Source organism: Ovis canadensis, chromosome 6 (assembly GCF_042477335.2).
Source record: "Ovis canadensis isolate MfBH-ARS-UI-01 breed Bighorn chromosome 6, ARS-UI_OviCan_v2, whole genome shotgun sequence".
In the NCBI taxonomy this organism is placed as follows: domain Eukaryota; kingdom Metazoa; phylum Chordata; class Mammalia; order Artiodactyla; family Bovidae; genus Ovis; species Ovis canadensis.
This window is the reverse complement of record NC_091250.1, coordinates 84,086,107-84,206,396: the sequence shown is the minus strand read 5'-3', so window position 1 is coordinate 84,206,396 and position 120,290 is coordinate 84,086,107. Positions and strand designations below refer to the sequence as shown.

Here is a 120,290-nt window from a genome sequence, read left to right as displayed (position 1 = left end):
CCATGGGATTTGCCAGGCAAGAATACCGGAATAGGGTGCCATTGCCTTCTCCGTCTTAACCCTATTATTTAGCAAATATGCACTGGTAGCAGCAGCACCTTCTCTTTTCAACAAAGAGGTATTATTTGCATATAATGCCCAATTAAACAAATGTACCTTTAGGTGCAAGAGTTTGTTTACAGTTCCTTTTTTTTTTTTTTTTTTTCAGAAAGACTACTCTTTTATTATTATTATTATATTTTTGACTGTGCTGGGTCTTCCTTGCCGTGCATGGACTTTCTCTGGTTGCGGCAAGTGGCGGCTACTTTTTGTTGTGGTGCGTGGGCTTCTCATTGCAGTGATTTCTCTTGTTTTGGATCAGGAGCTCTAGGGTGTGAGAGCTTCAGTAGTTGCTGGTGTGTGGGCTTAGTTGCCCCGTGGCATGTAGAATCTTTCCAGACCAGGGATTGAACCGGTGTCCCCTGCATTGGCAGATGGATTCTTAACTACAGGACCACCTACAGTTCTTTTTAATTAAAATACTTTCCTTTCTTAAAGCGGCTTAAACTTTTTTTGTTCCCTATCTTTCTCAAAAGATTAACCACTGTCCTTCAAGTGGACTTCCCTGGTGGCTCAGACGGTAAAGCATCTGCCTACAATGCGGGAGACCCGGGTTCAATCCCTGGGTCAGGAAGATCTCCTGGAGACGAAATGGCAACCCACTCCAGTATTCTTGCCTGGAAAGTCCTCCAAATGTATTGAGACAAACAGCTGGCTGATGAAACTTGATTGCTCAATAGCAGCTTAAATTTAGGCCCCAATATTATGTTTGAAATATAAGTGTGGGACTTTCTGCCATATATTTTTACAAGACAGTGGACTATTGTGGTAGTGCAGCCCAGGCCCTGAAAGCTGATCTCTCTCGATATGGTCAGGACTACGTCACTGACCTCAATAAACAGAGCACCCGCTGACTTTCTCTGCAGAGTAGCCCCAAAGCACTAGGATGTGCCCTGGGTGGTATACTGGGTAACACTCGGTGACTCCAGGCTTACAGGTCCTTCTTCCTTCTCTGACAGCAAGCTTTGCTCTACTCAGAAGGGCTGGAGATGGCTTTTAAGCTTACTGTGGTTTCACCCATATCTTTTGTGGCTGCATGAAGATCCATTCCTTTAGAAAAAAAGACCCTGCTTTCAATTCCATCACCAGAACTAGAATCGCAGTCTTCATGCAACCTGTGTCCTATAGCATCTGAAACCCCAAGCTTACTGAGACTAAGGGCATGCTTTATACATAACCCCCACCCCTACATTCCAGCAATCAAATATTGAGCTGAACTTAAGGGAAAAATGGATTTCAAATAATCCTTACTTGGTGAATTATTTCATCAAAATAATTAAACACAGAGTTGATGCTTCAGTTTTAATGAAAAGTAGTCTGGAGTAGCTCATAAACAAGAAGCATTAGCAAGGCCTTGATCAGTTCTTGGTGGAGCAGTGTAACCCATTCATTTAGTAGCAGATGTAGCCCAAAGGAGTGAACCCGTGGATTCCTGCAATTTTTGCTAGGATGTGATATAGAAATTAGAAATGCTTTTCATATCAAATGTAAAGTTACAAAATTAACAGAAATAAAAATAAGACTAGATATTTTCCATAAATTCTTTGCATTCATATAAAGCTTTCTTTCTGTATATTTAATATCGTTAATACAGTCTTCCAGGTGACCCAGTGATAAAGAAACCACCTGCCAAGCAGGAGACATGGGTTTGATCCTTGAGTTGGAAAGATCCCCTAGAGAAAGAAATGGCAACCCATGTTAGTATTCTTGCTTGGGAAATCCCATGGACAGAGGAGCCTGGCAGGCTATAGTCCATGGGGTTGCAAGAGTTCGACACAACTTAGCAGCTAAACAACAATGCCCTTAATAACTAACATAAATATTGCAATCATTTCTTACACTTCACTGATTTGAAAGCTTGTTTTTCCATTCAAATGAAATGTTTTGACTGGTTAAATAGTAGTTACCTGAACACCCCAGTGGAAAACCTAGAGTTGTATTTACTTTCATTGACTATTTCTCAGTTCAGTTCAGTCACTCAGTCGTGTCTGATTCTTTGCAACCCCATGAATTGGAGCACGCCAGGCCTCCTTGTTCATCACCAACTCCCAGAGTTGTCCCAAACTCATGTGCATCGAGTTGGTGATGCCATCCAGCCATCTCATCCTCTGTCGTCCCCTTCTCCTCCTGCCCCCAATCCCTCCCAGCATCAGAGTCTTTTCCAATGAGTCAACTCTTTGCATCAGGTGGCCAAAGTACTGGAGTTTCAGCCTCAGCCTTCCAATGAACATCCAGGACTCCTTTAGGATGGGCTGGTTGGATCTCCTTGCAGTCCAAGGGACTCTCAAGAGTCTTCTCCAACACCACACTTCAAAAGCATCAATTCTTCCACACTCAGCTTTCTTCATAGTCCAATTCTCACATCCATACGTGACCACTGGAAAAACTATAGCCTTGACTAGACGGACCTTTGTTGGCAAAGTAATGTCTCAGCTTTTGAATATGCTATCTAGGTTGGTCATAACTTTCCTTCCAAGGAGTACGTGTCTTTTGATTTCATGGCTGCGATCACCATCTGACTATTTTTAAGATTCACTAATTAATAATATTTGCCATATTTATTTTTTCTCTCATACACTTGTGTGCACACACACTAAAACATATATATGTATTTATATATATTATATAATTATATATTTAATACATATTATTTATTATTATATATATGCATATATATGCATTTCAGAGATGTGGGTGAATATGTCACAAATATCTTCAATATGAAATAAAAGTAAAACAGTATTATCTATGATTCCAGACTCTATGGACATCTTGTAGATACCAAAATCATAACTACATTTTTGTCTTGCCTCCACATCAATTTATTAATGTGGGTCACATTCAGAATGCCATCCCTCAGCAAGGGGAATGAATTTCTGTTGGCAAATGATGAGAAATAATGTTGATAATTATGCAGGGAATAAATTCATTTCCCCTCCTTTTTCTTTCTTTCTTTTTTTTTAGCTTTGTCATTTCATTCTTTCTTACAGCTGGTGTAGGTAACTGACCTGACTGGGGAAACTCTGTTCCAACTTGGAGCAGTTTCCAGGAGACTAATGAATCAGAGATGGCAGAGCCCACCATTGATTCTAACCTTATTCTGTAGAGGAAGAAAACGAAGCAACAGATTAGTAAACTGCTGTGCCCAAGGTCACCCAGCTAGTCCTTGTTTCCAACCAGGATTCACTCTGGATGTCCCCCACCAGTGAGGACGATCCTTATCCTTGCCTCTGCCACCCAGGAGATGTAGAAAACATTCTCTTCAGGATGTCACAGTATCTTCCAGGTATTTCTTCCGAAGAAGAAGACTAGTGCCTGCTGCAGCAGATGCCACACCTGGCATCCTCCCTGCCCCATGCACAGGGCTATGGGGTGGTACCCAGGGTGTAGCCCCAGGCTGTTGCAGCCCCATCTTCACCTTCCTGTGTTCTGGGATGGACTCCACGGAGTTGTCTTCAAGGGTCAAGGCTTCCTTCTTCCTGCTTCCATCACTCCCTCCAGATCCAGGTGAGCCCTGAGGTTCTCCCTCTGGGGATGAACCCCCACACTGCCCTTCCCACCCTGCTCCTTCCCTCAGGTGAGCTGGCTGTACTTGGCAGCTAGGACCCTATGGGTGGTAGCAGCTAAAGCGGCCCTTGGTTGCTCCCACCACCACCAACTTTAAAAAAAAATCTCAAACAGCTGGAGTGCGTTTGTTTGGTCTGGAGTTATTCCTGCTACAGACAGCCGCCACCCAGCTGGCAGAGGCCAGTTGCTCTGAGAGCAGCCTCCCTGCCTCCTGCCAGCCCCATGTTAGCTGCACACACCGATTTTTTTTTTCTCTTTAATGACATGTAGTTGATTTACATTGTTGTGCTAATTTCTGCAAAATGACTCACTTAAACACAGATACACATTCTTTTTTAATCTCCTTTTCCCTTATGGTTTATCCAGGAGATTGGATATAGTTCCTTGCTGTTTATCCATTCTAAGTGCAATAGTTTGTATCTGCCAACCACAAACCCCCCAGTCCATCTCTCTCCCTTCCCCACTGCCGCTGGGCAAACTCAAGTCTGTTTGCTACATGTGTGCACGTGTTTCTGTTTTGTAGACAGGTTCATTTGTGCCATATTTTAGATTCCACACATAAAAGATATCATATGGATAAGGTATTTGTCTTTCTCTTTAATTAACGTTGCCAGGTTTAGCAAATAAAAATACAGGACGCCTAGCTGAGTTTGCCTTTAAGCTAAACAACAAATGTTCTCCAACTATGTAGGTATGTCTCATGCAATATTTGAGACTTATTTATACTAAGATATGATTTGTTGTTTAGCTGAAACTTGGACCCAACTGGGTGACCTGTGTTTTACCTGTCAACCTTACTTTCATATTGAAATAAGAGGAGCTGAAAATTCTTCTGCAAGGTCCTGAAAGGATCTGCAGCTCCAGCAAGGGTGCAAGGCAGTGCACACTGGTGAGCTACATTTGCTGCCACGAGACAGTGATTAGATGTCTGGTATGTCCTACATGGGGCATTACGCACATGCCACCTGTGCTTGCAAAACTGCCTCCTCAAAGCTAGAAAATGATTTACAAGTAGTAAAAATGGAAATTCACTCACACCCAAATCCAGAGGGCAGAAAACCCAGAACAAGTTCTGCTCGCAGTTGCCAAGGAAAAAAAAAACAAAATAAACCATGACAAAGCCAAATAGTTGCAAAAGCATTCCCTTACACAGAAGCCAAGAGTTACTTGTAGGGAGAGTGGGTTTGTAAACTCTTGCCGTTTCCATAGGAGCCTCTCCTAAGATCTTCCCATTCTGTAAACCCTGCCACTAGCGGTCACTCCAAGTATTCCACCAACTCCCCGACCTGCTGGCTTCAAATCGCATCAGCTTTTACTTTGGCTGACTCAGCAGCCTGGAATGACTCACTTTCAGTTAAATCAGTGACACATTTAAAATATTGCCAAATTCAGACTTAAACTGAAGAAAGTAGGGAAGACCACTCGACCATTCAGGTATGACCTAAATCAAATCCCTTATGATTATACAGTGGAAGTGAGAAATAGATTTAACGGACTAGATCTGATAGAGTGCCTGATAAACTATGGACAGAGGTTCATGACATTGTACAGGAGACAGGGATCAAGACCATCCCCATGGAAAAGAAATGCAAAAAAGCAAAATGGCTGTCTGGGGAGGCCTTACAAATAGCTGTGAAAAGAAGAGAAAAGCAAAGGAGAAAAGGAAAGATAAGCATCTGAATGCAGAGTTCCAAAGTATAGCAAAGAGAGATAAGAAAGACTTCCTCAGTGATCAGTGCAAAGAAATAGAGGAAAACAACAGAATGGGAAAGACTAGAGATCTCTTCAAGAAAATTAGAGATGCCAAGGGAATATTTCATGCAAAGATGGGCTCAAAAAAGGACAGAAATGGTAGGGACCTAACAGAAGCAGAAGATATTAAGAAGAGGTGGCAAGAATACATGGATGAACTATACCAAAAAGATCTTCATGACCAAGATAACCACAATGGTGTGATCACTCACCTAGAGTCAGACATCCTGGAATGTGAAGTCAAGTGGGCCTTAGAAAGCATCACTATGAATAAAGCTAGTGGAGGTGATGGAATTCCAGTTGAGCTATTTCAAATCCTGAAAGATGATGCTGTGAAAGTGCTGCACTCAATATGCCAGCAAACTTGGAAAACTCAGCAGTGGCCACAGGACTGGAAAAGGTCAGTTTTCATTCCAAGTCCAAAGAAAGGCAATGCCAAAGAATGCTCAAACTACCGCACAATTGCACTCATCTCACATGCTAGTAAAGTAATGCTCAAAATTCTCCAAGCCAGGCTTCAGCAATACATGAACTGTGAACTTCCAAATGTTCAAGCTCGTTTTAGAAAAGGCAGAGGAATCAAAGATCACATTGCCAACATCTGCTGTATCATGGAAAAAAGCAAGAGAGTTCCAGAAAAACATCTATTTCTGCTTTATTGACCATGCCAAAGCCTTTGACTCTGTAGATCACAATAAACTGGAAAATTCTGAGAGAGATGGGAATACCAGACCACCTGACGTGTCTCTTGAGAAACCTATATGCAGGTCAGGAAGCAACAGTTAGAACTGGACATGGAACAACAGACTGGTTCCAAATAGGAAAAGGAGTATGTCACGGCTGTATATTGTCACCCTGCTTATTTAACTTCTATGCAGAGTACATCATGAGAAATGCTGGGCTGGAAGAAGCACAAGCTGGAATCAAGATTGCCGGGAAAAATACCAATAACCTCAGATATACAGATGACACCACCCTTATGGCAGAAAGTGAAGAGGAACTCAAAAGCCTCTTGATGAAAGTGAAAGAGAGTGAAAAAGTTGGCTTAAAGCTCAACATTCAGAAAACTAAGATCATGGCATCTGGTCCCACCACCTCATGGCAAATAGATGGGGAAACAGTGGAAACAGTGTCAGACTTTATTTTGGGGGGCTCCAGAATCACTGCAGATGGTGACTGCAGCCATGAAATTGGAAGACACTTACTCCTTGGAAGGAAAGTTATGACCAACCTAGACAGCATATTCAAAAGCAGAGACATTCCTTTGCCAACAAAGGTCCATCTAGTCAAGGCTATGGTTTTTCCAGTGGTCATGTATGGATGTGAGAGTTAGACTGTGAAGAAAGCTGAGTGCCGAAGAATTGATGCTTTTGAAGTGTGGTGTTGGAGAAGACTCTTGAGAGTCCCTCGGACTGCGAGGAGATCCAACCAGTCCATTCTAATGGTGATCAGTCCTGGGTGTTTATTGGAAGGACTGATGCTAAAGCTGAAACTCCAATACTTTGGCCACCTGATGCGAAGAGTTGACTCATTGGAAAAGACTCTGATGCTGGGAGGGATTGGATACAGGAGGAGAAGGGGACAACAGAGGATGAGATGGCTGGATGACATCACTGACTCATTGTACATGAGTGTGAGTGAACTCCGGGAGTTGGTGATGGACAGGAGGCCTGGCATACTGCAATTCTTGGCATTGCAAAGAGTTGGACACAACTGAGCAACTGAACTGAACTCAACTATTTATGGTATTTATGGCAGGCCAACTTTGGCTCCCTAAATTGTACACGCACAGATGTGGAGATGTGCTTAAATTTACCTCTCTATTCAAGGGAAATCTCTCATGTGCAAAATGCCATGAGGGCCACTCCGGGGGCCGGGGCTGGGGTGATGGGATGAGAACCTGGACAGGTGGGAGTGTGAATATTCTGTCCATATCGTGAAGTGACTTATGGGTGTATGCCAGATGAGTGTCAGTGTGTTGTTTAAATCACTTATCTAAATCAGTCAGTTCAGTCGTTCAGTCGTATCCAACTCCTTGCCACCCCATGAATTGGAGTACACCAGGCCTCTTTGTCCATCACCAACTCCTGGAGTTTACTCAGACTCATGTCCATGGAGTCGGTGATGCCATCCAGCCATCTCATCCTCTGTCGTCCCCTTCTCCTCCTGCCCCCAATCCCTCCCAGCATCAGAGTCTTTTCCAATAAGTCAACTCTTTGCATGAGGTGGCCAAAGTATTGGAGTTTCAGCTTTAGCATCAGTCCTTCCAATGAATACCGAGGACTGATCTCCTTTAGGATGGACTGGTTGGATCTCCTCGCAGTCCGAGGGACTCTCAAGAGTCTTCTCCAACACCGCACTTCAAAAGCATCAATTCTTCGGCACTCAGCTTTCTTCACAGTCCAACTCTCACATCCATACATGACCACTGAAAAACCATAGCCTTGACTAGACAAACCTTTGTTGGCAAAGTAATGTCTCTGCTTTTTAACATGCTATTTAGGTTGGTCATAACTTTCCTTCCAAGGAGTAAGCATCTTTTAATTTCATGGTGCAATCACCATCTGCAGTAGTTTTGGAGCCCCCCAAAATAAAGTCTGACACTTATCTAAATAATAGGTGTTAAATTTAATTCAAAAGGGCTAAATGTGATGGGCTCCAGTCCTACGTGGTCATTAGAGGAAAAATCATTTTACAGATTCACAATCAACATTTGATTTACATTTAGTAATGAAGATCCAACCATGCAACCCAGCCTAAACCTAGAGATGGCAGCACCTGGGGATTTTGTCTTCAAGCACGTGATGTTACGAACTGCAATATGTGAGTGAAACTCAACCCAAGGAGTTGGGGGCTGGGGCTCATTTCCCTGTGCACGAAGGTCACCACTAAACCACATGAAGGGGTTCTTAAAAAAGGGAATCCTGGCCCAGCCATGACGGTATACAGTTTGCTTTTTTGCTCTTCTCTATTAAAACACAGCTGGGACTTGCACAATTTTCATGGGGTGTCCAGATCACGTCATTGTCCTGCAGTTGTTGTTGTTGTTAGTTGCTCAGTTGCGTCCAACTCTTTGCGACCCCATGGACTGTAACCCTCCAGGCTCCTCTGTCCATGGGATTCTCCAGGCAAGAATACTGGAGTGGGTTGCCATTTCCTTCTCCAGACTTAGTGGAGTAAGTTCCTGGAAAAGGAACAGTGCCCAGGGTCAGGAGTGAAGCCAGTCTCTGTCTTCTAAGTTTGCTATTAGAGAGTTTCTCCAAGTGAGATGCCAGAACCACAATGTCCAGACCTTCTAGGACAGCAATCCTCAAATCCCCACTGTGCAAACAAATCACAGAATCACAAGAGACCTGGTTAAGATGCAGAGGTGTCAGGCACCCTAGATTCTGCATTTCTAACTTCACTCAGGAGGTAGGTAAAGACCACACTTTCAGTAGAAGGACCTCAGCATCGTCCTGTAGAAAACCTTCCAAATGGGTTCCCTTCTTGGCCCATGTCCCTACTGTGACATCTATGCTGCCACCTCCTGGCCACCCCTCACCGAGCTACTCTCCTTTCACTGCTGCAGCCACACTGGCCACTCTCGGCTCCCAGAACATGCAGGGCCTCTTCCCACTGCAGGAATGGGCACTTGGCAGTGCCTCTGTGTGGAGTGTTCCCACCAGGGCTTCTTACTGTCATAAAGATCTTGGCTCAGATCTCACCTCCATAGATAGGTGTTCCCATCTTATCCTATCTAAAGTAGCACACCCCACCCGAAGCATTCTTTATCACATTCATACCTCCTAAAATTATCTACAAAATCATTGCTTATTTAAATATTCCCTTCTATATTATCTCTCTTCTCAATAAGAACAAAAATCATTTTTGTCTTGGTCACTAGAGCACCCCTGTGGACTGGGGACAGAGCCAGGCACACAGTAAAGTGTTCAAGAAACATTTTTGACTGAGCAAATAAATTTCAACTGAAGCCCCCAAAAGTGCTTTTCAACATACTTCTGTTAGAAAAGACACACATGTTAGTGATGGGAAGGTGGTCTCAGACTGTTCACTTTCCAGAACTCACTAAAGAAGAATGTAGTTAATCTCTTTTACTAACTTTATGTGATCTCTTGGGAAGCATCGTCATGATCAAGAAAATTTTTAAAGTAGAAAAATGTTAACTATTTCTGACTTTCAGTCTAACTTTCCCTTTACTTAGAACACTTTCATAGAATTTCAGTAGAAAGGGTGACCAATTACTGTCTCTCTGACAGTCTTTACCATTGGAAGCAGGTTGTTTGGATCTAGCTTTGGTAAGTGGAAACCCACTTGTAGATGTATTTTAAAAGGGTTTGGGTAAAGATTCCTGGGATTTCTAGGTCCCTGGCAGTATCTACCCGCATCTCTCTTGAGTCTAACATAATACCTTCCTTAGCCTCGTTCATGCTTTTACCCAAGCCTTGAACTTGCCCTGGCTTCCCAGGACCCCACCTGTATTTCTGCATGACCCGTACGCCTAATGCAGTCATGCTTCAGTGGGAGCCATTTATTATAGTCCGTCATCAGTCCCATCAGAGAGGATGTGTTGAGCTCCTCCTCAAGGGCCAGGGGCAGATTTCTATAATCCTCCCTGGGTCTCAGCATCTCAGTATTCAAACCTGGCACACTGAGGACAGCCAGCAACCGAGGGCCTCCCTACATCTAATTGTGAGATCTTTCATCTGTCTGCTTACCTTGAAAAATCTTTTCAAGGAAGTATGTATAACCCCGGCATAAAAAAATTATCTTAAAAACTTTAAAAGTAGGGATAGTGAATAATTCATGTTCATCCCACTGCTCTGTTGGAGCTCATATCAAATCACAAACCAGATTGTCTGCAGCCAGGAAGTCAACAAACAGGTCATTGTTTCCAGAAACCTGTAGCCACCTGAAACCCTGTACACCTGTACAAATGTGTAACCTTTGTACACATTCAGGCTCCACAGTAGCCACTGATTGATCGACTGATTGAAGAAAAGTGATTGAAGTTTTCTAAGAGAAAAGCCATAAATGCTCCCAATCGCTCCCTCCTCCGAGCTCACCAGGTGCTCACAGGAAGGCTGGGGACAGGATGGTGACCGTGATTGGGGTCATGACTAAGGAACACTGAGCTTCAGGATCGCCTGCTCTTTACCTTCAGGGAGAGGCTGCCCTGTTCCTCGGGCTGCTCCTTGCACGCACACCCCTGAAACGTGGCCTGAGAAAGGGGCTGAGAGCTGGGGCTCCTGGCCCTCCCAGTGGGAACGTGCCAGCACCCACATGGTGGATCACCTCTCCCAACAAGGCCAGGAACAAGTCCTAGAGGCCCCGCCCAGAGGGTTCTTCCACGGAACCAGGCCTAGGCCACGGGCCTGCTGTTGAGCAGGAGATGTGAAATAGTGGAACTGAAAGGTCAGAATTGCCCCTCTGGCCCTGAGGCATTGATAAGAGAGGAAACAGGAGGGGAAGAATGAGATGAGGAAGGAGGAACTTAAGCATAAGTCCAGGGAATGCTGAGGGCGTCAGTGAAGACTCTGGGAGGGGGTCCCTCAGATCCTACCCCCTTCCACACACCTGGGGCTGCCAGAGCCCAGGCACCTCAGCCATGCAGCAAGTCCAGGAGGTAGGGGCTGGAAGCAAGCTTTCCAGAGCTGCTCTCTATACCGCTGTGGTATGGTTCAGATCAGACAATCCTGCAAGGGCCCAGAAGAGGGTGCCCTGGACAAACGTGCCTCCCTGGACTGCTGTGGCCACGTGCTCCTGGACAGCCATGCTGGACCCTTTCCATTCTTTGCCCAAAGCCAGCAGCACGTGCCCACCTGTAAGTCTTTGTGTCTTCACCCGTGGTATAGGAATAAGAGTGGCACTGACCCCACAGGCTTATATAACTTCTTTGCACTTTAGTTTCATCATTTGCAACATGAAGATAATACTACTATCTATTTCAAATGATTGATCTAAGAATTAAATGATTCAGCATTTGTAAAACACTTAAATCATGTCTGGTACCAATAAGCACCATACAGATGTTTATTGTCCTTGTTATTCTACTTCCAAGTTAGATTTGTTTCATGAATGTTCCTGTGTGAAACTTAGGAAAATTTCATTTCTCTTAGGAAATGAAAATATTCCAGGGTCACAGAATCATAGCCTTTCAGAGCTGGAGTGAATTTTTAAAAATTAATCAAGCCCCACCCTTTTGGATTTTAAATGATAAAAGTCATTTCAGTGTAACACAGCCAAGGTGAGCTGGCCCATAATGCAGAGCCCAGACCAGAACCCAGTTCAGAGCTCTTTCCAATACACCACTCTCTGTCTGTGCTTATCAAACCAAGCACCACATGTCAGGGGCCCCAAGCAAGTCAGAGCCTTTATTGCCACAGTCAAGCTTGGGTCCAGAGAGCAACACAGAAGCATAAAAGAATTTGGAAATCACTCCCCAGTACCACCACTGCTTCACTGTCTTTGAGATACCTCTAGAAACCTGATCCCCTAATCCTATTAATAGAACCTCTAGAGCTATTGCTGAGTCCCCTCTGGGCTCCACCCACCACAGCTTTCAGTGGAATTCCAGGGATTCAACAGGAAAGTTCTTCCAGTTCTTCAAAAATGAGCTGTGTTTATGCTACCTCTTAATTCTCCCTAAAAAGTCTCTTGCCCTGGGGAGAGTTTATGTAACTTTCTCCTAAGGTCAAAGCACTGTTCTCTTTCGGCAGCTGGACATTAATTGGTCATCGATCTTTGAACTATGCTTTTTCAGACTGCTGCGCTGAGAAAAATGAATAACATCCGTCTTTTGGAGTGCTTTCTGCAAAAAAAAAAACCTTTCTCAGGCATCCTTTCTCTCCTTTGCCACTACCACCCTCCTCTAGGTGGGCCCTTTTTACACTCCTGGGTGATTTATCACAAGGTGCTCTAGTGTGCTGGTAAGGAGGACAGCTTCAGGGTGAGACCTGGGTTTGAGCTCTGGCTCTGCTGTTAGTGTGCAGGGAATTGCTTTGGGGGTTTAGCTTAAGTCCTCTTAGCAGAGACACAATGGTGCTGGCTCTGGCTCCAGTCTGTGCACACACAGAGCAAATTTTTTGCCTCTCTTCTCAGATGGGGCTTACCACCACCCCCAGGGCAGGAGGATTCTCATGTTTAAACTGTGATGGTTGTCTCTCTGATGGAAGATGCTGCCTACCACCCAGTCTTCATGGATGCTCTCCAGACCTTTCACTGCTTTTTCTATTTCTTGTTTGGCTTTCAGCTTTTCTTGTCTGTCAATATCATCACCTCCCAATGGAAGAAGGGAAAGTAGGAAAGTTGTGCCCAGGAAATGCCAAAAGGCTATTAAGCATGATTATATACCAAAGCTAACTTTTCCCTGAACTAACTAGTCATTTATCTGGTTTGCTGGCTTAAAGAAAATCTGCTTTGTGATTTGCTCTGAGCTCCAACAGAGTGGAGGAAGGAAGATTATGAGTTGTCATTACTTTTAGACTTTGCAAAGTTATTCACTTATGCCAAGGCTCTGCACATTTCCTTGAAAAGAGAGAAGGGAGAGGTGTTTTTCCACCTGTTCTTTCCAACTTACTCTTTCTGCCCACATCCTTACCACAGCTTACCTGGCTCTTCCATGATTTTCCTGTTGGCCAACTGCTGACCATCCCTCCTCCCTGATCTTCCCTAAACCCATACACCTGATCTGAGCCACTTTGCTTTCCATAGAGAATTTGTTCCAGATACAAACAAATTTCCTCCCTCCTCAGTTCAGTGCAGCAGAGTTTGGAAATTTTTTTGAAAGACCTTTATTAAGAACCTAATGGGCAAACTAGTATTGAGCTGGTATTCACCATTGTGATCCAGCTGGTTATAAAGTCACTGAAATATTGCAAATGACATTATTTTATAGAGAGAGAGCCCTAAAGACTCCACTAAAAACTAGAAGTGATCAACAAATTCAGTAAAGTTGCAAGATGCGGAATCAGTATACAAGAAGCAGAAGCATTTCTATACACTAACAACAAACTAGCCATGAAAGAACTTTAAAAAAAACTCATTTATAATGGCATCAAAACCAGTAAAATATTTAGGAATAAATTTAATAAAAAGGTAAAATATCTGTACACTGAAAACTATAAAACATTGATGAAAGAAACCAAAGAAGACACAAGTAAATGGTAAAAGATTCCATGTTCTTAAATTACAAAAATTAATATTATTAAAATATCTATAGTACCCAAAGAAATATATAGATTAAATGTAATCTCTGTCAAAATTCAAATGACATTTTCCACAGAAATAGAAAAAAAAATCCTAAAATTTATGTGGAACCACAAAAGACCCCAAATAGCCAAATCAATCTTAAACAAGAACAAAACTAATGTCATCACACTTTCTGGTTTCAAAATACACTACAAAGCTATAGTAAATCAAAACTTTATGGTAATGGCATTAAAAACAGACATATAGACCAATGGAACAGAATAGAGATTCTAGAAATAAATCTATACATTTTCAGGCAATTGATCATTGGCAAAGTTCCCAGAATACACACAGGAAAAGAATAATCTCTTCAATACACAGTGTTGAGAAAACTGGATAGCCACATATGGAAGAATGAAACTAGACCCTTGTCTCATACCACATAAAAAATCAACTCAAAATGGATTAAAAACTTAAATATACCTGAAACTGTAGAATTATTAGAGAAAACATAGGGGAAATGCTTCTTGAACTGGTCTGGACAATTATTTTTTTGGCTATGACACCAAAAATCATAGGCAACAGAAAAAAAATAGACAAATGGGATTCCATCAAGCTGAAAAGCTTTCGCATAGCAAAGGAAACAATCAACAGAGTAAATAGACAACATGAAAGAGGAAAAAATATTTGCAAACTATACCTCTGGTAAGGGGCTAATATTGAAAATATAGGAGGAATTCAAACTACTCAATAGCAAGAAAAAAATAACTCTATTAAAAAGTAGACATATGATTATCTCAATAGATGCAGAGAAAGCCTTTGACAAAATTCAACATCCATTTATGATAAAAACCCTCCAGAAAGCAGGCATAGAAAGAACATACCTCAACATAATAAAAGCCATATACGATAAACCGACAGCAAACATTATCCTCAATGGTGAAAAATTGAAAGCATTTCCTCTAAAGTCAGGAACAAAACAAAGATGCCCACTCTCACCACTACTATTCAACATAGTTTTGGAAGTTTTAGCCACAGCAATCAGAGAAGAAAAAGAAATAAAGGGAATCCAGATTGGAAAAGAAGTAAAACTCTCACTGTTTGCAGATGACATGATCCTCTACATAGAAAACCCTAAAGACTCCACCAGAAAATTACTAGAGCTAATCAATGAATATAGTAAAGTTGCAGAATATAAAATTAACACACAGAAATCCCTTGCATTCCTATACACTAACAACGAGAAAACACAAAGAGAAATTAAGGAAACAATTCCATTCACCATTGCAATGAAAAGAATAAAATACTTAGGAATAAAGCTACCTAAAGAAACAAAAGACCTATATATAGAAAACTATAAAACATTGATGAAAGAAATAAAAGATGACACAAATAAATGGAGAAATATACTATGTTCATGGATTGGAAGAATCAATATAGTGAAAATGACTATACTACCCAAAGCAATCTATAGACTCAATCCAATCCCTGTCAAGCTACCAATGATATTTTTCAGAGAACTAGAACAAATCATTTTACAATTTGGATGGAAACACAAAAAAACCTTGAATAGCCAAAGCAATCTTGAGAAAGAAGAATGGAACTGGAGGAATCAATCTGCCTGCCTGGCTATACTATAAAGTTACAATAATCAAGACACTATGGTACTGGCACAAAGACAGAAACATAGATCAGTGGAACAAAATAGAAAGCCCAGAGATAAATCCACGCACCTATGGACACCTTATCTTTGACAAAGCAGGCAAGAATATACAATGGAGAAAAGACATCTCTTTAACAAGTGGTGCTGGGGAAAATGGTCAACCACTTGTAAAAATGAAACTAGAACATTTTCTAACACCACACACAAAAATAAACTCAAAATGGATTAAAGATCTAAATGTAAGACCAGAAACTATAAAACCCCTAGAGGAAAACATAGGCAAAACACTCTCTGACGCAAATCATGATCCTCTATGACCCACCTCCCAGAGTAATGGAAATAAAAGCAAAAATAAACAAATGGGACCTAATTAAACTTAAAACCTTTGTGCAATGAAGGAAACTATAAGCGAGGTGAAAAGACAGCCTTCAGAATGGGAGAAAATAATAGCAAATGAAGCAATTGACAAAGAATTAATCTCAAAAATATACAAGCAGTTCATGCAGCTCAATTCCAGAAAAATAAGTGACCCAATCAAAAAATGGGCCAAAGAACTAAACAATATTTCTCCAAAAAAGACATACAGATGGCTAACAAACACATGAAAAGATGCTCAACATCACTCATTATCAGAGAAATGCAAATCAAAACCACAATGAGGTACCATTTCATGACAGTCAGAATGGCTGCTATCAAAAAGTCTACAAACAATAAATGTTGGAGAGGGTATGGAGAAAAAGGAACCCTCTTACACTAGGGAATGCAAACTAGTACAGCCACTATGGAGAACAGTGTGGAGGTTCCTTAAAAAACTGGAAATAGAACTGGCTTATGACCCAGCAATCCCAGTGCTGGGCATACACACAGAGGTAACCAGAATTGAAAGAGACACGTACCCCAATGTTCATCACAACACTGTTTACAATAGCCAGAACACGGAAGCAACCTAGATGTCCATCGGCAGACGAATGGATAAGAAAGCTGTGGTACATATACACAATGGAATACTACTCAGCTATTAAAAAGAATACATTTGAATCAGTTCTAATGAGGTGGATGAAACTGGAGCTTATTATACAGAGCGAAGTAAGTCAGAAAGAAAAACACCAATATAGTATATTAACACATATATGTGGAATTTAGAAAGATGGTAATGATGACCCTATATGCGAGACAGCAAAAGGGACACAGATGTAAAGAACAGACTTTTGGACTCTGTGGGAGAAGGCAAGAGTGGGATGATTTGAGAGAACAGCATTGAAACATGTATATTATCATATGTGAAATAGATTGCCAGTCCAGGTTCAATGCATGAGACAGGGTGCTCAGGGCTGATGCACTGGGATGACCCTGAGGGATGGGATAGGGAGGGAAGTGGGAGGGGGGTTCAGGATGGGGAATGCATGTACACCCATGGCTGATTTGTGTGAATGTATGGCAAAAACCACCACAATATTGTAAAGTAAATAGCCTCCAATTAAAATAAAATTTTTTTTATAAAGTAGGCAAAGGACCTAAAAAGACATTTCACAAGAGACATACATGAAAAAATACAACATCCCTAATCATTAGAAAAATACAAACCAAAAACCACAATAAGGTGTAACTTTCATCTGTTAGAATAGCTATTTTCAAAAGACAAGTTTCGGATGCAGAGAAAGGGGAACACATATATACTGTTGGTAGGAATGTAAATTGATACAGCCATTATGGAAAACAGTATGGAGGTTCCTCAAAAAAATTAAAAATTGAACCACCTGCTGTCGACAGAAAAAAAAATGCACAACATGAGAGTTATAAGTAAAGTTTATTTGGGCACAAAATGAAGACTATAGCCCAAAAGACAGCATTTCAGATAGCTCTGAGAAACTGCTCCAAAGAGGTAGGCGAAAGGTCAGTATTATATACGACTTTAGTGTAGGGGGTTATATGCAGTAAAACGTACATTTTGGTAGAGGCTTGCTGCTAGTCATGAAGAGCAGAGGTCATCATTAATGATTTTAGTGCTTTTCTAGATATGAGGAGGTACAAGAATTGGGCTCATAAAATTGTCTCCTGAAAATATCTAACCATCTGAAGGTTTGTTCTGCTGTTTTTTCCCAGAGAACACATTCCTGATCTCCATCCCAAACTCTGTTCAGAGTGTGTTGAAGATTAGCAGTACAGTAGTTTGTGGCTTAATCCCTGCAGAGGCAGATTGCTTTGCGACCCCATGGACTGTAGCCTGCCAGGCTCCCCTGTCCATGGGATTTCCCAGGCAAGAATACTGGGATGGGTTGCTATTTCCTTCTCCAGAGGACCTTCCCAATCCAGGAATCAAACCCATATCTGCTGTATTGGTAGAGGTAGATGGCAAGGGCCAATTTTTAGTTGGCACTATGATCCAGAAGTACAACTTCTCAGTATATTTCCAAAGGAAATGAAATTGAGTCTTGAAGAGATATTTGCACTCCCCTGTTCCCTGCAGCATTATTCACAATAGCCAAGATATAGAATCAACCTAAGTGTCCATCAATGGATGAATGAATAAAGAAAATGCGGTGTATGTATACACAGAGGAATATTATTAGGCTTTGAAAAAGAAGGAAATCCTATCTTTTGTGACAACAGGGATGAACCTAGAGGACATTATGTTAAGGGAAATAAACAAGGCACAGAAAGACAAATGCTGCATGATCTCACCTATATGTGGAATCTAAAAAAAGTCAAACTTAGAAGCAGAGAGTAGAATGGTGGTTGCCAGGGAGTGGGAAGGGGGGTAGAGAAAATGAGGTGCTGTTTGTAAAAGGGTACAAAGCTTCAATTCTGCAGGTTGGGTAAATAAATTATGGAGATCTAATGTATAGCATGGGCTTCCCTGGTGGTTCAGCTGTAAAGAATCTACCCGCAATGCAGGAGGCTGAGGTTTGATCCCTGGGTCAGGAAGATGCCCTGGAGAAGGAAATGGCAACCCACTCCAGTATTCTTGAGGTTGTAAAAGAGTCAGAGACCACTTAGCGATTCAACAACAACAAATATATAGGATCGTGACCATAAGTAACAATTGTATACTTGAAATCTGGTCAGGCAACATGTTCTCATCAGACACACACAAATAGTAATTATGTGAACAAAATGGGTATGTTGAGTTCCCAAGGTTATCATTTCACAATGTATCCATATATCAAAACATCATCATACACTGTAAATATTTATAATTTTTATTTGTCAGTTACACCTTAATAAAGCTAGTGGGGGAGGGTAGGAGATTAAAACACTGGTATCCATTCAGCAGCTTCCCCAAGATTCCTGAAAGTGAAAGTCATTCAGTTGTGTCCTACGCCTTGTGACCCTATGGACTTCAGCCCACTAGGCTCCTCTGTCCATGGAATTCTCCAGGCCAGAATACTGGAGTGGGTAGCCATTCCTTTCTCGGGGGGATCTTCCCAATCCAAGGATTGAACCCAGGTCTCCCCCATTGCAGGTGGACTCTTTACTGACTGAGCCACCAGGGAAGTCCCACCAACAAAGGGAGTTGTTGTTCAGTCTCTTAAGTGGTGTCCCACTCCTCGCAACCCCATGGACTACAGCACACCAGACCCCTCTATCATTCACTATGATAGAGTGAATGGTAGCGTCTGTTCAAATTCACATCCATTAAGCCAGTGATGCTATCTAACCATCTCATACTCTGCCATCCCCTTCTCCTTTTGCCTTCAGTCTTTCCCAGTATCAGGATCTTTTTCAAACAGTCGGCTCTTTGCATCAGGTGGCCAAAATATTGGAGATTCAGATTCAGCAACAGTCCTTCTAATGAATATTCAGTGTTGATTTGATCTCCTTGCTGTACAATCAAAGGCAGAGCACCCACTAAAGCAGCAGGGGGCACTCCAGATCCCTGCCCCAACACTCAGCCATTCCACTGATTAATGTTTGTCCTTAAAATAGTTGACTGTTACCCCATGCTAAGAGGAATAAATAAGATTACACATTTCCAGAGTTAGATTCCTCATCTGAAATTGAGTGACCAGAGACGGGCAGGCTCCCAATGCCTAGAGGACATAGCCAAGCTCCTCCTAGAACCCTGCCCTGTCCCAGGTAAACTCCCTGTTGGTTGAGGACAAGGACATTTCACTGTTCCTTCTGTTTCTCGCCTAGAACCTGGGCTCCCTCCTAGAAGTATGAGGCCTCCTGGTCCAGTGATACCCAAACAGCCACTGACAATCAGTGTCCAACTGTGATGAGGTTTTACCAGCCTGCTGAGACATGAGTGAAGCAAGAGACACACCTATATAGAGTGGGGTTTGTTTTGAAGAGGAGAACAATGGTCTCTTTTATTTTTTCATTTTTAACTGTTATATAATACATAACACATAAATTTTTCCATCTTTCACATTTTTAAGTCTACAGTTCAGTAGTGTTAAGTATACTCACGTTATCATGCAGAGCTTTTTCAATGTGCAAAACTGCCATTCTGTACCTATCAAACAATAACTCCCATATCCCCCTCTCCTTCATCCCTGGCAACCACCATTCTATTTTCTCTAAAAGTCTGATAACTCTAGGTCCCTAATATAAGTGGAATCATACAGTATTTGTCTTTTTGTGACTGGCTTATTTCACTTAGCATAATGTCCTCAAGTTTCATTTATGTTGTTGCATATGTCAGAATTTCATTCTTTCTTGATTTGTACATTATTTGGTATCTATATACCACTGTTTATTCATCCATTGATCTGTCAGTGAACAATTTGGTTGCTTCCACCTTTTGGCTATTGTGAATAGTGCTGTTATGAATATGGGTGTACAAATGTCTCTTTAAGACCTTGCTTTCAATTTTACAGGTATATATATCCAAAAGTAGAAAAGTTGGAGCATATGAAAATTTTAAGTTTTTAAATTGTTGTCTAGAACACCACTTTACATTCCCACCAACAGGGAACATGGGTTACAATATCTCCACATTCTTACCTACGCTTGTTATTTTCATTTCATTTCAAGAATGGGTGTGATCATATAGGGTGTGAAGAGAGATTTTTATTTCATCATCTTTTATTATAGGGTTGTGTATTTTCTTTTTACTTTTTTTAAAGATTAAAATCATCTTTCATCAAATGGCAGCAATCATAGATGGTATTTTTTAAAAAACAAACAGACAAATATGTTCTCATTTGAAATATTTATACAATAAATATTCCTCTTTTGGTCCAGAATAGCCAATAAAGTTTAGTATAAAAGGAAAACTATGCTACTCTCTGCCACTATACTTATAAACAATTCCCAATCTAGGGAATATAAAGAGCACATACTAATTTGCACGGCTTGTCCTGTTTTGAAGTACCCTGGCATTGTTTCAGTATCAGGTACATCTATACTCCACATATTTGAACACATTTAAGCAGGCTTTTTTTCCATATTTTAAAAAATTGTTTTACATTATGGTTTATCACAGGCCATTGTTCCCCATGCTATAAATTAGTACCCTGTTGTTTGTTCATTCTAAAAGAAGGTATTTTTTTTTTAATATCCTTACATGGAAAATTTTAAAATTGACATTACTATGTTAAATCCAGCCATTTTTAAAAGAAAAACTTCAGATCAAAACATTCAAGTCTAGAAACTATTGGGCAGAAAGAACAATAAATGCACTAATACTTGCTTAGGGTAAGAAGACGATGGATTTAAAATACAGAAAAAAGAAAGAAAATAAGTGGATTGTAAAACATATGCAATAGAGACAGAATAATATTGCTTAGCTGGAAGCCAGTCCTATTCCTGCTAATCTAGGAGGGGGAGCAGATGGTATTGGGGTAGTGCCCAGCCTCCTCACCCCATTTCGGGAAGACTGTGAGTTGAGAATGGACGCAACAGAACCAGGATGATCTGTCCAACTGGCTACCATTGATATTCTTCATTTCATATTCCTCTTTAGTTTCTTTCCCCATTAAATTACTTGTGGAAAACTGCCCTCTTTATGTGGCTGGTAACTACACTGGAATTTATTTCACATCCCAGGAACTAAAGGAAAACTGCAGGTGTGTTTAGAAAGGCTATGCTACACAGAGCCACCTTCATACACAGCAAAAAGTCCAGAAAAACTAATCTAGTGCACACTGATCAGCTTTACAAGTCCTCACATATTATCCTATTGTAGACTTAAACTATCTAAATTTCTGTACCTTGTCATAATTTTTAGCACCAAAGAGAGAGAGAAAGAAAGAGATGATTGATTTTATATGGCAGAATTTATAAGGGATAATATCACATCATTGCCCAGAGTATCAACTCAGCTAATATAAATGAGATGAAGCCTGATATCAGAGGCTGGGTTTTTTTAACCAGTAAGAACACGAAGAGATGAATCGGTGTGTCTGCTTAAAAGTTGTTATCTTGAAGGCTATAAATGTGTTTTAATGATTTCTGAAATACATTCTTTTGAATGATTCCCCGGGTAGTAAATTGCCATGCACTCGGAATGGATGTGATTTCTGGAAATAACTAGAAGTGATTCAAAGCCACATCTGGTGAAGATGATTGGAATCACACAGGGAAATGCTAGTTTCATCTAAAAAGGAGATATGGTTACAAAATAATATAGCTGGTTTGTAAACCTTTGTGAAGACAATTTCAAAAGAATTCTGGAAATGTGTGGAGCAATGAAAAACATTATCGGTAAAAGTGTAGGTGCCTAGTTTGACTGCTCTGTAGAAAAACCAAGTTTAAACTCTGCCATTACTATCTGGGGGAAAAAAACCCAAAAACTTTGCTTTCCAATGATACTGCCTAACTACTGCTCATGGAACGCCAGACACAGGCTGGCAACATAGGCCATGTCTTGGCCTACACTTCTGTTTTCTTTGGCTTGGAGAGTATTTTTAAACTCTGCATATTTAAATTGGGATATTTAAATTTTTTTATTAATTACAAATTTTTATTTTATGTTGTAGTTGATTTACAATGTTGTATGATTTTTGAGTGTACAGCAAAGTGATTCAGTTATACACGTCTATTTTTTTTCAGATTCTTTTCCCATTTAGGTTATTACAGAATATTTAAATAGAGTTCCCTGTGCTATACAGTAGGGCCTTGTTGATTATCTGTTTTATATATGGTAGTGTGTACATGTTAATCCCAAACTCCTAGTTTATCCCTCTCCCTCTCTAAACCTTTCTCCTTTGGTAACCATAAGTTTGTTTTCTAAGTCTGTGAGTCTGTTCCTATTATGTAAATAAGTTCATTTGATCATTTTCTGAAAGTTTTTAAAATCTCAGTTTCTGACTAATCATGGGAAATCAGCAGAATTGTGCTATCATTACCAGCCATGCTCTGGCACCAGACTGCTTGTGTCTGAAGCTCAGCTCAGCCACTTTCCTACTTGTTTGGACTTCAAATTATTTAACCTCTCTGTGCTAAGGACTCAAAGCAACTCAAGTTATCATCTTCATCTGAAAAATAGGGATAGTAACAGTAGCTCCTTGTAGGGTTACTGTGAGCTTAAAATGAGATCATCTATCTGCCTCCATGAATGTAAGCTATTCCCTGGGAACACCACACCTCTTTTCTGCAGTGGCTGCCTGTTCATACGGAGTAAACATTCTCCATTTCACACAGTTCCCGTGAGGTCCACTTCACCCACTCCAGTAACTCCCTGGCCCTTGTGGGCACCTGCAGTTTGCAACCTCTGCCATAGAAACATTGATCTGGCCAAGCAGCCACAGTTCAAGATAAAGAAAGAACTACCTCCCAATCACAAAGTTAGCTGACGGCTGTCCTGGCCAGCTATCTGCCCGTCCATGGCCACTTCGGGTGCTCCTCAGTCCTGTAACCTTGGTTCTCTCCGAGCCCTCCAGCGAGTTACAGGTGGCCCACAAAACTGCTTCAAAGCCGTGTGGACTTGCAGAGTTAATTGGATTTTTTTCTTTCACTTGTAACTGATATTCTTCCTAGGTTAGGAGAAACAACTTAGACTTGCCAATAAAAAATATTTATATCTTTCCCAAATCTAAATCGTCTCCTTTCTGAATAAAATTTTAATCTGTTGGAAAGTAATGGAACTCTGTCTGGACTGGTTTGAGCAGCCTCACTAGAATGATTTCATCTCTGATTTTTATCTCCTTTCTTTCCCTCTGGTCAGTGTCTGGGTACATGAGGAACACACTCTGTTTTGGAGCATTTGGGGAGAAAATGTTCTCAAATTAGGCTTTGCAAGGGGACTTCCCTGGTGGTCCAGTGGCTGAGACTCTGAGCTCCTAATGGTGTGGAGCCAGGTTCGATTCCTGGTTGGGAAAATAGATCCCACATGCCGCAACTAAGACTTGGAGCAGTCAAATAATTAAATGCTAAAATAAATAAATAAATAAAAGGCTAGGCTTTGCAGAAGGTGTCACTGGACCGCCCAGTAGCTGCACATCTTATTGTCATTCTCTTGCTGTTCCTCACCGGCCAGACCCTGCCCAGGCTCTCACAAACGCTAAGGTTGGCCTGATTTCCCTGCATTTCTAGCCCTAAAGCCCTCCATCAAGGGTCACCCGGCCACATAGTCTGCTTTAGGGCAAGATCTCCAGAAGAAAACCTTAACCACCCTCCACATTTGCTGCCTGATCCTGGGGTCCCGAGAAAAAAGATCCTGTGGTCAAACTTAAAAGCCAGTGTATTATTAGCAGGGAGACCTGTGTGTGTGTGCTAAGTCACTTCAGTCATGTTCGACTCTTTGCAACCCTATGGACCATAGCCTGCCAGGCTCCTCTGTCCATGGGATTCTCCAGGCATGAATACTGGAGTGAGTTGTCATGCCCTCCTCCAGGGGATCTTCCCAACCCAGAGATTGAACCTGCATCTTTTGTCTCCTGCATTGACAGGCAAGTTCTTTACCACTAGCCAGCTGGGAAGCCTAGGGGGGTCTGCAGATGGGGAACAATCCCTGGGAAGCCACAGTGAGAGGAAAAGGTCACTGAACAAGGACAAGGGGGTGCAAATACAAGACGATGTTCGAGGAAACATAGCTGGCTGCCCAGGGTCGTGGATGTCTCTAGAATGGCTGCCCAGATCTTGGAGTAATTAAATAGTCAAGAATGGGGGAGGAAGGGGAGAGGAGGAAGGGCAAGGAATGCATTTGTGGGCTCCTTCCATTTCCTGTCTCCCTGTTCCAACTTTACCCCACAAATCAAAACTTTCCTGCACGTCTGGGTTGCATTCCCCAGACCCGCTGTGCAGCACTCAGAGAAGCCAAACCCCTGTGAAAGTGTGCTGTGCCTGAACTTGAAAATTGTGGGGCTCTGGCTTCAGCTGTAATGGCTTCCATGGGACCCACATTTCACCATTAGAGGGTGAGGTCCATAGCAGGCCCAGGGCAGTCGCTCGCTCGGGCTGCACATTGCTGGCCCAGGCTGGCTACCATGAGAGAAGAGCTGCAGAGGGTGGACAGGGTCCAGCACGGCTGGCCGCAGCCCTGTGACTGGGCCCAGGGGTGGGTGGCCAAGGCAGTGCAGGGAGGCACATAGGTTGGGTCCAGTGCACCCCCTTCTGGGCCCTTGTGGTACTGCCTGGTCTGAGCCACACCACAGCCTACAGATAGCAGCTTGCTTCCAGCCCCAACCTCCTGGACTTGCTGCATGGCTGAGGCGCCTGGGCTCTGGCAGCCCCAGGTGTGTGGGAGGGGGTAGGATCTGAGGGACCCCCTCCCAGAGTCCTCGCTGATGCCCTCAGCATTCCCTGGTCTTTTCCCTAAGTTCCTCCTTCCTCATCTCATTCTTCCCCTCCTGTTTCCTCTCTTATCACCGCCTACAATCCCTCAGGGCCAGAGGGGCAATTCTGACCTTTCAGTTCCACTATTTCACATCCTCCTGCTCAACAGCAGGCCTGTGGCCTAGGCCTGGTTCCGTGGAAGAACCCTCTGGGCGGGGTCTCCAGGACTGGTTCCTGGCCTTGTTGGGAGAGGTGATCCACCATGTGGGTGCTGGCACGTTCCCACTGGGAGGGCCAGGAGCCCCAGCTCTCAGCCCCTTTCCCAGGCCATGTCTCAGGGCTGTGCATGCAAGGAGCAGCCCGAGGAACAGGGCAGCCTCTCCCTGAAGATAAAGAGCAGGTGATCCCGAAGCTCAGCATTCCTTAGTCATGACCCCAATCACGGTCACCATCCCGTCCCCAGCCTTCCCGTGAGCACCTAGTAAGCTCCAGTGAAGAACTTGTGGGCATGCTAAGTTGTGTCAGCCACGTCCGACTCTGCGACTACATGGACCGTAGCCTGCCAGGCTCTTCTGTCCTTGGGATTCTCCAGGCCAAAATACTAGAGTGGGTTGCCATGCCCTCCTCCAGATGATCTTCCCAACCCAAGAATCGAACACCATCTCTTAGGTCTCCTGAATTGTCAGGTGGGTCCTTTATCACTAGCACCACCTGGAAAGCCCCAAAGAACCTGCTGCTGCTGCTGCTGCTGCAGCTGCTAAGTCGCTTCAGTCGTGTCCCACTCTGGGCAACCCCATGGAGAGGAGCCCACCAGGTTCTTCTGTCCATGGGATTCTCCAGGCAAGAATACTGGAGTGGGTTGGCATTTCCTTCTCCAAAAGAACCTGCAAATTGGTGCAAATTCTGTAGCTCCAAGGAGTTTTGTATTTTTATTCTAGTCACATTCAGCCCTTAGAAATTCATTAAAAACCTTAGTTGAATTCTTACCAACTTGTATCTAGAAGCATCTGCCCTGGTCAAGCAAGGGCTCACAGCCCATTCCTTCTTGGAGATGCCTGTTTCCCCTCAGATTTTTTTTTTTCTCTCTTTCTTTTAGCCAAGCAGCTTGTGGGATCTTAGTTCCCCAACTAAGTATTGAACCCAGGCCACGGCAGTGAAGCGTGGAGCCCTAATCACTGGACCACAGGGAATTCCTTAGATTTCAAGTTAGTTGGTTAACACAACCTCAACTCTCTGACAGATTCAAGAGAAATGAATATGCAGATTATCTGCCCAATCATCATATATTTGATTAAGGTCTAAAACACTAGAGAAAAAGATATGATAAGCCAACTGAATAACACGACTCAGTAGTAAATGGAGAAATTGGAGAACAAACCATCAAACAGCAAGAGAAAGCCCTTGTTTTTGTTTTCTTAAAACCCATATTAACTCTTGTATATTAAGCTGTTAAGAAAATTCTAGCATCTGCAGAGTTTTGCAGTTCAGCTTGAATTGAGCTGGGAATAAGTGAGTGATGTGGATGATGTTTTCATTAGAATCCTCTCTGCATTATATAACTTATAACCATGCTCATTTACCATTTAAAAATATTTTAAAATTAGAGAAGGAACACATTTTGCTAGTAAGTCATGAGCAATAAGCAAAGCATCCCAGCCACATGTTGTTGATTGCTGCTACGATCTGGGGACACAACGTGAAAACAATGGAATCGAAATCTGTCTCATTGAGAACACTGGAATCATTTCTTCTCCAAGAAACAGAAATTAGAAGTCTGGGAAGGGCTGGCTCCTTGTAAACTAGGCCTTTCTATGCCTCTTCTTAACCTATTTGATGACTAAAAATATTTGAATTGTTTGTGGCACCAAGTAGGCATTTAAAGGAATCCATAAAATTAGTATTCATATAATTAAGCTGTATGAGATGAGACAGGCTAGCAGGTCTCACACATTGAGATCGCTGCCCGGACAAGCAGAAACACCACAACGGTTACCATTCACACTGGCTTCAGTCAGTCTTCATCCCAGCAAACCCTTTGCCATCTGTTGACACCCAACAGTTAACCTGGGCTGGAATCAGAGTTCCCAGACAGGCTGGCACCCCTAAACAATCCGAGCCGTGTCAGGGTTGACTTATCTTCTCTGAAGTCACTTTCTTTAATCAACCATTTCCAAAAACACATTTACAAAATGAAATGAGTCATGAGTACATACGAGTAATATTTTAGCTGGTAGTATATTCCTTGGACACGTAGTTGCTTAGAACTTAATCTGAAGAAGGAACTAGCTTTCAGTCACTACAAAATTGAGTCAGATTAAGCCAAAATGCGAAACTTTGGAAATGCAGAATGTTCTTAACAGCTTAAAGGAGGTGGTAGAGTGTCAAAATCTAGATTTCTGGTTCCCACATTGACCCAGTTGCTCATCAGTTCAGTTCAGTTCAGTCGCGGCTGACTCTTTGCGACCCCATGAACCGCAGCACGCCAGGCCTCCCTGTCCATCACCAACTCCCGAAGTCCACCCAAACCCATGTCCATTGTGTCAGTGATGCCATCCAACCATCTCATCCGCTGTTGTCCCCTTCTCCTCCTGCCTTCAATCTTTCCCAGCATCAGGGTCTTTTCAAATGAGTCAGCTCTTTGTATCAGGTGGCCAAAGTATTGGAGTTTCAGCTTCAGCATCAGTCCTTCCAATGAACACCCAGGACTGATCTCCTTTAGGATGGACTGGCTGGATCTCCTTGCAGACCAAAAGACTCTCAAGAGTCTTCTCCAACACCACAGTTGCTCATCAGAGAGACAAAAACCAAATTCATAGAATTTCATGTATTTTCAAATAAAGAGATATATAAAAACCAAGAAACCCTGACCAAAAAACAAACAAAAAAACTGAATGGTGTCCCAGAGGAAAGTCACTGTTACAAAATGATGTGTGCTGTGCTTAGTCATTCGGTTACAACCAACTCACTGCGACCCCATGGACTAGAGCCCACCAGGCTTCTCTGTCCATGGGGATTCTCCAGGTTAAGAATACTGGAGTGAGTTGCCATGCTCTTCTCCAGGGGAATCGTCCCAACCCAGAGATCAAACCCAGTTCTCCCTCATTGCAGGCGGATTCTTCACAATCTCTAATCTCCCCCTTTTCCTGAAGAATTAGGATTGGAAACAGATGGGGTCCTGAGCAGAACAGGCTTAAAGAGAGAGCTTCTATTGTTTCTAGAAACAGGTAGTTACTTGCTGTCACAGCCAAGCTCTCCTAAGGTCAGAACTTTCTAGCAGCCTCCCCTAATTCTAAGCCTCCCCCTCGACTAGGCAGGAGGAAGAATTATCTATTGTAAAGCTGCCAAAAGAAGGGCTTTTCATGCAGATGAGTTTCTAACCACGGCAATGGAGAAAACAAAAATATTTTCTTTGGGCGGGAAAAACATTCTACCAGAGCATTAAAAAAAAAAAATTGTATTCCTTCCATCACATTACTGAGATGTGTGCAAGACCAGTTTGTAAAGTTGCTAATTAGCCTGGAGCAGCTGTGTGGACAGACGTTAGGAGTTTGGGCCCTGCGGCCAGATTGCCTGGGTTCACATCTTGCTTCTCTACTCCCACACCGTGGGAAATTGCTACACCAGTCTGTGCCTCTGATATTTTCATCTGCGTAATGAGAAAAAGGTTATCGTGAGGATAAAATAAGTTATTGCTTGCAAAGTGGGGCTGGGTCGTAAAAAGAGCTCAGCAGGTATTATGTATAATTATTTTTTTTAAAAAAAGATTTATTTACTTATTCAATTTTTTTGGCTGCTCTGGGTCTTCATTGCTGCATGTGGGCTTTCTCTAGTCATGGCGAGCAGGGGCTACTCTTCGTTGGGGTTCATGGACTTCTCATTGCGGTGACTTCTCTTGTTGCAGAGCCTGGGCTCTAGGGCTTCAGTAGTTGCAGAGGATGGGCTCAGAAGATGCAGCTCGCAGGCTCGGGAGCACTGGCTCATTAGTTGTGGTGCACTGGCTTAGTTGCTCTGCGGCACATGGGATCCTCCAGACCGGGGATCAAACCTGTGTCCCTTGCATTGCAAGGTGGATTCTTAACCACTGGACCACCAGGGAAGCCCCACGTACAATTACTTTGGTGGCAAACTTCTTTACATGCCTCAATTGCTTGTGATCCATGACTGCCTGTTAGCAGAGGAGGAGAGTTCCCATTGGATATTTGTTAATCTGAGGCTTCTTCAAGGCCCTTGTCCCATAAAGGATTTTCTTTAATTGTCTTCTCATCCTTGAGATTCCTGGCAGCCACATGGCTCAGCTGTGACAGCCGAGGGATCTATTTGGATTCTACACATACCACATACATTGCACCCACTTGCCTGATTCGTGAGTTGTGTTGGGGTTTATACATTCATAGGATGAATTGCTGCCTTTCAGAAAAAGAAACCAGGGCAGTACTTGTGTGGCAGTGCAAAAATTTCACAACTTCAGTAAAGTGGACAATTTCCTATGCTATCATGTTAATATAAATTCTTTTACTGAAGTAGAATATATATAACTAAAAAGGGTACAAATAATGGAGAGCTCCAGGAGCAATTCCAAAGTGAAAAAACCTGTACAACCATCATCCTAAGACAAACAAGTCACTACCAGAACCTTAGAACTTCATCCCCACCCCCCACCTACTCTGGCTCCAAATGACGATTCTTCTCTTCCTCAGAGGAAACCTCCTCACTTCTGACCCTGCAGATTAGTTTTCCTGGTTTTGACTCTTATGTAAAGGGAATTACAGAGAATGAACTGCATCTTGTTTCTTTCATTTGGTAGTGGAACTGTAATAATCACACAGCATATAAGGGTGGTTTGCTTCCATTTCAATATCATTTGGCACTCAGACTCAAGCATTTCTGATGAGTTATACCTAGGGTGGAAAATGATGAATCACAGGGATTATGTATGTTCAAATTTAGTTTGTATGTTCAAATGACAAATGATTTTCCATAGTATGGATAGCAAAGTGTACTCACAACAGCCACAGATAAGAGTTTCAGTCATTCAATCTCCTCACTAAACTGGGGGTAGTCAGGCATTTTAATTTTCATTGTAGCACCTCTAGGGGTTCTAATTTATATTTCCCAGATGATTAACTGTATGGATCATCAGACAATTAATGAATATCAGATGCTTTTGTTAAATATTTTTTCAACTATTGAGATTATACGATTGTAAATACAGTAGATTGCACTGACTGATTTTCAAAAGTTTAACTTTTCACTCTTGGAATAAATCCAGTTTGATCATCATTATCAACTTCAATTTAATATTTTGTTTAAGATTTTGCCTATATGACACAAAAGAAACTGATCTAAAGGATTCTTTCTTGTAAAGTCCTTAGGTTGTACTGACATTATAAAACAAGATTCAAAATGTTATCTCTTCCTCAAATGTTGGGACGAATTCATTGATGGGGTTCTCCAGGCTTGAAGTTCTGCCTCATTTTGTTTTGTAGGAAGGTTTTTCTGTTAAGAAACAGATGAATCAGCATCCCAAATGCCCATTTCTTTTCCTCTTCTTGTTATTATCCCCCTTCTCAAGAGTAATCCCCAACCTGACTTCTGAGACCATTATTTAGTTTTGCTGTTGGTACCTTATTGGAATCTGTTAAGCAAATCTGAGACTTGTATTTTGAACCAATATATGGTTACTTTTGGTATTGTTTTACATACACGTGAAAAAAATGCCTATTCTGAAGCTGCTGAAAGCTGTGTGCTATGTAAGGCAATGAAGTTTGACAATTTTGCTCCTCAAATGTTGAATATCCTTAATGTCTATTTATCTGCTTATTCTATCAGTGAGAGATGTGATAAAATCTCTAACTATGTGGGTCTAATTTTCCTTTTGGTTCTGTCCCTTTTTGTTATATTTTCTTGATATAATAAATTGAATGTATCAATAGATTGATAAAACAAATTGAATAGATTGAATATATCAATAGATAGACATAACAAACTGATAGATTGAATATTTTACTGTTTTAAAATATCTCTCCTTACATCAGTAACATCAAAGTAGATTTCAAGGCAACGGATATTACTAAAGATAAGAAGAGATATTTCATAGTAGTAAAATATCCAGTCCATCAATCTAGCATGAACTGCTAAATGTACTGCCGAACTGCTGGGAACATATTCTTTTGATTTTCAGTTATCTGAAATTGTCTTTATTTTCCCTTTATTCTTAAAGGATATTTTCAATGGAGTAAATGTTCTAGGTTAACAAATTTATTTTTCACTTTGGCACATTTAAAGTATGGTCCATCTTCTCAGCTTCATTATGTTTGATGAGAAGTGGTGGTTCTTGAAATGGCTGTAGCCATTGTTATTGCCACTGAAGCTGTTGTTGCCAAAGAAATGTATTTTTACCCTTACTGACTTTGCAAATTTTTCCTTTTTTTTTTTTTTAATAGCAGTATAGTTGATTTACAATGTGTGTTAATTTCTGGTATATAGCAAAATGATTCAGTCATATATATATATATATGTTTGTTTTTAATTTGTTGATAATATTTTACTATTGTTACTTATAGGTCTGGCCATTTTTAAAGACTTTCTGTGTTTTTTTTTTTTCCCTAGAAGTTCTACTTGTATGTACTCAAGTCTTGTTCTTTTATATTTGTCCTGCTTGGGTGTTTGTAGGGCTCTAATTGGGGCTTGTCTTCTTTCATTACTTTTTGGAAATTACTGAACATTACAGTCCATGGGGGTCATGAAAGAGTCAGACATGATTTAATGACTAAACAAAAACATTTCTTTAAATACTGCTGCTTCTACTTTCTCTCTCCTCTTTTCCCAAGACTCAAATTATGTGTATTTAACAGCTTTTCACTGTGCCACACATCTCTTGACTTGTCTTCATATTTTCTACATTTTGAAAGTTTTTCTGTGCTTTCATCTGGATTTTTTCTCTGACATATCTTCTCAACACTAATTCTGTCTACATAGTGTTTAATCTTCTGTTAAACCCAATCCACTGAGTTAATTTCATCTAAGTGGGTTTTCCAGTTCCAGAATTTTCATTTTGAATCTTTTTTATAGTTTCCAGTTCTCTGCTGAATTTCCTGTCTTACAAATATTCATTTAATTTAAATTCCATGTCGGATAATCCTAATATCTGAATCTCTTATGGGTCTTTTTTCTACTGATGTTCCCCCTTAAAAAAATCTTGTTCTTTTTATAGGCTTGTTTTTTTTTTTAAATGATTGCTAACACTGCGAACAAGAAATTATAGACATCACATGAGGTTCTGTATGATATTTTTTAATAAAAGAAAGCTTATGTCAAGGCTTCAATAGTCTTATGCTGCTGCTGCTGCTGCTGCTGCTGCTGCTGCTGCTGCTGCTGCGTCGCTTCCGTCGTGGCTGACTCTGTGTGACCCCATAGACAGCAGCCCACCAGGCTCCCCTGTCCCTGGGATGCTCCAGGCAAAAATACTGGAGTGGGTCACCATTTCCTTCTCCAATGCATGAAAGTGAAAAGTGAAAGTGAAGTCACTCAGTCATGGCCGACTCTCGCAACCCCATGGACAGTAGCCTACCAGGATCCTCCATCCATGGGATTTTCCAGGCAAGAGTACTGGAGTGGGTTGCCATTGCTTTCTCCCAATAGTCTTATAGATATCCAAAAATAGACATCAAAAAGCTGAGCAAAGGCCTGGGGAAATGGGTTATGGACCTGAAACTGGGGACCAAGCTGTCCCACCCATCTCAGGGAACTGCATGTCCCATATCTGCTTCTTGCTCCTGCTCTTTGCTAATCAGCTTTTATCTCTAATTTATTAGCATATTGTTGTTGTTCAGTTGCTCAGTCAATCCAACTCTTTGTGACCCCATGGACTGCAGCATGCCAGGCTTCCCTGTCCTTCACCATCTCCTGGAGTTTGCTCAAACTTATGTCCATTGAGTCAATAATGCCATCCAATACAAACAACGTAAAATGTTAACCTACCCCAAATCTTCATGACATTATAGATCTCACACTCACTTATATCCCCTGGAGAAGGAAATGGCAACCCACTCCAGTACTCTTGCCTGGAAAATTCCATGGACTGAGGAGCCTGGTGGGTTACAGTCCCTGGGGTCGCAGAGTCGGACACGACTGAGCGACTTCACTTCACTTCACTCACTTATATCTTCCTGACGGACTCAGTATATCTTAGTTCAAATTTCTGAGGAAGAGGATATAAAAGACTTAGCCAAGTCTGTGGCTGACTGGCACCTGCTGGAACAGGTCCAGTCACCATAGGTGTAGAGGTGTGAACTCACATATTCCAAAAAGGCAGCAAGATCAAGCTTAAAAGTAAGTCTCAGCAGGGACTTGCCTGGTAGTCCAGTGGTTAAGAATGTGCCTTCCAATGCAGGGGATGTGGGTTCAATCCCCAGTCAGGGAACTAAGACACCACATGCCATGGAGCAACTAATCCCGTGTGCCCTCATGCCACAGTAAAAGGGCCCACATGCCACAAACAAGACCTCAGGCAGCCAAATAAATAAATAAATAAAATTTAAAAAGAAGTCTCTGTAGAAACCAAAGATACTCATATCTAGTATGAAAACATTAATGTCAGCATCACCAGATTTTGTCATTTTCATTTGGGCTTCCCAGGTGGTTCTAGCGGTGAACCCGCCTGTCAATGCAGGAGAAATAAGAGATATAGGTTCAAGCCCTGGGTCAGGAAGGTCCCCTGGAGGAGGGCATGGCAATCCACTCCAGTATTCTTGCCTGGAGAATCCTATGGACAAAGCAGCTTGGCGGGCTACAGTCCACAGGGTGGCAAAGAGTTGGACACAACTGAAGTGACTTAGCATGCATGCACACACTTAATCTGTTAGCTTTTCTGAAGATAAATTACATCTCTGCTTTTAATTTTAATTTTTCCATGAGTGAATAGAATTTTACTTCATATATGTATCCCTCGTGGATGACATATTTTTCCAAAGAGAATTTACTTCTGGTTCTGTCAGGCTGTTAGAGGCTATTACCTTAACTTCATGAGGGACTGAACTGATCTGGAACTGAGTTTTAGTTCTGTGAGTACTGGTCTATTTCTAGATCATCCTTATTCATAGACAGCCTTCACTCTCACAGATTCTCAGGGTCCTAACCTTAGATCTGGTGACCAGGGCCCATCCTTCTTGGCATACTCTGAACTCTGGGAATTTTGTCACCCCCCTCCCCATGAGACCTTCAAAAGGTCTGAGCCCCTCAGCTTCAGCTTTCACTTTCATACTTGGAAACTGCCTGGAGGGAAAAAAGATGAGCCTTGAATATCAGGCTCATTTCTCTTGGCTTCTTTCTTCTAGATCTTTGCCTAACAAATGTTCACTTCCTTAGTAGCTTTTCAATTCCTTCAAATAGATTTTTAGTATTTTGCCTAACTTGTCTAGTTATTCTTAGGTTGCAGGAGGTTGTCCTAGACAACTTAACCACTACAGGAAGCCAAACTGCATATGTCATCCATGTACTTCCCAAGAATGTTATCATTTTAGAATAAGAATTGGTCTTATTCTGGGGATCTTTGGTCACTCCATACTATGGAAGATCTTATAGCTAACTTTTTTATTAATTGTCTCACCTGATGCTTTTTCTCAGCAGCTTTCTGAAAATATAAGCCCATATGGCACATTTTCTGCTCTTGCTCCTTGTCTCAAAGAGAGATCTCAAGCTCAGGGTGAGCAACCTGTGAATATGGAACAGTGCTATCTAAGCCTCATCCAGCTTGGGTGGCAAGTGGGATAATGATGACAATGCTTCTTAAATGTGTTGTTGTGCCTATGACAATGTCATAGTCCTGGGGTCAGGCCACAAGATCCATTCTTCCATTTCCTTCCACTCACCATCAGTTCTGTTTCTAGATCTTTCCCCTCTGGAGTGATTGTCTCCTACCGAGAGTCTTGGTTTTCTACATGCCCTTCCTCCAGGACCTCCTTCAACATCTCCTGTATGCCAGGCAGGAATCTAGCCCTGGAGCTGGACCAGTGGATCACCTCTGGGTGAGTCCTCTTTACCTAATTGTCCTCTACCTTAGTATATCTCATTCTCTGCCTTGGAAAATTTGACCTCCTCTGATGCTTGTTTTAACTAGTCATCTAGTATTCCTGGTATTGTGATTCTGAGGCACAGCCTACCCTTGTCCCACTTTTCCTTTTTATTCCACCAGCTGATCCCCTCCAGTGCCCCCAAATAATCTCACAAATGCCATCCTCCATTGTGCCTGCAGCTCAAAAGCCATAGAAAGCTCTGGCTTATTACATCACTCCAGGAACTTACGAAGTTTCCCATGCCTGCTTCACTCTTCCCCTGCCACCTTCTCATCAGTCAGTTCAGTCGCTCAGTCATGTCTGATTCTTTGCCACTCCATGGACTGCAGCATGACAGGCCTCCCTGTCCATCACCAACTCCCAGAGCTTACTCAAACTCATGTCCATCGAGTTGGTGATGCCATCCAACCACCTCATCCTCTGTCATCCCCTTCTCTTCCTGCCTTCAATCTTGCCCAGCATCAAGGTCTTTTCCAATGAGTCAGTTTTTCACATCAGGTGACCAAAGTATTGGAGTTTCAGCTTCAGCATCAGTCCTTCCAATGAATATTCAGGACTGATTTCCTTTAGGATTGACTGGTTGGATCTCCTTGTAGTCCAAGGGACTCTCAAGAGTCTTTTCCAATACAGTTCAAAAGCATCAGTTCTTCAGTGCTTAGCTTTCCTTATGGTCCAACTCTCACATCCATACGTGACTATGGAAAAACCATAGCTTTGACTACACGGACCTTTGTTGGCAAAGTAATGTCTCTGCTTTTTAATACACTGTCTAGGTTTGTCATAGTTTTTCTTCCAAGGAGTAAGCGTCTTTTAGTTTCATGGCTGCAGTCACCATCTGCAGTGATTTTGGAGCCCAAGAAAATGAAGTCTGTCACTGTTTCCATTGTTTCTCCATCTATTTGCCATGAAGTGATAGGACTGGATGCCATGATATTAGTTTTTTGAATGTTTGAGTTTTAAGCTAGCTTTTTCATTCTCCTCTTTCACTTTCATCAAGAGGCTCTTTAGTTCGTCTTTGCTTTTTGCCCTAAGGGTGGTGCCATCTGCGTATCTGAGGTTATTGATATTTCTCCCAGCAATCTTGATTGCAGCTTGTGCTTCAAGCCTGGCACTTTGCATGATGTACTCTGCATAAAGTTAAATAAGCTGGGTGACAATATATAGCCTTGACGTACTCCTTTTCCAATTTAGAACCAGTCTTATAGCTCAAGTATAACCTTCTTATACTTGAGGTCATCCCGCCCCAGTCTAGTGACTATTACACAGGGATGGGGCTGACCGCAGGACTAGTCTGGATTTGAAGGCTGGTAGGAATGGCAACTCAGCTCAGCTATGGAAACTTCCCACTTTGTTTTTTATCATCCCTTCACCTGGAAAACAATGCAACGTATATGCAAGCCTTTGGAGATGTACGATAGTTCAAGATAGGGGAACTGGGTTCGTTGGGTCTCCCTTATTTCTCAAAAGGCATGTCCAGAGATGGGTGGTCTCAGCAGTCTGTAAAGAGAGAGGAGTTTCCTAGGTCAGAGGAGGCTGACTTCCAAATCTTACTGCTTTTCATATCAGTCGGGGGCTGGAGCCTGCCAGCCACATCACCTAGACTGAATGTCCTAGATCCATCACTTCTTGCTGTGCCAGTTACACAGCCTGCTGCTGCTGCTGCTGAGTCGCTGCAGTCATGTCCGACTCTGTGCGACCCCATAGATGGCAGCCCACCAGGCTCCCCCATCCCTGGGATTCTCCAGGCAAGAATACTGCAGTGGGTTGCCATTTCCTTCTCCAATGCATGAAAGTGAAGTCACTCAGCTGTGTCCGACTCCTAGCAACCCCACGGACTGCAGCCTACCAGGCTCCTCTGTCCGTGGGATTTTCCAGGCAAGAGTACTGGAGTGGGGTGCCACTGCCTTCTCCGGTTACACAGCCTAGTCTCGTTACTTTTCATTTCTCTCAGGGCAATGAGACCTATTTTTTAATCATCTGTTCTCACTCTGTCCAGGGGCTCTTTCAAACTTTCATCTCTCTACCTCTTCTCTTCCTCTCATTAGAAATCTTTGAATCAGTCCCAGAGAAAATGAAAACCAAAGGCGAGAAACCTTCACGACCGCCTACCCATTTACAAGAATCTTCTGTCTTCTGCTGTCTTGGGAAAATTCGTCCAACTTGTCCTGCTACTAAATCTCCCGCCTATGCTTTGGAATCCTTTCTCCTTATTCCTTCAGTCTTTTACTCCAACATTATCTCTTGTCTCTCCTTTATCTTGTCATCTTAAAAAACAGTCACAACATAGAAATTGAGTCAGTCAGTTCAGTTGCTCAGTTATGTCTGACTCTGCGACCCCATGAACTGCATCACGCCAGGCTTCCCTGTCCACCCCCAACTCCTGGAGTTCACCCAAACCCATGTCCATTGAGTCAGTGATGCCATCCAACCACCTCATCCTCTGTCATCCCCTTCTCCTCCTGCCTTCAATCTTTCCCAGCATCAGGATCTTTTCAAATGAGTCAGCTCTTCGCATCAAGTGGCCAAAGTACTGGAGTTTCAGCTTCAGCATCAGTCCTTCCAATGAACACCTAGGACTCCTTTAGGATGGACTGATTGGATATCCTTGCAGTCCAAGGGACTCTCAAGAGTCTTCTCCAACACCACACTTCAAAAGCATCAATTCTTCAGCACTCAGCTTTCTTCACAGTCCAACTCTCACATCCATACATAACTACTGGAAAAACCATAGCCTTGACTAGATGGACCTTTGTTGACAAAGTAATATCTCTGCTTTTTAATATGCTGTCTAGCTTGGTCATGTTACAACTTTCCTTCCAAGGAGTAAGCGTCTTTTAATTTCATGGCTGCAATCACCATCTGCAGTGATTTTGGAGCCCAAGAAATAAAGTCTGATACTGTTTCCACATCTATTTGCCACAAAGTGATAGGACCAGATACCAAGATCTTAGTTTTCTGAATGTTGAACTTTAAGCCAACTTTTTCACTCTCCTCTTTCACTTTCATCAAGAGGCTTTTGAGTTCCTCTTCACTTTCTGCCATAAGGGTGGTGTCATCTGCATATCTGAGGTTATTGATATTTCTCCCAGCAATCTTGATTCCAGCTTGTACTTCCTCCAGCCCAGCATTTCTCATGATGTACTCTGCATATAAGTTAAATAAGCAGGGTGACAATATACAGCCTTGACGTACTCCTTTTCCTATTTGGGACCAGTCTGTGGTTCCATGTCTATTTCTAACTGTTGCTTCCTGACCTGCCTATAGGTTTCTCAAGAGGCAGGTCAGGTGGTCTGGTATTCCCATCTCCTGCAGAATTTTCCAGTTTATTGTGATCCACACAGTCAAAGGCTTTGGCATAGTCAATAAAGCAGAAGTAGATGTTTTTCTGGAACTCTCTTGCTTTTTCCATGATCCAGCAGATGTTGCAATCTGATCTCTTGTTCCTCTGCTTTTTCTAAAACCAGCTTGAACATCTGTAAGTTCACGGTTCATGTATTGCTGAAGCCTGGCTTGGAGAATTTTGAGCATTACTTTACTAGCATGTGAGATGAGTGCAATTGTGTGGTAGTTTGAACATTCTTTAGCATTGCCTTTCTTTGGGATTGGAATGAAAACTGACCTCTTCCAGTCCTGTGGCCACTGCCGAGTTTTCCATATTTGCTGGCATATTGAGTGCAGCACTTTCACAGCATCATCTTTTAGGATTTGAAATAGCTCAACTGGAATTCCATCACCTCCACTAGCTTTGTTCATAGTGATGCTTCCTAAGGCCCACTTGACTTCATATTCCAGGATGTCTGGCTCTGGGTGAGTGTGAGTGATCACACCATCGTGATTATCTGGGTCATGAAGATCTTTTTGTACAGTTCTTCTGTGTATTCTTGCCACATCTTCTTAATGTCTTCTGCTTCTGTTAGGTCGATACCATTTCTGTCCTTTATTGAGCTCATCTTTGCATGAAATGCTCCCAATGGACGGAGGTTTGTGACATTGTACAGGAGACAGGAATCAAGACCATCCCCAAGAAAAAGCAAAAGAGCAAAATGGCTGTCTGAGAAGGCCTTATAAATAGCTGTGAAAAGAAAAGAAACGAAAAGCAAAGGAGAAAAGGAAAGATATACCCATTTGAATGCAGAGTTCCAAAGAATAACAAGGAGAGATAAGAAAGCCTTCCTTAGCAATCAATGCAAAGAAATTGAGGGTTATGTTTTATCTGGTGGGAATTTTTAGGATTTCAAGCCTGGAAGACAGTATCTCAACTAACCCTGAAATAACTGTTCCAAGCAGGCAGGGGAAGGAGTCAGGTTATATAGAAGTGTGCAACAAACGTCAAAGATTATTGTGAATTAAGGAAAAGCAGGTATCTCAAATTAAGGAATATAGCACTCATCTTTGTATGGGAAGATGCAAATGTCTGGGTACACTGAGATCATTCCTTTCATATGCATCTCAGCTATCTGAGGCCAGCATCCTGCTTTTGGTTTTTCACATCCTTAGTTCCTCATTCACCATTCACTGTAGAGTATCAACAGTCAACAGCTGCTGGATTGCAAGCATTCTTCTCCCTTTTTGAGCACTCTTGGGGCTCAGAAATTCACATCTGGAGGCCCAAAATCACCAATGGCTGCGGCATCCTTGTTTACTGATATGGCAGGGAATACTCCATTTCACATCTTGAGAGTATTTCAAATCCAAAAAAGGAGGGAAAAGTGGATTTTTCACTGATCATAGGAACATGTAACTGCTAGAACTCGTTTTTAAACTCATCTCTATTGATCAATGACAGTTTTTTATCGGGACCCACATGTGGTACTTCGACTTAAAAGTTTTAACGGTATGTTTGGTCCTTGTCCCAGTTCCTGACACAGAGCTCCTAAAATCCTTGGGATTTCTCTAAGTGAATAGAAATTATGGTGCCTTTTGTTATGTCAATGAGATGCCTTTTAGAAACCCCCTAATGAGGCTGCTTGCCAGGGGAACCAGCCCTGTGATTAGAGGGTTGGAATTTCCAGTCTAAACCCCTCATCTCCAGAGAAGAGCTGGAGATTGCATTCAATCACCAATAGCCATTGATTTAACCAATCAGGGCTGTTATGAAGCCTCTTTAAAAACTCAAAAGACTTCAGAGAGCTTTCATGAACACATGAAGATTTGGGGAGAGTGGTACACTTAGGAAGCATGGAAGCTCCATGCCCCACATACCTTGCCCTTTGTGTCTCTTCCATTAGGCTGTTTCTGAATTACATTCTTTTATAATAAACTGCTAATGGAAGGAAGGGGTTTCCCAGGTGATGCAGTGGTAAAGAATCCACCGGCCAATGCAGGAGACTCAGGTTCAATCCCTGGGTCAGAGGATCCCCTAGAGAAGAAAATGGCAACCCACTCCAGTATTTTTGCCTGGGAAAACCCATGGACAGAGGAGCCTGAGGGGGATACAGTCCATGGGGTCCCAAAAGAGTCTGATACAACTTAGTGACTAAACAACAACATGGGAAGTGACTATTACTCTAAGTTCTATGAATCACTATAGCAAATTAATTGAACCTAATGAACAGTTGTGGGAGATTTAGCAAATTATAGCTGGTTGGTTAGAAGCACAGGTGACAACCTGGACTTGGAATTGGCATCTGAAGCGAAGTAGGGGTGCAGTCTTGCAGGACTGAGCCCTTAACCTGTGGGATCTAACACCCTCTCTGGGTCAGTTCAGTTCAGTCTCTCAGTCGTGTCTGACTCTTCGCGACCCCATGAATCGCAGCACGCCAGGCCTCCCTGTCCATCACCAACTCCGGGAGTTCACTCAGACTCAGGTCCATCGAGTCAGTGATGCCATCCAGTCATCTCATCCTCTGTCGTCCCCTTCTCCTCCTGCCCCCAATCTCTCCCAGCATCAAAGTCTTTTCCAATGAGTCAACTCTTCGCATGAGGTGGCCAAAGTACTGGAATTTCAGCTGTAGATCATGTCAAAACTGAATTGCTTGGTACTCTTGGAAAACACCCACACACCAGACCATGCCTTTGGAAGCCAGCCACAAACTTCTGAAATTGGCTAATTAGCAACAAATAGCCTTACTCCAGTGACCTCAATTCCTTGACTGATGCTCAACAAATCCCTAAAATGCTCACTTCTGAAAAAGTGGCCAATCCTGAACTCCAGTTTCTCCCAAACTCTAATAAAATTAGCAGGAGAGGGGCACCAGTAAGTTCATCAGAGAACCCAGCAGCGCACAGAGTGCTTACACACTTTCATCCTCCTCCAGGCCAACTCTCTCCACACTGTGTGAGCACCCCAGCAAATTCTGGGTAGACACATCCACCTGAGTTTACACCTCGGCTCCCCTACCTTCCAGCTATGTGACTTAGGACCAGTCACTCAAACGCTCTGAACTTCTGTTTCCTCTACGTATTTCCAGGAGATCAGGATACAGCACATGGTCTGACTGGCCGCCTTCTCTTCCAAAAGGAGCTACATGATGTCATCAAGTCAACAACTGGCCTTCTCGACTACATCCCTTGAATCCTTACAGCCTGCTGATAACCAGATCTCAAAACAAAAATCCACACATAAACACTTAACAATGGTGTGCTAAAGTAATGACAATCATCGTGATGGACTAGAAAGATTCTGCCACCTCCACTGGTATCTTTGTGTACACTGCTGCACCTCCTTAGGGACAGTTCTTGGATCAGTCCCCACAATGCCCAACTCTCCAAAAGGGACACTCAGTTCCAACTAAGTCAGTATCTTTCTGGCCTACCATGTATAACTGATAAGGTGCCACTTACACCCAATCACCATAAGACCTTCCATCCAGAGGTGAGGTGAGGTGAAGTCGCTCAGTTGTGTCCAACTCTTTGCGATCCCGTGGACTGTAACCTACTAGGCTTCTCTGTCCATGGGATTCTCCAGGCAAGAATACTGGAGTGGATTGCCATTCCCTTTTCCAGAGGATCTTCCTGACCCAGGGATCAAACCCGGGTCTCCTGCATTGCAGGCAGATTCTTTACTGTTTTGAGCTACAGGGAAGTCCTCCATGATAGGATAACCCTTGTCCAAATCCTACTCTCGAGGTAGGATATGTAGGAGCCAACAAGTAATGAAGCCAAAATAAATAATGGGCCATCAAGAGGGAAAAAAACACAGTGGCTTTCAATATACTATTAGAAGTTAGACCAAAACTCTTTGGAGAGTTAGTTCACTGGTAACAAGTACAACTACAGCTCTCTTTAATCATCATACATTTATCGTAAGACTTCTACAGAACACTAGTTTGAATTTCAGATATTCAGATTAGGCAATTCTGAGATGCCTCTGCTGGAAAGTGTCAGAGGGAAAACCAAACCTCTTCAGCATGCTTTCTCAAGGCCAGAGTTCTTCATAATCCACTCTCCAGGGAGCAACTGCAAAAGAATTTCCTTCAGAGGACTGAATACATTTCTTTGGGAAAAGAGATTTACATTTTAAATGATGTTTAAAAAAAATTTCCATTTAATTACTACAGTCAATTTTTGTTTTTCAGTTTCCAATTATTATTCTCAGCACAGGCTACTTACCATAATTTCTCAGCAAGTACACTTCTATACATGGGATGATTTTATTTTTTGTTAAGGCAACTGAAAATAAATGTTAGGAACCAACTGGGGGTGGGGGGTTGGGGGCGGGGAACCCAAAGTATTGTCTGTTGAATGTGCCTGAAGCGGTGAACATGCCTTATTTTGGAATACCTCCTGCACCACAAGCGTAGCTTAGGTACACAGGGCCAGAAAGCCTGATGTATTGTTTGCTCACGTGATAGGTTTCTTTTTTCTTTCCTTTCTAGCTATAACAAAGTTCCAAGGGCAATTCTTTTCTAAAGAAATCACAAAAGCTTCCCTCTAAGCTTCTGCCTAAAAGTTATTCTTCCCACCAGAATTTGGGAAGAACATTCAAATGAGTCATTTCAGTATGATATAACCACGTCACAGCACCATGGGAACTAGGTCCTACCTTTCTATAGGTTCAAACAAATGAAGAAAGTTCAGAAGGAGATGTTTCCCACCTCACTTTTGTAGCCTTGGGGCTGACTTGATGATACATGAAATACTTTAAAACTACCTTGTGTGTTGTGCTTAGTTGCTCGGCCATGTCTGACCCTTTGCGACCCCATGGGCTGCAGCCCGCCAGGCTCCTCTGGGGATTCTCCAGGCAATAATACTGAAGTGGGTTTGCCATGCCCTTCTCCAGGGGATCTCCCCAACCCAGGGAGAGAACCCAGGTCTCCTGCACTGCAGGCGGATTCTTTACTGTCTGAGCCACCCAGGGAAGTTTAAAACTACCTTAAGGGGTTTTTAAAGAGAAAGCCACGAAAAGAGAAAAATAAACAGATCAGTTCTGAAATCAAACACAAATAACTTTTTTATTTATGGGGTATTGTTTTACATCAATTCCATTAAAACCTAAAACCAGTTTGCTGTACTCAAGTTAGGTGGCATAACAATATTTCAGTTAAGCTGGGAGTCACAGACTTGCACACGTTTATGAAGGTGATGCAAATACTGACGACACGAAGCATTCACAGTTACAGGTTAGCTGCAGTTCACTGACAGTAACCCCCGAGAGAAATGACTTCATGAAAAGAAGCAACCCACATTTTGGTCTCATTTACAGACACCCAACAATTTAGTTGGTCAATGGATTCTATACATTTATTATACAACATATGAAAGAATAAAAGATAAGGCTTACAGAGGTATTTTAGCAGTTGTAAGAGTAAAAACCAAGGGCACAAACTAACTTTTAAAGCTTTCTGTATAAACTTCAAAAGCACTGTTAAGATGGAGACTGAGAGGCAACAGAAGTCTGTTGTTAATCCAGATCCTAGAAGTCTGTCTAGTCAGCTTTATAAAAACTTAGTTCAGAGGTCATGCTTCAAATAAGCTGCACGTAACGTTATAGAGGGTGATTATGGCAAATAAAATAATGCAATTTCTGACCTACCGCAACAGTAAACATCTAAAAGTTGGATTCCATTATCACAGAGTATTGCAACGTGGAGGCCAAAACACGACAGAAAGAGAGAAAGGGTGGAGATGTAGGTGATAAAGAAAAACCAGAAAAAGGCACCCTCATTTACTTAGCATTTGCCCATAAATAAGTGCTTGGTGACTGCTCAACTTATGTAACTTAGGGAGATTTTTATGAAAAAATATCTTATTACTTCTGGCTCTTCCTCCCCTTAAAAATAACTGCATAAAATCACAGAAACCAAGGGCAAGCACGCTGCAGTCACATTTATTTTTCAAGGGAATTCAGAGATTATTTGGCCTTTTCTAAATAGGCAAGATCATCCTTTTGGAATACTTACTTCCATGTTACACATCATGAAATAATTTTTGCTTAGCTTTTCCAAAACCCCTGTCATCAAAATGTTCAATGTGTGTTAAAATGTAACATTTTCCCTGTAGCCACCCTCTTATTTTGGGATTAACTGTGCTTACTGTTAAAAAATTTTCCAGTTTCTTACAGTACCTTTGAAAATAATTTCATTGATGATTTCTATTTGCTTTAAACAAAACTAGAGTTGATCGAATTTAAGAACTGCTGCCTTTAAAGTGTGATTTGTTAACTTCATGGGATCCTTTTGAAAATGAATCAAGTTCTTTACAGGCTGGAACCTGCCTATAGCCAATTGCCAACGGAGTTAACAGGCACCCGTCGGAATGGAAGCCCTTTCAACACGCTGGTCTCAGGAGCTGTGCTTGCTGTCAACGTCTTCTGTTCTTTTCAGGGATGAATTTGTGCAAACTGGTGTGAATGTGTAAAGTAGAAGGGGAGTCTACAGCTTCTAAACAAGGAATGATTAAGTATGCTTAATCACTACAGAGTTTTTCAAACTTCTGGTTTATTTCACAGCAAACCAAACCTTTCTATTTGGTAGAAAAAGGAGGTGAATTTCATTCTACCAGATCATGATTTTGTATATGCACACACACTGTATATACATACAAAATTCCTGTCTTTGGCGGTTCAGTTAGGGAAAAACAAAATATGAAAATCTGAACACTGTTTGCAAAGAAACTATGAAGTCGTGGTCAAACAGTAGCATTGTCTGTGTGCTTTACTCATATAATGCCATTTAAAGGTTCACATTTGACCCAAAAGGTTTTGGGGCCAGGTTTTGAAATAATCTGAACCTCTTCCAACTGTCACATGTTCAGTCATGGATTCTGCTCACAACTATGCATTTACTTGCTCAAATGCACCAGTAGCTTTTACTTGGTTCTAAGTCATTAGACTGTCTAATGACGGTCTAAGTCATTAGACTACTGTGTTCTCACAAAACTTTAGGGACTAAATTAAGTCATTCAATAGCACCAGAGAGTTGAGGGAGAAGCATGTTTTTTATACATTTCCTTGAGAAGGGCTAAGACAAGAAAAGAAAAAAACAAAAACATAAAATACAAACCTAAAAATACCGTCCCGTTTACTTCTGTTTCCTTACCCACATAAATAATGGCTATCACCTCTCTGTACATATTACTCAGGTAATGACGAGCGGCCCCTCCAGGAAAGGTCCTACCGTGTAATAGAGTTTTTAGCTCAATGCTGGTGGTGTCGTGTCCACTGCCTGCAATGGACATTCTGCCAGGAAAAGCCTAGCATGAAAGAAACAAAAAAAGGAAAACAAAACAAAACACCTCTCACTTATAGTATAGTTCTTCCCCCCACCCGCCCCCGCAAAACTAGAAAATCAGACACCATGAAAGCTTAACTAAAAATTCAAGCCACAACTAAAAGTGCTCTGCAGTTATAAATTGCCAGCAAACCATTAGGTTTTCATGGAGGCGGCAAAATAAATTTTACTTAGAATGGCATAGAAAGCATCAGCAGACCAAACACTGACTAGAAGAATGCAAAAGGGGGGGGGGGGAAGCACTAAAAAAGTGTACAAGGGTTTAAAACCAATGGGAAAAAAGGTGCAATTGTAATTTGTTCATCTGTACCTATATTCAAACTATGACAGCTTTAACATTAGAAAATCAAAACCTATATACTGCATGGTGGAAATGATTTGTGGCATGGTATGGGTCTATATGTTCAATTATTCTAACTTTCATCATTTCAAAATGCTAATATTTAAGTAAACCAAATTAGATTTGGCATAGCGCCTCTGAAAAGTTACGACTCCCACCTCCTTCCAAAGTTGGCCTCTTAAATAATAAGGTTAATTCTGGCAACATTTGCATATGGTAATAGCTGTTCTGTCTTGTGTTCTGAAATGCTACATTTTGAGACCAAAGAAAAGTGTAATTGGGTCATTTGAAAAAAGGGACTAGAAATATGCCACAAAAATTATTTTACAATACATTTTTGCAGAAATAATCTCTAGGTGAAGCTTTGTCTTTTTATACACATATACAAAATTTAAACAGCAATATACACATAATCACAGTGAGGACGTTGGCAAATTCACCAATCTGTAGTGTAAATACAAACTGCAAAGCAGCCTTCCAAGAGAACAATGCTACACAGCAAGCAGAGCTGGCCCATTCAATAGCAAACACCAACACGTCCCTGCCAAAGGGAGACAGTGCAAGAAAAGCAGCATGCGGCTTGGATACAAACAGCAATTTATGGCTAATGGTTGACATAACTGTGGTAACAGTGACTCTCTCGCTGCTATGCATAAAGTCCTAGGACATCTGTTTGTCTTTATACCACTCCACAAACTCGTCCAACAAAACTGGCCCTGAAGAGAGAGAGAAGAGAGGGAGGGAACAACACAGCTATGAGACTTCTCAGAGGCTGAGGAGCAAATGCGCGGGAGACAGGGGGAAAACAACACCCGCCCAGTACTTACACGCTCCATCTTCATCATAGTTGCTGAGGTCAAGGTTAATTGTTCTGCTAAACTCTAGCACATTGCACCACTGGTCTTTATTAATAACTTTATATTTTGATTGCTGGTGGAGGAAAAATAATATGAATTACTAACACAACAAATCAGACAGTTTCAACTGCTGTGACAATCAACTTGATAACAGCTCACAAAGGTCCATTTGAGGGGTGTTAGGCACCATGCTAGGAGAAGGGTGAGTGATGGCGAGAAGGGAACTTTGGATGACAATTTTAATTACAAAAATATTATGGGGGCTCAACATAAAACAACAAATGCATCAAAGAAACACATCTTTACATCCCTAGAAGTGCAACTGCTAGATGGCAAAAGCCCTTTTATGTAAAAGAGGGATAATATCCATTTCACAGAGATGTGGTAAGGCTTAAGGCAGATAATTTCTATAATTTATGAAAAGCACCTTATTGAGTGTGTGGCACACAGTAAGTGCTAAATAAAGAGTTGCTCCCATTAACAGGCCCTGACATGAACATCATGCTTCCTGTCAAGCTGTCAGCTAACGGCACATGCCACTGTGGGTTTACTCAACGAGACCTTGCTAAGAGCTGCAAGCAGTCTCAGGACTAGGTGGTCCAGCCACTGAAGAGTTATTGTTCTAATAATTAAAAACTTGAGTCTGATCATAAAAGGACTAAGAACAGCCATGAAATAGTTTTTCTCTTCCTCCCAGACAGGAAAAAGGACACATGCATATTTCAAAATACAGTATTCCTGTATAAAAATCTAAAAATAAAACCCAGTCTGATAATTCTTAAATCTTTGCCACTGAAACTGGGAACACTGGAAAACAAGTACATAAAAAGCAAAGAGAGTTGAGCCAATGGTTTGGAGGATGCAAACACAGGAAAAGCTCAAATGAAAGGATTACTGGGTCCTTTTAAAAGAAAAATGCAAACTGGTGTGAGAGAGAGAACAAAGCACAGACTATAAGTGTAACTTTCTAAGCAACTAAAAGCAAAACCCAGTCACTGTTGATGGTGCTCCTGGAACTGTGTGAAGTCAAATCTGCTGTAGTCTTTTAGCTATAGAAGGACCTTCACACCCAGCCTTAAATTCTTCCCAGCCTCCTGAGATCAGGAGCCCATTGCTACTCACTTTCCAAATAAAGCTAACATTTTTGAGGATTGTCAGAGAAGCTGGAAGAGATCACTGGTATACATGGGCTGTCATGTAAACAAGTGCTTCTTATATTAAAAACTTGTTTTCATACCTTTCTTCAGGAATCCCAGTTAATAATGTTAAAAGCAAATTTCAATAACAGTTCTCCAAGGAGCCTGTCAGTTAGAAGTTTTTCTGGACCATTACACCAACAAGTTGTGAGGAAAATTATTTCAAGAGTGAAGCTGGAGTCAGGGTAAAGTCCAGGAATTTCTCCAAGATCCAACACCCTCTTCCTTTCAAGCAAAAAGCAATTTTTAAAGGGGTTTGGGGACTGGAGGGCAAGAAGGAGGCTATATATGACAACCCAAGTAACTCAGACTTTCAGCTCAAGTTCTTCCAGGTCTTAACAGTATTATTACATTGGCATCAGAGCCAGTTCCTAATAACCAGCAGCTCAGAATTTCTCTCATTAATACTTAGAGCAAACAAACGATAACAATGGAGGGAAGTGCTGGGTTCTTTCAAACACAAACATGAAGAAAATTTAAACTGCAGGAGATACCAAATGAAGGAACTGGCCACTGAGACTGAAGCTGCTTGGAGATGAGAGTGGGTAAGGACTTGTTACAGACTGAACTTAGTGAGAGAGTGGATGGCTGTTCTCTAACCTTCACTTCATCAAAGTGGAGCTTCATCTAAAGCCACAAAATAAGGTAAAGCTTGTCCCACTCTCGTTATAAAAAGCAGGAAATCTAAACACAAACAAAAGGGGGAAGAGAGAGGAAAGGCCAGAGCTGCGCTGTCTGGAGCATTTGCAGGGGGGCCGGGGGCGTGTGCAGTGCACACGTGGGGACGCTCGGGACTCGGGAATGTGCTCAGTGGCAGCAAGTGTGTCGCCACAGTTCCTACAGGCAGAGAAGTACGACAAACAGAAAAGTACAGAAAAGGACCAAGTAAAGCACACTTGGTAGTTCTAAGCAAGCAAACATACATTCCATAAAATAACAATTTAGTACCTCTAAGAACTGGTGAAAAACTGGAAAAAGGGGCCAGATTTTTCCTAGTAACAGTCCCAACATGCACTTGGCAGTGTTTATGTCTAGGCTTCGCTGGTCCTTTTCCTGTTTAACAAACAAAAACAAGGATGAGCCAAGTGCCCCCAAATAATCTGTTTCAACAATCCAAATTCCTATTTCACTTCAGTGAGGAATCAGTAAACAGCTCCTGTATCATACACCATAAAACCCTGAATCAAGACTAGGGTAGGGGGGAGGGGAGGTGGTCAGACATAATGGAAGGATTAAACAGTTTTGTACTATAGAGTTTTACTGTGAGAAAGATTCATATCAATTAAATGATTACCCTAATCTATGATTATTTCATGGGATATGATTGTTACCTGTGATTATTTCTTGGGATAAATAAAAATCCATAACTCAGTCACTAGCTGTTTGACATTTATGATTATTATCGACATCATAATTACTGATCCCCAAAACCTTTAACTTAACAGAGTTTAAAGGTTTCAAATTTCATGCTTAGGAATCAGGTTTCCTTGAAAAAAAATCTTTCTTCCACCAATTTTATTTCACTGGTAAATGTTTTTTTTGTACCTAAAAATGATGGAGTTCAGTGGAGCTCATAATGAACACTGGGGCACTGGAGAATCTTCCATCCCCCACCCTGGGGGAAAGCAGTATATCCACCTGTCTACCAGCCACAGTGCTTCTTACCTTAGATCTGCTGCATGCGACATCTCCTAGCAGAACACCCCTAACTAACAGCCAAGTGAAAGACGACATTGCATGAGGAATCCAGAAAAGACATTTACATAAACCTGAATGTGGGCAGATTAAGCTCCTTCTACGGATATTTACAATTAAGAATGCTAATTTCTCACTGATCTTTCTTACAAGATTCCATTTGGGAACTAAAAAGTGGGCAGTTTCTATGTAAAAGGACAGAGGACCTGGGACCCTGAGTGGTAACCTTAGACATCAAATGCTAGCTAGCCTCGTCATGGTATCTTAGTTTCAAAGAAAGTTTGCAAAAGTATCTTTCTACAAAGGGAGAAAGTGCCTGGCTGTTTCATGTGGAGTGGAATCTCAATGTTCACCAGATTAAAGGAGGATGCATGACCCCGTGGCAGCCACATATGCAGCCACACATACCTCCTGATAAAACTGTTACCTCAAGGATTCTAACAGTGAAGTGCTCTTGAGTACAAGGAGAATTTCTGGCCCTGACATTGATTTTAAAGTAAAGGACTTAAAACAATACAGCAAACGTAAGCGCCTCACTCAATAGCCAAGAATGGAGATGTGCGACGGGTCTGCCTTTTGGCCCCAGTTGTGCGGCACGATGACCACGCAACCACAGGCCGGGTCAGATGGCTCTCAGTCACCCGGCCCTGTCCTGGCCACACAGCTGAAGTCTGAGGCGGGCTCCACAGTTCAGGGCAAGGAGGGGCCTGCCCTCCGCAGCCTGTCCTGCCCTCCCCTGGCCACGTGCATGGCCCTGCTCAGGGGTGCAGGGCTCACTCCGAGGAGAGGACAACAGTGGGAAGGGCGCCCTGTGGGGGCCCCGCTTCTGCCCCCGAGCCTCATGGGGTGTTGCACTGCATGGCTCGTGCTTCCGCAATGCACTGTGCAAGGAAACAGCAGACTTCCTCTTGTCCTGTCACATGGGTGCAGCAGCAGCAGCATTCCCCGCTATGAAGCACCCTCCACAGTCCCATGGAAGAAACCCAGGGACCTGCTGGAAACGCACGCGGCACCACGGGACCGGGCACCAGTTGAACAACAGCTCAGGCAACGCTGGGCTGAGGGCATGGACGCTCTGGAAATGCTCTCCCTCTGAGGAGCCTGCAGTCACTCACTAGACCTAAAGTCGCCAGTCTTGCCCTGATACACACTGTGCCTTCTTCCAATACCATCCACGTCCCCATCACAATGGACATACACTAAGGTGACAGAAAAGAAGATACAGAGGACCTGGACAGACTCTTGGAAACAGTGCAACCATCTGACAAACTGGTGATCATGAAGGATTTCAATGCATGTGTTTGGCAGCGATGCCAAAACATGGAGGGAAGGCATCAGACTCACAGGGCCGGAAAGCTGAACAGCACTCACTCACTCCTGCTCTGCCAGGGTGCCAGCCAGCAGCTCGCAATCACTAACACCATCTTCTGCCTAGCAAACAAGAGAGAGATATTATGGAGGCACTCGCAATCTGAACAGTGGCATCTCGCTGATCACCAATGTTGCCTGTGGGGGGAGGTGAGGCTACGTGCAAATGACTATGACTGCAAACACTGCAGATTCCTGGGGACAGCACAACTGAGAGATCCCAGAGCAAACATCCACGAAACAGCAAAATGGAGACACGCCCGGGGGTTCTCTGACAGTGATCCTAATGGCATTCTCAAAGATGTTCCCAACTAAGTGAACTGAATCTCCCAGGATGCTATGAAGCAGCCATCAACACTGAGTGTTGTTTTTTTTTTTTTTAAGTCACCTTAACAAATCCAAGGAATACAGCTAAAAACATCTAGAAGCCCTTCAAAGGAAATTCAAATAATATGCTGTCAACACTGACCCTGTGATTCTGCTTGTGGAGCATCAGGGTGCAATAGGCAGACTTCGGCATCTCAAGGTCAGAATCTAAGCAGCAAGTACCTTGAGACAGACTGTCCAGTGTCAACCAGAACCCACAAAGGCCCATCAAGGCTAAGGGGAAAGCAGCAGAACCGCTCTCCCTGCCACCTCTTGACCCACAATGTGCAGGTATGGATTTCATGAAGTTTCATTTTTCTAAGACAACAAAACAAACAACTTTCATTGTATCTATCAAATACTAATAGGAACCAAGCAGGTTTCACACACACACACCAAAGATCTATTAACCCCCTACAATACACCACTAGAGTCTGCTTTGTGGTCTTCCTTAAACACACATTTTTAAAAGCAGTTACAAATGTTATTTGCAGCTGTAAAACCAAAGGATCCTACTCAGAATATTCTAAAAAGCTATGTTTCGTATATGGAATGAGAATGCACTCCTCAAGCTAAAGACTACTAACCACTAATGTAGTGAATAATGAAGTTTTATCAAGTTCTGATTTGACGTTCAACTTTGAAAACAAATAGTGTTTTTGTTTATGTAAGACTGTTCAAATAGAGGTCTTCCTGTAAGATGTGAAAGTTGAGCTTTTTTTTTTCTTAAATGGCACAAGTGACACAAACTAAAACAAAATAATTAATCAATTGTAAATATGTAAATATAAATATTACAAAAATGATTCTCCAAACATCTAGGTATTCAGATACGCTATGTCACAGATCTCTATCAGATGACCAATTTCCAATTTTCCCAAAGTTTTAATAGCTTAAAAACTTGCATTTGAAAAAGGGGAATGCATAATTACTAAAATTATAAAGAAAAATATCTTTAATGTTAAAAAAGACATCCATAAGATTTCGAGAGAGGCTAGAATATATAAGAAACAACATATAAGTGCCCATGATCATAAACATATTAAACGGTGACAACCAAGAAATTGGTGACAATTTACGTGAAATCAAAAGACTGTCACTGAAGATCTGTAATACAATTCACAGAATTTTTATTTGAAACCATGGGGATTACAAAACATAAAGAGACAAAGCAGTCTTCCTTATCACAATTCAACAAACATAAGGCAAAAACAGAGTGCTAAAGAACTTGAATCAATGTGGTTGTCTACAAAGCTGAAAACACAGCAAATCAGTTTTTTGAATGGGAGTTGTTTTTTTTTTTTTAATTACACATTAGAAACAAGGAAAAGGTCTTAAGACTCATGAGTGCCCTCTCACTGGAAAGAGTAAAACTAAAACAAGATGCTTAGAGAATTCACCCAGGACAGTTCTCAAAAAACAACGTTTGCAAGGCAATTACTTAATTAAGCTCAACTACTGACACTTTCTTTAAAACGTAAAGAGAAACAAAAAAGATCTTTCAACTGGCACAGCTTTTCCACAGTCGTTTTATTTGGTATAGCTTCTATTACTGTACTCTTGGAAGACAAGATATTATTTGAAACCTGAGGTGTGTGCGTGTTAGTCGCTTCGGCTCAGTTCAGTTCAGTTCATTCGCTCAGTCGTGTCCGACTCTTTGCGACCCCACGAATCGCAGCACGCCAGGCCTCCCTGTCCATCACCAACTCCCGGAGTTCACTCAGACTCATGCCCATCGAGTCAGTGATGCCATCCAGCCATCTCATCCTCTGTCATCCCCTTCTCTTCTTGCCCCCAATCCCTCCCAGCATCAGAGTCTTTTCCAATGAGTCAACTCTTCGCATGAGGTGGCCAAAGTACTGGAGTTTCAGCTTTAGCATCATTCCTTCCAAAGAACACTCAGGACTGATCTCCTTTAGAATGGACTGGTTGGATCTCCTTGTAGTTCAAGGAACTCTCAAGAGTCTTCTCCAACACCACACTTCAAAAGCATCAATTCTTCGGCACTCTGCTTTCTTTACAGTCCAACTCTCACAATCCATACATGACCACTGGAAAAACCATAGCCTTGATTAGATGGACCTTTGTTGGCAAAGTAATGTCTTTCCTTTTTAATACGCTATCTAGGTTGGTCATAACTTTTCTTCCAAGGAGTAAGCATCTTTTAATTTCATGGCTGCAATCAACATCTCCAGTGATTTTGGAGCCCAGAAAAATAAAGTCTGACACTGTTTCCACTGTTTCCCCATCTATTTGCCATGAAGTGATGGGACCAGATGCCATGATCTTTGTTTCCTGAATGTTGAGCTTTAGGCCAACTTTTTCACTCTCCTCTTTCACTTTCATCAAGAGGCTCTTTAGCTCCTCTTCACTTTCTGCCATAAGGGTGGTGTCATCTGCATATCTGAGGTTATTGAGATTTCTCCCGGCAATCTTGATTCCAGCTTGTGCTTCTTCCAGCCCAGTGTTTCTCATGATGTACTCTGCATAGAAGTTAAATAAGCAGGGTGACAGTATACAGCCTTGATGTACTCCTTTTCCTATTTGGAACCAATCTGTTGTTCCATGTCCAGTTCTAACTGTTGCTTCCTGACCTGCATACAGGTTTCTCAAAAGGCAGGTCAGGTGGTCTGGTATTCCCATCTCTTTCAGAATTTTCCACAGTTTATTGTGATCCACATAGTCAAAGGCTTTGGCACAGTCAATAAAGCAGAAATAGATGTTTTTCTGGAACTCTCTTGCTTTTTCCATGATCCAGCAGATGTTGGCAATTTCATCTCTGGCTCCTCTGCCTTTTCTAAAACGAGCTTGAACATCTGGAAGTTCACATACTGCTGAAGCCTGGCTTGGAGAATTTTGAGCATTACTTTACTAGCGTGTGAGATGAGTGCAATTGTGTGGTAGTTTGAGCATTCTTTGGCATTGCCTTTCTTTGGGATTGGAATGAAAACTGACCTTTTCCAGTCCTGTGGCCACTGCTGAGTTTTCCAAATTTGCTGGCATATTGAGTGCAGCACTTTCATAGCATCATCTTTCAGCATTTGAAATAGCTCAACTGGAATTCCATCGCCTCCACTAGCTTTGTTCGTAGTGATGCTTCCTAAAGGCCACTTGACTTCACATTCCAGGATGTCTGGCTCTAGGTGAGTGATCACACCATCGTGATTATCTTGGTCATAAAGATGTTTTTTATACAGTTCTTCTGTGTATTCTTACCACCTCTTCTTAATATCTTCTGCTTTTTGTTAGTCGCTTAGTCGTGTCCAACTCTGTGACCCCACGGACTGTAGTCTGCCAGGGTCCTCTGTCCATGGAATTCTCCAGGCAAGAATACTGGAGTGGGTCGCCATTTCCTTCTCCAGGGGATCTTCCCGACCCAGGGATTGAACCCATGTCTCCTGTGTTGCAGGCAGATTCTTTACTGTCTGAGCCACTAGGGGGTTACAAGCACCTAAGTAATGTCAATGAAGAAAAATTCAACCACTATTTCTAATTTTATGGCTAACTTGTATTGAGAACTGAACCAGCAACAGTTTTAAGTGCCTTATACTCAATATTAAAATAATAAGAGAGGCTATTATCATATGCCTATTACGAGGCATTATTATAATCCCCAATTTATCAATAAGGAAACTGAGGCACAAGAGTTAAATGACTGTCGATAAGAGCTGGGTCTTGAACCAAGAGTCTGATTTCAGACCTGAACATTTCATCTTGTACCCACTTGCCTCCTTCTCAGCTCTTCAGAGTTCAATTTACTTTACAAACAACTGCTGAGCAAATTCAGGCAATAACCAAAGGGTAACCTTAAAGGTAAAGCCAACAAGATGTTCACAGTAACGAACCTGGGATTAAATGACCATATTTTCTTCTACTTCTGTCCTCACCCATGTCCGCCTTCTGTTTTCCTCATAATTTACAATTAAAGTATAAGAAGTCGCGAGGAGTGTGTGTCCGTGTATGTCTGGTGTGTTGCAGGTTGTGTGGAGAGGGAAATCAGACAAACACATTGGTTAAGAAATAAGAACTGACTCAAGTTAGAAGAGGAAATGAATCAAATGGTCACAGCAGATCTCAGGTTAAAGTTAGACAGAGTTCTCTGGTAACAGGGTGTTGAACATTAAGACCCAACAAAATCTTCCTCAGCAAATTCTATGAGTAACATCCACAACCATTCCACTAAATGGAAGTGACTTAGACATTAGCTCTAACATGTGACCTCTTAGCACCTTCCTGAAACACCTCAAAAACTAAATAAAACCACAGGCAGTTGGAAAAGTTGGGTGCATCACAGGACAGGCTGTGAGGACTAATTTATAACAACAGATCAACCATCGCAAGATCACCTCTCAAGAAGGCCGGATTCCCACTAGTACCTTCTGCCTCCACAAAACCCTGTGATACAACTTCTTAAAGCTTCACTGCAAGGGCTGAAAAGCCAGGACTCACCCCTAAAGAAATCTCCCGTCCTTCTCTTGCTCACTGCCCTTCTTCTCTTTTACCCCGCCAAAACCCCCCTTCTACCCATCCAGAAGCCTCTCTGCCTCAGTCACTCAGAAGGGCTCCACTCAGCTCCCATCTCTCCACCGAGCCTAGAAACTTCACTCAGTCCTCCCTGTCATTCTCGCCTTCCTGCACCTAGGCTGTGGGATGTGCTGCTGGAAGACCTCCTCAGTGGGTCATCAATTCATGGTGTCAATTCTCAGCCAGGCTAAGATGCTGTTCTTCTCAGCGCCTCACTCAGCCCAACATTCACCCTTCTCAGAACCCCAAGAGGCAACTCCCTCTATGGCTTTCAGCACAGTACCTTGTCTTTGCCCCAGAGGATACAGAAAAAGCAAATTTAACTGATATATAAGAACTAGCATCAGAGCAACCAAAAAAACCACTCTATTTAGTCTTTTATCTCATTTCTTTGTCCCATCTTATTCTCACTAGGTCCTTTTAAAGGAATCAAGACAAAAATGACTGTTTTACTTATAGGAATCCATACAACATGTGTTTATATAATAAAATTTATATTAGGGGAAAAAACACTAAGCATAAAAATATTCAAGGCAAAATTCCACTTGCAGAAGAAATGGCCATTTCAGCCCAAGTCTCTATCCCCCCACCTTCCTGGAACAAGACACCACAGGACGGGGTGGCAGTTTGAGTCAGGAAGGTGGTGTGGCCTGGGGACAGAGCTCAGGCCCTCATGCTGTCCCCTCCTCTCTGGCCCTCAGTCTCACCATCCGCACAGTGACAAGACTGAACCCAGGTCCTCCATAGTTTCTTTCAACTCTAAAGTGTCATGATTCTCTGACATCTGTAAGACTATATGTAAGCTCAAGTCAAAGTAAACTTAGGAGAAAAATAATATAACTTTACAATCAAGTGCTATTTTTAATTGGTTACAAGGTTCTAAGGTGAGGGGGAAAACAAGCATATCCTTAGGACTATAATTTTGGTGGAGAGATGTTAAACATGGGCATTTTATCTTTTCCTGGTATTATACTATAGTTTCTTCCCAGGTATATTAAAAGGTGAAGTCAAAGTGTAAGTTGCTCAGTTGTGTCTGACTCTTTGTGACCCCATGGATTGTAGCCCACCAGGCTCCTTTGTCCATGGGGATTCTCCAAGCAAGAATACTGGAGTGGGTTGCCATAGCCTCCCCACCAGGGGATCTTCCCAACCCAAGGATTGTACCAGGGTCTCCTGCATTGCAGGCAGAGCCACCAGGGAAGCCCCAAAAATACTGGAGTGGGTTAAAGGGTAATTCAGAAAATTTAGCAAATGCTATTGTGTGGCCTTTGAGAAAAAGAAATGAGCCCCCCAGTGACATCAGCATACTGTGTGGAGGTGGTTTCCAGGCTACAGCAAGAGAAGGGGGAACCCAAACCCAGCCCACTGGGACCCCAACTCACTAGGCTGGAAAAGACAGTTTGTGGATTTCGAGGAGGCATATAATTTGTGGGACAAAATACCAGCGAGGTAGAACTGCACAGAGAGGCCTGGGGACCCACACTGTCCCCCAGTTGCTGGCTGAGGACTTGTCTGTGCACATGTGAGAGGAAACCGCCTGAGTCTAGGGAAAGAAACATTGCAGAAGAACTTGCAGAAATTCCCAGAGCCCACACATGGCTGGGAACAGCCTGAATTCCCACCAGGCACAGTCGGGAATTCTCAAAATACACAGGGCCTTGGGTGGAATCCTCAGGAGGGTGTTGTCTTCCTGGTAGGGCTACGTCATCCCTAGACTGAGACTGCTCTGGACCAGTCCTTTCAGAGGAACAACATGATTCCAAGTAACTTAAATACACACCAGGAAAAAAATTTTAGTTAAAGGAATACAACAAACTCAAGCAAACAACAACAAAAAACAATCAGCATCCAATTAAAAAACAGAAAAAAAAAAACCCTATCAGGAATGCAGAGAAGCAGTAAAATATGACCCATAACTAAGATAAAAATTTTAACCAGAGAAAGAGATAAAGGCATGACGGATATGACAGAACCACAACACAATGCTGTTAAAACACCTGTCATAAACACATCTGAGAAGTTTAAGATGGTATAAGAAAATATTATCATGATGAGAGAAATGGATATAAAAAGTCACAAACAGAATTTCTAGAGATGAAAAATACAGCATCTGAAATGAAAATATACCAGCTGTGGTGAGCAGAAGAAAAGATTAGTATTAGAAGATACAGTAATAAATATTACCCAAAGGGAAACAAAAAGAGAAAACAAAAACAAAAAAAAAACCATAACACAGCATCAGCAGCTTGTGTGACAGGATCCAGCATCTAACACAAGTATAACTGTAGTCCCCCAAGGAAGAGAGAGGGAGAACAGGAGAGCTATTTGAAGAAATAACAGCTGAGAAATTTCCCAATTTAATACAAACTGTTTAAGTTCAAAGGCCTAAAAACTCAACAAATCCTAATCAGAGTAAACATAAGGAAATTATATTGAGGCACACCATAGTCAACTTGCTGAAAATCAGTGAAAAGAGAATAAAAGCAACCAGAGAGAACAAAACAAGACACTATGTTCAAAGGAATTATGAATGACATCAGACGTATCATCAGGAACTGCACAAGACAGAAGACAATGAGAGCTAGCATTAAAGCACTAAAAGAAAAAAATGGTCAATCTAGAAATCTTTTATCTAGATAAGTACCTTCTAAATTGAAGGCAAAATAAAAGCTTAGAAACTCATCACCAGAAAATCTGTACTATGAGCAATGCTGAAGGAAATTCTTTAGGCAGAAGATAAATGATACCAGATAGGAATCTGGATCCACACAAAGGGAAGGAAGCACAGACAAGTGGTATATCTCTGGGTGAATATAAAAGACATTTTTCCCTGGTGGTCCAGCGGCTAAGACTCTGTGCTCCTCAATGTAGGGGCCCGGGTCCAACCCCTGGTCAGAGAACCAGATCCCATATGCTACAGCTAAAAGCCCATATGCCGCAACTAAAGGTCCTGCATGCTGCGACTAACACCCAGTGAAGTCAAATAAATAAACTTTTATAAAGTTGCTTTAAAAAAAAAATTTTTTTTTTGCTTATTTAAAGCAAAAACTATATCAATATATGCTATGAACTGAATGTTTGTGTTCCCCCCTTCCAAGTGATGGTAATAAGAGGCAGGGCCCGCATGACTGTGGAGGAACTCCCCTAAAACAAAGACTGCAGGGAGCTCCCTCCTCCCTTCCACCATGTGAGGTTACAGCAGAGACACACCTACCCTGCTAGCACTATGAGCTTGGACTTTGCAGCCTCCTAAACTGTGAGAAACAAATTTCTGTTATTTATAAGCTTCTGAGTCTCTGGGACTTTGCTAAGCAGCCTGAAGAGACTAAAGCAACATATCGTGAGATGTGCACACATGTGTAAGTAAAACGTGTGACACAGCAGCCACAAGCACGGAAGGGCAAAATGAAAGTGTCCTGTCACAAAGGCTCTAACGTTATACGCGAAGTGGTATAATTAGTGGAAGACAGACAGAATTTAAAGATGTGTGCTGTAAAGCCTGATTAATCACAAAAAATAACACAGAGATACAGATAATAAGACAATGGTGAAATGGAATGATAAAAATGGAGTCTAAAAAAATCCAAAACGAGTCATGAAAAGAGGAAAAAAGAAATAAACATAGATGGAACAAAAAGGGAAACGAACAGCAATACAGGAGGTGTAAACTTAACCATATCAATAAACACATTAAATGCAAATGGTTTAAGCATCTCAGGACATATACTGGCAGCCCCAACTATGCCTATGCTACCTAAAAGAAACCCACTTTAAATATAAAGACACAAATAGGTTTATAGAGGATGAAAAAAGACATATCACATAGACTTTACTTAAAAGCAGAAACGGCTATATTTCTATCAGACAAGGTAGACTTCAGAACAAAGAATATTATCAGAGATAAAGAGAAACATTTCATAATGCTAAAAGGTCAATTCTTCAAGAGGACATAACAATACTACATGTATCTAAATCTAGTCTGAAGCCTTGAAATACGGTGAAACGAGAAAAGACACAAACAACAGAAGTAATTACAGTCAGAGTCCAATATTTGTCTCTCAGCAAATAATAGAACAGTAGGCAGAAATCAATTAGGATACAGAAGACCTGACCAATCCTACCAACCACTTGACCTAATTGACATTTATAAAACATTCTACTGAACAGCAACAGAATAGTCATTCTTTGCAGGCACACATAAAATATTCATCATAGCAGACCCATTTGGTCGCATTTCAGACCATAAATCAAACCTCCATACCTGTTAGTGGACTGAGACTATACAAAGCATGTTCTCTGACCATGGCAGAATTAATGATAGATTATTTGGAAAAATCCTAGTAGTTGGCAAATAACACAACACACTTCTACATAATCAATGGGTCCCAAAACAATCACAAGGGAAACAGGAAAATATTTTGAACTGAATGCAAATGAATATTTAACACCTCAAAACTTGTGGGATACAGCTAAATAAAACAAATTCAGTAACAAATTCATCTTAGGGCATATTTTAGCTGAACTGAATCTATTTGGTAATGATGTGGCTGTTATTCAGCATTACATAATGGGGCTTTACATAATGCGGCTTTACATAATGGGGCTTAATTCACTGATATTTATTGATACTCTCCTTAAAAGGCAAAGATTTTTGCAGGCTGCTACCAGACATAGGAAGAAAGAAAACACGCAGCCCTTAAACTGTCAGAAAAAATGCAGGCCTGAACCCAAACTCCCAGGCCAAGCTAGCGGGACACGAGGGCCATGTAAGTGATGATCCTATGTGACGGTGGAGCCAGGCAGCTTGGCCTAGAAGCTGGTGATGGAGCGAGCAGCAGGGATACAGACAAGGCTCAGACAGCGCTTGGCACAGCACAAGGCAGGGGCAGGCGGCAGGTTCAGCAAACAGCTGAGCACAGGCATCTTGCGGAAGGGGAAGCCTGGATGGGACTGGACTGCAACGGCCTGGGGGAACCCGGAGATGGGACCCGGAGCCAGAACCCGAGTGTGGTCCTGGACCTACTGCTGCGCAACAAGGGGCCCCCAGTTCACACTACTCCTTGGTGAAGGAGAACGAAACCATCCCATTCATCACTCAACTGTGATGTCCACATGGTGATTGAAGCGCTATATTCACATGGAGGCGGTGGTGCTCATGGCTGAAGGTGGACAAGTGGCCCAAGGCTGCAGGAAGACGGACCAAGCCCTGCTGGTGTGAGTGCCTGGTGAGAAGGGAGAGGGCGTGGACAAGAGGCCACGGGGGCAGTGCCGGCAACGAGCACGGCCTCAACCCCCAGGACGTAGCAGAGGCACAAGAGAGAGGCAACGGAAGGAGCCTCTGTGCCCGACCGAGAAGGGACAGACAACCGGGTTGGAGGAAAACTGGACCCAGTTATAAAGTAGTGGATATGTGGGGAAATTTCACTTCCAAACAAGGAAGTTAGAAAATACAGTTGTTCTGGTGAAAAGGCAAGATGCTTGTAAACAAAATTTCACCCATATGATAGGACACCGCTGACTCAGCGAGGAAAAAAATCTTGAGAAGGAAAACATTTAATCCTGGAAACTATGCATCTACTCTAAAAGCATCTGATCAACAGCTTCTAGATATAATTATACAAATGCGATTGAGTGAAACACTGCATCTGAGTTTGACCGTATCACTTCTAACATCTATACATTTTCATGCGTGTCCTAATTTTATCTGAGGCTGCAAAAATTCACACGTGAGGACACCACACTGAACTTACTGCTGTGCTATAGGTGCACCAGATCTCGACAGCAAATAAATTTTTGGCTAAACTAACAGAGCCAAAGCGAAGAAAAAGTGAAAAGATCCACATGGTGGTAAGAAAAAAAAAGAACTGTTAACTGAGTTCTCTGCTTAAAAAAAAGAAATCATTAAAAAAAATCATCAGTCAAGAAAGCCTAATCACCTGAACCCACCAAACACACAAACAGAACAGAAAATTACCATCCTGCAATAGAGCATAATCGTTATGTTCGGGCCATGGACAGTGAATGAACACAATGCCAACTGGTGCCTCAGGATTTACTCACTACCTGTGGTGACCAGGCTGAAAAATACAGCTCTGTTTCACTCTAGTAGAACCACCGTCCCAAACTTGGCCTGGTTCACTGTGTGACAAACAAGATGATCATTTTTCAAAATGATGACTAGAAACTACATTTGAATCCTGTCCATTGAAATTAGCTTACATTTGCAATTCAAATGATTTTCAGGTTTGATCCAGCACCCCAAGTGAAACCGGCTTCGACCTGACTACCTTATTCCAGAAAACTCAATGGGCGAAGGTTTGCTGTTTCGTGAGAAGGAAAAGCTTTTCCAAGCTTACCTAAGAGCTGTTTAGAACAATGTCTATGATATACCCATTTACAATTACTTCTAAGCCAATCACATGGCTATTAAAGGCCTGTCACTAGAGCTTTTTGTTGACATACTACATTCTTGCCCAGACTCAGCTCGGGTAGAAAGTCTATGTGTAGAGAGAAAGTCTAACTAGCATCCTGGGAGTAGCTTACTCAACTTCCTTGCTGTAGCATGTAAAACAAACCTCAAAAGGCAGTGAAAGGGGGGAGGGGGGAGAGAGAGAAACATCTGGATAGGATCCAGAGGACTCACCCGTGCAAAGTCAAATGCATATCTGTAAATAAGTTTAAAGTTTGTAGAATCATTTAATAATGATCTTAAGTAATCCAAAGTATTTCTGAGTTTTTCTGTTGTATCACATCTAGAAAAACAGAATAAAGGCAAATTATAACCGGAGTTTTTTCTGACGTGGGGCAGTAATATAAAACACAATCCCAAAAGACAATAAAAACGCTGGAGTTGGAACACGTCCACGATGAGCTTTTTTTCCTATGCTTTTCAAGAAATTTTGAATGTACGGAAAAGCTGAAGGTCCTGTAAATAAGCACCCACGTGCCCATTCCCTGGGTCCACCATGAACACTGTCCCATCTGTGCTCTCTCACACAAGCACTTTTTTCTGTGCCTTTTCAAAGTAAGTTGCCAACATAATGCCACTTTACTCCTAAATGCCTCAATGCCATCATCACTCTTAATATCCCAGAAATGTTAGCTTTCTTAGCTCACATATGACTCACGTGCAGATGTCCCAATTTTCCCCCAGCTCCTATCTGCCATCAGAGATCCAATCACGGCTTATGCACTGCTCCCAGGTGTCTATCTCCTTAGTCTCTAGCAGGTATCCTGCCTTTTTTCTGTCTTTCTTGACAATCTCATTTTTGAAGGGACCAGAGAGTTGTTTTGCAGAATCTCAGTTTGTCAGATAATTTCCCTATGATTACACTTAGATTAAGCACTCATGGTAAGAACACTCCATGCTATGTGCTTCTCCTCCCACGAGGACAGTCCGTTCCATTACTGGCGATACTAAGATGACTCATTTGGTGAAGGTAGTACCTGCCCATCTCTACTTAAAGGTACTCTTGGCCCCCCTAAATGGTGTGTAACCTCGAGGATGATACCTTGAGACTGACAATCCTGTCCCTCAACAACCTATCACCAGGTGGGTTCAGCATCTGCTATGATCCCTGCCTAAATCAGTTTTACATTTGAGGATGCAAAATAGTGATTTTTCTAATTCTATGATGCTTTTACACTTACAGGCCAGAACTTTTCTATAAAGTTCCACTCACCACCTTTCTTAGTTTTGGACTAAAGGACTTTTGCCTTTTACTCAGGGTTATAATCTGTTACTGTCCTCATTCTTTATGGTGCACAACTGTCCCTCCAGTGTCATTCTGACACGTCCCCACCATCAGTCTCTGAGCTCATCCTTGCTTTCTGACACAAGATATTCTAGTTCACCTTGTACTACTCTCTAAACCCTAGACTTGAAATCAGTTATTTCTCCAGGAAGCCCTGGTGATGACAACCTGTTTTCACAGATGACACACTTTATTTTCCTCATTCAGTCACTCTGTTGTGTTCGACTCTTTGCAACCCCATGGACTGCAGCACACCAGGCTTCCCTATCCTTCACCACCTCCCGGAGCTCGCTCAAACTCGTGTCCATTGAGTCAGTGATGCCATCCAACCACCTCGGCCTCTGTCATCCCCTTCTCCTCCTGCCTTCAATCTTTCCTAGCATCAGGGTCTTTTTCTTAAGTAGCATCACAGTCTTTTTCCTAAGTAGACTATTTGGCTATTTTTACAAGCTAACTTTCTGTTCCTAATACTAGCCTTTAAAATTGAGAACCAAGAGTCATCATTTTCACTGGCAATATTAAAGATTTTCTATGCTGGATGTGTTTCTTTGTGTTTCCCTATAGAGCTTTTACCTCCTACCAAGTACAGATAATACATATTACAAGTATTAACAATGCAATGATTTTACATACTTTATTAAACCAAAATATAGTTCATTATAGAACACACTGATTTATTTTCAGCACTAAAATTGTGAAATTTCTGCAATTTTTTGTAGCCATCTACAAAAAGCTTCCCATGATCTACTGAGATGATACAATATCTAAAAGTCAAAAGTTACAGTAAATGTTTCACTTCTGAGTTTACAAGAATTTAGAATATCCTTGACTTCTTTGAAAACTAAAAAAAGATTAAAATTAGGCTAACTTTAGAAGTCAGAAAAGGCTTCTTTAAGGAACTGACTTGTAGGGTGAGAGCTGAAAGATAAATGGAAAATAGATGTTTTTGGAGAGGAGGACCTTCGAGATTAAAGGGATAGTATGCATAAAGGTCTAGCAGCATGCCAAACCTAAAGACTAAAAGAAAACCATGTGACTAGACTGGGTAGGGTAAAAGGGAACATGGTCCAAAAAAAAAACTGAAAGAGAAGTAGAGCCAGACCATAAAGTTTTTGTGGTCCACAGTGGGTTTGTTTGTTTGTTTGGGGTTTTTTTTTGAATACCTAGAACAACAGAAGCTACCTCCTATCATGAGGTTACCATGATCAGGCTTCCATCTTGAAAAGCCTACTCCGAATCTCTGTGGAACAAGGTGAGGGATGGGGGGGAGGAGGGGAGACACTGAGGGATAGCTAGTTAGACAGTTAGTGCCAGAATCCATAGGGTTCATGGAGGCTAGAAGGATGCATGAGAAGGCAGTACGTGGGAACCTGCGAAGCAGGAGTAGGAGCAGAGCTTACTGTGTATTGGGCTCTCTGCTCTATGTTTTGATTTTCTTACCACAGATACATGAGTAATATTTTATAAGTAGTAATATGGGGGAGGAATAAAGAGAAGGGAAACAGCTAACCCCAAAACACCTAAGGCTGGAATTCCCCTCTTCATTTGGAAAAAAGGTTAAGGACCAAAACCACCGGAAAGTGGCCAGATTTGGGCCAGTTGGTTTAGTTTAGTTCTGCCCAATGAAAGGAAGAAGAGTAGCTGCTTGTTTCAGCAGATTCTAGAGCAGGAACCACTGCATAGCTGAAAGAATATTAGGCAGCTGCAAGGTGAACGTGGAGTTCTACAGCAAGCTGGGGAGTAAGTCCAGCCAGCACTGGCAAAGATGTCCTGACACTGCAAGAGCTGGCCTGGAGAGTCACACGTAAAATGCCCAAAGTAAACTTTCACTTCATGTGTCTATTAAAGAGAGGTTAGAGATGATGCTGTCAATAAAGAGTTTAGTGCCAGTATTAGTCGTTTAGTCGTGTCCAACTCGTTGCGACCCCACGGACTGTAGCTCACCAGGTTCCTCTGTCTACGGGATTCTCCAGGCAAGAATACTGGAGTGGGTTGCCATTTCCTTCTCCAAATAAAGAGTTTAATCTGCTTTAAAAGGGGCCTGGTCCCATAGAGCCCGTGGACTAACCCCCACCAGGGATCCAGGCCGCTGAGTCACCCTGTCTGAACCATACATTGCCATCTAGTGGCCACTTAACAAGGTCATCTGCAGACAGCTCTGTTCCAACAAAGATGTGAAGCAACAGGCTTGGCCTGAGACTTCGGAGAGCAGCCACATCATTCAGCCCATTTCCCCCAGCTTTCCTGTGTACCACATACAAGAATGAGGTTGTCACAGAGTGATAGTGCCGCGCTGCTAAGGGGCATCATATGCCACAAGATAATACGCACATATTGTGGAATCACTGCTTATTTGAACTGTGCTGCTGAAACATAATCAGAAGTAACAAGAATGAGGATAATCTTCAAAGGTTGTAAACTCAAAGGTAGTTCTCTTCTATTACTCAGGGACAGCCTTCACCCCTTCACTTAGTCAGCCCAGAGGTATTTTTCCAGCCCATCATCAGTTCTATGCAGTTAGCTACAAGGCTAACATACTTTTTTGGTTTGGTTTTGTTTAGCTTAAATGCTCTATAAGCTTAATTCATCAGAGGTAACCTTAAACCCACATGCTGGAACAAGACAAAAAATAAAACAGTCAATTAAAACAAGAGTTGGGAATTTCCTGGCAGTCCAGTGGTTAGTACTCTGTACTTTCACTGCCTGGGGTATGGGTTCAATCCCTGGTCAGGGAACTAAGACCCCCCACCGCCCAAGTAACACGGCAGGGCCAAAATAAAATAAGAGCTGTGCCTTCTTTAAGAACCATCGCAAGAGCCTGGAGATAAATGTTCCCTTCCCCAACAGCTGCTGTCGCTTCTTCCAAGAATCACGAAACACAGCCCTGGAGAGGCCAAGCATGCAGCTCCTCCAGACAGCGTCCAGGAGACTGATTTCTGGGTGCCCCATATTCCATTGCGTCAACCTTCTTGGTTTTAGGGACACTACCAGAGATATCCAGGAAGTGGCAGATTCAAAACTCCCTGGTTCTAAAACCCCCGGGCTTCCTATTTCTAGCATGCACCCACAGTACAGTAACTTCAAACAAAAAAAGTCTTTTTTTTTTTACTTTAATTTCCACTTGAGTCCAAAAAAGTTCACTTGACAGGTTTAATAAACCCAAAATGAGAAAAAAGGAAAAAATTCCAAATAGAAGACAAAATAGATCATTCAAAAGATGGACTATTTTCCATCTTTAGAAGATATAAAAGACTGGCCTCTGAGTTTTCTTATTTATTGGGTGCAAATACCTTATAAATACAAGTAGCATAAACAAAAATGACCTTATTACTATTGGATGTTTTGGCTGAACATTGCTTCCAAGCTCCTGCCTCAAATGGACTTTGTCTTGTTCCTGGCTTTTGTTTCCCCAGGACCTAGAATTCCGTGCTTGGCACATCACTGCCACTCAAATATTTGCTGAACAAATGACGGATCTAGGGAGGCAGGAGGGAGAGGGGGGTGGAAATTCATAAAACTTGAAATTGCACTATTTTTGAACTACAAAGAACCTTAGAGGTTATTGTGAGTAATCATCTTCACCTCACTGAAGAGGAAACTTACTCTCGAGTTTCACATCACAAAAAGAAAGAAGATTCCTCTTTTTTTTTTTTTTTGCAGTGGATCAGGTTTGTTACTACACATTAAACCTCAAGGACCAAGCAGCAGCATTCTCTGGGAATCCACCTGCCACCACTTGTGTCACACAAAGTGTCAAGCAGAGCCCCAGCAAAGAGCTTGTGGAGCACCCCCTACCCCGAGAGCATACATGCAAGGCCTCTTTCAGGAAACTGCAAAGTTCAGTTCCCAGACAACGTGATCCTCAAAACATGAGCAAGGCCTTGCACTGGGTAATATTCTTCTGTAAAGGCAAATGTAAAAATGAACCTAGAACTATATAAAAATGGGATATTATACCATCTTAAGACAAATGAAAATGTGCCTGAAAAAATGCTGATGATACCTCCTCTAAAGCCTTGAATAAAATCTTGATTTAACCTTGCATTCATCATTACAAGGGTACTTAAAAAGGACCAGCCTTCCTGTGTTCTATCCGGAAAGCAACAGAGAGAGGCAGCAAGGAAAATGATGCAAGAGTTAGTAGGCTTAACATCACTCGAGAAGATGTTTCCCAACAGGATGAACACAATCCTATGAGATCCCAGAGACGTAACCCCAAAATTCTAGAGCATGCTGAGGAAAGTGTATTTGCAAAAGGGTGATTTGGCTTTTACCTAAAATGCATGTGTCATGAGATAATAGTTGTTAGAGGAAGAATGTGACTGAAGAATCAGAAGTCCTAGGTTTTCTTCCTACCCCTAATCCCATCGCAAATCAGATACCCCTTTGAAGCCTCTGTCTCCTCACTTGTAAAATGGGCAGGATGAAGTCTGATCTATCAAAGTAGGTGTGAGGATCAAATAAGAGAACAGTGAAAAGGCCTCATATAAGTGTACTGAAGCACAGCGAAAATAAAGTACTGTTACCAACAACAAAGGGACAATGATATTAAAAGTTGACAAATTTCTGAATTATTTAAATAAAACCATTAAGCCACTCAATTCCAATTTTAATACAAGTCTATTATTCCTACTTAAAGTAAAAAGAAAAAGCCATTCCAAGTACTTTAGATCAGTTATTCAATACTATCCTAAGAATTAGCACTTCCTCTTTTAATACCATTTGAAATGTTTCATCATTCACCTCATTTGTATCTTTCAGTGGATAAAAGAATGACAATTTATGTTTTCCTGAGTGAAACTCTTAGCAAACACACACACATAAACACACACACACAGAAACACATGCATGTAAGCACCAAGTGAATACATAAAACCACCGATTTTTTCCTCAACTCTGCACCAAGTAACATAAACAGAACCTGTATTATTACTAATTTTTAATCACTAGAGTAATGAAATTTTAAATTTTCACAAAGCTAATGTGAGAATATATTGAATAAAAGATAAATATCTTCACTTGTAAGTTATACTTCACTCAACTGTTCTCACTAACTATAAACCAGATGCTAACACTGTGATTTTAAACCTATGCTGTCGAACATGGTAGCCACTAAACATACACAGCAACTGAGCACCTGAAATGTAGCTAATGAAGACTGAGATGTATCATAAATGTAAAATATACACCAGATTTCAAAGATTCAGTATGAAAAAAAAGTAAAATAGCTCAGTGATTTCTAAAATATTGATTAATATTAGGATGATAGTATTTTGGATATTCTGGGTTAAGTAAAATACATTAAAACAAACTTTATCTGTTTCTTTTTCCTTTTTTAAATGTGGCTATAGAAAATTTTAAATTATATATGTGGCTCACATATATGAGAAAAGGATGATCCATTCCTATTGAGCTGCTCTTGAAGAATACTAAAATAAACAGTGTACATTATATAAAAACTTCAATTGCTAAAATTTATCCATAATAGCCCTCCTCCACATATGAAAACGGGGCTTGGTCTTCACACCTGTGACCACAGGTGAAGCCTGCCCAGACCCCCAGGCTTTCCTCCAGTCACCCAACCCAGATGAGGTACCAGAGGGAGGCCATCACCCAGGGGAGAGCAAGGACCCCCACTCCCACTCCCATCCCAGGGCAGCCTCGGGACTTACTGTAGAGAAGTCATTCCTTTTAACCATTCCTGTAGAGTAAAATAACCCATATTTTGTGCATCCAATTTCCAAGCTAGGACAAGCATAACTACCTGTTTAAAATAAAGCAGAAAGACCAATCAAATCAGGAGAATATATCTCAGCAATTAAATACATTAACATCACACCAAATGTTCACAGTAGTTTAGTCACTGAAATATGAACAGGGTAACTTGAAAATGAGTTTTAGTTTGGCAAACATCTAGAAGTTTGATAATTCAGTCTGCTGATAAGGGTTTGGGCAAACATAACTTCTGCTGATGCCTGATGGTGAAAAGTATAAAGGGATTAACCTCTCCAAAGGGTGGCTCTGCAGTATCAAAACTGGAACCAGCAGTTCCACTTATGGAAGTTATCTCATAGATACACCTACTCATGTAAACAAAGCTGAACAGGCATCAAGACTTACTACAGGACCATCTGTAGTAGTAAGAGACTGAGAACAACCAAATACCTGCTAGTAAGGGACAACTTAATACACCTTTGCTAAACACATTCTATACAAAGGAAAACAATGTCACTATTGAGACAAATGAAGTGGGGACATCAACACAAATACAGAACAGTTTCCAAGACCTAAGTGAAAATGAAGAGAGACATGCAGAGCAGAGTGTTAAAACCCAAAAGGTAGGTGGTGGGACAGACAGTGGACGTATCTGTAAGTTTAACTCTAAAAGGGGGTAGATGATTCTAATGTAGCCCAACATTCCCTGGTGGCTCAGACAGTAAAGCGTCTGCCTGCAATGCGGGAGACTTGGGTTCGACTCCTGGGTCGGGAAGATCCCCTGGAGAAGGAAATGGCAACCTACTCCAGTATTCTTGCCTGGAAAATCCCATGGACGGAAGAGCCTGATAAGCTGCAGTCCATGGGGTCACAGAGAGTCGGACAAGACTGAGCGACTTCACTTTCACTTTCTTTCACTTTCCCAACATTCCACGTCTATGGCGCTGTGCCTGCAACAAGCACAGGCTGAACAGACTGCCACTCAGTCACTTCTCAGTGGGCACCATCCTTGCTTTTAGTGGATCTTCTGAAACTCTGCTGATGTGAGCAACTGTGGCAACTGGTTTGTGGCACTGCTCACCACTTTTTTCATTTAGATGTTTTAGAGAAAAGGGTGGCACCAAGACAGTTATGGTGAGTTTAATAAATACCTGAAGGTATAAAAGACAAAATTACATTTTGAAGATGCCTCCAGCTGCAAGCTCTCTGGGGTTCTTACACAAGGACAGAGCTGAGGCCTTCTAGATTAGGGAGAGAGGAGGAGGCCCTCCCACCTCATCTACCTCAAGACCCAAGGCAAGATGAGGAGTAACTGAAAAACAAAGCATGCCATTCCTGGAGAGGTGACGAAGCAGGACGGGGCCTTCCTAGGACCAGCCTGCCACTCTGCAAGGCTGGCAATCTCTGGACAGTCACTCATAGAGAAGGAAACTCGAGTTCTCAACTGGAGATCACACATACCCTGAACGGCTGTATGCCTATTTGTTGTAATAAAAAAAAGGGCAATGGGAAGAAAATACATGTTCCTATAATACAGTTGGCTGGGGACAAGCAGACGTGGCATTTGGCATGTAATCTCATTTCTTTACACCAGAAGAACTGCCCCACACCATTAAACTGCAATCTGGGTCAGATGGTGCCCAACCGGGTCAGATGATGGTGATAGTGAGAGGAAATCAGGGTGATGTAACATAAAAAAACGAGGCAAGCCAAGACATGGAAGCAACCTGAATGTCCACAGACAAGGGAATGGACAAAGAAGACATGGTACATATACCCTTTCTAATTCAAACTTGATATGTTCTCAAACAGTATCTATATGCAATCCTCTATTAGAAAAATTAAATATTCCACATAAACACTTGTTAAGTTAAAAAAAAAACAAAACAGTTATGGCAAAGGAACACACACACACAGTATGCCTGTCATGTGGCCAAACAGCCAAAGCAGTTACCACACGGGAATTTCTTTACACAAAACAGACCTTTCCCCAGACAGCCAATAAGAAGCTAACTAAAGAACTTTATCGTTACCTTAGTAAATGAAAGCTGACCTGAATTTTACAAGCCTGCTTAAATTTCATAAGCTATAAATATCAGGCAAGGGGAAGATTTTAAATACTTTGAAGTGCTCACTTATCAATACAGATAAGCCTTTAAAAAAAACTATTTCAATGTTTGTTTTTCAAATAATTTCTAAAACTGGGATGCATCCATACCTGATGGCTTATCAGATTTACTTAATACTTTTCCCTTTAAGTGATGAATAAAATAATAAAATTTCTATTAGTGGCATCTTAAATTGAAATACAATAATAAGTACTTGGGAATAATAGTCTGAATTGGGTCTTTTAGTCTTCTATGCGATTCAACATTTCAAGATTATTTCTATTCCTACAGAAATGGAGAACCAAAGACTCATAATTACCAGAAAAGATAATAATAGCAACTATTTTTTTATTGAGTACTGGAATTTGGGGGCTTCCCAGGTGGTACCACTGGTAAAAGAATCCACCTGCTAATGCAGGAGATCAGGGTTTGATACCTGGGTTGGGAAGATCCTCTAGAGGAGGAAATGGCAACCCACTCCAGTGTTCTTGCCTGGAAAATTCCACAGACATAGAAGCATGGCGGGCTACAGTCCAATGGGGCTACAAAGAGTCGGATATGACTGAGTGACTCACACACACACACACACACACACATACACACACACACACACACACACACTGGTATTTGGGGGTGAGGAACTTTAAAGAGCTGGGCCTCGCTAGTTTTTTTGCTTAGAAACAGCTGCAGCACTCCTCTCACCCAACAGGCCTTTCTCCCCTGAGAGCAGATGCCCACTTAATCCCTCTGACACCTGCGGCCTGACACCTCCCAATCTCCCCACCATCAGGCCCTGCTGCCCATCCCCCTGATTACATGCTGACTGCCATTCCTTGGGTAGAAACTTGGGACTCCTCTCAGAGCCAGCTCACTCTCGCCCCTCTTACACTACCCTCCAGAAAACACTTGTCAACCTTAGGCCATTCCCTGTCAGGAAACTTCCTTCTTAAAGACAGTGAAATGTTCTTTTCTGGCTATGTTCTTTTCTGGCTAAGGACCAGATTAAGCAAAACACTACTGACCCAGCTGTCCCCAAACCTCTGCACCAATCTGAATAATGTATCAAGACATCTGAACTAGAAAGATGGCTTAAAACGCAATGTTCAAAAAATTAAGATCATGGTATCCAGTCCCATCACTCCATGGCAAACAGGTGAGGGGAAACTGAAAGCAATGACAGATTTTACTTCCTTAGGCTCCAAAACCACTGTGGACAGTGACTGCAGCCATGAAATTAAGACACTTGCTCACAGGATGGAAAGCTATGACAAACCTAGACAGCATATTAAAAAGCAAAGATATCACTTTGCTAACAAAGTTCTGAATAGACAAAGCTATGGTTTTCCCAGTAGTCATGTATGGATGTGAGCTGGACCATAAAGAAGGCTGAGCACCAAAGAATTGATGCCTTCGAATTGTGGTGCTGGAGAAGACTCTTGAGAGTCCCTTGGACTACAAGATCAAACCAGTCAATCTTAAAGGAAATCAACCCAGAATATTCATTGGAAGGACTAAAGCTCCAAAACTCTGGCCACCTGATGCAAAGAGCCAACTCACTGGAAAAGACCCTGATGCTAGGAAAGACAGCAAAAGGAGAAGAGGGCAGCAGAGGATGTGATGGTTAGATAGCACCACCGACCCGACACACATATATCTGAGCAAACTCCAGGCGATAGTGAAGGACAGGGAAGCCTGCCATGCTGCAGTCCATGGTGTCGCAAAGAGTTGGTCATGACTTAGCAACTGAACAACAACAACCTGAACCAGATCACATTAAAATTAAAAATACAAGGCAAAAATCAGTCCAAAGGCTCTTTAGAAAATTTAAAGTGTTACTGGGAGGAAGTGGGGAAGATGTAGGCATAGAAATGGTAACAAAAAGATTTTAATAAAATTTCTTTGTGAAATCTCTAGGCGCATGACATATCAGCATGGGTACCAGGTTATCTCACCAATACTCTGATGAAAGGGATGATCCCTTGGGAGCTCTACCAACATATAAATTCACTGAGGATGAAAGAAGTATTTGTTAAACTGGGGGCTGTAATATTAAACTGTATAGCTAACGAGCCAGGGCATTTGTATAATTTTTTATTTTACAGTAAGACAGATGTGGGAATAGGAGAAATATTCAATAATAACATGATGATAAGAATTAGGCAAAAATAATTAAGCATGTAAAAAACTTCTAATTGAACTTTTTAAGGGAAATACTTAGCACTTTTAAACTAAAAATCAATCACTTTCCAAGCTAAATTCAACTGGAAGTGAAGGAGCTATGAAAAATCCTTGATAATTACAACCTATTCAAAACTCTTATAAATAATTAATTATTCAAAGTCCTGGGCAAACTCTGTATTAGTCTGGAACAACTACAGAGGAGGACAAAGATACACAATGCCATCAGTCCCCTAGTTATCTGTCATCAGAGGTACACACGCACACTCCACTTTTTAAACGTCTAGTTTAGTTACTTGATTAGTGAAATTAAAGAAATTAAGAAATTAAATGAGAAAAAGAAAAGACTAACTGTAGTTATACCATATCAACTGCAAAAAAAGTTCTGCTTTACAAACCAATTCAGAATGGAACTTATTTCTTAGATTGCCTCATAAAAACTAACATATCCTTACTTCTTTACTGTTGCATTATTTGTTGAGAGACAAAATCAGATCAACTGAGTTGCCCAAATTAGTAAGTTAGACTTACATTTTCTGGCTCGACACCAATGTCTTCACAGAATTTCTCCATGCCCTCAGGACCTACAACATCATCAGTACCTGTGATGAAATGCAATTTATATAAAGTAAATCTAACCATGTACAGACACTATTACTACTACTGTAGCATTATACTGTTAAAATACTTATTATTAAGATCAAATAACACCTAAAGACCATAAACCCTTTCTGAAGGAAGAAATTACCAAGCGTAAGTTGAAAAATATTCTGGAATTTAAGTTCTATCTTTAAAGGATTCTGCTTTGTACAATCATTTACATCAATTTATGGCCAAGTCCTTCAACCTACAAATAGATGTACATATAATTGATATCTAAAGATAAGGTTATAGGTATTCAATTTCTATTCTTTAAAGTAGCTTATAAATCTCTATCCTTATTTTGATAATAATTTCAACACATAAAATAAATTTTGGAAACACAGTAAAAAACCACCTAATATTCTTTATAAAATTAACTGGGAAGTAATATAATTGTTTCTTTTACACAGAAAAAAAAAAAATCAAGCAGTCTTTTTGTTCTACACAAGGCAATAGCCCGTTCTTCACACTCCATGTTACTCTCTCTTCCTGAAAGAAATGTCCACACATTCCAGCTCTATCGCATCCCCACTCATTCTTCAACCACAGCAACTGTTTTCTGTTCCTCTCCCTCCATGGAAACTCCCCTTGCCAAGGCCACCAATCAGCTCTAATTACCACATCCAATAGACACAGTCCGTCTCTGTTTTATGCGGCTTCCCTGGAGTAGCTGGGATTATCCTTCCATAGTGTCTCAACCCGGGTCACCACTTGAAACAGAAGGCCTCATCCCGCAGCTCCCTCTTCTCCTACATTCTCCAGAGTCAATCAATGGTCCAGTGTGTTGCCAATTTTACTTTCCAAATATTTCTTAACTGCTGACTTATTATTCAGACATCATTCTCTTACTTAGATGACCATAGCAGTACCCTCAGGGTCTCCCTATTTCCAGAGCCTCACCCTGCTCTGACTCACCCTGCACACAGCCACCTGGAGGGTCCACCTCAAACATAAACTCCATCCTGCCTTAAAATCCTTTGATTTTAAGTTCCCTGCCATCTATGGATGAAGTCCAAAGTCTCTGTCATATCAAATAAGGTTCTTTATGATCTATTGCCACCCTTCCTCTTCAGCCTTGTAACTTTCCACCTTCAAATCAAGTTTCCCAGAAATAAAAGAATCAAATAAATATTGCTGAATGAATAAAAATTAGGATCCAGAAATACTGATCCATGGTTTGCTCTGCACACATACACTGACATGTGGTACTAATACATGGTATTACACGTGGTACTGCTCTTGGGGCCTCAGTCCATCTCCCTCTCCCCTCTTCTCATGTGAGCTCCTTCCATCTTGAAGATGGGAACCATACAGGCAGTCCTCCCAATTTCCCCACCAATGGAGGCCGGATCAGGCAGTCCCCATGCAATGCTAGGAGTACTGTATCCACATATGCATCAAGTCCCAGCTCATCTACCTTTCCTTCTAAATTCCAACAGAGTAAGGTCTATTTATTCTTCTTATAACCTCAACTTACTACCCTGGCATGAAGTAGTTGCTCCATAAATTTTATTGAATGAATGGAGGGATATCAGAATACAAAAACCACTCTACAATCTTCCACAGCCTTCAGATGTACCAAGCTGCCAAGATCAGCAGAATCCATCTAAATGCCTTTGTTATTCAAATATTATCAACTGGGCACATCCTGGAGCTAATCACTGTAGAAGTAGCTGACAAGGAATAATACATGGTCCCTGCCCACCAAGACTGGAAATAAAGCACAAGAGTCATTTCAATACAAAGTAATACCTAGATCACCAAGTATAAGGGGGTTAGTCTCAACAAAGGGTGACAATTAAAACCACCTTGCATGCTTGTTGGTCAGTTCTGTGTCACTTTTCTCCCTTCTAGTCCTTGGCTTCTCTTAAAATCCAGACTCAGGCTCTTCCACATAACCTAGCCGGAGCAAATACTTTTTCTGCCTGCTTTATTTGCCTTTTAATCACAAATGTGTTATTTCATGACAAATAATTTCCTTTCACATAGTTCAAATCTGTTACCTTTTTTGGGACTTTCAGTTTTTTTCTCCTTTTATTTTACATGTTTTTCAATGTATCCTTCATTTTGTCTTATTACAGGAAAATCAAGTAAAACTTTACTTAATTTTTAATTTAGTTTTTTGGGCAACATTAATACATACAATGATATGAAATTTCAATTAAAACTGAAAATAAAAGTGCTAAAAAAGCAAAAGTTGTCCTTCTAACCTTTCCCTACGCCCCAGAAGAATTTCTTTAAAAATCCTTCCTCAAATAAGCTATTTTATAGAATTTTAGCTACAGTAAATATATATATATTTATTTCTGTAAGTTTTTCAGGCAATTCTCTTTGGCCTCCAGGTGTACAACAATCATTTCATCTTCAATGAATCATTGTTTTTGCCTCCTCCTTTCCTGTATTTATGCCCCTTCTTTCTTTTTCTTATCTAACAGGATTAGCTAATAATCTCCCAAAACAATGGCAAATAAGAAAGAGTGAGAATGGGCACCCTAGTCTCAGTCTTGACTCAAATGGGAATACAGTTAGCATTTTATCATTTGGGTCTGTGTGTGCACATGGGCTTCCCAGGTGTCTCAGTGGTAAAGAATCTGCCTGCCAAGGCAGAAGAACCCCTGGAGGAGGAAATGGCAACTCACTCCAGTATCTTTGCCTGGAAAATCCCATGGACAGAGGAGCCTGGTGGGCAACAGTCCATGAGGTCACAAAGAGTCAGACACAACTGAGTGACTAAGCACACACTCGTGTGTGCATATACCTACATGTGCACACTCGTGCATATTACACAAATGACACATGAATACATTCATATGGTGAAACGTTCAAACAGAGAAGTCCAAGTGAAGTAAAGAGAAAGCCTGCCTTCCTCTTCTCCTTACCAGGCAGGCATGCATACTCTTGGGCCATTTTGCTATGTATTTGTGTATGTGCAAATATATAGTGAGATGTGGTTCTGAACTTGTTTATCTGCACACATGGTTCAGACCATATCCTGCTTTATTTCACCATCTGGTAATTTTCCTGTGTAAACACCCAGCTGATATTCTGTACACTGCTCCACTGTAGGTCACTGTGTGTGTGAATTCCATGTTTCGTAGTCCTTATCCTCATGCCACTACCGTAAAGTATTTGGGCTATGAGATTAAAGAGCAATGATATACGATGGAAGTATTCATCTATTTCTAGCCTGCTAAGAGGTTCCGTTTGTAGGAACAGATGAGTTTTTAGTATCTACTGAAAGGACTCATTGGGAGGTGGTTACACAAAGCTGAGGGAAAAAAAGGCATTTCACAATCTTAAAAAATTTTTGTCTTTGGTTTCTATACTTTGTGATCTAAAAAAAACCCTCTGCTACCGATTCCTGAGCCTGGCAAGCCACCTGCCCTTCCCCTGCCTGGGCACAGGGCCTGGGGGTCTGCCAGCTGGCTGTCCCACTCACACGCCCTCCAACCCCACCTGCCCTCCCTGTCAGTGCTCATCACAGTGACGGCGCTTCTCCACTTGTCTGTTTACCACACAACAAAATGAGCTCCAAGCACAGCACTTCGGCCGTCCACACACACTCCACAGCCTGGCATGCAGCAGGCCCTCAGAGGTTTGCTGAGGTACACTGGGCAGTGGTGACATCAAGTTTCCCATGCTTTTTTCTTTTTTTTTCATATTTTATGCAATGCCATATGCATCTGTGTATTTTATAAAAAGCAAGGTTTTAACAGCATGGTTTGCAATGGCACGATTCATATTACTTTAATATTTTATCCTAAAAAAATTAAGACAGAGCTTATCAGTCAATATTACTTAAAGGCTACCCATAATCCTGTTATCTCCAATAACTTTTCCTTTTTTCTCATTATCATCCCCATGCACACATTTAGATCTATTTGTAATCACATTGTTCATTGGGCTTATGGGTGTACTGACACTAGACTTATCATTTATCGGTAGAATTGAGCAATCTTAATCTAACAAAAGGGCTTCCCAGGTGGCTCAGCGGTAAAGAATCCTGCTGCAATGCAGGAGATGCAGGTTCAGTCCCTGGGTTGGGAAGATCCCCTGGAGAAGGAAATGGCAACACATTCCAGCATTCTTGCCTGGGAAATCCCATGGACAGAGAAGCCTGGCGGGGTACTGTTCGTGGGATCACAAAAGAATCAGACATGACTTAGCAACTAAACAACAATCTAACAAATAGGCCACTCGCTAACACAAAGTAGATTAAAAGTAGGTTTGAGGGAGATGGTTTAAAAGCTATGGAATGCCCTGGTGATATGATACTAGAGGTCCATTTAGAAGGTAGATATACTGACAATAATCTAGAAAACAATAGTCCTCCCACTTTCACTGCTATTTTAAGCAGGGGCTCCTAATTAAATATATTTAACTTTTCCATGAGGGCCCAAGACCATCATGGTACAGTTTCCGTAATCGCACCACGCTGCATCACTGGGGGGAAAGGGGCCACTCTGTCTCCTTCACCGACAGCCCACTGCTCCTGATCCCTAGCCTCACTTTGCTAAACCAAAACATAGCTCTGCTATAGGATCTAATTCAAAGTAGAGATGAAGAGCCTACAATCAGGACTTGCAGAACTTTTAGAACTCACGTGTGAGCTTCAGTGTGACTTAAATGTTGGCACTTGAGTACCTGCTCTCACCTCTTATTCTTAGATATATTTCAGAAGGTGAAAGCCATCAGATAAATTATTTATGTATAGCTGGTTATTTAATGAGATTCCAGCTTCAGACAGAGGTCTAAACAAGACACTCCCCCAATCTTGCCCTCAGCAACACTGTCTAAAGTCAGAGGACTAGAGTACCACAGCACCAAAGTCAGTAAACCTATAACCACAAAGAACAGGACAAGAGCCCCAGTCAAGGAAGTTTCATTTATCAAATCTCTGAGAATCAGAAACTGAGTTGGCAGGAATTTTAAAAGGCAAGAGGTTGTATCCTAAGAGGTGCAAAGGAGGGCTAGGCTCAGGCTACGGGAGGGCGGAGGGCAGAGGTCAGGGCAAGAGTGGAACTGAGAGCTCTGGGAAGAATGCAGTTCCATCTGTGTCGTGGGACTGCACTGCCAAGGCCCCCTACCACGCTCCACTCCACTCTGCTCAGGTGTTCAGCCTCCACAGCAGGGGGCTATCTCCCAGGGAACACAATAACCCCACAGGGTAGGGCCCTCCTTCGGGCACCGGGCCCGCAGCCTCACCCTCTGCTCCCAGACTGGCCCGGAGCACAGCCTGTCAAGCCTCCCGGGTACCCTCACCACGTGCTTTTCCTGAATAATACTGATCTACAGTTTTTATTCATGTGGCTGGGATATTAAGAAATGAAAGAAGGTGCCAGGTGGGGCTTTTAGTTACTCCCAATTTCAAGCCATTTTTCCTGATGAGATACAAAAGAAAAGGGGGGGGGTATCAAAATAGGGAGAGGCATACCACAGAAACTTCTTGCAGTAATGAACCCCACAACGAACCACCTGGCAGGGGTCTCAAGGAACCTAAAGAATGCGGCTTAATCTTCATCCCAAATGTCACCTTTTTGAACCAGAGAAGAGCAATCAAGAAGGAAAAATTGTACTGTGTTTCCTTTTAAAGGAAAACAGAAGTGTGGCTTTTACTATGGAAAAATTTATATTTGCTTATAAAGGAGGACACAACAGTATCAAAACGGCTGTGCGATGGTAGTAGGATTAAGTGTACTTTTTTTGTTTAAATTTTCCTTCTTATAATACATGTCATAACAATAAATGTGAACCAATATAAGAAAGCAAGAGATTTTCATAATCTAAGTGACAGAAACACGAGAAAATGCTCATCACTCAGACCCAAGTACTGAACACCTGGAAACCTGCCGACTGCTTTCACTAGGAACAAAGTGTCCTCAAGAGAGTCATGCTTTCAAGATGTAAACATGAAAAACAGATAAATTCTAATACTATGTAAGTGTTTACACTATGTGTCCATCCCTGCAAATAAAAACCAGCTCATATTAGTTCAAGTGACGAAAGAGAATTCACTAGAAAGACACTGGGGCAGCTCACAAAAATCCAAAAGACTACAGGAAATCAGGATCACATCCTTTCAAGTCTACCACCGGAAGAGAAAGAGGCTCTTCTTCCAGTTTCAATCTGAAAACCCCAGGACATTTTATCTGATGGTCCTGATCTGGGTTACCCGCCAGCCCCAGGAACAATCTTTGTGGCCAAAGAGGGCAAGACTTTTATCAGAAAAGGGTGGGGTAGGAGCAAAACACTGGCCTCCGGAAGAATTCTCATTCTGATACCCAAGAAAAGGGCATCGAAACCAGTTATGATTTACCAGAATGTCCTTCCTGTAAGAGTACAAAGAAGGTTATTAAGCTAATGAAGCTAAGAGATGTACCATTTGCTTGTCAAATGGAAAAGTGGAGAAAAACACGCCAGGCAAAGGGACCACTGTGAGTTAGCTGTCTTTTCTCCCGCAGGTTGGGGTTAAGGGTGTAATGGATTGTTAGGGAATGACATGTGTGATCTGGACATTTTTTTTTCTTCTTCAAATTAGACAACAGGCAACCCATAGACCCTGATTGGGAGTAGAGACTGGTATTAAGTAAATCGGTTTGAAGGTCATTGAAACTGTCAAGTGGATACGTTATGATAGAAATCTGGTGGGGAAGAGGAAGGGTAAAATAGCCTTCAGTTCAAACTTGTCTGAAAGGTTTTTTCCCCCCCTTTTTTTACACCATACACAGCCACAAAAACAAACAAACCTTTTATTTCAATATTATTCAACCAGTTATAATAAACTGCAAAAATGGGATTGGTTTTAAGATATTTTAAACAACAAAACCAACACTGTCTGCCAAATAATCTTTCAAAATAGAGACACAATATAAGAAATTCCACTGCGCTACATAAAGGTTCAAAGCAACAAAGCCTATTTTAACTTGGACGCGTGAACCAAGCAGCCACCCATTACCAGCATTTTCAACAGGTTTCCTAGCAATCCCGAGTATTTCTCCCAAGTACATTTCATCTTTTCAGTTCCCTTCTAGTGTTCTGAATTCTTTGGCTTAGCTGCTGGCTATAAATAGAACCTTTGGTGATTTGTTTCAACTGCGATCCCTCTTGAAAACAGGAAGACACACATACACACAGACACACACACACCAAATTCGAAAAGTACTCATTTTTTAATTCTTTAGTTTCCTCTAAAGTACTCTGTATTTTTATGAGGCTCAGCCTTAGGTGATATGATTACCTACCTGCATATTCATAGAACCATTCTAAGCACCTCTTACTTGAAAAGGCTTCTTCTTCAGTCTTTATTCTAGTTGAATCATATTTTCTATACATGCTAGAAATTGAGAAAGGAGTTTCAGAAGTTATTTAAAGATACTGAGTTTTTTAAGTAACAAATAGTTTTTATTCTTTTACCCAATCAGATACCTAGTTAACAGGTATTTCACATACGTTTAGAATGTTCCACTTCTTGCATCTGGAAGCGTCACCTTTAATAACTATAGTTTTAAACACAGTCATACCTAGTATAGAATTAAATGGTAAGCTCTTAATACAGGTTTTTATCTGATGAACAAATAGCTAGTAAAAACTGAACAGAACAAGTATCTGATATACACCTTTCTACCTCTCCAGCCAGAACCAACTACAGAACAATAGTGAGATGCAGCAGGAAATGTCGCTGGTGTTTTCTTCAACTGAAGACCCTAGAATTCAATTGTGTTCCTGAATTAAGTTCTCCTAATGCCCATGTCCTCTGAGTCAGGCTGGGCACAGACCACGGTCTAATGAAGAACCTGGCAATAGGAGAGACCTCCAAGGAACTTGTTAAGCAAATGAAAAGAAACATCAAATTATGAACAAGCCTCCAGGGGAAAAGAACCTCAGGAAAAAGAAATACAGAGAAATCCTGGCTCCTGCCCTTCTCCTGGCGTGTCCCATGTGGAACCAGTGCGTAAGCTGGACAACTGAGTCAGCAAGCACAGGGCCTCCTCCTGCACTGCTGTGACCCTCGTCAGGAATCCCTTATCTCATGACGACATGGGGCTGAGGAGCCAGACATTCCCTACTTGGGGAGGGGAAAAGAAGCAGTATCATTACAAATAGTGATTTCAATAGAAAAGTTATAAGCTTTATCCCTTATTTATATATGAACATTTATGAATACAGCTTTTATTTACATAACATATAATATCACACATAATTCTTTTGAAGTGAGCATTTATTCATGATCAAGACTTTCACCAGGGATATCTGTATATACTGCTAATTAGCGATTCTGGGTTTTTGTACCCAAAAACCCCCAAAATATGTTATAGAGTATTAAGATACTGAAACCACAAACCACTAGTTTTGTATTTCCTCTATAAAAAGCAGCCATACCACCTGGAAACAAAGGTGGGTACCGGGCAGGGGTTCAAACAGACTTGCTCTAGTCCTGGGTTTGGACATTTCTATCTCAGCTCAAAGTCTATAACTGGTCAATTAACTGGAGATCTACATAAGACTGTAATGTCTGAGTTACTTGACAATATTCTACCTAAAACAGGACACTGGAATAACACTCAGAAAAAAATAAATAATACATGCTACTACATGGAAGAATCTCAAAAAAACCGATGCTAAGTTAAAAAAAAAAGGCATTTCACATAAAGGTTCATTTATGTGAAATGTTCAGAAAAGGCAAATATGAAGACGTAGAAAGTGAATTTGTGGTTCCCTGGGGCTGGGAATAAGGACAGACAGACTGTTTACATGGGTATCAAGGATCTAACTGGGGTGAGAGAAATCTTATAAAACTGGTTTGTAGTGATGGTTGTAAAACTCTAACTTAGTAAAAATTACTGAGCTGTACACTTAAAACTGTACACATTGTGGTATGTAAATAAAGTTTTTCCAAAAAAGACCAAGAATGAAACTCAACTAAATCATCCAGCTATAAAATTAGTTCCCCATGCCCTGGGTGACCAATGAAATGCTATCAATGAGAGTACCTCACACCTTTCTGCAACTCAACTAACCAGTTTTTGTTTTGTTTTTTTTTAGTTTTTTTTTTTTTAGTTTTTTATTTTTAAAATTTTAATATCTTTAATTCTTACATGCATTCCCAAACATGAACCCCCCTCCCACCTCCCTCCCCATAACATCTCTCTGGGTCATCCCCATGCACCAGCCCCAAGCATGCTGCATCCTGCGTCAGACATAGACTGGCGATTCAATTCTTACATGATAGTATACATGTTAGAATGTCATTCTCCCAAATCATCCCATCCTCTCCCTCTCCCTTTGTGTGCATTAAAACACTGTATTTTAATGAAACATAATTCTAGTTTTAAAAATAGTAAGTGAGAAGAGGGGCATTATTTTACATTTTTGCAAATGCTTTAAAAATATGGCTTTATATTAGACTGTCCAGTTCTCATTATCTGTTTCTACATTCAGACTGTTGAGATATACTGTTCTGGTTGAATTAGTGAAGAAAATTCAACCTTGTACAGACTTGAAACTGGCTTTATCACGCTAAAAGAATTTAGACAGTGAAAAAATAGTAAGTGCTACATATAGGCATGCTATGAGATAACTAGAATTTAACAATTGCTTGATAATCATATCTCTACCACCAAATGGTCAAGGAGCTTGGCTTCATAAAGCTGAATCACTGGTCTAAACGGTGCTGGTGATTATTGATTATCTTCTAAATCACGGCTACAGTTTTTTCAGATAATACTTTCCACTCATGTGAGATAGGAACAGTGACACGATTTTCATGTTCTCAGAGTCCATCTCTCTAACCCTCTAAGAGTTGCAGTATATGAAACATCACAACGAGAAAGAAGCAGAAAGATCTCATCTGATCCCTCTGATTATCATCAATATGGCAATTCAGGCCACATCAGTGAAGTGAAATGACCTACACAGCCAGAATGGAGGAAGATAGGAAAAGGCAGAAAAGATTGAAACTATGTTGTTTGTTCATTGTTTAAAAAGAGAGAGAGAACAAAAGTGGCCATTAAAATCTGGCTGAAACAGCAAAAATGTCTAAAATAAGCAAACCTAACAGACCTTGGGAGTTACCAAAATTAGCAGGTCACTTGTCTGAAAGAGAAGTGGTTTCAACAGTCTTATTTTTCATGGTTCCTAACAAATCCTCACTCTTCAGGGAAGGAACATCAGCTCAGCTAATATTCCAGGCAGGCTCAGAGCACTGAGGACAGGCAGCTCCCTTCAGCCATGTGGCCCAGGTCCTTGCAAAACCAGCTACGGGAATCCTGCTCCTGTTGCAGGTAGGGAAACCCTCTTAAAGAACAGATACACACCTATCCTGAGGTCCTCAACGGGCACAGACAGCAAGCCCTTAAAAGGAAAGAAACTCTATACCAGTTTTGGTGGATCAATGGCCTAAGATAAAACTTGAAATTTCTAAGAACCCAGATTACCTAACTCGTTTTTATTTCATGAACCCACACATTAAGTATCACAAAAATTACACTGTGTTTGCCTGGCAGAACCAAAACGACATTCCAGTCGGTGTTCGTGTACCTGGAAGGCCCACACTGGGCTCACGCATCAGTGTGCCTCTTTGGCACGTATGCCATCAACGTGGATCCACTGTCTCTGCTACGTACCTATCGTGTCTACTTTTCTTGGCAGAGAGATCATCTCCAGAAGCAGGTCTCCTCTTTTTCCTCGGCGGCATCACTTTACTAAAGCAGTCTGAAGAACTGCAAGACCGCAGACTTCCTACAAGACACAGTGAAGAGCACAAAAGTAAGGACTGCCATGTCAAAACTCTGCTGAAGAACACCACCACTGAATGAAGAGCTCTCACGGTTTATGCTACAAAGGGTTTATATGTTACCTGAAAATGCTATAAGGTGAAAATATGGTTTTTAGTTCCTCTTTGAGAAAATGTTACACATACAATTTGGATCTTGGGCAGAAGCCTGACATGATCTTCAGCAAAACTTCCATAGAACTTTTTAGCTTGTTTTGCCACTTGAAGAAGATTCTGGTCTTATGGTCAGGGTTTTCTGAGACATAACTTCAATTTGGTAAAAGATATTAAAAATGTAACACCATCACAGAACACCTGTTGAGACTTTACCATGTACCAGGCCCTGCTCTTAACACTTATATGTCTGAACTCACTTCATGACAAGTTTATGAAAACAGAATAATAATGCCTACGTAGATAAGAAAATGGAGGCAGAAAGAGGTCAGATAAGTGGCAAAACTGGAATTCAAACCCCGACAGTCTCACTTCAGACTGTTTTAAATCACTGTAAATTAAAAGACAATTACAAGCCTATCTTGGCACAAGTACTAGCAGAGATATTATGTCATTGGTTCCCACAATAACCCTGCATGACACGCAGGGCAAAGACAATGATCTCTACTGACAGATGGGAAAAGCTAAGGATCAGGCACTCAAGAGACGTTCCCAAGGTCTTGGAAATGCTAAGTGGTGAGCTCTGGACGGCATCCTGCTCATCCGCTAGGGCCTTGGTGAGAGGCCTGGCCCTCAGAGAGCAGGCACTAGGGGCTGAGTGCTCTGCACTCTGGGCATGAGCTCCAGCTCCTCACCTGTCATGTGGCTTGGGCAGCCAATGACCTATCCTGGGTCTCTGGTTCACCATCTGAAAATGAGACCTTCTCAGCAGTGTTCTGAGGTTAACTCTTTCTCAGGAGTCTTCTGAGGGGAAAAGATCCACTCATCAAGGGCTCAGGTGCCAAGCGTCACGTGTAGACAGATGTTGGGAGCTGAGTTTCACAAGAGAGGTGTGTGCTCAGGCCAGAGCTCCACATTTACCTGATCCTTACAACCACCCTACAATGGAGGGCATCCTTAAAACCCCTGTTCCTACAAATAAGGAAACTCAGGCAGAGAGATGAAGCAGTGGTTGGAAAGCAGCAGGTGGCATCAAGGATGGAACCCAGGCAGGCCCTGGCTCCCTGCCACCACTCACTGTCACTCCCACACGGCCACAGCAGCAGAGGCTGAGAAGCAGGGGACTGAGGCCAGAGCCTGGGAAAAACAAAAGTACCTCAGTTGTGTCCGACTCTTTGCAACCCCGTGGACTGTAGCTCGCCAAGCTCCTCTATCCATGGAATTCTCCAGGCCAGGACACTGGAGTGGGTACCTGTTCGCTTCTCCAAGGGATCTTCCCAACCCAGGGATCAAACCCAGGTCTCCTGCATTACAGGCAAATTCTTTACCATGTGAGACACCAAGGAAGCCCAAGGATACTGGAGTGGGTAGTCTATCCCTTTTCCAGGAGATCTTCCCGACCCAGGAATCGAACTGGGGTCACCTGCATTGCAGGCAGAGTCTTCACCAGCTGAGCTACCAGGGAAGTCCTTAGAGCCTGGGGGAGTCTGGATGTTGGGGACTTGGAAAAGAAGATGAGGACCTGGGTGGGGAGAAAACCTGGGTGAGTGCACCGTCCTCCCGGAGGCTTGAGGAGGAGGAGTGCGCTAGGCAGTGGGTGGCGGCGGGGGAGGCAGCAGCAAGGGGCGGGGGCAGAGGCGGAGGGGCTAAGGCTGGGGAACAAACCCAGCAAGCTGCAAAGCATGGACAGCTCTTTGCAGAAGGCTGTTCAGAAGGCAGGGAGAGAGATATCAGTAGCTAACGGTTCCAACATGAAAAGAACAAGGGCAGGGACTGGAACCTAAATCCTGGACACACTCAGGCTTCCACCTCCAGGCGATGCTAACGGTTCCAACATGAAAAGAACAAGGGCAGGGACTGGAACCTAAATCCTGGACACACTCAGGCTTCCACCTCCAGGCGATGTACTTTCAGAAGAGGCCAGCCAAAAGCACCTCTCCTGAAACAAACCAGGACAATGGCTCCAGTGAGGCGCGGGTCCAGCACTGGCTATTGGACCAGGCTGGCTCCTCAGTGCACAGGTAGAGCCCACTAGGCTGGAAAGATGACCCTCGGCCACCCTTCCCAGAGCTCAACCAGGGTTGGGGTAGAAGGATCTTCAGAGACACCAGACACCCTCACATCTCACTCACAACAACAGCAAGAACAGGAAGCAGAAGAGCCGGAGCAAGTGCTGCCACCATACACACCCGTCCATCCTCCCTGCGAAACCCAGTCCTGTTTACACTGACGCACAAAGAGGTCTGAGAGGGGCAGAGACCCAAGCTTTTGCAGATCGCCAACAGACAAGATTTATTCTTGTCCAGTAATGCCTCAGGGTGGGGCTCGCAGAATAAAAAAGTGTGACCCAACTTGCCGGAAAGCCTGCCACGCTTCTCGGAAAGGAGCAACCTTGACGCTTGCTTCTCCGTTCGGATGTGCATGTGTGAAGGAGAGACACTGTCTCCCGGCTCTGGTCACAGTCAGGTTCTGAGCTTCTAGTCCGGCACTGACCTCTCCCTCCCACCAGTGTTTGCAGAGCACAGAGGAAATGCACCCCTCTCTCCAGCCCGTGGGAAGATGACCATCATTTAAAACAATGTTTCCACCAATATTCACCAGTAAGATCTGATCACCACCAGCTCCTCTACCGTTGCCTCTTCCTGCAAACACTGCCATCATCCGTTAACTAACTTTTTCAACTTTCTTTTTTCTTACTAATGAACGCTTTCTGTTAAAGTTTCACAAATCACTTTTCCTGGCATAAAACGTATTCATATTTTAGCCCCAAAGCATCTCAAATTTTGCATTTTGTTCTTTTATTTATTCATGTGGCCCCTGTTCAAATGTCTCTGCTCTAATCATCGGCTTAAGTAAGTGACTATCAGGGGCCGTCCTTCACAATGAAACAGTGTCTGTTCAGTCCCAACGCCTGCTACAGTTCAGGCACCCACTGGCTCCTCGACCCTCTCACCTCCACCTCACAGGAAGAACGTGTCCAACTCACATTCCAGAGAAGTCACAGAGCACAGCTCTACAGGCAGAATCCTGGAACTCAATGACTTAAGTTTCAGGCTAACTCAAAAGCAAGTGTTCAATGCTGAGGAAAACAAGTTGACCTAAAATAATTTAGTGACATGAACCAAGTCAACAAAAACTTATAGAGTGCATACAACTCAAGGTGTGGTAGCCCCAACCCCCCACTATGGCTTCGGGGATCCTACCCAAGCAACAGCAAGAACTCAAGATTTTTAAGTCCATGCACAAAAGTACTCCTTGGTTTGCAAGGTTCTGTCTGGTTCACCTGTGCAGACACAGCAACTAATACAGTATCATTATACGGTAATAAGGTGTATATATATATATATATATATATATCCTATAGTAGACTCTCAAGAAATATTTGTTAAATAAATGTGTTCCTAAAAAATTTGTAAATCAACTTCTGCTAAGACGTCAGTACATTTCCAGAGATTTGAAACACCCAGGAATAGGTAATGGGCTTCCCTGGTAGCTCAGAGGTTAAAGCGTCTGCCCGCAATGAGGGAGACCCGGGTTCGATCCCTGGGTTGGGAAGATTCCCCAGGAGAAGGAAATGGCAACCCACTCCAGTATTCTTGCCTGGAGAATCCCATGGACAGAGGAGCCTGGTGGGCTACAGTCCACGGGGTAGCAGGTAATACACCACCATTTCAGACTTTTTCCCCCCATTTATCAGTTAAGACAAGCACTTGACTCAAGTATCCTGGCAGGTAGGATTTTTTTTTTTTTAATAACACAAATATTTGAGAATGTTTGCTTCTTAAAATCAAGACACTTAAACCCAAATGAATGTTTCACAAATTTGTATTTATCTGTATCATTAAATTTAGACTTTATTGCCTCAGAACTTGAATCACTTAATCTACCTGAATTACACTTATTTTTACACTGAAAATTTAGCAAGCAAATAATATAAACAAGAATCTTATGGAATGTTTATCTGTTTTAAAGAAGCTTTAGCTATTTTAACCTGCTACAAGTATCCACTTAGGTACAAATAATCTGCTATTATAGGTCAAGAGGCAAAATATTAAGGCTGAAGTTTTCAATTAATAACTACAAAGCACTTTCAAAGTTATCATCACAAATCTGAGAGGTATTATTACCACCCCAATTCGACACATAAGAAAACTGGCCAGTAAGTTGAGCTCCTAAAAGTTCCTATTCAATAAATAATTAACAAATAAAAGCTAACTAACGCACAAATTCATTTGAAATGATTAGAGTTAATACTCTGGTTTCTCTTCCAATCATATTATAGCCTTCTGGGGGGAAAATGATCAGAGTTACAAGTTTCCCATGTTTGCCTGTCACGCATCATCGACTCAGTGGACATGAATTTGAGCAAACTTCAGATCATGAAGGACAGGGAAGCCTGGCGTGCTGCAGTCCATGGAGTAAAGAAGAGTCGGGCACGAATGAGCAACTGAACAACAACAAAGAAAAAAGAGGAAAGAAAAAGATTCTAGGAATCCATCCTAAATCTCATTAGAAACGTTTGGCAGGTACTTACGAAAAAGGAAAGGCCTTCTTATTACAATAATAAAGAAGTAGGAAGACGAAGGGATGGATAATCTCAACTAGTAGTCCCAAACCATGATTCAGGCTCCTTCACATTACAGCGACAGACATTCTGGCGTTCAGTCTGCACACCTCTCCATTAGATGGACAGTGACCCTGAAACCCTCCCTCATTAGAAACACTTTTGATGCTGAAGTGTTTGTATGATCCTTAGGAAGAAAACAAAATTGTTTCCATTTTTTAACCAAAGGTTATGAGTGAGTTCAGGTTCATTTCTTTTTGGTTCAATGTTTAACGAGAACAAATAAATCAGTCTATTAACTGACCATATTTTCAAATAAATCTGACCATATTTTCAAATAAATCAGTCAATGAATGCAGCTCTTCTTCTTACATTAAACAATTAGAAATATTACATTTTAAACATATCTAATAGTTGGTCCCAGAAAAATCAATTTTAAACAGCAAATTGAGTTCACCTGGATCAAACCACAAAGCCTTTTAATGCCTATGCAGCTGGCTGTTTTCATAATAATTTAACTAAGTATGTTATTCCTAATAAATGGTATCTAAGTAGCTACTCTGCTACTTTTTAAAATTTAATCATTTTGCTTGTGGGCCTCAAGTTAAAAAGAGGTCCTGTTCAGGAATTAATTCTCCTACGACATATTAAATTGTGCACCCAGTTGCATCCTCAAATAAGAGCTCTATACAATTAGAGATCTTTTTCTGACTTTTCCAAACTTAGTATAAATGCTTGTTCCAATACAAAAATCTCACTATCGGATTTTCATTATGTTTGTTGCATCATATAGCCTTGACTCACTTAATAACATTTTGTATGTTCATTCTGCCACTTCCATCATTTTTATATAGCTTTTTCACAGAACAGTGTCACAAAGGTACAGTCATTTAAGTTGATAAATGCAAGCGTGCTCAGTCGTGTCCGACTCTTTGCAACCCCACCGACTGTAGCCCACCAGGCTCCTCTGTCCGTGGAATTTTTCAGGCAATACTGGAGTGGGTTGCCATTTCCTCCTCCAAAGTTGATAAACAGGTTGTATTTTAAGACATCTTATCAGTATCACAATATTTTATTTCATTTTCTTGAACACATAAACTACTTACTTGCTTGAGTAAAACTATTAGTGTCCAAATGTGCAATTTTTATCCTACTATTAAAAACCAAAAAATTCCCTTTCCTTTCTCTCTAAACAATACAACTTCCAACATCTATCATCCTCCTTCACTATTATTATTGCTATTGGTCCTCTATGGTTTTTTAAATTCACGCCCACTATTTTGGGCTATTTCTCCAGTATTAATGTACACGCTCTCTCCTCTTTTTCTTTCTTTGGTGGCAGGAAGACTGAAAGAACCGAAGAAAACTATTAGAAGAAAGAGAGGAGAAAGATACTGGCCTCTCACACTTGGTTTCACTCTCTCATGTACAGTTGGTATAGAAATTGCTCTACCACTTAACGAAGAGATTCAAAGAAGCACTACAGTGATTAACTTTCTCAGATTTCCAAACATTACAGATTTTATGTTGTTTAATTTTTCAAGTACGCTCTGTCAGATATGATAATCACAAGTGATGCTATAACCAGATGGGGAAATGTTACTGAAATGGACTACTCTAAGAAATTACTAATGCTAATCGACACTGACTGGCACGTGTAAGGTACCAGGCACTGCACCAGCAAGTCATATACCAAACATCAGACACACCCACTGTCCCCAAGGACAAAAGAGGACGTATGAGGCCAAACACACTCTCCACTTCAGTATTCCTGAATTATAGCCCCCAGTTATTAAACTCCCACATTCAGGTTAAATATTTAAATGTGACATTACTATAATAACAACACTCACTTAAATCCAAAGTTCAACATTAACTGAATACTGTACAAGGGGAAAACTTAGATGTTTCTTTTTTTTTTTTTCTATGCCTATTTTTATTTATTTATTTATTGTTTTACTTTACAATATTGTATTGGTTTTGCCATACATCAACATGAATCCGCCACGGGTATACACGTGTTCCCCATCCTGAACCCCCCTGCCTCCTCCCTCCTCATACCATCCCTCTGGGTCATCCCAGTGCACCAGCCCCAAGCATCCTGTATCCTGCATCGAACCTAGACTGGTGATTCATTTCTTATATGATATTATACATGTTTCAATGCCATTCTCCCAAATCATGCCACCCTCTCCCTCTCTCACAGAATCCAAAAGACTGTTCTATACATCTGTGTCTCTTTTGCTGTCTCACATACAGGGTTATCGTTACCATCTTTCTAAATTCCATATATATGCATTAGTATACTGTATTGGGGAGAAGGCAATGGCACCCCACTCCAGTACTCTTGCCTGGAAAATCCCATGGACAGAGGAGCCTGGTAGGCTGTGGTCCATGGGGTCGCAAAGAGTCAGACACGACTGAGTGACTTCCCTTTCACTTTTCACTTTCATGCATTGGAGAAGGAAATGGCAACCCACTCCAGTGTTCTTGCCTGGAGAATCCCAGGGACAGGGGAGCCTGGTGGGCTGCCATCTATGGGGTCACACAGAGTCAGACACGACTGAAACAACTTAGCAGCAGCAGCATACTGTATTGGTGTTTTTCTTTCCGGCTTACTTCACTCTGTATAATTGGCTCCAGTTTCATCCACCTCATTAGAACTGATTCAAATATATTCTTTTTAATGGCTGAGTAATACTCCATTGTGTATATGTACCACAGCTTTCTTATCCATTCATCTGCTGATGGACATCTATAGGTGTTTCATTACCGTAGCCAAGGGAAAGATAGCCGAAAGACTCTACCAACAAAAAATTAAGTTTAAAAAAATCAAAACAACTAATTATCAAGTTTAAAACATCTCCAGTGCCTACCAGTGTATTTTTCCAGAATAAGAAAACAGAAATGTGCTTTTTCTTAACTATCAGAACTGGCCCTGAAAATTATTTTCAGCATTATTGGTAGTAGCTAAAAGTTAAACACACTTAAGTGTGCATCAACAGAAACACATTATGATATATTCTCAAGACAGAAAATCATGCAGTCATTAAAAATAAAGCTTCATAAATGTGCTATACAAAGATCTCCAGGATACACTGAGTGACAAAAACAAGAGGCATATATAAATGTATACTTGTATTTGGGGGAAAATATATCCTCGTCATCATTTGGGAAACAAATACAGGAATTTAAGAGTTATCTCTGGAGAGTCAAGGGTGTAGTATTAGCAGGGGGTGGGAGCTGGCGCTCATAAAACTGGATGGCAACGTTTGCTTTTTTACACCTTTTTGACACTTCTTTTAAAATCATGTGCATACACTGCTTTTAAAATTATTAAGGAAACTGTTTTTGACTGTCCTGACCTATGTTTACTAAAACAGAAAGATCAGGTGAAGGGACCCTCTGTGGCCTGGCCTTCTAAAACACACCTCCCCTTCTCTCACTCCTTTCCCTGGAAGGAGGAATGTCTGATCTAATTGGTAATGGGGGGCAGGAGGCCCTGTGCAGAGGGGCCCAGCCCCTTCTGGACTCCCTTTCAGCCCAGCCTGCCAGCAGAAGCTGCTACCCCGCACTGCCGTAAGTGGGGGTTAGAGGTGGGCCAGGTGTGCGGTGCTCTACTGCCTATGGCAGTGATTGTGTGTAAAGCTGTCTAATTAAGGTGAAATACTGAAAAGCTTCTACATTTCTGCTGTTCATCTAAGCTGTGTTTTCCAACACAACTGTTAGTTCAATATCCATCTTATTATGCCTAGTTTTCAATTGATCCTGAACCAATCTGGAGGAGAAGGGTAGGGAGTTCTAAATCCTAACAACCTCCAAGGTAATTTTTTTAATAAAAAAATTAAATGAAAAAAAAAACCCACGATGCTATATAGTATATACAATATAAGCTCACGAATGCTAAAAAAAAAACAAACCAACAAAACACTACTATAAAAACATATGCAGGTACAAAAATACCCGAAAGAATAAGTATTAAAACAGCATACTAAAGGAGGGTTATGGCTTTTTCCTTCATTTGTTTTTGCGCTATTCCCTAACAAGCTAACAGTTCTCTAACAATTCTCTAACAAGCATGTGTTCATATATTACTGTGGTAACTTTCAAAAACTTTAAAATATATTTTAATAACTTTCACTGGAAGTTATCATAACTATAGATCAAGTGCAAATTTCTGAACTCTGTGATCATCACAGTATAGAGAAGTGGTTCTCAAAGTGTGATCTCCAGACCAGCTCCATCAGGATCACATGGGAGCTGGTCAGAAATGCAAATTATGGGGCCCTACCCCAGAGCTCTGGAGGTGGAGCCGAGCAACCCGTTGAAACTAGCCCCTCCTTCCACCATGATTATAATGCCAGCTAGGGTTGGAGAACCAAAGGGCTAGAGAATTGTTTACAATAATCCACTTACAATTTTCCCAGTCATAAATCCTCAAAGTGAAAGAAAGTGTTAGTTGCTCAGCTGTGTCCAACTCTTTCGCAACCCTATGGACTGTACCCCGTCAGGCTCCTCTATCCATGGGATTTTCCAGGCAAGAATACGGGAGTGGGTTGCCACTCCCTTCTCCAGGAGATCCTCCCCACCCAGGGATCGAAACCAGGTTCCCCACACTGCAGGCAGATTCTTTACTGTCTGAGCTACCAGGGAACCCCATAAATCCTCAGGACCCATACAAAACACAGATATACTCCTATCTCCCTATCAATCAACTCATTTTATATCTCAAGTCAACAAGCATTTATGGAAAACCTTTCAAACTGCACTACTTTTTAGTATAAGCTGAAATACTTTAGTAAAGGAATGATTATCTTCAAACCACTGGGGAGAACCCCCAACCCCGTTAAAGGAACTGAAGTACTCGGTTATAAACCGGAGCTCTAGAACAGATTTCCTCCTGGGAAGGAGCTGTGGCATGCTGCCTCTATACACCCTGAGAAAGATCCTCAACCAAGGAACAACTTGCTAATGGGATGTATTATAATAACATGGAGCGGTCTCAGATAGTATTTCTCCTTTGTAACTATTAGAAAGTTTATTGAAAATTAAGTAGGGATAGCATTTATAGATACCTGTTTGGTGATCGTCTTGGCCAACGTCTTCTGTTAGATTCTGCAAGAAATATTTTCATTATTACCAAGAAATCACACACCATACAGCAAGTTTTAAAATTCAGTATTTTCATAAACAGCTGATATCTTAATATCCATAATCTAAATTCTTATCAAATACACTTAAAACAACTGAACAGCTGGTAGTTTTGTCTTTAAAAAATTGACTTACTAGCTTATTAAGGGTGTGGTAGATCTTATGAATATTTGCCAGTGTTGAGAGATGAGAGTTCAGCTGAAAGTCTTTAAAAGAAAAAGGGGAAAATTCAGTGTCATTTATTTCCCATACTGTAAAAAGACTATTAAAAAATAAAGCTCAAAAGTGGAAATAAATGTTTTGATACAATTGAATACTATCACCATTATATTTGATACTTATTAAATAAGATACAACATGCAACTACCAACCTATCTGCTAGAAATAGTCTGACAATAAAACTAAATTCCCAACCAAATGTTAAAATACAGTTCATGAAATTTTCATGTGAATTGTAAGACAAAACAAAAATACTTATACTTGTAGTTATAACATCCTATCAGCAATGAACTTAAGCTTAATAGAAAAATATCACTGATGCTGGCAAATTAAGTAACACAAATAGACGACGGATCTCAAATGAACCATATTCACTTTCTCTTTCTCCTCCCAGAATTACCAGCACAATACAAGCTCTTGGCAAGAAAATAAACAGGAAAGCATCTCAATCACTTGACATTTCTTACAATATACGTATTTTGTTGACTCTTACACAACATAGAGCAGAAATGGAATCTAAGCCCCTCCCCCTCCTGTTTAACAAATACAGATAAATCAAAGGGCTGGCCTGAAAGTGGCCTGAGAGGCCAGGGCCCTGGGATGGAGTCTATAGTTCCTGGCACTGCAACAGTAAAATGTGCCACAGAGCCAGTAACACAGAGGCAGAACTCGCACTCACGGAGAATCGAAGACTGTCTCCACTCGCCATCTCTAACAACTTCAGGACTGCACACTAAATCACCCACAAAAGACAAAATCAAGCTGCTCTTTCACACAATACCGCACAACATAAAACTCTATGCTCAGCTTTTGAATCTCCAATTTCAAATGCTTCTCATAAAAAGTATGCTTGCCTCCATAGTGGGTTATATGAATGTGAGTTAAAAGTCGACGGCTATTTTCATATTTGAATAAGCATCAATAGAAGCAGTTTCATAAAACATCAAGATTTACATTAGTTCCTTTTCTTTACTATCATCACAATTAGTAAATGTTAGTCTGAAAGTAACCTTGAAAAGATACTGTAACTTTCCAAGTTATGTCATTCTGATATAAAAAAGAGAGAGAGAAAAAAATCACCCTTTCCTGGAATATTTATTTAGGATGCATGTCAGATGCAAGGAGCCAACACTACAACACAAATTGTCTCTGCTGAGCTGGACTCTAGGCTGGAAAGCAAGCTGATCTGCCTGCCAGTATTTAGAAAGCTTCACTTTTCTCTTCTAAATCCTGCCAGGAATCCAGGTCTGGGCTGGCCTGGAGGGCAGAGGGGCTAGCAGGCAGCAGAGTCCCTGACATACACACACCACTGTCAGGAGCAGCGGGCTATAAGTGCACATGTACACGTGCACGCGCTGGCCCAACCAACAGCAGCCCCCGGCCTGACACCACACGCACAGCCATTGAGAGTGGGGGCCAAAGAATCAGAGGGCTTGGCTGAGAGACAACCAGAGAAGGACCTCAAATACAGACAAGTGTTAATTATTTAGCATCTGAATGGTTGAGCCATATTTAAGGTAAATGATGATATAAATATGTGCAGATCTTGATTTTCCATCTTCATTAGTGCAACTGCACAGAAAAAGATTTTAAAATATTTGGGGTGTTTAAGTATATATATATATATATATATACACACGTGTGTGTATGTATGTACTTACACTTCTATTTCATAAACCTAGGTAGGAGGCTCTAAAGCTAGGAGCAGTAGCAAAGGCTTTGGGGAACTTAATCTTACCCCATCCCCCTCCCCTGGCATCTATGACCAAGCCCTAAGCTCCCTTTTTGTACTCTCTCAATTTAAAATTTGGAAGACAAACGATATACTACAGTAATATCTTGATATATAAATTAAACTTCTGGACTCGCAAAAAAAAAAACAAACCAGAAAACTTAAGGATCTAGATTCTGTCTTCACTGGGGATACACAGGGTCTGCCAAAGATCACCAAAGCAATAAGGTCTCCAGACCTGCTGATTCAACTGCCAAAATTCACACAGGAGAATCTAAACAAATTAAAATTGCTAGATCCGTCTTTACACACACACACACACACAGTTTCTGCCATAATAACACTCTGAGCTTTACAACCTGACTCTGGAGTCTAACAATTAGTTTGAATCTCAGATCCACCAGTTATTTAACCTAAATTTCAATGTCTACAGTTGTGAATGAGACTACAATGCCTGGATGGGGCAGAGAGTCAGAGTAATGTGTGGATCACAGTGAGTGCCCAATAAAAGATATTATCACTGTTAGATTATATATACCATTTTCCACACCAACCACCTACAATGGTTTCTACTTCTGTAGATCCAAATCAAGCCCCACATCAAAGATCTCAAAGCTGCAGCTGCCTCTGTAACAGAGGCATACGGCCTGATACATCTCTACAGCCTATGATGGTATGTCTACATTCATATACCACCAACTGATTTCGTAACGATGGTGGAAGAATATCTCAGCAGTGGAAAAAAATATACAAGAGCATTTAAGGTTCTTTACATGAAGTTTCACTTTACAGACGATGCAAGTAACAAGGTTCATTTCACAAGTCACATAATATATGTCAGCAAGTCTCTATTTCCATATCCAGTGTCTACTATCATAACCACCTCATCATCACCTCATCAAAAAAAAGGAGAAAGAAAAGGAACCAGCAGCATGAAGAGAACAGTTTTTCTTTAGTTTCATCAAGGTAAAAAGCTAAGGAGTAGACACAAAATCAGGGGGGGGAAAAAAGACCAAAATGGCATTAAAAGATAAATCCACAAAGGTTAACACTATTGAATTCACGGTTCATCTGTTCACTGCTCAGGGCAAGTAACAGACCTTGAAATCTAAAATAGATTTCACATCCTTAAGGAATAGATGTTAAGGGTGAAGATCGCATGCTTCACAGAAGCGCATTTAGGAAAGCACTGACTGACATAAAATCTCCTCTGGCTCCTATTTCAATTCTAAAGGCTAAATGCTCAGTTAAGTCAACTTTAGTCCATGATCAAAAGGCTCTCCACTATCACTGGGTTAGACTCTCATGTGTGACATGCAAACCTAACATTCTGTATTAAAAGTGACAAATGGCTCTGCAGAAAAATACAGCATGCTTGATAAACGGCTTGCCTAAATTATCTTCCGAGTATTCTTTAAAATGATCAAAAAATCCTGATGTAGCATTAAGTTTTCTGGGAGTTTTGGGGTTTGTTTTTGTTTTTTTTTAATAATTATCACTTGTGACCTATATAACAGAAAAAAGTGAATGCCACTGAGAGGGTCAAAATTCACTTCCTTCAAACTACTCTTTGTATACAGAATCCCACAATATAGAGAGACGTAAGTAATAAAACAAAAACTGGTAAGTTCAGACAATGACCATCATCAACCAAAAGAATCAACTTTAAGAATTAACAGTGGTGGCTCAGAGGTTAAAGTGTCTGCCCGCAATGCGGGAGACCCGGGTTCGATCCCTGGGTCGGGAAGATCCCCTGGAGAAGGAAATGGCAATCCACTCCAGTATTCTTGCCTGGAGAATCCCATGGATGGAGAAGTCTAGTAGGTTACAGTCCACGGGGTCGCAAAGAGTCGGACACGACTGAGCGACTTCACCACCACCACCAACAGGAGTTTACTTCCATAAGAGGGTCAGAAACAACTGAAATAGATAAAAATTCAAAACCTTCTTTTATGCCATAAATAATCACTTGTTAAATATACCTGGGAGGTGATCTCAATTATAATAGCAATGAAAAGTGACAGTACATGTAGGAATAAACTTAAATGTGCAACATTCAAGTGAAGAAACAGTAAAAGTTTACAGATGCAGAGATATATTCCTGGAATGGAAAGACCTGGTATTGTAAGACGCTCACTTCACCCTGTACTGAACTACAAAATTAAACGCAATCAAATTCCTATTCTCCCTGCTTCCCACTTCCCCATCCCAAAAAAGAGGTGAGGGAAAGGGAGGGGAGTCGGGCAAGCTTAACAGATTGATTCCAAAGTTCACCTGAAAAAAACAAACACACTTGACTTGCCAAGAAATTGTTGTAAACAAAGAATGAAGAAGAACAGGCCCTATCAGACCATACATAATATAAAGCAGAGGTTGGTAAACTCTCTGCAAGAGTGCTAGATCTTAAATATTTTAGGCTTTGTGGACCATCTCTGCTGCAGCTACTTTGCCATTGGAGCTCAAAAGCAGCCATAAACAGTACACAAGCAAATGAGTGTGGCTGTGCTCCAATAAAACTTTATGTCTAGACACTAGGTGGTAGGCCTGGTTCGGACCATGAGCTGTAGTTTGCCAAGGCCTGGTGCAGACGTACAGTGCTATAAAATAGGGTACAGGAGCAGTAAGACAAATCATTGAGAGAGAGTTAATAAACATGTCTATGCACGTCTGTATGGTTACGTGTATGTATAAGCACACAGAATTAACACGACTAAATGGTATTTCAAATCAACAGGGAAGAGATAATTATTCAGCAAGCAGAGGGCAACTAGCTACCATGTGGAACAAATTAAAATTAATTCCAACCTCAGAAGTTACAGATAGAAGGGAAAGGCACTCAAGGCTAAAGAGAAGTTATGGCCTCAGGGCCCCGCACGTTCTCTGCCTCTTCTACCCAATCTCATCTCTTACCTATCTTCCCCTCACTCTTCTCGGTCACAGAGAGCTTCCTGCTATCCTGTGAATACTCCATCCAAGCTCTTACCTCAGGGCCTTTGAACACACTGTTCTCTCTGCACTGAGCCCTCTTTCCTCTAATAATAACATGGCTTGCTCTCACGCTTCATCAGGTTGCCACTGAAATATCACCTTCTTACAGAACCTTGCCAGACCCAACAAACAGGACCCGTTCTTCACTATCCCATTACCATGCTTCACTTCTCTTTATGGCATTAGTGCCACCAGACTTTATGTCATATTTGGGCGCCATCTTCCTCTAGCATTAGAATATAAGCTTCACGAAGGCCAGAACCTGCTCTTGTCCACTGCTATAGCCCTAGTACCAAAAGCAATACCTGGTGCACATCAGGTGCTCAATAAATACTCAAGGAATAAATGACTGTAGGGACAAAGGCATCAAGACTTAAATTCAGCATGCTTTGGTATTTCAAGGCATTCATATCTCTAGTTCTTCACATGTGAGAAGCAGCATGGTAACAGAAGAGACTCAAAGGCAGGGCAGGACAGAAAAAGGGTGGCTCTGAACCCTGTTTAAGAGGTTAGTCTAAGGACGAGTATTTCCACTGGGCTGGTGGAGGGTATGCAAACGCAACAGATGAACACGGCACGCTCCGGCATTCCTACTCAAAGGTGACTCGTGCACAGCTGTTTCACGTGAAAGCGACAAAACGGCTGTGGCACGAGATCTGAATGAAATTTCACCAGACCAAGTTACGCTCCCAGCGCCCAGAGAGCAGTTAATTCTGCACAGCGGAATGCGGGAAGCACTGCCATGAGCCTGGCCGCCACAGGAGTGTTTAAATCACCTTTTTTAGAAAGACTGCCCAACGGCAAGTGTGGCCTGGATTCAGAGTGGTGTTTCATGAAGGCTGCTGGTAGTGAGCAAGGTGGGAAATGATTAGGGCCTTCAGGTGGTCTGTGGCAGCAAAAGTGGAGAGTACAACGGGACCGCAGGACATCCACATTTAACTCACACCAATTCATGGCAACAGCTTGGCAAAAAGAAGAGGGAGAGAGAAGTCAACTGTCCTAGTAACTGCCCCTGAGGCCTCTACTTAATGACAGGGAGATGGGCAGCAGGACTGTGACAGTCGCTGGGTCCGCTCAGTCTCCGCATGCATCTCAGAACACTGTATGAGCCAAGTATTTAGGAGATATATTTTTCATAAAACACAGTCCCTAAACATAAGCCAACTGGTGCTCAGTTGAAGAAGAGTTGGTGACCTGTCCTAATACTGGAGGTAAAAACCGCTGTGCTAGAGACAATCTGCAATGAGGGGGCACCTTCTGAAAGTATTTCCAGCAATTTTTTTTTGTATATTTTTATTAATTTATTTGACTGCTCAAGGTCTTAGTTGCAGCATGTGGGATCTAGTTTCCTAACCAGAGATCGAACCTGGGCCTCCTGTATTGGGAGTGTTAAGTCCCAGCTGCTGGACCACCAGGGAAATCCCTCCAGTGATATTTTTAATACTGGTGATTTTCACCTTAGATATGGACTTTAGAACTCATCTCTATATAAAATGGACTGCACTAGGAGGAAGACCAACAAGACTGCTTTCAGGAGCTGTGAGGGAAGCTCACGTCCTTTTGTCCAAGTCCCCACAATTCTCCTTGAGCTATGAAAACTAGCACAAGCAGAGTCAGGTAACTAGCTGTGGCCAAGCTGGGGAGAATTCACACTCCAAAGCCCCTTCCTCCGTCCTAACTCATCTCTGATGGGAGCATCAGGGAGTAAAAAGCAGCAGCATGTTCCACCAAAGTTGTCAATCAGTAGTCAACAATCAGTTCTCACAAAGTTAGAGAGCCTTAATATTAAATGAAGATACTGGTGAAATCAAAACAATCTACCAACTTAAAAAAAAACACAGATGGTACAGAAAAGACATAACATCCATGTTATTTCTATTTCAAATACACCTCTTTCTTCTCGTCACTAAGAATTCACAAAAGTATTTTATTTTTAGCTAAACTCCAGCTGGTCAATCAGTAAGCAATGCTCTCAGGTACAAAATTTTTAGTATAGCACTATGCACATATATGTACTGATAAATGCATGCTGCTGCTGCTGCAAGTCACTTCAGTCGTGTCCGACTCTGTGCAACCCCACAGACGGCAGCCCACCAGGCTCCACCGTCCCTGGGATTCTCCAGGCAAGAACACCGGAGTGGGTTAATGCATTCTGAGGACAATGAAAATGATGAACTAAACCAGTAATGGCTTTGGGGGTGGAGGCAGAGGACAGAACATGGGGTCGTTACCATGTCACTGCCAAAAAAGTGAAACAAAATTAAAGGTTATCAAAATCAGCATTCATCCTACATGTTTCTGGAACAGAACAAGAGCAAGAGGCAGCGGTGCAGGGCTGGGCCTCTCTAAAGGCGATTCCACAGGGAAGGCTGAGGGCTGCTCCACGCCACTGGTTACATGACCCACCCTCCTGAAACCTTAGTTTTACTCAGTGATGTGGAAAAAGTATATAATAGTGTATGTAACTAAGACTCACTGTTTAGGTCTGTCCTTTCTTCTAGAGAGCTTCCCTGGTAGCTCAGCTGGTAAAGAATCCACCGGCAATGTGGAAGACCTGGGTTCAATCCCTAGGTCGGGAAGATCCCTTGGAAAAGGGAATGGCTACCCACTCCAGTATTCTGGCCTGGAGAATTCCACAGGCAGAGGAGCCTGGCCGGCTACAGTCCATGGGGTCATAAAGTGTCGGACACAAGTGAGTGACTTTCACTTTCTTTCTCCTTCTAGAAACAGGAGCCCATTTTCCTACAGGTTTCGGGTACACTGAGGATATGAATGTCACTGAGGGGAAAAGAGACCCCTGCCAAGGGGGTCCTACAAGTGACAAGTAACAATGTAAGGTTGTAGAGATTTTGGATTTGTGGCTACCGCACGAAAGGAAAAACTCCAACAAGTCCAGGCAAGGCCCTACACGACCTGACCTAAGTCATCCCATTTCATTATCCTGCTCACTCCATTCCAGCCACACTCTTCCTGACTACTCAAGTGAACTCCTGGCTCAGGGTCTATTTTATTTAATATACCCTCCTCCTCTTTCCCACCTCTGTTGTCACTGGCCTGACATTGACATCACTGAAATGTCTGTTCAGACATCACCTCATCCAGAGGCCTCCCTCCCCTGACTTCTCTATCCAAACCAGCACCTCCATCCCCACCAGCGTTACCAGCTGAGCTACCAGGTTAGGGTTTACACCTTCATTTTTTGACCTTTTTTAAAAAGCTTTATTGAAATAGAAATCATCTACCATACAATTGATCCATCTAAAGTGCACAAGTCAATGCTTTTTAGTGTATTCACAGCTGCACAACCATCACAATGTTATTTAACAACATTTTTATCACCCCATCAGCAATCACTCCTCATTTTTCCCCTCACCCCTACATCATCAGGCAACCACTAACCCTACAGTTTGCCTCTGTACATTTTCTATCAATAGAATCGTAAGATATGAGGTCCTTTGTGACCCAGACATTATATTTTATATATATTTACATCTTTATCCTTTGTCACACTCCCTGGAGCCCAAGCTCCATGATTACAGGCATCTTCTTTAGCTGTGTTCACCACTTTATCCCAATACCTAGAAAAGCACAAGCTGGCTATGGGGTCGCCCAGAGTCAGACACGACTGAAGCGACTTAGCAGCAGCAGCAGCTCATGACCAATAAACAGAGGAAAAATGCTTTTAAAGTACCCACTGGGGACTTCCCTGGTGGTCAGGACTCTGAGCTCCCAATGCAGAGGACCTGGCTTGGATCCCGGGGCAGGGAACTAAATCCTGAATGCTGCAACTAAGACCCGGCGCAGCCAAATAAATAAATAAACTTAGAAAAAAGAGTAGCCACGGGATTGAGCAATGTGCAAGTTACTCTATAACTGGGGTGAAGAATGAAATGAGGCATGGTTGGAGCAAGAAGTGAGGGATCAGTCTATCATCAGGCATAAACAACTTGTTGCAGAAGTTTTACCATGAAGAGAAAGAGAAAGGGCAGAGTGGGTATTGAGTTTGGGCTTAACAATGATGAGACTGGAGCACATTTTTAAAACACTGAAATTCAACTTGCTTCGTACCCTAGAAGGTTACAGAAGGCACAGCGCATAGAGTGGGTCAGATTACAAGTCAGGGTGGATCTATAATATGAACACAAATATACGTAGCATGTGATTTTAAAAAATTACAAAATGCACTTTTAAGTTTAAAAATTCATTAAAAACCAGTTTCACTTCAAAATGACTTAAAATACAAAGTCTACCATAAAATGAAGTCTACTTTTGACCCTATAAACAGTAGTGTTTTCAACTGGTATTCTAGAACCAACTTACGCTTCTGCACACCAACTGATAAGTCACTGAGCTATGTGAAAAGGCACAAGTACGTGTCTCACTTGTAAAACCTATTTTCACATTTGAGGCCAAATTATTAAAACACACAGATCTGAAACGAGTTTTCCACACCGCAAAACTAGGAAAAACCAAAAGCCAGGTTTGCGAGTCAGCTTCATACTGCACACTTGTCGAACTTGTTAGAAACAGGAAGCTCTTGGTCTAACAGCACCTGTCTCATGAGAACACTGAGGATCAAATGAGCCCCTGCTGCAGTGTGCCCAGCACAGTGCCCGGCGCAGAGCGGGCGCCACCTGAGCGGGGCTCTGTGCCACTCGGTGTCACCTGCAAGCTGAGCAGCGTGGCCTGTACAGGGGAGGGCTGGCCGCAACCCTGCCAGCCTCCCCGCCATAGTCCAAACCAAACCCCGTGTACACACTGAGCTACTGAACACTGATCCAGAGGCTGCACATCAGAATCGCCTGGGGAGTCTGAATAACTGCCACTGCTGGGGCCCCATCCAGGCCAATCAAACAAAAATAGGAGTGGACTTGTCAGAGCTTCTCAAGCAGCCCAGGTGACTCTACATGCAACCAGAGAGGAGCGTGCGTCCCCACCCTCTCTTCTATCCCCAGTCCACATCCAGTTCACAATCTCAGCCAGGCCAGAGGGGAGTCCAACCCATTCACGGCAACCCTCGCAGTGTGAAGATAAGATCAAGATCCAAGCTGTTCAAGGTCAAAAACTTAGGTGCAAACTGAAAGGAACCAAGGGGCAGTCAGGAGGAAGGCATGAACATCACTCTCCTCATCAATAAATACTTGTTATTTACAAGACACAAAGTCAGGAAAGTGAGCGTGGGAAGGAGGAAACTGACGAGGTGGGACCAGGTCATGGTGGGTGACTCGGAGCTTTCACTGAACACAAGATCTGAAGCTAAGGCCATCCAAGCACACCACCGCTTCTGGCTTTTTCCTCCTAATTCTCACAGGACCTGAAAAAGTGGCTGGGAGGTGAAGCCCCCATCCAGGACAGGTGGCGTGCCACCCAGCACCCGTCACCAACCGCACAGCCTGCGCCTGCTGGTGCCACCATCTTAAAGGAGCCAGCCACGTCAGGACAGCCAGACTGGCTGCTCTCCCACCTTGACTGGATACAAAGGGCCCTGGACTCACTGGCTTCACCCCACCCTACCCACTGAAGAACACAGATCCATTTCATCTCACTCATGTTAGAAGAGGCCCGATTTGGGGTAAAGAGTACAGCTCTGGCCTCGGAAAGCCCTGGGTAAGAGTCCCTGCTCTGCCGTGTCCTAGCTGAAGGACCTTCCTGTTACCCAGCCTCACTAAATCAAACAGCAGGCCCCTCCTCACCAGGCTCTTAGGGTGTGTGCCAAGCACTCAGCACAGCACTGGCCCATACTGTGAACCAACAAAGGTTCATTATTTTAATCCCTATTATTATTATTCAACATGGAAGAGACTAAGGCAGACAGAACCCAGAAGATCCAAAAGACAGGGCAGAAGAATGACACGGGGACAGGTCTTTAAAACTCTCACGTCAATAGCCAGCTGTCTGGACTTGAATGTTCAACACTCCTCCTCAAGCTTCCTGTTTAATTAAGAACAAATAATCTGTGGTCTAATTTTGGGAATGGAATCTATAGAAAGAGATCTTAAAGGGGAAAAAAACTTAAACTCACCCTTAACCACAGAAAAAGATAAGAAATCAGTTCAAAGATGTCACACAAAAACAACATTAGTAGCTCTGTAAGTTTTCTGGCTTTTCGGCAGTGATGTTAGGCATCTCCTATATTCAAAAAATATATGCTTAAAAGGTACGTAATACAAATGTCTGTTTAAAATAAAATCTTTAAGACTAAAAAATGACTATTTCATTAGTGACAAGAAAAAGTATGGAAATACTCTTCTTTGCCATAATCAGTTGCCCAGCTAGAATGCATTTTTAAATAAATGACTAGTTTCATTGTGAAATGGCAATAACGAAAGAAGAGGAGTGGGATAGAAGGAATTCATCCCAGACCCTGTTGGGATCCATTCCAACAAGAAAAGAACCAAGTGCAAAACGAAGACAATCGTAACAACAGGCTCTGCCACCAGCATTCATAGGCCAGTGACAGAACACAGAATTCCAGGATACCTGCCAGGCTACCAAAGGGTTAAGTGAGATGCACAAATAAAATAGTGTTGTTTCAGAGTATTCTTGCCTGGAGAATCCCACGGACAGAGGAGCCTGGCGGGCTACAGTCCATTGGGTTCCGAAGAGTCGGACGCAACTAAGCACACACGTTATTTCATAGGCAGTCGCAGGCACCTAAACACCAGTGCCAGAATGCCTGAGTTAGCATCTCAACTCACCACTTACAGCTGTGTGACCTTCAAAAGGTCACATTCTGTACCTCAGCTTCCTCACCTGTAAAATGGGGATGATAACAGTACATTCATATTCCTACCTTCAAGGGCTGGGGTGAGGATTAAATGAATGAAAGCAGGCAAGGCAACTGGAACAGCCCATGATTAATCACTGTGTATAAACATGTTGTCAGTCCCTCTCCTCCCCTGCGCCCCGCTCTGTTCCTCCTTTCTCCCTGCATCCCACATCTTCTGATTTCTCTCTTACCACTCCCCTCCTTTCCACTCCCTGGAGCCTCTTTCTAGCCCTCTCCACGTGGCTCCTGCCCACCCCTCCACCTGATTCCCCTTAGCTCTGGCTTATCCAACTCCTTTGCTACTGCCAGGCTGCTCCCTCTACTTGGAAAGCACCCTTCCACCTCAGCCCCGGAGGCACACACCCATCTTTTCCTTCACATACTAGAACTTCAAAAGCTAAGCTTACACAATAATAGCTAACTTCCCTGAAGGGCTTCCCTGGTGACTCAGATGGTAAAAGAATCTGCCTGCAATTCAAGTGACCAGGGTTCAGTTCCTGGGTCTGGAAGATCCCTTGGAGAAGGGAACGGTAACCCACTCCAACAATCTTGCCTGGAGAACTCTATGGGCAGAGGACCTTGGCAGGCTACACAGTCCACGGGGTCACAAAGATTTGGACACGACTGATCGACTAACATGTCACTTCACTTCCCTGAAGTCTAATTTTAATGACTACCTATTTGTTTCTAAGCATGCTGGGCATCCATCTAACCTTCCCTGCCCCATATTTCAACGGTCCAGGACTTCTCTGCCTCCACCACTAAGCACTGGAAGGAAGCTCCTTAAACGCAAGGGCCAGGCTCATCTGTCTTTGTCGCAGGAGCACCCAGCTATAGAAAAAACCGCAAAGGTTTGGTGAGTGACCAAGTGAGGCATTGCCTCTTTCTTATGACCTCTGTTCCTCTCCACAGTCTCCTTTCATTTATTTATTTGGCTGCTCTGGGTCTTAGCTGAGTCACACGGGATCTTGAACTGTGGCATGTCAGCTCTTGTTCCCTGACCAGGGATAGAACCTGGGCCCCCTGCCCTGGGAGAGTCTTAGCCACTGGACCACCAGGGAAGTCCCTCGAGGGGCTCTTTTTAAAGCCTAATAAGAAAACTGTCATTACACAGTAATCATCAGCAACAAAAAGAGAAAAGTGCCAAGCATTTCTCTAAACATTTTGTCTTCTATTTAATTTAATTCTCAGGATCACTCCTCATCTTGCCTCCTACTCTTCCTCTCTGCCCAAGCCCCAACTCCACTCCAAGCACAGTTTGCCTGTTTGCCATTCCTCAAACACAGGTCTGCTCCCCTCCTCAGAGTCTCTGAATTTGTATTCCCTCTCCCTAGAATGCCCCCTTCACCTCCTCCAGCCTTCCCTGACCAAGCCATGTAAGCTATAACATCCTCTGCTCTTGTTCCCCTCCCCTGCACACATGGGGCATGGGTGTGCTCCCCTTCCCTGCTTGGTTCTTCTCTAATGAGCTGATCACCATGGAACACACTCTTATTATCCACTTCTTTCCCCATGCTGGAATGAAAACTTCATGACAGGTGAAGAATGGGGCCTAGTACACAGTAGGCATTCAATAAACACCACTGACTGAACAACTCCATACCCTACAGTAGGTGGCTTTATGCATGAGGAACCTGAAGCTTACACAGAGTGGTTGAGTAATTTATCCACGGTCACACAGCTAACAGGCGCAGAACCCAGATATTCTGACTCTAAGGCCCACACTTAACTACTCTGCTACTCTGCTTCCCTGCCTCCCGATCTGACCCAGAAAATACATCATCTCATCCAAGGAACTAATCCTAGAACTGTATGCCTTTGGTCCACAGAAAAGCCATCCACCAGGAAAACCTTTCAAGGGAACAAGTCAACTAAGACAAGTCAATTCTATGTGTAAAGATTTATAATTTATGCAGCACTGTTAGTTTTTCTTTGGATTTAATAGTTCAGTAAGAAGAGATGCTGGGAGGGATTGGGGGCAGGAGGAGAAGGGGACGACAGAGGATGAGATGGCTGGATGGCATCACTGACTCGATAGACGTGAGTCTGAGTGAACTGAGGGAGTTGGTGATAGACAGGGAGGCCTGGCGTGCTGCGATTCATGGGGTCGCAAAGAGTCGGACACGACTGAGCGACTGAACTGAAGAAGAGATTATTATATCTTTTTACACTGTAATATCCTCACAAACAGCAAAATGACAAATCATCAAATAACATGGAGGAGGCCTAAGCTGATATATATTAAAAGCCAAAAATTGTGGTGGAAAGTACAGAAGCACAGACTGCAAGGGAATATAAGGGTATTTTGAGGGACAACAAAATCATTCCATATCTTAATTATTGTGGTGGTTACACACACACATGTATTTATCAAATGGGTAAAATTTTATAGAATTAAGTACATTCAATAAAGTCAACTAAACAGCAATTAGGACTATTAGATATGATTTTTGGCTAAACGAAATAAATATTCTACCAGTATTCTTTCCATATCTAATACTCTCAACAATTTGGGGGCGGGGGAGAGGACACAGATATGATTAAGAGAAGACAGCAGTAAAGAGCTCTACACAGTGAGATCAGTGGGGTGACTGCATGCCTCAGAGTCCAGCATGACCACTGACAAAGACAGCTCCTACCACGAACACTGCCTCAGTACCCGCTTCAGTCTTTTGGATCACCTCAAGTCAGGGCTCTTGGACTCTGAACAGAGTCCAGGCAGAGTGGAAAGGCAGATCACTGCTCTTCTCCACAACGGCCTCTGCCATGTATCGACCAGTGATCGGTCTGGATGTTGAATTTGTCAGAATTCTTAGTTGTAAGCATCACAAACAAACCAGCTAACTTAAACAGGACAGCAATTTTTCTTTTTTAAGGTTATTAGATAGTTCCCACAATCTCCAGGAAAACCAGAGGACCAATCATACCAGCTGTACAGCCAAAACATCTAAGGGCAGAGTGCACCACTGACATTACCTGGACCAGCCTTCAGTCTCAGAATCACACTCTGGTGTGGCTGTGTCTAGGCAGCTCTGCTTTGACAGTTAGAATTCCCCAATGAGAGGAAGAACCAGGGCCCCAAAGACTGGCAAAAGCCATCACAGATATAAAGAGATGACACACCATCTTTGCAAATACTACTGACACGGACAGCAACTAATGAAAGGTTTTCAAAAAATATTCACAAGGAAAACAATCCTCAAAGATGGAACTAAAAGAATCATACTCAGAGGTAATGTGATCTGGGGAGGGTGGGGGTCTTTCGACACATTATTTAATGTTTTACAGTGGTTCAGTTGATAAGAATTCGCCTGCGATGCAGGAGACACAAGTTCAATCCCTGGGTTAGGAAGATACTCTGGAGAAGGAAATGGCAACTCACACCAGTATTCGTGCCTGGAAAATCCCATGGACAGAGGAGCCTGGTGGGCTACAGTCCTTGGGGGTCACAAAGAGTTGGACATGACTTAGCGACTAAACCACCACCACCACCAGTATATTAATTAGTAGTTTCAAAAACTACAAAGCCTACCTTCCTAGATTGAAAATAACTCATTAACAGCATCTTCGGATTAAAACAAAAACAATTCAAATCTAAAGCAGCAAATACTTTGTCTACCAGAATATTGGACATGACAGAGAAAAGATCCTTAGATCTGAACAGTCATGCAACAATTGTTAAAATATATGATTCTATTCAAGATGCACTTCAGTATTTTTTTCTATTTGAAACATAAGCCAAAAGTTGTAGCCTCTTTTATAGCCACCAATATAATAGCCTCTCTTATAGCCACCAAGGGTCCATCTAATCAAAGCTATGGTTTTCCCAATAGTTATGTATGGATGTGAAAGTTGGACTATAAAGAAAGCTAAGTGCTGAAGAAGTGATGCTTTTGAACTGTGGTGTTGGACAAGACTCTTGAGGGTCCCCTGGACTGCAAGGAGATCCAACCACTCAATCCTAAAGGAAATCAGTCCTGAATATTCATTGGAAAGACTGATGCTGAAGCAGAAACTCCAATACTTTGCCCACCTGATGAGAACTGACTCACTGGAAAAGACCCTGATGCTGGGAAAGATGAAGGCAGGAGGAGATGGGGATGACAGAGGGTGAGATGTCTGGATGGCGTCACCGACTTGATGGACAGGAGTTTGAGTAAGCTCAAACAGGAGTTTTGAGTTGGTGATGGACAGGGTACCCTGGTGTGCTGCAGTCCATGGGTTCGCAAAGAGTTGGACACGAATGAGCGCCTGAACTGAACTGATAGCCACCAATATTTTTTTTAATACTTTTTTTGTTTGTTTTATTTTTTGTGGCTACACACCATGCAGGATCTTAGTTTCCCAATCAGGGATCAAACTTGGGCTCCCTGCAGTAGAAGTGTGGTGTTTTAACTGTTGAACCACCAGGGAAGTCCCAGCCACAAATATCTTTACATGTATGTTCTGCTTAAAAGAATAATTCTCAAGAGGTACTTCTGCTAACCTGAATCTCAGAATTAAAAAAAGAATATGCTATGAAAGGCTACTGACTGTAATTTAAGCTGGTTACCTAAGTAGAGATGTCAGCATTAATGTCAGAGGCTCAGAAAACTCACCTCCAACACAATTTACTTCCTAAATAAAGACAGACTTTGGTGAGCTTAATGTATTCTTAACATTAAAAAACAACAACAACAACAAAAAAACACCCTTAGGACCAGACTCTGGTCATAAAACAAAATAGGAAGGGAGACAGACACTTCCAGGCTCTTTACCATCAGACTTGCCAAGCCTTGCCCAAGCCTTCCCCACCACGGCCCATTACACACCAGGTCAGAAGTGGACACATGTACTGTTACACATCACCAGTGTGCTACTCCCTTCTGGAGAACTTCTCCATGCCACAGACATTCTTCAAAACTGGTATCTGCATCTATTTAAAAATACATATTATTTAAATTGGTTTGCATAGGACAACTCTGTCCAAAAAAAATGGCAGAGAATGAATAAGTGAAAATAAGTGTATTCCTGGAAGAAAAACCTAAAGATAACAAAAGACATCTCAGAAGCAGAATTGCAGGAGGAAGCATGAAAATCTTTCAGATAATTCACTAACTGCTCAAGAGTTCATCTAAGTTCATCTAAGAGACCATCTAAGTTCAGTTCATTACATATTTGAGGTTCTAAGCAATGCAATGCACAGGACCACAGCATGGATACTAAGGCAGAGTCCCAGATCTCAAGAGAGAGTTATTGTCCAACTGGAAAAGGGACAAGTAAGTAAACACATAGCTACTGTTAAATAAGATAAAACCGTTAAATAAGATAAAACCGAGAATAAAAGTCAACAGTCCTTGGAGATTCGGTGGAGGGAAGGAGTCTGCTAGAGTGGGAAAAAGGAACAATTAAGAGGAGTGGCACTGAGAGCAGAGCGGGGAGAAGAGTTCAGAGGAAAGAAACTAAGCTTAAACTACAGAACCAGTTCAATCCCAGCTCCTGAGACATCTGTAAGCAACCGGGAGCCTTTGAGGTTTTGGGGTAGAGGGGTCATAAGGACAAAGATATTCAACTGATGATGAAGAGGATAAATAGGAGGCTGAGCCTGGCAAAAAGATTACTTACTGGTTATTATAAGAAAGGATGGCTCAGACCTAGGGCGATGGCAATCGGTATGGAACAGAGAGGACAGGCATAGGAAGAGAGATGCAAGCTTGCACTCACTACCAACCAAGAAAAGAGAGGATGAGCAATGTCTAAGCTTTCAGCCTGGGTTATTAAATGAACTGCAGTTTCATTCACCAAATGAAAAAAATGAATTGGTCTTGTTCTCATCTTTATTTTGGCCACTAGGAAGCTGAGAGCCAAAATACAGGGCCCATTTCTAACATACAGCAAGCATTTATGTGTAGCCTGTAAATCTGTATTTTCTTTCTCTTGACAGAATTTTATTTATATTTATTAAGTCACCTCTAATCATTTTAGAATGTGGCAGAAAATAAATCAACAGATAAAAATGATTGAGACCAAGTCAAAGACAGTTGGACAAAGTAGCTGATTCAGGGATATAACTATAGGCTGCCAACTCATAGCATTCTCCTCACCCTTCTTGGGCCCTAGGGAAGTCTGGAACCCACAACAGAAGCTAAAAATGCCAGACTTTCACCTTCTCCACCTCCCTTACAACTAGTAGTGGCATGATGTCAATTCTACCCAATGAAACTAAAGGGAAAGTCTGCAAGGTGACCTTCCAGAAAAGATTCTCTCTGGAAGGGAGGGAACTATAAGTAAATATACTGCTTTCACCCTTTTCTTACATAAGCATGATGTCTGGTGCTACAGCAACCACATTGCAAACATGAGGCAACGAGCTTAAGGCTCCTGACAAACCAAAATACTAAAAATAAAGGAAAAAAGTATACAAAGAGCCTAGATTCTTAAAAGACATACTGAGACTCTGTACCAGCCTTAGAACCATCCATCTCTAAACTTCTTGTTACTGAACAAAAATAAGCTCTATTACTTAAGCCACTTTTGATTGAGTATTTATTTGCCAGAGGCATCCTAAATCATACAACAAAAGTTATCAGGAGGTCAGTTTCTGAAACCATGATTTTTTTACACTGCTGACTACACAAGACTATTACTACTGAGATGAGAGCTGCTGCTGCTACGTCGCTTCAGTCGTGTCCGACTCTGTGTGACCCCATAGACGGCAGCCCACCAGGCTCCTCCGTCCCTGGGATTCTCCAGGCAAGAACACTGGAGTGGGTTGCCATGTCCTTCTCCAATGCATGAAAGTGAAAAGTGAAAGGGAAGTCGCTCAGTCATGTTCGACTCTTAGCAACCCCATGGACTGCAGCCCACCAGGCTCCTCCATCCATGGGATTTTCCAGGCAAGAGTACTGGAGTGGGTTGCCATTGCCTTCTCCACTACTGAGATGAGAGCAATGCAAACATATATGATAGGAAAAAAGCAATAAGAGCTTCTGGGAGCAGTTAAAGAGAAATGGATATAATAATAAATAACATTGAAAACATGTGATCAAGTGTTAATAGGGGTACTTCTTGGGAGCAAGAAGAGAGGAATAAAAAACAAAAATACAGAAATTCTCAGAAGTGGAAAATTGTCCTATTCTTTGCAACCCCATTGACTGTGGCCCACCAGGCTCCTCTGTCCATGGGATTTTTCAGACAAGAATACTGGAGGGGGTTACCATTTTCTCTTCCAAGGGAGAAAATGAGGGGTTCTTTCTTTTCTGGCAATGTTACTGGTAAAACAACCTGAAAATATTCCCATTATAGATCTTTCTCTACTTATGATGGGGTTATGCCCTGAGTAAACCCACTATTTAACTGAGAATATCCTATGTCGAAAGTACATTTAATAAACCTAACCTACAGATAATAGCTTAGCCTAGCCCATCCTAAACATGCTCAGAACGCTTATGTTAACACACAGCTGGGCAAAATTATCTCGAAACTTCAAGCCTATTTTATAACAAAATATTGACTATCTCAGGTAATTTTTTTTTTTTTTTTGGCCATGCTATGTGGCAGTCAGGATCTTAGTTCCCCAACCAGGGATGGAATCAGTGCTCTCAGCATTGGGAGCGCAGGGTCTTAACTGCTGGACCACCAGGGAAGTCCCCTCAGGTAATTTACAGAAAACTGTACTGAAAGTGAAAAACAGGATGGTGGTCTGGGTACAAAATGGTTATAACTGTACTGGTTGTTTACCCTCCTGATTACGTGTCTGACTGGGAGTTGCCGAGGCCGCTGCTCAAGCATCAGGAAACTATAATACCAGACATCACTAACTTGAGAAAAGATCAAAATCCAAAATTCAAGGTACAGTTTTTATCAAATGCATATTGATTGAGCACCACTGTAAAGTCACACCATTCTTAAGCTGGAACCATCTGCTTGAAACAGTCGCAAAAGTTCTGGGAAAAGTTTAAGAAACATTTGTTTAAATGCATAACTAAGCTCATAAGAAAATAAAACAACCTCCCCAAAGGCCAAAAATCAAAGAGGAACCTAAAAACCATAGCAGAAAGTGCTACGATAATAATGTATAGGAATCTGGGGTTTGCGTGCTGAGGAAGAGAGAGCGTCATGTGTATCTATAGGGCACCTGCCCTTTGGGATGAAACTGAAAAAAGAGAAAAGGGAACAGAACGACTGGCCTAATATTTTCTTTAAAAACACCCCCTTGAAGACAGTTACAGGTCTTGTTTTCAACCTCATACACTTCACCCTTTACAAGAGCAAATTTCATGACACATGCACATTAAAAAAAAAAAAAAAAAGGAAAACATAACCAGGTTAAATATTTACATGTCACAAAGGAGTTCCTGGATATGTCACCTTAAGCTTAAGTAAAATATAAAACAGATATAAATCTTTTCCTGATAAAATCACACATTGCCCAATTTTTCAGCCATTATGAAATGAACCATATGAGTTCATTGAATCAAGCACTCAAGTTCAATATATTTGTAACCATACTAGATAGTTTCCAAATCTTTGGACTTCTTGGTAAAATTTTTATCATCTGGGTCATCACAATAATCTTCTAGTGACCATGCTACCAATGGTTTCATAGTACTTTATACATCACATTAAAAAACTCTTGTCACTTCTGAGCTAACCTGATAGCCCTCCTCCACATTACAAGTTTTGGAGTCCTCATTGCATATCAATGGTAAAGGGAACTGGCAAAGGATGTGATGTCTGCAGTCTACAGGCTGAAAGGATGGTTTCTAATACTAAAGAAAAACACATGAAAACCTAAGGTTCTCTCCAATGAGTTTACCTTCCTCTAGTCTCATTTGCTTTCCATGCTTCTTTGAAAACCAAAGACATCAAATATTCCCTTTGCTCATCTTCACATTTTCATGCTGACTTAAATAAATGAGATCATTTTCACCGCAATTCCATTAAGCCACCTCCAGCTCTCAATTGGTGGCACAGTGGTAAAGACTACGCCTGCCATTGCAGGAGACGCAAGAGACCTGAGTTCGATCCCTGGGTCAGGAGGATCCTCTAGAGTGTAAGTGGCAACACACTCCAGTATTCTTGCCTGGGAAATCCCATGGACAGAGGAGCCTGGCGGATTATAGTCTGCTGCTGCTGCTGCTGCTGCTAAGTCGCTTCAGTCGTGCCCGACTCTGTGCGACCCCATGGACTGCAGCTCCCCCATCCATGGGATTTTCCAGGCAAGAGTACTGGAGTGGGGTGCCATTGCCCTCTCCGGATTATAGTCTACGGGCTCACAAATGAGTCAGACAGGACTGAAGAGACTAAGCACGTACATGCACACACACCAAATTCAAGAACATCTTTTCCCCAAAAGTCCCCTTATCCTTTGGCAATCCAAACGGCCCAAGAACTGCAAACACAATTTATACTATCTTCACAACGTTTTTACGTGTCTCCACCGCATTCTTAGATTTAACTAAGACGGAACCTTTTAACTTGGTGTTTATACACACAGGAAGCCACAAATACACACTATTCTAAACGCTGCTTTAAACTGCGTCGCATCTTCAATGTTTTTCCACAACCTATGTACTAAATGGTTCAAGACGAAGCATTTATTCTACAAGTAAGGGCAACAAATGCAAGTGGGAAATATTCAACTTGGGGATAAAGAACCCAAGTGTGAAAGGACTGCGCTTGGCTTGGTTCTCGCCCACCCGCTGACACGGGGAGAAGGTCCCAAAGGACAGGAACGCCTCCCTGGAGTGCGCTAGGGTCCGCGGGGAATAAAGCACGAGTTAGCGGAGCTGGGAGGCTCCGAGAGGCGCGCTGCATTCTGGGACTCGTTTCCACAGTTACCCACGTGCACCCAACCCAACCGCGGTCCGGACTACAAGTCCCAGAATTCCGCGGGACCGCCTTTCCCCTTCACGCCCGGCGACTGGTGCCAGACCCTAAAGGAAACCCCTAAAGCGCCCTCTCCGCAAGGCTGGAAGAGGTCGCGCCCCGAGGGCGCTACGCTGGGTTTGTGGTCCGGCCCTCCCGGCAGGGAAGCGGATCCCGAAGCACCAGCCTCCACACCTGACGATCAGAAATTAGACAACTGCGTCACAGACTGCCAAATCCTCGGACCGTCAGGGACCCCCCCCCCCGCCGCCGCCCCGCCCCTGGACTCCAGGGCCCCTCCGGCACCCACAGCGGAAAACCCGCAGCCTGCTCCCCTGCCCCGCCTCCCAGACCCGCAGCCATAGCCCGCGCCAGCGCTGACCTCGCTTCCCGCCGATCAGGGGTAACCGCGGCAAGCGCCAACCTCAGGGCACCTCCCCCGCCCCCTCCACCCCAGCCCCGCCCCCCCCTTATACCCTGAAGCTCAAGGCTCCCCTTCAAGGGACCCAGCCTTAATCCAGGGAAGGATACATCTCCCCCAAACACATAGTCCGACACCTTCCTCCCCGAGCCCCACGCGGACAGAATCTGGACAAGACAAGTGTTCCCCCTGCCCTGGCCCCTCCCAACCTCTCTTCCCTCACAACTAGCTCTTCACCCCCACAGCACCTCCTCTACCCCTGGCCCCATTATGTCACCCCAAACCACCTTCTGCCTCTCCTCTCACTCCCAATTTCCTTATGTTCCCAACACCTGCTCCATCCTATTACCCCAACCTCGGCCCCCTCTCACCACTCCCAGTTCTATCCCTCCACGCTTCCTATGGCCCTCCTGCTCGCCGGACTCCCCAACTATCCCATCACACCCCAATCCCTCCCACCATCTCCCTTTCCCATTACATCAGCCCTCATCTCCTTGCCTGCCCTCCTGCCCCGCACGGCCGCTGCCCCCAATCCTCCACCCCATTGTTCCCCCCCACCCCCGCCATCCAGCCCTTCTTCCCATTGTCCCCGCCCCCGCGCTCCCCTAGCACTCACCCGCCTTTCTCACGGAGCCGCCCGCACCGCTCAGCCCCTAGGAAATCCTCACCCCTGCGCCCCGCTCGCTCGCTCGCTCCCTCTCTCCCTCCCCCCGTCGGTGCCAACCCCCAACCCTGCTCGCTAGCGCCCGCCGCCGCCTCCACCTCCATTCACCCGGGACACTCTGGTCCCGGCCCTTCATCGCACGTCCCGCCCCCCCCCCCTTCCCCCAACACTGAAATGGAGCCAGTCCCCACCCCCCTCACCTCCGCCCTCCCCCGGCAGGCCGGCCCCTTCCCCCCACGCCCGCCCCCGCCCCGCGCCGCCCGCAGCGTCACCGCCCGCCCCGGCCCCGGGAGGGGAAGGGGTGGCTCCCGGGCAGGGGATCCCGGCGTGTTTCGGGACAGGAGGCGCGGGGCGGGGACTGCGGGAGATGAGCGGAGAGTGTTGGCAGCCGCCCGCTCCCAGCCGGCTGGTTCTCTGTTACTCACTGACAGCGGCGGCATCCGAGTGCATTTTCGGGCAGCTCACACCGCTCTCGCCGCCCAAGCTCCCGCGCTCGCCTCGCGGTCCCCCCACCGGCTCGCCGCACCTCGGCTGGGAGCTGAGAACCCGCCGCCGGGCACTCTCGGCCCGCCCATCTCGCCTCCTCCATTGGCTGAACTTCGGCTGAGGGGCCGCCCACCCGCGTCTCTCATTTGACAAAAAGAGTGCAGAGAGAGCTGGTCTGGAGCTGGCAAAGAGGCCCCGCCCCCTAAAGTCCAATACGATTGGCCCCGGCGCCTCGTCCCCGTACCGCCCCTGGCGGGGGCCATGCTCCCGAATAGCAGGTTGGACCTGGCCGCTGTCACTCAGCCCCGGGGGTCCAAAAGCGCGTGTAGGGGCGAGGCTGGGGAATTGGTCCACCTTGACCCTGGAGCCCCGCCCTCTGGTGGGCGGGACTGGTGGAGCTGTAGACCAACCAAGGAAGATAGGTCGGCGTCTGAAACAAAGCAAGCGAAGTGTCTCCCAAAGAACGAAGAAGGAGAAGAGCCGTTGGTGCGGCTTGTTCCCGCTGCACTGAGTGGGGGAACCGCCGACTCGACGCGTCGGAGTCTCCTGCTTGTCTCTCACGCCTCCGAGCGGCTCTCTACGGGAGCCCAGTCCGCGACGAAGTTGGACTGGGACTTCTCTTGCTGGCTGTTTCCTGCAGCTAGAGACTGATAAAGAGTCGCCGCGTCTTTATTTCCAGCAAACCCCCTGGTGAGGAACAAATTCTTTCTTGCACAAGTCACAACAATCCACTCTGTCCTCATTTTCGAAATGCGCTTCTTTTCCAGCGACAACACATTTCCTCCTCCTTCGTCACAAATGGTCTGTTCTAAAGGCTTCGACTGCTCCATGGTCGGTGATACACATTTGTGCGCCCGCAGACCACACGCAGAAAACCAAGGGCCACTCTCTGAGCTTCGGGCTCAGGCTGGCACCTGAGCAAGTCCAAGGCTCAGGTCACCAGCCCTTGAAGGACAGTATGCGTCAGCTAAGTGAATCTAAGTCAATGACGGCAAGAAGCGGTCCAGAAAACTGTTGTTTGGCTGTTATTTGGCAGAGGAAGGAGTTAGTTTAGATGACTTCTGACCCTTGAGTTTCCTCAGTCAAGAATTCTCAACATTTTCCATAGTTCCGACGAGTTTTTCGCAAGGCTTTCAAACCAACTCAGCACACTCACCATATTAATGTAGCGGAATAATATTTTGAGATATTAGTGGAGGACCGCTTCTCCTATCCCAGCCACAACACACAAACACCACTTCCCTGTGTGCAGAAGCCTTGCCCCAACCTGCAGCTAGGCCATTCCACCCTCCCGCCTTAGAGAATGGATGACACTAAGAACAGCTGGTAACAAATGAGTCGTTTTGGTTTTAGACTTATACAGCCAAAGCTTTTGAGTTTCAGGGTTCTGAAATTTATGTTTCAAATCAGGACATAAATATTAAGACCAAAAACAGCCTATTTGAAAGAACAAGATGAAGCCAGTTCCTACGTCCCACACCACTCCCCTTGTAATATACTCCATCTTTCTTAATCCCTAATGTCTCGTTTTGTATCTGTCATGCTTCTATCATTCAAATACTTATGAATCACTCCATCTAATCATAGATTCTCAGAATGGAACCTGAATTTATCCACTTCAGGTTCAATTCAGACAAGACAAGAATCTCATCTCTTCATTGGTGACCTTTAACCTAACAGCATCAGCTGGGCCCTGCAGAGATGGGTAGGTACCTCTGTACTCTGAAATGAGGCATCCTTTGGGGGCACATCTAATAGTAAGAACGTCTGTCCTTAGCCTGAGCAGAGAAACTGCTCCTGCATTCTTTATACCATTTGTGTTTTCAACTTACTCTACACATCTAAGAAGTACTTACAGTTCATCCAAGTTTATAGTATTTTGAATATGTGATATTTGTATGGCTTTTTACTGCTTATCATGGTACTTCAAGGGCTGAAACACGTTTGTTTGTTTGTTTTTTACAATAATGGACTTGTTACTTGACACCTCTAAATTAAAATAAGACCAAAATTAATTTGTTGTAGGTAGTCATTTGCTATATCGACTTATTTGCAGCCAACTATATAATAATATATTGATATATTAATCTGCATGAGGCACCTGCCAGCTGCTTTGCCCCAACACCCAACATTGTCCTCTGG

General features: G+C 42.4%; 1 protein-coding gene across 10 annotated transcripts; it reads right to left on the bottom strand.

Annotated features, from left to right (window-relative positions):
* Nucleotides 1-43,376: 43,376 nt before the first annotated feature.
* Nucleotides 43,377-119,132, bottom strand: DCUN1D4 (defective in cullin neddylation 1 domain containing 4). 10 transcript variants are annotated; one of them, XM_069594084.1, is made up of 12 exons: nucleotides 118,088-119,132; nucleotides 95,156-95,226; nucleotides 94,945-94,984; nucleotides 85,043-85,157; nucleotides 81,662-81,753; nucleotides 74,310-74,380; nucleotides 69,450-69,541; nucleotides 62,667-62,775; nucleotides 49,019-49,123; nucleotides 46,845-46,947; nucleotides 46,639-46,733; nucleotides 43,377-45,639 (listed from the first exon to the last, which is right to left on the bottom strand). In XM_069594084.1, exons 1-11 carry the CDS (start codon nucleotides 118,110-118,112, stop codon nucleotides 46,678-46,680), a joined length of 879 nt encoding a protein of 292 aa, XP_069450185.1. In that variant the 5' UTR covers nucleotides 118,113-119,132; the 3' UTR covers nucleotides 43,377-45,639; nucleotides 46,639-46,677. The 10 variants fall into 10 exon arrangements, with proteins under 10 accessions (XP_069450185.1, XP_069450192.1, XP_069450193.1 ...); XM_069594091.1 differs by lacking the exon at nucleotides 118,088-119,132 and adding an exon at nucleotides 117,615-117,814; XM_069594092.1 differs by lacking the exon at nucleotides 118,088-119,132 and adding an exon at nucleotides 116,960-117,143.
* Between the last annotated feature and the right edge of the window lie 1,158 nt (nucleotides 119,133-120,290).

Coding starts and splice junctions, on each gene's coding strand:
- DCUN1D4 (XM_069594082.1), bottom strand. CDS start 118,112: ATGCACTCGGATGCCGCCGCTGTCA. Junction 74,381..81,661: donor ATGGTTCTATGAATATGCAG/GTAGGTAATCAT, acceptor ATTTCATCACAG/GTACTGATGATGTTGTAGGT. Junction 69,542..74,309: donor TTGGTGTCGAGCCAGAAAAT/GTAAGTCTAACT, acceptor TATTTTAAACAG/GTAGTTATGCTTGTCCTAGC.